Raw genomic sequence first — 143,547 nt, forward strand, 5'->3', positions numbered from 1 at the left:
CACTTACACTTAACGTACGTGGCCATACACACACCGATATTATCATGCGAAACCGGTTGAAGGCGCCCAAACAAAATCTGGGTTTAGGGGTGATTCGTCAGATAGACATAGAATCCCTATTGTTTCTACCTCCACATCTGAGGATTAAGCTCTGAAAGTCAGTGGAGGGATCTTTCCTGTGACAAATAATCGCAGGAAAGTTCGTAATTGTAAGGTGTACGGCCACCTTTAGAGTAGTGCTGGAGATTTGACATTGAACCTACACTATCCACTTGTGCAGAACATCCAAGCCTAAGTGAATGGAGTTTTCTGTTCTAAAAACAAAATAACTTGTGGGTGCCAAAGGCTTTTTGTTCAGAATCCACAAGAATTAGATTTAAAAAAAAAAAGAAGAATGGGTGTGGGGCTGTGTCTGATGTAGTAGAGAGATGAACAGGCAGTGTTATATCAGCAGAAGATAGAGAGAGAGGCAGGCAACATACATTTGTCTAGCCCCTGTGGCCTGCCAGCCAGCAACCCCTAATCTAGGGGGCCACACTAAAATGGTCCAGATTGGACCAGCAGTTGATAAAAGTGTCCCTAAACCCTTTTACTGGAATGAATGGAATCTATGTTTCAGCATATTCTTAAAATTAAAAGTCTTTAATTATCGCTATATTGTGCTCTTTATGCTCTTTTCCTATTGTTCAGGTGGGTGGTGCTAGTGCAAGACAGATACAGCTCTATTTTATGTAAGGGTAATTGCACACTCTAGGGGTCATTTATGACCAAAATGCAGTTGTGTTTGCGCAAATTTGGTCTGAACTTAGACCTGATGTTATTGTCTATGAGCTTTGTTCCATCAGACTAATAATGTGCTGCAACTGAACATTGCTGTTAGAGCACTTTTAATGGGGTGTTGTTCTAAGGCAGATGGTTCCAAGTTTATTGAGAATCTGCAATGTTTAAAAATTGTTTGGTGATCAATAAATGTCAAAAATGTATGCTGGAATGTCATAAATATAATAAATGTATTAATATGTGATGCAGAAAGGGGATCCCCACACCACATCTGCTTTCCATCCAGATACAGGAGAGAAGTTGATCTTGATAGGAAGGATATCTGCACAGGTGCCCATGAACATCACCATCACTGGCTGCATGCTGACATTTTACAGGCATGTCTCCATCAGTCTGCTCATTTGTAACTAAGCATTTCAGTCAGTTATCATTATATTCTCATTTCAAAGGAATCATATAGCCTGATGTCCCTGAAGGGCAGCATACGCTGCCATGGCTTTTTCAACTCAAGTGAAAGCAAGGTTGGCAACTTAACACTCAGCTTTTCATAATATCACAAGCTCCTGTGAAAAAAAAATGTAATGAATGTGAAATATTAAATTGTTTAAACTGAAGGAAATGTGTATGCATATTTATGTACCTGCACTGAGTATACAGACCTTTTAAAAGTCACAAGCTCTAGTAGCAGAAAAAATAATATTTACATCATCAGCAGATGGAGACTGTCAGAAAATGTCTCAAGATGTAGTTTAGGATCTGTTGGGGCATTACTGATTGGCTGTTCCAGCTGTTAATAATTAACGGCAAGTCCTTCTGACAATAGAGTTGTAGTATTTGAATACTTCAAAAGGGGATGTGATATACACAGTTCCTGTTTTGAAAAAGGAAGAAAGAAATGCAAAAAAAATTCAAATGTAACAAAAGCTCTGCTGCTGGACCCATGGGAATTATGTGGCCCTAGAATATGGGTTACACTGATGTTTGTGTTTAATATCAACATTTATTGTTATCAGGGGGTATTAACCTTTTTCTTGGGACTTGGAAAAGGTATGGATGTGACCGAAGTATGAGATTAAAATTAATTATTATAAATTAAATATGTATACAACAAGCACCTTATTTGACTTACTGTTAACTAATGTAGGGATACATTGTTTATAGTAAAGGGGATTATGAAAAATGTGTGAAAAAAGCCAACTTTCCTATTATATTCAAACAATTAATAAGAGTGGGTGTGGCAGGCCTCTAACAATGAAAAAATAAAACAGAAAAGAGTATAGACTTTTGGTTGGATCTTTGGAAATGATAGAATGGATCTTTTGGTTGGCTCTTTTGAAATCCTGCCCCACCATGGGCACACAAAACTGAAGACTTTTGAGGCTTGACCAAAATATTTACACTTATTGGCCTTCTGGCTGTTGGTCAAGAATAAGGGGGTCCGTTCCTAGTCTCCAGACACTGCAGGGCTTCTGGCCAGGTGGTCAGGATTTGGACTCTTCCTTTTTTTTTTTAAGGAATGTTATGGTACCCTTGCTCATTGTGTGCTTCATGCATTTTTTTATGTCCTCACTATACCCTAAGTCAGTGATCCCCAACCAGTGGCTTGTGAGCAACATGTTGCTCCCCAACCCCTTGGATGTTGCTCTCAGTGGCCTCAAAGCAGGTGCTTATTTTTGAATTTCTGGATAGGAGGCAAGCTTTAATTGCATAAAAACCAGTGTAATTGCCAAACAGAGCCTTCTGTAGACTTCCAGTCAACACAGGGGCTATCAAATAGCCAATTATAGCTCTCATTGGCACCTCCAGGAACATTTTTTATGCTTGTGTCGCTCTCCAAATCCTTTTCCATTTCAATGTGGCTCACAGTTATAAAAGGTTGGGGATCAGTTGTGTGTCATTCAGGTGTCAGTGGGGGAGGGGGGGGGGGCAGAGCTTTTGCATGCCTTGGAGATACTGCATTACTGTATGTATGTATATCTTTATTTATAAAGTGCTACTTATGTACGCAGCGCAGTACAGTAGAATAGATTAGCACAAAAAGGGGGTTATTAAAATAATAATAGATAAATACAAAGTATAACAGTAAATACAAATAAATAGTACAAGGTACAGTTGCAATAAGTTAAGAATCAAGGAGACAAGAGGATGGAGTTCCCTGCCCTGTAGAGCTTACAATCTAGATCCGTGGTCTAAGTAAACAATCCCATTTGTCTAAATGTCCCTCATCCCTAGTTTAAGGAATAAAAGGAAACACCAATGTACTTCCCAGGTGACATCCCCATGCTTTGCGTCTGTTTTTTTCTCCTTTATATCCTGCACCATTTTTCTTAGAAAATGAGGTCTCATCTCATGCCTGTGTGGGTTTTCATCAGGTACTCCAGATTCCCCTTATACTTTAAAAATTTCAATTTTCTTTCTTCTTACTGAAACCACAGACTGGTTGCTAGGGAACCTGGGATCTAGCAACAAGATACTAGTTGACATTCTAAAATAAAAAGCTGCAGAACAGTTAAAAAAAATACAAAATATATAAGACAATGACCAACTGAAAGTTATCTTAGAATACCAATGAATATATTACACTGATACCCAGGAGCTGACAGTCTTTGTGTAACTGAAACCACACGATTCCTTTGAATAACCAGCTGAATAATCACATTTAATTCACTTTTTAAGTAAAGAGCATTATAACATTTAGAAATCATCTAAATAAGAGTAATACAAGCAGAGTGCCACTAACTTTTCCTATTCATTAGCTTTATTACAGTGTCTTGGATGAATGACCTGGGTTTTCTAAATAAATAATGGCTCTCCCACAAGTATCTCAAGTGTATTGCGTGCTCAGGCCTACACAAAAAGCACAACTCAGCAAGAACTGAAGGAAATCATAACAATGCCACTCGCTACAAGCTTGCAAGTAAAGTTGCAAACAGGGATGTTCCTTCACCTGGAAGTACTCCCCTAAAAAAAAAGTTTTGGAAGCCCCGGCATAGAGTGCAGTGCCAGTCAGCTATAAATATTAAAACCTCAATCACAAATCTTAAAGACAATTTGGCCCTATATAAATCCAGTCCTCAGCAAAGTGAACAAGTTAAACAAATTGTGCCAATGTAACAACTCACATCACTCACAGTTGCACCATTGGTTGAATTAGCACACGTTTCTACATGTGAGCAGTAACGCCATGTCAAGGGTTCAACCCTGTTACTGGCATTCATACACCATTCACGCCGGGTGTAACGTCTCAGGGTAGATCCAATGTGAATTATTTGCCATTTGTAAAGAGCTGTATAATAAAAGTCTGTTATAAATTAAACATGAAACCCAAATTTATTTTTATATTAACACATCCAAACCCATTATAAAGGCATTTAAAAATCCCAGCTGTCAATCATATATTGCTTGCCCCGCCTTTATGCCTTAGGAATAGAGGCGGGGCAGACAATAACTTTAGCTTTCCGTTCAGATGTCTACCTAGATGTCACTGCACATCTCACTTTACCCTCCCTCCTCATCATCTAATTGTGTATCCAGTGCAAGGGCCTGGGCATCAGTTCCCCCATTCTGGCACATACACAAGATTTTGGCATGATACAAAGCTTACCTTCATAACAGTGCCCACAAAATGGTGCCTGCCTGCTTGCTTGGATTGAGTAATTCCAAGATTGAAGGAAAAAAATAAGTAACAATATAAATATTATAAAATAATTTGGAGTTATTTCTTAGGGTGACAGGTCCTCTTTAAACTGCACGTGTCTATGAGTCCCACCCTTTGCTCATTAAACTTTAACTCATTTAACTAAACTTCCAGGAGAAGCTAAAAAAAAAACCCATCTGAAGCCGTTGCCAGTTTGCCCCAGATAGGGAAAAAACCCTTGTCCAGGAAAAACTATAAAACTATATACATAACTAACAGGGTGTGGGTTCTATAGACATGATGTGCAGGAAGGCAAATCAGGCTATGATCTTAGCATCTGCTCAACTTCTTGTTACACCCTTAGCCTTTCATATCTCACATTCTCTCACAAAGTCACCATTCTCTCCACATACAGTATAGGCATACTTACCTGTACTTACCTCTTTTTGCTTACTCAGCTAAGTGACTGCCCCTCATAATTCCAGGCCTGATGTTACCCAGCAGTCTCATACTCTGAAGGTGGAGCTCATGGTTGAGACAGGAATTGCAAGAGATGACTTGGCCTTTCTGCAGCAGGTGATGATGCCGAAGCCCACAGATATGCCAACTGCCTGCCGGTGTTATGTACCTGTGCTACATGTAATTGAATGGTGTTATCATTGGCTGGCTTACATGCATGCTTTTATACTTTCTCCAGCCAGGTGGAACTTTGAAATGAGAAGCCGGGAACGATGTTACTGTCCCCTGATGTTGCTTCATCTTCCTGGGGTTCGACGAATGACAGCTTCTCACTATATGGCTGAAACAGATCGGGTGATGTTGATAAACATCACCCCCCTGGGCCAAACGATCGAATTCGCCTACATGCCTCCCCGATATCGCCCACCCGTAGGTGGGGATATCGGGTGAAGATCCGCTCGCTTGGCGACATCGGCAAACAAACGGATCTGCCCGTGTATGGCCAGCTTCACACAAAGTACGAATACTATCTCATTCATCACACCGCATACATACTGGCTCTTGAAAGACAATTCAGTCTAGTAGGGTAGTTCTAATGTCATTATTACTTCATAATAAGTTTGAAACAGCCATGACAAGATAAAGGGAAAAGAAAGTGATTAATCTCATGGAGAAATGTAATATCCAGCACAAAATTTGATCCATGTAGAGACCTAAGTCTGGTTAGGCACGCCTGTATCTGACCTGGACCATCTGACCCACAGCCTTGCCCCAGGCACTTCTTATCAGCGAGAATACTCACTGGAACTAGCTGCTCCTCCAACACAGGCTATAAACCAGAAATTACATCACTACTGGGAGAATTGGCCAGGTAATGACAAAAGTTATGTGAAACATGGGGTGGACTGACCCGGTTTAGATATTTTTTTTTTACTTTTTTTGCAGTCTGCAGCCTACACAGATCCCTCAGTAAGATACCCATAGACTGCCCACACAACCAGGACATCTGAGATTTTACACCTTAATCCTGACTACTAAAATTGTAGGGTAAAATGTGACTGGGACACACATATTGCTCCAGAAAAAAACAATATCCATCGCCAGTTAACAGTTAGCTCAATGGAAGAGAATACAAGGGATGGAGATAGGTAAATATAACCGTTGAGATTATGGGCTAAAAGCACACTTGTTAAAGCTATATATATCTTAAACTAACGAGGTCTAATTAGATCAATGTTGTCTACCTGATGTCCCATTAATATGATATTTATGTACTGTGGTTTCCTTTAAGTCCCCTGGAGTAACATGTCTGCTATTTCTATATCTTAGAACTGCACTGCAGAGAAAAAATTGCCTTAAAGTGGACTGTTGCAGTGGTTATGAGACTATAGAGATATGTTATATCCTAGGGAAAAAGAGGCAAGTTAAAAACGATACCAATTATTACTTTATTTCTGGTTCTAAGGGGAAAGCTCATGTGTATACTAGCGATCCATACTGTCAGTGTACTACTGTGTCTGTTTTAGTGCAGAGCAACTGTCATTATCATGCTTGTTGGTGATATACGCACCTTAATAACCTGTGCTACCTGAAGTAGTCTAAAATGGTCCCAACAATTAAGGTAACTATCACATTAAGAATACAGTATATAATGAAAAGATCCTTAATCTCCTTTTTATAACTGTAAATTATGTTTGATGAGGATTATGCAGCTAAAAAACAAAATAGCGATGATAAATGCATATTAGCCCTTGCTCACGGATTCCCTTTTGTTAATCAATATTTTCCTGTTTGGGCCTCCACCATTGGAGTAGTTTGTCCATTATTCAGAATTGCCATGCTAATTGTACAAAGTACATTATTTTCTGCTCTTGTTTAGTACAAGGTTTGTTTTTCCCAAATTACCCTTTGCTTTAAATATGCTTAACAACAAAGACAAAAGAAAACAAAACTTATTAATGGCATGAACATGCTAAAAAAACATAAAAATGCCTCATTTAAAAGCAGTAGTGTTCAAATTCCTAGAATTCCAACATATTAAACAAAATTAAATGCATATCATAAGAACCACTTCATTTATTAATTACCATTAAAAATGAGTCAATTCCTGTACCAATTCATTAGAAGTCAATACATCCATTAAATATATTTTATACATAAAATTTCATGAATACTTATGTATGTTTAATTCCAACATATTGACATGCCCTGCTAAGCAGCTATGCACCAGTATGGAAGCAAATTAGCATCTGCATTGTTAAGTTGTGAACAATATGCAGTGCACTTTTTCTAACTGAATTTGTGTGTGGCATCACTTCTGCTGTGTGGCATAAACAGTATCCAAACTGTTTATTTTTCTGCACCTAAATATAACTATACCAACTGGGTTGACCTTTTGGGTTGAAAAAGACTCCCACACTTCTGCACTCTTTTGGGCTTATTATTATTATTCTTCCTAAGCAGACCCGCTTTAATAAATGGGCAAAAAGGACATTTGCCCATGGCCTTCCAGGGCAGGGGGCCCACTAGCACACCTTCCATCTGGGATAACTTTTGGCAGAAGCATCCTGCAAAGATGGGAGACCCCTCATTTTACGTAACTGTATAGATATCTACAATATACAGTATAGATATTTTAATTTCTTTGCCTTTTTTCTGTGCCCAGGGCTATTGGTCCAGGGCAGCACACCTGAGGATCATGCCTACTTCTTGAAGCTCAGACCAGTTTTTCCCTGCCTGCCTTACTATATTTAACTTCATGTGCTTGAGGGTTATTCTATTTCACATTTCATGGGGTAGTGGGGCCCACCAATGACATTTTGTACCTTAAAGTGGCCCTGTCCTTAAGGAAAAGTTCAGTGCCACTGATAACACTAAAAAGGTTAATCAGTCACTGCTTGGTGTACTTGCACTTCTTGCAGAGAATGGTGTATGGCTGTGCCTGTGTGCTTTTAATCAGGATTGCCCTCTCAGTAAAATGGAATAGACCAACCTTACTGGACAGTTTGAAGCTAATGAAACCATTATGCCATCAAGGATTCTCAGTTAAGTGACTAAAGGTGGCCATACATTGAATGATCTGCTCATTTGTTGAAGTTGGCAAATGAGCGGATCTTTCCCCGATATGCCCACCTTGAGATCAGGTAGGCCTCTCAGAGGGTCCGATACACGGGCCAAAAAGCTACTGACTCGGCCTGTTGGCAGCTTTTATTAGCCCATGTATGGCCACTCAACGAATCCTTATATTCCTAGTCTTTAGCCAGGATTTACAGATGTAGTGTTAGTTAGTCAAAGGAGGCTGAGCGGGCAATGGATATTATTTGTGTAAGTTAATGCGTGATACTATTACACAAAAGGGCAGACAATTTTTCAGTATATTGCCATTCAGAATCCCAAGACTTATCTGCTCTTTACAATTTTAAAGAAAAATAAAACTGTTAAAGTTAGGATTTATATTGTTTTTATTTGTTGTAAATAACTGTAAGTCTCCACTTGACTGCCAGTTGGGAGCCATAGTTTATTGATATCAGAAACCCCTGATTTATACACAGCAATTTGCAATGATGCGCAATAAACCAATTTGACAAGGTTTTGCCATTTTATTACAAAATCATTTACAGGTGAACAGAAACATCTGGGTAATACCATAAACAGTCAATAAAAAAATGACATATTTAAACAGGTGTGCTATGCAGAACCCAATTAGTGGTCAAATGTAGATGATAGGGTTTATATTAAGTCAGCAGGATGCAATATATAGCAAGGAATGCTTATATGAAGACATACAGTATGGACCATGGCTGCTATTTTTCATACAATCATACGATTCTTCAGCTCAATACCTTCAAAGGACTTTGAGAAGGCTTCTCTTTCTCCCTCTTGTATACATTATTTCTGTCTTTCAAAATAAAGATCAGCACATCATTTAGTATCACAGTAAGTCAATATTTGTCAAGAATGAAAACTAAAATCAATACAAATCCACAATTTCTTCTAGTTTGTGAATTCAATGTCAAAAGCAGTTCTTAGAAATCAACAGAACATCCTGCTGACTGGGGCCCTGGCACAGTACAGAAAAATGTCTACAGACAATGGGGGTCATTTATAAACACTGGGCAAATTTGCGCCTGGGCTGTGGCCCATGGCAAACAATCAGAAGTCTGCTATCATTGTTATACTTGCAGCTGGATGGAAAAATTTAATCTATGATTGGTTGCTATGGGTTACTGCTAAGGTGCAAATTTGCCCAGTGTTTATAAATGAGCCCTAATGTCTAGCGAAGTCACTGAGACACAAGAGAACTGGACGATCAAGGCTTATCAAAAGATGAGGAATGCATTGCACCTATATTATGGCAGATATCTGAATAGCAGAAAAAGTAACTTTCATAAAGTGCTTTGTAGACAAGGGAAGCAGCATTGTTTGGTTTCCTGTAGGGTTTGGCCTTTCTTCTTGAAGAAACATCCAACCATTGCTTGTTAATCAGCTTAATATTGATTTTACATCACTTCATATAAATACATTGATTTGCATTTGGTTTCAAGAGTGAATAGAACATTGAAGATGTAAAATAGAGTTAATGATATGTTTTCTTTGATGGCCCTAAGCTAAAGTCATTTGAGGTAAAGTTTAAAAAAAAAAAAAAAATTAGCAAAAGGGAGAGTTAAAGAAAAAGTAATGAAAAAATATAATACAATCTTTTATAAAATCTCATTTTGTAGCATTCACAGATATACATGTGTTTCCATATTCAGGAAGAACATAACATTATATATAAATATTTCATATTCATTTTGGAGCAAGGGTTGAGGGTACATTATACCTCATACTAATGGCCTAGTTAGGCTATAGCTAATAAAAGGAAACCTCCTCAGCAGGATATGAGGAATGGGAAAATAACAGTTTTCTTAACTGAGAAATGGCACTTGCATTATCTTATGTTTGTTTATCCTTGCAATTTAAAATATATTGTTTCCCACTTAACTTAACTCTCTATTTTTAACTGTGGCCCTCAGATGGCATAGTGTGTGGGAATGTCCCTTTTGCTGCCATTAGGCCAGATCACATGAAAACTGAATGGTGACATTCAATCTGAGATGCAATTCAATTCAGAAGAACTTATCTCAAGGCTTATCACGTGATAACTACATTGAAATCTATTAGTAAAAAACTGGAACTGTATTAGGAGAAAAGTTTTTTTCCCCCAATTGAATCTGGCCATGAGATAGCTTTTCCTCACTGAATTGAATTTGGACCATTGTCTCAGGCCATTACAGACCCAATAAATCAACAGCTTGCTTATTCGGTCCGCGCACCAGCAGCCTGCATCCCATTACCGTAATCCAAAGGGCCAAATGATCAGATCAATTCAATATCACCCTCTCAAGATGGGCATATCATGGGAAAGAGCCGCTCTTTTGGCGACCTTAGGCAACTTTAGTACTGCTTTGCACCAAGCATTCTGCTATCTATCTCTAATAATGCTTGTCTGCCTGTAGAAAATAAATAGGATATAGTTACTTTGGGCATGACTGATCAAATTCTTCATTCTGAGATGGAAATAGCAAAAGGAAGAGAAACAAATCTAAAGATGATTGTGGCAATCCACAGGTGCTACTGCTCCAAATGAAATGCAAAACTTAATAAGAGTAATATTTAATAGTACTTTGACTTTAAATTATGAGGTAATAATTTATGAACAGTTACTAAGACCTTGTGCACTTTTACATTAAATGCTTTATCAAATATTTTTCTGCCAGTCAAGCTCAGGTTTGCAGATATGAACAGTGGTAATATATTATAAAAAAATATATCCTACTAACTGATTTCTGGGGCTGTTTCCAAAAAGTACAAAATCTAGGCCATTATTAAGCATTTATTAGCAAACCAGTAGTGATTCATCATCACTAGTATAACTTTCTGATAGCGGGTGAGACACCTCCTCTGGCGGCATTTCCACTGAATGATAACTGTTACTGTGTACACCTAAAGGCTCATACTGACAAGACATTGCACAGGAACATGGCTCCTTGTTAACCTGAATCTGCACAATCATTTCGCTGTCTACGTGATCTGTGTCTGTTCTTTTTAAAGGCAAAGTATTGGGCTTTTTTCCCTGTCGATGGCTGTGAATTGGATTAGCAACCTCAGATGAAGTTCTTTGTGGCAGGGGTACCAAGCCTTCTTCTTGGAATTGTGATGACAAAGAGTCTTCTAATGTAGTGTCTGTACTTTCAGTTATGGCTGAATTAAAATTGCTATGACAAGGCTCCCTTGAGTCTGAACTTGGAACCAACTGTTCCATCTGAAACTGCACGTGCGAGTCTCTGCAAGTGTTCTGTAAATCATTTAAAGGAAACTGTTCTATGGCTTCCAGTTCAAAATGTAAATCATTGGAAGAAATATCAGGACTTGATTCTTGATTGTTGACTAAGGTGTAATATCTTTCAGGGGGAGTTGACGGACTTTGCCAGTTGTCTTCATTCATGCTGTTCTCTGACTCGCTATATCGTGTTTGTGACAGAATCGATGCGAGAAGGGGAATCTGTCCCCGTGCACGTGGGCGGTGAAGCAGTCTGTTCCATAGTCTTCCCAAACGCCTTCTAGAAGAAATCCTTCTGGAAGAATGACGTCTCATTTGCCGTCTCATGGCTGTGCGGATGTTCTGTAGCATGGAAACCTAGGGATGTAAAGGCTAAATTAATTACAGTTCACTAATCAATACCATTTAAAAATAGCATGCAGCACTCACAGATAATAAATCTAAACCATATGACAAATGTTGTAAAAAATTATTTTAAAAACAATATAAATTTCAGAGAATTAATAGAAAACATAACTAAGAAAGTACATGTATGGTATTTGTTATCCAGAAACCCATTATCCCGAAAGTTCCAATTTACAGGACTTGATCCTAACTAAGCTTCATGAATCCTTATTGGAAGCAAAACAATCCTATTGGGTTAATTTAACGTTTAATGGATTTTTTTGTAGACATGGCAATCCAAATTACAGATATAATTTCCTTATCTGGAAAACCCCAGGTGTCCCACACCTGTATAGACTAGATATTAAAATGAGAAAGCACCCAATTTAACCAGATTTAGTAAATACTTAGATCAGTAGATCTCAGTGACCCCCCAATGCGGAGAAATGAATACCTGCACACTCTAAATGAGATAGGTACCCTTTTATGAATTTAATGGGTGCAGCTACTTGTTTTGCTATATTGCTCAGGACACTGATGCCCACAGTAAGGCAACTAGGCAGAGTAATACACGAGTGTGGGGGAACATACTTCCAATCTCAGTGACTGCCCCCACCCCTGAAACTAAACACACAGGATGGAGATGATGAAAGGGAGATTCTGACTAAGATTTTTGGGTTATAGTTCAGCACAAATGGTCAGAAGTATACAACTGCGGATTTCAGGTGTCTGTGAGCCACCCCAACAGTATATCATAAGATCAAAAGACAAAAATGAATCAAACAGCTCCAGGCAGCATTTGAAAACTGCAGTGAATTTAATGGCAGTGTCAGCACACTACATGTTTCGGGCAGAGAAAGGACCCGAAACATGTAGTGACACTTGAGAAAGGGCTCTGCCCAAAACATGTAGTGTGTTGACACTGCCATTAAATTCACTGCAGTTTTCAAATGCTGCCTGGAGCTGTTTGATTCCTTTTTGCCTTTTGATCTTATGAGATTCTGACTTAAGCTGACCTCGTTTCGTACGATATTTGGTGCGTGTATGGCACGTCGGCGAGTCGACAGATATCGCAGGAAGCTGCTGAAATTGGTCGACTCGCCGATTGGCCAGGTTAGAAAATTTTGATCGGGCGCCATAGAAGGCGCCTCGCCAAAATCTGCCGTCAGGGCTGAGTCGGCAGAAGGAGGTAGAAATCCTATTGTTTCTACCTCCTTATCAGCCCTGAACGGTGTGTGGCAGATCTGACGATGTTTCGTGCGACCGATGGTCTCACGAAACATCGTCAGATCGCCACGTGTGTGGCCACCTTAAGGGGTGTATTTATTAACTTTGGCGACAAAGATCAAGGAACTCCTAGGGGTGTATTTATTAACATTAGAGACAAATATCACTGGTGCTGTTGCCAATAGCAACCACCTCAGATCTTTGCTTTTGTTTTCTAACTTATAGATGACCATTTAAATCTAATTGCTGATTGGTTGCTATGGGCATCATCACTGGTGATCTTTGTCTCCAATGTTAATAAATACACACCTAAGGGCTCTGGCACACGGGGAAATTAGTCGCCCACGACAAAACTCCATGTTTTTCGGGAAATCGTGCCGCCGCGTGTGCCATCCCGCTGACGACTTACATGTTCGCCGGTGGGATGGCGGGTCATGGCAACTCGGGGAGATTAGCCCTAAGAGTTCCTTTATCACAACAGAAAGCATAAACAAATGCTAATCTGCACAGTGCTCTCTCCTCAACAGCTGTCACTTTTAAAATCTAAAGACTGATGAGGAGCAGTATCTGGCAACTCTGCCTGCATGCAGTAAAGCCAAGTGACCCACTGTAGCCAGTCACCAAAAAATAAATATTAGCAGGGTAAAACTGCTAATACAATGAAAACAAAAAAGAACAAAGCACCAATATAAATTGGAAAAGTGCTCTTAGCAATTTTACATTATTTTGGGAGACCTACAACCCCTGTAAGTACTATTAGAGCATAATTTATTATCTCATTTTAACATCCCTTAAATATATATAAGGCAGACATAACTGTTTGGCTCCTTTAGCGTTCACCAAAAATCTATATATAATCTTATAAACACCAGGATATGTTCTTTCTAGGGCTGTTTATAGCTTGTTCACCTTTACATATTAGTATATTATAGAATGTCCTATTCTTGGTAATTGGTCTCTTATTTTTTTTTTTTTTATAATTTTTGAATGATTTGCTTTTTTTACTGATTCTTTCCAGTTTTAAAATAGGTGTCACTGACTCCAGCAGCCAATACACTATTGCTCTGTGAGGCTACAATTGTTACATTTTATACCTCACTAAGCTAACAGCACACAATGTTAGCAACATACCAGTTAATAGAGCAGTGTTGTTTATTTGCCAGCTGTACAGTACAGCCAATAAACTGTACTGCCGTAATGATCTGAATGTTGATAACATTGTGTGCAGTGAATTAATTGACTTTGTATACCTTTATCTTACAAATTGTGGCTTACCACACAACGCCCAGCACCACCAATCTTAATATTGTGAGTGTGCCAACCACCAGCTGTGGTTAAACATTTCTCAATACTATCTATATTTAATTGCAATGTTTATGGGGTAGAGATTTCCAGCGTACTATAGCCTTTGAAAAAAATAAACTCAACACAATTTCTTTTCTTAACCTTTTTGTGAAAATATAAACAAAATACACTGCTCAAAAAAATAAAGGAAACACAAAATTAAGACATACTAGATCTGAATGAATGAAATATTCTTATTAAATACTTTACATAGTTGAATGTGCTGACAACAAAATCACACAAAAATTATCAATGGAAATCAAAATTATCAACCCATAGAGGTCTGGATTTGGATTTAAACTCAAAATTAAAGTGGAAAAAAACACTACAAGCTGATCCAACTTTGATGTAATATCCTTAAAACAAGTCAAAATGAGGCTCAGTAGTGTGTGTGGCCACGTGCCTGTATGACCTCCCTACAACGCCTGGGCATGCACCCACACAAATGGCTCAGGTAGTGCAGCTCATCCAGGATGGCACATCAATGCGAGCTGTGGCAAGAAGGTTTGCTGTGTCTGTCAGCGTAGTGTCCAGAGTATGGAGGCGCTACCAGGAGACAGGCCAGTACATCAGGAGACATGGAGGAGGCCGCAGGAGGGCAGCAACCCAGCAGCAGGACCGCTACCTCCGCCTTTGCGCAAGGAGGAACAGGAGGAGCACTGCCAGAGTCCTGCAAAATGACCTCCAGCGGGCCACAAATGTGCATGTGTCTGCTCAAACGGTCAGAAACAGACTCCATGAGGGTGGTATGAGGGCCCGACATACACAGGTGGGGGTTGTGCTTACAGCCCAACACCGTGCAGGACGTTTGGCATTTGCCAGAGAACACCAAGATTGGCAAATTCGCCACTGGCACCCTGTGCTCTTTACAGATGAAAGCAGGTTCACACTGAGCACATGTGACAGACATGACAGAGTCTGGAGACGCTGTGGAGAACGTTCTGTTGCCTGCAACATCTTCCAGCATGACCGGTTTGGCAGTGGGTCAGTAACGGTGTGGGGTGGGATCTTTGGGGGGGGCGCACAGCCCTCCATGTGCTCGCCAGAGGTAGCCTGACTGCCATTAGGTACCGAGATGAGATCATCAGGCCCCTTGTGAGACCATATGCTGGTGCGGTTGGCCCTGGGTTCCCCCTAATGCAAGACAATGCTAGATCTCATGTGGCTGGAGTGTGTCAGCAGTTCCTGCAAGATGAAGGCATTTATGCTATGGACTTATCCAGACTTGAATCCAATTGAGCACATCTGGGACATCATGTCTTGCTCCATTCACCAACGCCACGTTGTACCACAGACTGTCCAGGAGTTAGTGGATGCTTTAGTCCAGGTCTGGGAGGAGATCCCTCCGGAGACCATCCACCACCTCATCAGGAGCATGCCCAGGTGTTGTAGGGAGGTCATACAGCCACGTGGGGGCCACACACACTACTGAGCATAATTTGTTTTTAGGACATTACATCAAAGTTGGATAAACCTGTAGTGTTTTTTTCCACTTTAATTTTGAGTGTGACTCCAAATCCAGACCTCCGTGGGTTGATAAATTTGATTTCCATTGATAATTTGTGTGTGATTTTGTTGTCAGCACATTCAACTATGTAAAGAACAAAGTATTTAATAAGAATATTTAATTCATTCAGATCTAGGATGTCTTATTTTTGTGTTCCCTTTATTTTTTGAGCAGTGTACATAAATATCAATACATAGAAGGGCATTTTGAACCTACTTATTACACAGCATCAAAAATACAGTGAGTTAAGAGACATTTATTTACTTGCGAGTCACTGAATACTGGAAAATCTTCAACAGGAGGAATAAGACCCTGTGCGATAAGCTGTCCATATGAAGGGGGAGCCTCGCGCCTCACAAACTCTGCCTCAAGGCGTGTCATCTGAGTTTCAAAAGCCCTGAAGGAAAATCAATAAATAAGAATGAAGAAACAGGGACAAAGGGTGTGGAGCACATTGTTACATTATCCACAAAAATTAGAACATCCAAAATATTACAACAGATAATAAAGAACTAGCACAACCTACCTGCAACTTCTAGATAAAAACATATATTTGCTTTGTAAGTGTGGACATATTCAGCTTAAGGGTCACAAGGTGCTAACCCATGGGTACCAGAAGGTTCGGACTGGGACTCATAAGAGGCCCTGGCATTTTAAGTACACGAAGGCCCAAATAGCCCCCCTAAAGCCCAATAGTGACCGTCTGTAGCATCTTACAGCAGCCCGGCATTTGCCAGTCCTGGCCTGGATACCAGAACAGGCAAGGGTTAAGGAATGAGTGGTAGAGGTCTCAATCTCTGCCAGCCTCTGGAAACGAAAGCAGCTGATGGACAAACAGAATTTTATTTTTAACCATAAAGAAAAAAATGGAAGCATGCAGGGTACTCCTTGCACAATAAAAAGGCAGAAGTTAAATAAGATCGAGAGAGAATGTACAGAATTTGCATGCAAATTTAAGGTGTCTTGTAGCCTTATGGGGAAGTATGAAAACTATCTCTAGTGACTTTAATGGTAATCTTTGAATATTATCTACGATTAGTTGAAAAATCAGATTACAAAATGATACATTTGTCACTGTCTCACAAAAACAAGGAAAAGGCTGTATGTATCAGCAAAAGATGCAGATGAAAAATTGCACCGGCTTGATAAATATGATAAAATGACACCACCAAAAGAAACCATTAAAGAATACATGAGAAAAATGAGTAAAAGTTAACTTTAGTAACTGGTCTACATTATTTATTCCTTATAGTTATAGTTTTTGAATTATTTACCTTCCTCTTCTACCTCTTTCCAGTTTTAAAATGTGGGTCACTGACCCCAGCAGGCAAAAGCTATTGCTCTGTGAGGCTACAATTGAATGGTTATAGTTACTTTTTAACTTATCTGCCTATTAAAGGAGAAGGAAAGCCTAAGTCACTTGGGGGTGCCAAAATGACCACCAAGTGACTTTAATCGCTTACCTTTACCCCAGGCTGGTGCCCCTGTTAGGAGAAAACAGCACCAGCCCGGGGTACCTGCAGCGAGCGCTTCCTTCTTCCACGTTGGCGCGCTTGCACAGTAGAGTGAAAACCGAAATTTAACAATAAAGTCGCCTTTTCACTCTAATGCGCATGCGCCAGCCCAGGGATTTCACCGCGGATGAAGGAAGAGCTCGCTACAGCTACCCCGGTGCTGTTTTCTCCTAACAGGGGCACCAGCCCGGGGTACAAGGTAAGCAATTAAAGTCACTTGGGGGTGCCTAACATTTTGGCACCCCCAAGTAACTAAGCCTTTCCTTCTTCAAACCACTGCCTTGTTGCTAGGGAAAATAAGACCCAAGCAACCAGACAGTTGCTAATATACCATACTGCAGACCTGCTAAACAAAAATAACCAAAACCATAAAATATAAAGACCAGTTGCAAACTGTCCATCACTGTCAACATAACATTAAAAGTTCATTTAAAGGTGAACAACCCCTTTAAAAAGGAGTTGGACAATCAGCCATGTTATCTATTTAACCTTCTTGCATTTGAATTTGATATTTAAAGGAGTGTGTATATACTAGACCTATATACACCTATGCTCAAGATGAGTGCAATAAATAGTACTTAAACAACAAATCCATTCTTTCTTCCTTTTGATTTGATAAATGCATATTCAAATTTTTCCTATTATAATGCAATTTGTTTACTAACTACAGCTCCTTAAACAGTGACTCTGCAGAACAGGGAAGCTGGGCAGAAGTAGGAAAGTGGTTTATATTTTTGTTTAGTGCAATAAATAACCAAAACCAAGGACATTTCTCAATTAAAGGACATGTAAAGCCTACATTTGCCTACAATGTATATCAGTTGGGCATGTCTCCCTCACCCAAATGGCATCATTTGTACTGCATATATATCCTCTATTTACCAGCACCATCACATTTTCATAAAGCAAATAGCAACTTTCACCCGGTGGCCATTTTTCCTCTGATACATAATCAGATACATTTAAATCTGCAAACACACACACACAGACCCTTATTCAGCATACATTGTATCATGAATACAGGCTCGCACAGGCAGAACTGTCAGCTAGAGCTAAGTTTCTATGGGAACCAGCAATGCCATCTCTTTACTGGCTGCTAGACTGGAGGGTGTGTTTAGTAATCTGAGTTTAGAACAACTGAGCATGTCTGGCAAGCCAGAAATCAAAGCAAATTCCCGAGGAGGGGGACGAGAGGTTTCAGGAGGAGAAGAAAATCTAAGTGATTAAGGAGATTTTGCAGCCTTACTATTAACCTCTGGACAACCAGTGCAGCAGGTACTGAAAGATTTCAAAGAGGCTGTTCACTGATTACATTTTTGTGCAGGGGGTTTACATGTTCTTTAAAGCAATAGCAAAAAGTATGTCCCCTTTGCATTAATCATATGCTGAAAAAGCTAAGTGCTCTATATCTTACTAACAAATATACATTGCAATTTAAAATAGCCTTTGTAAGCATGACCTTCTTCATTGCTTGCTTATTTCACTTATCTCTCTTCTATTCAACTAATAATTTTGTTACAGATTTTTTTGTTCCTAGCTAGCGGTACTCAGTTGAGGTTTAGTCGTTCTCTATTTGGAAAATCCATACATTTAGGGCAATGACAGACGAGAAGATTAGTCACCTGCAACAAACTCCTTAATGGTGGGCAACTAATCTCCTCCAAATGCCTTCCCATTGGTGATAACGTAAATCGCTGTTGGGAAAACATATGAACCACGTCATCTCTACAAAGTCACCCAAAGTTAACTTGCGAGGAGATTTGTCGGGGCAACTAATCTCCTTGTCTGTCATTGCCCTTCGATGTAGCCTGTGTCAGCAGAAGTGGTTGTGTGTTTTGAGTAAGCTGGCTATTAACTGAATGGACTTCAAAGAGAGGCTTTTACTAGAAAGAAGTACATAAAATAATAAAATTACGAAAAAAAGTATTTCCTGGAAAATAGAGTTACTATAAAGAGGTAATATAATCTTATTTAAAATTTACTTGTAAATGTTCCTATTATGGTACTTGTATATTTTTATCAGAATAAGGGCTCTGGCACACGAGGGAGTTTAGTCTCCCGCGACAAATCTCCCCGTGTACCAGAGCCCTAAAGCTTTGGTTAGGCACGTTTTATTGCTATCTGTTTGACCATAAAAATGCTTACCTGTACTCTCTGCTCCGTAGGGAATAAAGTTTGAATGCACAGCCCAGAGCTATAACTAGAAGTAATCCACACACAAGACTGCCAATGAGTGCTGCTGTAATGACCTTCCTGGGAACAATCACCAGGCAATTCTGTTCATCACTTCCATCCTGGCAATCTTCTTGGCCATCGCAACGCCAGGTCTCAAAGATACACAGGTTGGTCCCACAGTGAAAATTACCAGGTTGACAAGTGAAGCAATTCTTTTCATCAGAGCCATCAGGACAGTTTTTCTGATTGTTGCACCGATCACTGGAGGAATAGCAGAGGCCACTTCCTCCTTCACAAGGGTACTCATTCATCTGACAGGCTGGGCAGTTCTCTTCATCTTTGCCATTAGGGCAATGCCACCAACCATCACAGTGTTGGCTGTCAGAGTAGCACACCTCATCACTTCCACAAGGATGCTCCCAAGGGAGGCAGTAACCTTTGACCTGGTAAGTTGCATTAAAGCCATGGCCCATACTTTTTGATCGTGCGTGGTATAATAAAGTGAGCTGTCCATTTGGAGATTCAGAAAGGACAGTGTGTTTATTGTTGTGATACGAAAGGGTATGCAAAAGTCTTTCACTTCTCTCGCCAATACCATCATACACTCGCACATAGTCATTGTAGCCCAGCTGCAAACTTATCTGCAGTATAACATGTCGGTTATCTTGAGTATCTACATACCACGTGCACTGCAGATCTGTCCGGCTGTGATCAGCATGAAAGAAATCAGGCGAGGCAAACGAACCATAAAAATTACTGAGTTTTCCACCACATTTCAGATCTGGGCAATTTTCTTCATCTGAACCACTGCTGCAGTCTTTTACAGTATTGCATCGCAGTTCATTAGATAAGCACTGCACAGAGTGAGCAGCACTACATGCAAAAGTGCCAACTGGACATAAGCTTGTATGTGTTTCTGCAGAAGGGGCTGTACAGTTTCTCTCATCCGTGTTATCCCCACATTCATCTAAGAAGTTACACTTCCAACTGTTTGGAATGCACTTGCCATTCCCGCATAAGAACTCTTCAGCAGGGCAAGAAGTCTGACCCATTTTTCCTGTTGGAAAAAGACAGAAAAAGGCCATAATGAAGGTTACATTCACCAAACCTGAATGTAGGGGCTGCAAAGGGGGTTTTCAGTTACAAGGACTAACTAATTTCCCACAAAACACACATACAATGATTACTAAAGAACAAATATGCATTTACATCAAATAGAAAATGTGAATTGATTCTGTGAAACAAAAATATTTTTATAATAACATACCAGAAAACAGTACACAAAAATCTCCCACAAAGAAAAGCATGTTCAGGCTTGGGGCCATTATAATGCCAGTGGGGGTAGGGGTCACATCAGACCAACTAGTCACCAGTTGACAGTCCTGCCTTAAAGGAACAGTAACTCCAAAAAATTAAATAGCTTTAAAGTAATAAAAATATAATGCACTGTTGCCCTGCACTGGTAAAACTGGTATGTTTGCTACAGTAACACTACTATAATTTATATAATAAGCTGCTGTGTAGCCACGGGGGCAGCCATTCAGGCTGGAAAAAAGGAGTAAAGGAACAGGGTACATAGCAGATAACAGATAAGTTCTGTAGAGTACAATAGTGTTTTATCTATTATCTGCTTTGTGCCTGTGCCTTTTCTCCTTTGAATGGCTGCCTCCATGGCTACATAGCAGCTTATTTATATAAATTATAGTAAACACACAACTTTTACCAGTGCAGGGCAGCAGCAAATTACATTTTAGTTACTTTTATACACTTTCATTTTTTGGTGTTACTGTTCCTTTAATAAAACCCCCACTCCCATATTTTGGCAATTAAGACATGTACACTTGGTAGGGGGAAATTATACCTCCTCAATTCAGCTTATCCATGGAGCAGATAGTAATTCAGATAGTAATGGAAAATGCATTAAACTAATGTAAAGTGCTATGGGTATACACCAGAGAACCCTCTGGTTTCCAAATATGCTTTACAGTAAGTAGTAAGTGCATAAAGGTGGAGTTCTCATTTGCTGTAGCTTTTAGTCTGAGGCAATTCGATTAAGGGATTTATTTTAAATGTGCATTCTTTTTCAAAGCTAGCATGAACCACTTTGAAAATAAATAAATTATTTCAGCTGTGAAAGTGTGGCATAACAATGTAATTACAGCAAATGAAAGTTAATTGCATTGCACCCCAGCCCTCCCTCTTTAACTCTCCTCACCCTCTGCCAGCTAAGATGGTGATGCAAGGAATTTTAGGTCCATATTTACAAAAAAAAAAAAGGTTTTAAAGCCCCAAAATGTAATCCAATGTGGCGTTTCTCAGCCCAACACAATTCAGCTGTTGGTTTTATAATATCTGAACACTCTGGAACAGGCCCTTTTGAAATTGCACCAAAGCTTTCAGGCATACACCATTTAAGCAAATGGGAGCCACAGGAGGCAGTGTGGCATTGTTGTGCACATATGTGCAATGTTAAAAATTCTAAGAACTGCTCCCATTTATTCATATGGAGCACACTTTATCAGGTGACCATGCTACCTATTGACAGGCACCACACTTGCATAAGAGTGGAATACAGATTTTAAACATTTTATCCCATGGTCATGAAATTACTAACCATTCATCTGACAAAACAGTTAAAAATCATCCTTGTAATGTTCTTGCCAGCTGAAAAATGTTGCTGGAAAAGCACCTGAAACTGTGCCTGCTGTCTTCTTAGGCTTCAATGGAAACTGCCTGATACTGTATGGATAGGCAATGCATGGTCTGAAAGCCCTAATGCATATTTTGGGTTGAAAGTGCCTTTACTAGTGGTGTTAGGCAGTTCCCTTGGAATTCAATGGGATATGGGATATGGAGGACGAATAACACCCTGTGTGTGTGCCATCACCCTAACAGCATATGAGCATTTTTTGCCAGTGCACTTTATCCAGCAGAGAAATGTGCTTGTTGTCTCCCAATGACTATATTCCTTACACCGCTGCTCCTCATGGCTTCAAATTCCCTTAATATCATACTACTACCTAAAAAGCTGTAATAGATATTGTGACATACCTTTAATATATGAAAGACGGAATCCCTGAGACTGTCCTGAGCTTGTTGCATCAGAGTGGAAGAATATCCAGACATGATCGCGTGAAGAGGTGAAGGCAGGGGGGATGGCAGAACCACATACTTTGTACTCCTCCCTTCTTGAAGAAGGGCCAATCAGCAGCCAGTCAGCGGTACACTTGTGAGAATCTTCTATGTCAAAATTCTTAAAACTGTTGAAAATGAGAAAGAATGAACAGGAGCTGAAAAACATTGTGTAGAACAAAGAAGAAATAATTCCTTCCTTACTTGAAAAACAGTTCTATGCACAGGTACAGAATTTGTTATCTACAAAGCATTGAATTACGGGATGCCCATCCCCCATAGACCCTATTTTAAGCAAATAATTGTACGATCTGTGGACCGTGTGTGGGCTCCAAATTATCGTCCCGGGAGATGTGCTGTTTTATTGAGAATCTAAGTTTTCACACCATTCTTTATTTGTGGGTTTGCCCTCTCTTTTCGGGACCTTTTTCTCTTGGTATTGACAATATGCAAAGAAAATTACAATAATTTCTTCTCTGGTCTTTCGATGGTAAAAAAAGAAAAAAGCATTTTATTGTGCCAGACTTTCTTCTTCTTTGTATTCGTTTTACTAAATTTAGGGTTGACAGACTTCTGGCCTCAGCTGGACTTCATAATTAGATGTCTGTCAGAGATGTAGTCCTTAGACCTAAAGAAATCAATTAATTGATAGCAAGCCCAATAAATATAACTGTGCTGTGCTCCAAATTGACAGGTGTGTGTTTGATAGTGGTCTGTTACATACTCCTACCATGCTATTGGCTAAGCATAACTCCATAAGAAGAATTTGTAGTGCTGGAAATGCAGAAGCTTTGTCCAATTCACTTAAGGGCTAATCTGCATCCAGATAAATTGCATGTGCATTCAACCTGAAACATTATGGTTGATTTTATGTTAAAGTCATTGAGCAATGATTTCTTAGCTATTTTGCTGTTTTTAGAGTAAATCTAGCACACTATTTTTACACTCTGTTGAAGATGTAAGCATTCATTTTTATGATAATATGACACTGCATGCACCATATTCCATACAGAATAAACCAATATACTCTTTTTTACTATAAATATTAATATCCATATCTGGTAAATGTAACATCCCCATCAAATTTAGTAAACATCTCTCTATATGTAAGTAACATAATGGCAAATCTAAGCACGTATTTACCACTTGCATATTAATACAAAAACAGAGTTAAAAATAAGCTTCCTGTTAATCATTTCTTAGCTTTCCTTGTCCTCAACATGAGGACAGTGGTATATCACCATGATAGCATTTTATGCAAATACATCTAGTTTTAAAGGTGGCCATACACGCACCGATATTATCGTACGAAACCTCGTTTCGTACGATAATCGGTGCGTGTATGGCATGTCAGCGAGCCGACCGATATCGCAGGAAGCGATCGGCCAGGTTAGAAAATTTTGATCGGGCGCCATAGAAGGCGCCTGACCAAAATTCTCCCTTCAGAGCTGAATCGGCAGAAGGAGGTAGAAATCCTATTGTTTCTACCTCCTTACCTGCCGATTCAGCCCTGAATGGTGTGTGGCGGATCTGACGATGTTTCGTGCGACCGACGGTCGTACGAAACATCGTGAGATCGCCACGTGTATGGCCAGCTTAAGAAACACTGGCTTTATACCCAATGAGCTTGTTGTGGCCCTTTGGGTCTGTAGCTATCTTTGCTTTACTTTCAGAGTTTTCACAAGCTTATGAGTTGGATAGCCACAACAACAGTCACTGATGAGACAACACTAAGGGGCCCATTTACTTACTCACGAACCGGCCGAATGCGTCCGATTGCGTTTTTTTCGTAATGATCGGTATTTGGCGATTTTTTCGGAAAATTATCGTGACTTTTTCATTGCCATCCGAATGTTGCGTAAAATCTGGCGTTTTTTTCGTAGCGTTAAAACTTGCGCAAAAAGTCGCGCCTTTTTCGTAGCCATTCCGAAAGTTGCGCAAAATGTTGCGATTTTTTCGTAGCGTTCGGATTCATTCAAGCTTCAGTATGGTGACTTTTCTTGGGCCAGGTTGGAGCTGCAGGGTGCCATTGAGTCCTATGGGAGGCTTCCAAAATGCATGCTAAGTCTGAAAGTTTCGGCCGCCACTTACGAGCGCTCAATACGAAAAAGTTGCGACATGATACGAGCGAATCGTAATGGCTACGAAAAACTTGCGTTTTTTTGCGAAAATCGTATTGGTAACGAAAAAGTCGCGAATTTCCGAAAAGGCGCCGAAAAAATCGCAAAAAATACGAAAAAGACGCAAAATGTTCGTTTTCCAATTGGAATTTTTCCAATTCGGATTCGAATTCGTGTCTTAGTAAATCAGCCCCTTAGCATTTTGTCTGGGAAACTTTACCATTATATAAGACACCATATCTGCCCTATTTAGGTGTCCTCTTTTCTAGAGACCCCAAAGAAAAGCATAAATTGCTAGCTAAGCCCATGGTTTGGTCTATGCACTGTGACATGCCGACTGCCTGTACACATAATTTTGGGGGAATTAGCAATGGTAGGCAGGCATGCAGAGGATCTGGAGCATAGAGACAGGGACACCATGTCTTCAGGCAAAACACAGGTTTATTTGGGTGAATTCTTCCCCACATACAGCTTAAAGGCACACAGTTCATCAACATACAGTTCATGGATGTGATTGGTCCCTTCTTCAGGGCTCTCACCTTCCAGGGTTGATTCCACACTCTGGAAAAGTCAGGCTTCACATTAAGCCTTGCTGAGCCCTCTCAGCACTCATCCATCTGGTCGCGACTCCTTCGCAGTGGCAGGTGGCACCCCCAGCTCCTCTGGGAGTTACTAACACAGGCAGCCCTCCTGCCCTGTGCCCTGCTCTGAGAGTGACCTTCACTCAGACAAGGATCAACCTCCAAGTCTCTCAGAAACTGACCTCCCTGCTGCACACCCAGGCTCACCTTATATGCTTCAGGTGTTGCCTAATTGGCTCCAGCATTCCCCAATTGGCTCCAACATTCCCTAATTGGCTCCAGCATTCTCTAGCCATACTTCAGGGTCCTAGCCTCTCCTGCCCTGGAGATTTAAAGGAGCCAGTACCTCAGCCTGGGTGTTATATATCTGCCATCCAACAGACACTTCTCATCAAGACAAACCTTTTTGTCACATACCTCCCCCCTCTGTTCGAGCCCATGGGTTCGGACACTGATTCCATGGTGGAAAGACACCAAATAACGATCTTTTCCATTGCCTCTCTCACAGGACACATACTTATTGTAGTTACCTTAGGACAAAACCTATGGATATATTATTAGACGAGTAGGGGTCTGCACTTTTTCCAATATTTTTTGTTTCAAATAAGAAGAAAAACCTCTTCCTGATGTTCCTGAGATACTTTGAATATTTTACCTAATTGTAATGACATCACCATGATCTCCTTGAATGTACCAACTGCAATTCATTGTTGGGGGGTAGTTCATAGGCCAGGCTGGGCTGTAAATGACCCCTCTTCTTTCTGTGTGCTGCTCCAGTTTGCCGCTGCAGGCTGCTGTAGAGTTAAGGCAAATTTGTTATTCGTTGGCATACATCAGTGGAAGAATTTATAGTTAGGAAAGCATGGTTTAAAACTTAGGAGAGAGTATATAGACAATTTTATTCCTTTGCAGTTTTTTGCTTTTTGGAAAATAGCCCTTGCTTTGAGTTCATTGCAAGAAAAGTCAAATTCCCAGACATTTAAGCATTGTGAAATACATGTACTGGCACATAATAGGATGCTGAGTTCAAGTTAATTGCATGTCATATACTGTTATGAGAAAAAATATTTTCAGTTAACACACCTGCCTTGTAGCGCTAGGGTCCAAGCCAGGGAATTATCTGCAAGGAGTTTGTATGTTCTCCTCGTGTCAGTGCAGGCTTCCTCTGGGTACTCCGGTTACCTCCCACACTCCAAAAACATGCAGGCAGGTTAACTTGATTTTACGTACGATAGGGAGTGTAAATGTGTAAATGTAAATATGGTTTATAATGGAAGATACAAATAGAATAAATTAATTTGGGAACTTCACAATGCTCAATAGAATGGGGATTGAAACCATTCTGGACTGCTGTACATATGTGAGTAGTAATAACAACTACAGTCATATGAAAAAGTTTGGGAACCCCTCTCAGCCTGCATAATAATTTACTGGAGTACTGGGGTGTTTTCTAAACAAAGATTTTTAGTGTAGCAGTATTTAGTTGAAATTAAATCAAATGTAAAAAACTGCCTGTGCAAAAATGTGGGTACCCTTGTAATTTTGCTAATTTGAATGCATGTAACTGTACAATACAGATTACTGGCAGCACCAAATTGATTGGATTAGCTCATTATGCCTTGAACTTCATAGGCAGGTGTGTCCAATCATGAGAAAAGGTATTTAAGATGACCAATTGCAAGTTGTGCTTCTGTTTGACTGCATGGGATCCTCAAAGCAAAAGTGTGGGTGTGTGGATGTTGGCCAAAGACCCACTCAACCCACGTGGGTTTTGGACTGACCTGCACATAGCTAGTGTGTCTGATCAAACCTTCTTATTAGCCGCTTTCAGCATGCAGTCTGTACCAAACAGAACTTATGCACAGTCAGGCCCTTAGTGTCATATTTATGGCTCACAGAAACAGATAAAGGGACTGTGTACTGCTCAGGTGGGCAAGCTTGAAACCATGACAGGTTGTGCACCACTATCCCCCAAATCAATATTTTTGCAGGTTCTCAGTTTCTTACTAGGGGGTGGGGAGGAGAGGAAGCACAGACAGACTCACTGCAAAAGAAAGCAATGTGTATTTGAGAGAATGAATACCCTGGATGGGTACCCATGGGTCTCAATAAACATTCATATTCCTGTTTGCAGTTTAAAGGATAAAGACTTAAAATCACTGTGGGGTTGGTCCACCCCTCTGGGCACCACCTTCAGTTAGGGTGGGTGCATGTGTAGTACAGAACTTTCCTAAAGATTTTTTGTTCTAAGGGAACTATGCAGAATAAAGAAATTGGTGCTCTGCACGCATTACCCAGGGCTAGTGCATTTTTTAAAGAAGCAAAACACCAGCCTTGAGCAAAACATAAATGACTAGAATAAATGAAATTCCTATTAATTGAACACTCCTCAGTGATTTTGCCAGTGGTCACAATACTCCTTGGCACCCAACCTTAGGATATCCCTCTGTCAGCAAATCACCGGGAAAGGGTTTGCATGAGCTGATCATGCAACAGAGAGGTAACCCCTCATCTCCGCTGCTGAATTAAGCTGCTAGTGTCAGGCAATGTAGTGGGGGAATTCTCTTTTTCAAGCATTTTTTTACTTTATATCCACCTGCCGCCAGGGTGGCCATTCTAGGTACAGGTGCTCAGGTGCCTATAAAGAAAATAATGCCCTTAGTCTAAGCGTACCAGTATGCTAGGGTTATCGTTCATTTAATTTGACACCCCACAGCAATTTTAAATGGGGTGTTTTGCCAGTACATTCCCTGGAGACATTATGATTTTCGTGGATAGAACAGTCTATAACCATCTCATATTAAATGACATGTGATGCTCTTATTACACTCTTATATGTAGCCCCTACTAAACAAATACTTTATTTCCACTTAATATAAATTAGCAAGCACTGTGACTGCAATAAAGAAGGACTGCATCTGAGCCAATGTTCATAACTCATAAACAATAAGACCATCTGTCTGCAGAACCATGTGTTAATATCAAATATATAGTCAAGTACTTTATACCAGCTTACTAACATATATAATTACAAATAATATAAAAGCAAATAGATAAGACACACACAAGAAACACAGACAATATAAAGTTACCAAAATCTACTGGGGGCAGATAAAAGCACAAATGTGGTTACTTCAGACAAACAGAGCTAGGATAAAAACCTAAATATTATCACTGTATAAAAAAAAAAAGAATGAGGCACTAAAAATGAAGCAACTGATGGCTTCTCATCTTCTATCAGCTTATGCACTGCTTATGCAATTTTTCTTATATATTCTGTGGGACAGCACTAATGATTCTGCTATTGCTCAAACCACAAATGCTCCAATTATGGTCCAGAGAAAGGGGAATATTCAGAGACTCTTGGACAAAGAGATGATCAATAGGAATCAATTAGATTTGACCTAGAGAGCCAGAGAGAGTTAAAGCCAAGCCAAGCTTAAAGGATGAATAAGAAATGATTAAGAATAGCCTTCCAAAAGGAATTAAGAAAAAGCATTATTTGTAAAGTTGTAAAAGAAATGTGGTCTTATAGTAGATATGGACCAATTGCAACCTAGAAAACCTAGGTCTTTCATAGATATAAACAAGCATGCATAAAGGTCCTAACTATGATAAGTGCCAGTCTACAGAAACACAGGATCAGAACTACAAAGGAAGTAGACCCTGCAATTGCAGGGGGGGGCAGGAGTGTGGGTAAGATCCTAATCAATGAGCAATTGTAATGTACCTTGGTAGAATAGGTCAACTTACGTTATGGGGCCCAATAATATATTATGTCACTGCCAAAACACCTGAAGAGGACATGTCACCCAGACATAAAAAGCTGCATAATGAAAGTTCTTTCTAAATTAAAGGAGAAGGAAAGGCTAAGTCACTTGGGGGTGCCAAAATGTTAGGCACCCCCAAGTGACTTAGATCGCTTACCTTTTACCCCGGGCTGGTGCCCCTGTACGGAGAGAACAGCACCAGCCCGGGGTAGCAGCGAGCGCTTCCTCCTTCCTTTTCGCATGCGCCGGCCCACAGATTTCACCAGCAGAAGAGAGAGGAAGGAGGAAGCGCTCGCTACAGGTACTACAGGTACCCTGGGCTGGTGCTTTTTTCTCCTAACAGGGGCACCAGCCCAGGGTACAAGGTAAGCGATCTAAGTCACTTGGGGGTGCCTAACATTTTGGCACCCCCAAGTGACTTAGCCTTTCCTTCCCCTTTAAAGTCATCTTTATTAATCCAAGATTTCAACCATATATTGCCTGTATGCCTCAGGAATACAAGCAGGGCAGTGTATTACTTTCACTTTCCAGTGTGAAATTCCTAGATTCTAGGATTTGGAATTATTTCATAGGGTGACATGTCCCCTTTCAATTAAATTATTCTGTTTTGTGACATCTTTTGGAAATGAAAAACTATCTAAACATAATCAGTTAAAAACTCTGTACCATTTCTGAAATAAAGAAGTTCATTATACCCCTCTCTGCAATCTGTCTCTCTTTATGCAGGTTTTGTGTCAAAGTCAGTTTTTTTGAAAGACAGTTCTAATACATTTTTGGCAAAAGGAGTAACTTGATTATTTCAGAAGCAGTAACAGTACAAAATGTGTAATTGATTGTGTTTAGAAAGTTGAAGCTCATATAACATTTTCATTTTTGCTATTGTTATCTTTTTTTTTTTTTTTATTAACAAATTTTTATTTTCATAATAAAATATTATCGAAACAGCATATATCACACATATTGGCCATAATACAAGTTATTAGTTTCATAACTTTCAGCTTAGGCCTTAAAATTTTACATTAATTGTTCCCTGTGTCACATAAGGGACACATAAGGGACACTTAACAAAATCTTAACAAAAAAGAAAAATGAAAGAAAAGGAAGCCATTGTTATCTTTTAATAGTCAGTTCGCCATAATCTTTAAAAAACAAATACCTTATTTCTAATTGGAAAATACAGGCAATTAAATGTGTTGGTGCGGAAGGGTAGTCATTGCATTGCAAAATAGACGCATGATCTGTAATCATTACACTTCCAACTAGATGCAACATATTACTAAGTAGACTCATCCCAGAATTTCATCCCAAGTGCAGATTTACTTACTAAAAATTATCAATATAAAATCTACATGTAACTCTAACATGCATTACTGGACTCCAAGGCCTTGAATGATGTGATCTAATAAGATACATACAGAATGCTAACATGTAACACATTATACAGAAATAGGGAGAATAGAAATGCCTGAAAGATTCAGCACTGAAGATGTCTGTTTTCACTAATAATTTATGTGCATGTGTGCAAATAGGTTATATATATATTTAGGAACATACCTGCGTGTGGAACAGCTGTTTCAATCCATCCACGTGTAAAAACATTCACTGCCAAAAAAACAAAATAAGCACATAAGTTTATATCTTTAATATAGTGAACATGAACCTTAAACACTTATGTATTGCGTTATTTTTTAATATAATATAATATAAGCCACGTGCATTTTATGAATTATTTTGTTGATGCTTTGTCTTGTTGTCTTGCTAAAGTGACACTTTTTCCACTGAAAATATATGTGCAAGCCGCCCTTCGTCTTATCTAGATCTGATAAAGTATGTGCACTCAGTAGTAAAGCTCCTTCTATATACTTTACTAGGTAAAAAATCAAATCCTGTAGAACTGACACTGCTTTAAAGGAAATCAATGCAACTGGGAAATGTGAGGAACAAAATAGTGGTTCATATGCATGCTTTTGCCTGCAGATACGCCAGAATGTTCAGTTGTCATCTATATCAATCAGCGTAAGTGTTTTCCAGAATTAAATTTATTTTGTTGAAATTCATGAAACTTTTCAGATATTATAATATTATACCCTATGATCTCTAGATATATGAATATATAGGGTTTTAAAAAAAATCTTCACATAAGAACTAAACAAAATATTTTATTGCCAAGTTGACAGACAGACGATCTGTGTCCCATCAAACAATGTTTAAAAAATGCTTTGGCGTAACAATTATGGTCATCCATCCTAAAAAATTACCCTGATAAAAGTTACAAAATGAAAATTCAGAATGCTGTGTCAAACATTCAAAGCTGGAAAGTGCTGCAGACACCACCCCCACAATTGTGAACATAATTCTGCTTTTTAGCTTCATCTTTCCTACTCCAACCATCTACTGCCTCACACTTCTATTCCTGTACTAGACATCTACTATGTTGCACCTTCCCTTCCCCACGCATACAACACTAAAATTCTGAACTTACAGTTTATAAAGAACCTGTAACGTACTCTAAAGCTGCCCATACATTGTGCTCATTTTGTGAGGTTGCTCAGGCTGATTTATTCATTTGGCCCTATGTCAAATGATCAGATCACAAGAGATACAGGCCTTTGGGGCAAGGGCCCGCATCAATGAGCCAATGCTGTCATCGCCTCAATAAAATTTTAAAAGCTGTCCGATCGGTTGGCCAGATATAGTCAGGTAGGGCTGTCAGAGCGCCCCAGACACAGGCAGATAAGCCTCTGACTCGGTCTGAAGGAGCCACCTTAACTGCCTCCCATTACATATTGTTGGCTTGCAATCATGTACCAAAATATTAATTTGCAAAGAAAACAATAAGTGTACCCTGCATTTAACTACTGTACATAGGTTTCGAAGTTTCAAGCAAACAACACTGACAGAATACTACAGCAAATGCTACAACCTAGCAAAACACTGATATACAGAATATCTAGTGGTATAGAGCATTAGGAAGGAGCAAATAAAGCAAGAAAGGATAGCATAATCATGTAGAATCTTAGGAGTAAAAGACAGGGGTCCAACTGGCCACACAGAGAACATGAGGAGTTATTTGCCTCACTTTCACGGTGCATTGTGTAAATTGCCACAGGCCATCAATATTTGCAATTTACTGGAAACAGGAGTTGCACACACACAAATGTGTGGATGAATGAAACATAAATTGTGAAATATAATATGGAGTAGTAGAAAATAAAGAGGATAAGCAAAAGATAACTGGAGAGCAGAAATTTAAGAAGGGAGAAAAATATACAGTGGGGAAAGATATCTAATGTGTTTGGGGTACCCACTGCATATGTTCTTGCAGTGCCTGAACCCAAAACTTTGTCATTTGCTTAACATTCCATTCACTGTATTTTGTTCTTGAGGTGTAGAACCTGCTGTTCGTACAGTATAATGAAACTACTACCCATTAAAGCCCAGGAAATGCTACCGTAACATATTATTATGTACACAATAAAATGCAGCAGTTCCTACCCGCTATACTTGTACAGTAACTGCACACTAACATATGGCACAGGAAATTCTCAGCTCTATTTCCATAGTTACATAGTTAAGTTGGGTTTGAAAAAAGACCAAAATCCATAAAATTCAACCCTTCCAAGTAAAACCCCAGTGCACACACGTTTACCCATACCAAGCTATCTATACACTCTATACATAAACCATATATACCAATATCAACACTAATTGTAGATTTTAGTATCACAATAGCCTTGGATACTATGCTTGTTCAAGAACTCATCCAGCCCCTCTTAAAGGCATTAACAGAATCTGCCATCACAACATCACTCAAAAGGGCATTCCCCAACCTCTCTGCCCTCACTGTGAAAAACCACCTACGCTTCAAATGGAATCTCCGTTCCACCAATCTAAAGGGGTGGCCTCTGGTGCGCTGATTGTAATCATGTCTCCTTGCAAGCCCTTTTTTTTCAGAGAAAACAATCTCAACCTTAACAGTCTAACCTCATAGTTTAAATCTTCCATCCCCTTTACCAGTTTAGATGCATGTCCCTGCACTCTCTCCAGCTCATTAATATCCATCTTAAGGACTGGAGCCCAAAAATGCACTGCATACCCAAGGTAAGGCCTAACCAGAGATCTATAAGGGTGAAGACACACAGAGGTACTTAGTAGCTGCTTCTTGTCAGGGCTAAACACCAGAAAACACTGCCATAGACAATACTGAGAAAAATATCTGCCATAGACAATACTGAGAATTTCCTCTGGCAAAACACACATAAGGGCACATTTATCAAAGTACAATTGAGTCCGAATACAAAAAAACTGTATTTTTTTAATTTATAGAACCGTGCGTATTTTCTGCGATTTTTTGTGCAATTTTTTTATACTTTGCGACAAAATCGTATTTGTCGCAATGAGTACAAAAGTTTCGGATTCATTCAGGCTTCGTTATTGTGACTTTCCTTGGGCCAGGTTGGAGCCGCAAAGTGTCATTAAGTCCTATGGGAGACTTTCAAAATCATGCACTGAGGGATCAAAGTCAGAAAGGTATTCCCGCCATTTACGATTGTTCTGATATGAAAATTTTGTGACTTTCTGATCACCAATACAATATTATCGTAACCATTACGATTTTTTTTTAAGCATTTTCGTGACATATACAATCATCAGAAATTATCGTATTTAATCTGAATTTTACCCATTTCGGGATTCGAACTCGTACTTTGATGAATGTGCCCCTTAGAGACAGTTATCAGTAAATAAACAGCATTGTCTATTTCTGCAGCTGTGACAAGTAGCTGCTACTAGTAGCTCCATGTATCTTTACCCTAAAGAGGGAAAATTATGTTTACAGTGGCTTGCAAAAGTATTCGGCCCCCTTGAACTTTTCCACATTTTGTCACATTACAGCCACAAACATGAATCAATTTTATTGGAATTCCACGTGAAAGACCAATACAAAGTGGTGTACACGTGAGAAGTGGAACGAAAGTCATACATGATTCCAAACATTTTTTACAAATAAATAACTGCAAAGTGGGGTGTGCGTAATTATTCAGCCAATACTTTGTAGAACCACCTTTTGCTGCAATTACAGCTGCCAGTCTTTTAGGGTATGTCTCTACCAGATTTGCACATCTAGAGACTGAAATCCTTGCCCATTCTTCTTTGTAAAACAGCTCCAGCTCAGTCAGATTAGATGGGCAGCATTTGTGAACAGCAGTTTTCAGATCTTGCCACAGATTCTCGATTGGATTTAGATCTGGACTTTGACTGGGCCATTCTAACACATGGATATGTTTTGTTTTAAACCATTCCATTGTTGCCCTGGCTTTATGTTTAGGGTCGTTGTCCTGCTGGAAGGTGAACCTCCGCCCCAGTCTCAAGTCTTTTGCAGACTCCAAGAGGTTTTCTTCCAAGATTGCCCTGTATTTGGCTCCATCCATCTTCCCATCAACTCTGACCAGTTTCCCTGTCCCTGCTGAAGAGAAGCACTCCCAGAGCATGATGCTGCCACCACCATATTTGACAGTGGGGATGGTGTGTTCAGAGTGATGTGCAGTGTTAGTTTTCCGCCACACATAGCATTTTGCATTTTGGCCAAAAAGTTCAATTTTGGTCTCATCTGACCAGAGCACCTTCCTCCACATGTTTGCTGTGTCCCCCACATGGCTTGTGGCAAACTGCAAACGGGACTTCTTATGGTTTTCTGTTAACAATGGCTTTCTTCTTGCCACTCTTCCATAAAGGCCAACTTTGTGCAGTGCACGACTAATAGTTGTCCTATGGACAGATCCCCCACCTGAGCTGTAGATCTCTGCAGCTCCCCCAGAGTCACCATGGGCCTCTTGGCTGCATTTCTGATCAGCGCTCTCCTTGTTCTGCCTGTGAGTTTAGGTGGACGGCATTGTCTTGGTAGGTTTACAGTTGTGCCATACTCCTTCCATTTCTGAATGATCGCTTGAACAGTGCTCTGTGGGATGTTCAAGGCTTTGGAAATCTTTTTGTAGCCTAAGCCTGCTTTAAATTTCTCAATAACTTTATCCCTGACCTGTCTGGTGTGTTCTTTGGACTTCATGGTGTTGTTGCTCACAATATTCTCTTAGACAACCTCTGAGGCCGTCACAGAGCAGCTGTATTTGTACTGACATTAGATTACACACAGGTGCACTCTATTTAGTCATTAGCACTCATCAGGCAATGTCTATGGGCACCTGACTGCACTCAGACCAAAGGGGGCTGAATAATTACGCACACCCCACTTTGCAGTTATTTATTTGTAAAAAATGTTTGGAATCATGTATGATTTTCGTTCCACTTCTCACGTGTACACCACTTTGTATTGGTCTTTCACGTGGAATTCCAATAAAATTGATTCATGTTTGTGGCTGTAATGTGACAAAATGTGGAAAAGTTCAAGGGGGCTGAATACTTTTGCAAGGTGTACATGCCTTGAGTTAATGCCATTTTTTTTTTAATAACCAATACATAGCAAGCATCCATATTGAGTTAACCATCTTACAATTAAGTGCAGCAGACCAATAAACAGATGGTTTCTACTTCTATAATAACTTAAATATCTGTGCTTATTTTGCAATGTTCTCCTTGAAAAAAAATAAATGAGTAGGCTGGTGGTTTTTAGCACTCTTCCCTACTAATAACAGGCTGCTAAAATACCGGCCAAGTAGCAACCCTACATGTGCACCATGCAATCACCATCCTGTGGGCCGCCAATAACCAACTTCTGCTCAAAATGATGTGGGCATACACAGCAGACTGAGAAAATGCCCAAATAGGTTGATTTTTTTCTTTATTTTATCCAAGATATACACTAAAATAGCACCCTAAATAAGATTACAATTGCAAGCTTCAATATTGCTAATTCAATAATAATGTAACAATAAATACTAGTAGCTTTATTATTTTCATCATTATTTCTAGTATGTCTGAACCCCACATACTGATTATAAGATTTTCCTGTGTTTTACATTGACTACAGGGTGTTTAAGAAAATCTGCACTTCTTACATGGCCACTAAGAACTGACAGTTTGGAGTAAGATATGAGGGCTGGTGCTGGAGCAGAGTTGGTTAATTTTTTTAATTTATGCTGCTACAGAGGTGAAACTGGTTTACTGATTGCAGCTGTGCTCTAGGGCTAAAGCAGGGCTTTTCCTTCCACTGATACTCATATCAAATGTTGTTTCCCTAAAACAATTTAACATGCAATTAATTCTGTTGCAGCAAAATTGGAACGTTTTTTCAGACTTCAGGTAATAAAGTTACTTATAGAGCGGTACTAACACCAGATATGAAACCTTTTTACATCCATCATAACAGTGTCTTTGCATGCTATTTATAATTAAGAAGTATTTGCCCGATGCTTTTATAAAACCTATGTGATCCCCCATGTTCCTGCTGCCATATTTGAGCAGCAGGAGTCCGTTAGCATTAGAAGCTATAACCGACTGGCTGAGAAGGTCAGGTTTAGGATCTTCAAGTAACAATTACTTACAAAAGCAGCCCTATCATAGAAAAACAATCAACATGACCTATAGGTAACTTTTAATGTACATTAAAATTTTAAAGTCTAGAATTTTAGTGTCAGTATCACTTTAACAAAGAAGTGTGGTATAAATGCTCTACATTATGTGTCTGCGTTTTGTAACTGCCAAAGGCAACTGCAGCCCTTTAGCAACAATGATCTATGCCTCCAAAGATGTCCCAAGTAGCTCCCCGATCTTTTCTGCTGATTCACTGCACATGCTCTGTGCTGCTTTCAGTAACAATATACAGAATATATATAAAATAAGTGTCATGATTGACAAGGTTCATTAGTAATTAAATCAGATTCTTATTACATGGTAGCTCTGAAATTAGTGCAATTAGCATCAGAATTTTCTGCTTGATGATTGAACAGCAAGGAAATATGCAACATATCTGTATTATTGCATAAATCTGTATATCACCAGGAATATGTATTATTGCATAAACACGTATATCACCATGTATATCCTACAAATAGTTTTATATACTAATGGTAACAATTTTGGCATAAAAACGCACCACAATACAGAAAGGATGGTGGATTTATTAGAATGGCTTGTATTGGCACCAAACATAGACTGAGGAGCAGCAAAAGAATACCAAACCAAGAAATAAAGTAGGTTACCATGAATATGTATATCAGGGAAATACAAGAATACTTATTTGTGTTTCTATTTTTCCATTTCATATTCCATCTGGTAGACCCATACTTCATTCGAAAGTTAGGATATATCTTTATCTATGGTTGTTTTCCAGGTTTCCCTAACACAGTAGTTTGGAGCACTCAACAGAATAATTATCTGGCTGGATTGCTTTTTGAACAGAGGCAAAGCATTCAAGATCTACAGACAAGTGAAAAGCTGTCTCAATATTGACTGAATTCTGTTGCCAAGAATTAATAGCATTGCCAAAATCCTCCAGGACTTTCAGATGCAAAACAAGGAGTAATGATAATAGTTTGCTTGAAGCGCTGTTAAACAGAACACACCTGTTGAAGAGCATGCAGCTGTGAAGACATCGGAAAGGAAGTTGTTTTTGTCTTGCATACAGATGCAGAAAGAAAAATATAAATCCCACAAGTGAGTTAAGGTGCAAATGTGATAAAATCGCTATTAGCCACATGCACAGTCACAAAATGTTTTTCAGAACAAGAAATCCATACTTTCGATCTTTTAATAACAGCACTCCCTACAATGTCAAGTCTCACAATAGTCTACCAAGCCTTTTTGATAGAATCACTACAAAAATTAGAAACCTCCCAACTAAAATATGATTAATGGCATCTTCCAAAATTACCAGTCTAGAACACCCTTAAAAAAATTATTTCTAAAGGATTTAGCATGCAAATGCTGTGACTTCTATAATTCACAATACCCCTGCACCCAAGACCCACTGCACAAATGACTCCATATATCATCTTCCCATTTATGGGAATTGCTGCTTTTATGGAGACATCGGTGCTGTCACAAAGAGATTGCTGAGGGATGCTTACTTCTGCACTCCTAAGCTATCTCCCTATCAGAGCCAGACTCTGAGCCCAGACTTTGTTTGGTCAATGTAGAGAAACATGACAGAAGGTAACAACCACTTAGCTCTTAATTCTGCCCTTTCACCAGTCTGTCTACTAAGAATTTGTATTAAGATTGTTTGTCCCAGCAGCATTTTGCTTATAGTAAGCATTCTTTTTTTCATTCCCTGTACTACATATATCCACCAGCCTTTCAGTAAATACACCCAGGCTGGGACTAGCAATCTGTGGATGGCAAATGCCCAAGGGGCTGCTGCCATAGACAGTATTTAGTGGTCTGGGGGGTGGTGTTTGGGCCTCTATGTACCTGAAATGCTAGGCCCTATTTTGACCCCCCAGTTTGGACCTGAATACAGCATTGTCTAGCTAGCTTTTCCACTGAGGTGCCCTCCATTATTTTAGCAGCATTCAAAATCATCCAGTTTTACATATTACCTTCCTTACAAAAGAGGTGTCTTCCCTCTTCTCTATCACAATACTGACCTATAATTAATTCTCCTTTGTACCCCCCTCTCTGGTGCTACAAAACTCAGTGAGAGCTGTGCACCACAAAAACATTTCTTCTGATGGCAAAAGAATGTAGCTGGGTGGGAGTAAAATCATACAAACAAATAATTTTTTGCCTCATCCCCACCTCACTTTTTAAAGAAGCCAACAGGACAGTGTAAAAAAAAGTGTGCATTCCCAATGGCTTCTGTAGAAAATATTCTATTATGGCAAATAAGGTGGGGGCAGAAGCAAAGCTAGGCAGCTTAAAAAAATACCAGGCAATGCACCTGTCCAAAATGAGTTGGGGACAACAAAGGAAAAGTAAAAGAAATACAAGATTTGTACCCCTTTCTTGTTAATTACATCAATCAAGTTTTTTAAGGACAAAGAAAGGATTATTCTTTGGGGTCCCAAAAGTGCACTAGTTCTGGTTCAATTCCAATAAGCACAGCCCACCATTTTCTGTCATGTACCAGGGATATTAGGGAAACTGTCCCACACCATATTCATTCACAGTAATTACAATTATAAACAGATTCAAAAAGGTAACAAGAACAAGGGTCGGACTGTGCTGCTGGGTGACCGGGAAAAAACCCGGGCCCCGGCGGACCAGACCTGATCCCTGCAAGGCGCTCCACCGGTCTCCCTCCCCTGAGACGCTGAAGGTAAATTTCACTTATGCACGATCAGGGTGGGGGGGTCGGACGGGTGGTGGGAGCCCCTGCAGGGGCGGTGTGAAGGCTGCTGCGAGGGCCCATTGGGGGATGCAGGGGCCCCTAAAGTAGTAGCCCTGGTGGTCCCTGCACCCCCCAGTCTGACCCTGACAAGAACTATACATAACACGGGATGAGGAGACAAAATTCCCACTTTTTTGAAAATCTCAAATGTTTTATTTACATGTCCTTCTAGAAAATGATCTGCACTTGTCCTATTTTAGAATAGGATGTCAATGCACCTTACTACACTAGCTTAACATCCTGTTATTCTGTGCAATCCTCTTCATTTCAGTCAATATGAGAAAATACAGAACACAAGGTACAGTGGGAGATATTGTCAACATCTCTCTATACCTCCTCACTTGGCAAAATAATCAGTTCTTTTGGCTTTCAGTACCACCTCTATGCTGACGATACTCAGATCTATCTTTCCTCTCCTGATCTCAACCCAAAGCTTCTAACTCGAGTCTCTTCCTGCCTGTCCGCTATCTCCACTTGGATGTCCCAACGTTACCTTAAATTAAACCTCTCTAAAACTGAACTGGTTCTCTTTCCCCCATCCAACGCCCACATTGTTCCCGAGGTATCTATAACGGTTAACAATTCTACCATCACCCCATCTTCCCAGGCCCGGTGCCTTGGGGTTATCCTTGATTCTGCCCTGTCCTTCACCCCTCATATCCAATCACTTATCAAATCATGTCACTTTCACCTAAGAAATATCTCCAAAATCCAATCATTTATCACCCAAGATGCTGCCAAAATTCTTATTCACTCTCTTATAATATCTCGCCTGGACTACTGTAACTCCCTATTAATTGGCCTTCCCCTCCAAAGACTGTCCCCTCTCCAGTCCATAATGAATACTGCTGCCCGGCTCATACACCTCTCCAACCGCTCCTCCTTTGCCGTGCCACTCTGCCAGTCCCTGCACTGGCTTCCCCTACCATCCAGGATTAAATTCAAACTAATGACCCTCACATTTAAAGCAGTCCATAACTCTGCCCCACCCTACATCATCTCTAGATACCATCCAACCCGCTTGTTACGCTCCTCTACTGACCTGCTCCTCAACTCCTCTCTCATCCCCTCCTCACACGCTCGCATTCAAGACTTTGCAAGGGCTGCCCCCCTTCTCTGGAATTCGCTCCCACAAACTGTCAGACTTTCTCCCAATCTCTCTGCCTTCAAGAGATCTCTAAAAACACATTTATTCAGAGAAGCTTACCCTAATCTAGTTTAGCAATACCCTGTGCCACACCTCTCACAACTCTGGTCATGCCAATTCCCACACCTTGTGTCTCAACCCTTTCTCCTTGTAGATTGTAAGCTCTTTTGGGCAGGGCCCTCTTCACCTCTTGTATCGGTAACTGATTGCTTTATATGTTACTCTGTATGTCCAATGTATGTAACCCACTTATTGTACAGCGCTGCGGAATATGTTGGCGCTTTATAAATAAATGTTAATGTAATGTAATGTAATGTACAGTGCTACATTGTAATACAATTAGACAACTACATAATATCATGAAAGAAAAACTGTTAGAAATCTAACCAGGCCCAGATTTGTGATATGGCCACAAATGCCCAGGCTTAGGGCAGCAACCTGTTAAGCGAGGCAGGCAGCATGTGGAACCCAGGACAAGAAGCAGCAAGAAAGGTACATTTAGTCCCAGTCTGACCTTATGTAACCCTAGGGTATTTCCACTTACAATATAAGAATGGCATTGTTACATTATTTATCTTTTTAATAAAATGTATTTAAATCAAATGAACAGTATCTGTCTGTTCCTTGTTATTTTCTGCTTTTGGTGGTCCTGTATATTGAAACAATGTAGCAGAAGCCAGAAGATTAGTAGACCTGCATGCAAGCATTGTGGCATATACAGTCTTGGCTGGAGGAGAGCTGACATCTGCTACACAGTCAGAACAGGGACAGACAAATACCGTATGCAATGGCAATTACATTTGGAAATTGTTAAGCACTGAGGTTTACATCACTTTTAAGGATAGGCCTAATAAAAAAGAATCAAAAGCAATTATTTAAGTGTAACACAAATAAAAATGGAACTTTGCATTGATCTAAAGACTACATATTTTTGCTGAAGTGTTTATGAGAACTGCTAATTCTGATATTTAAATTTGTATCCACTTTGGTATTATTTCATATTTTTTTCATTCTATTTGGAATTTAGTCAAAAAGGATTCATTTTGTGCATCCTTTCATATGCCTGAAAACACAAACAGCAGAAAGGAGTGAAGAAGGACTGCCAAAACCATGAATTATTACTACTATGTTGTGAGGACTTTTGGTGAAAAAAATATTTTACCAATTTTAGATTCCGATCTGGTCATCTTAATGAGGGTTGCTAAGTGAATTTGTAAGGGGAAAGTAACAATTTATGCTCTGGGGACCAATACATTTTTGTCTGAATTATATGTAAACTATGCATAACTTTAGTTAAACAAAATACCAAGCCAATATCAGATACTTTCTGGTAGAAATAAATACTCTAGGTCATTGCTGTTTAGTCGTATTCATGTAGAGGGTCAATTATCTGAAATAACTTATGGTCACAAGCTAGGTTATATTTAAAAGAAAAAAAACACACTGTTTTTTGTCCCTAGCTCTCCTAGTCTAGGTAAGTAGCATCTAGCCTTGTCCTCAAAAGGCCTCCAACAGACCAGCACTAGCAGACCTGTTACATCTATCTATGCACAATAATACATTCACCAGTGATCCTTTGTGCACACTGTTGCTGGGTCCCAGGGGCAGGCAGAAACTCAATGTTCTGCCTTTTGATTACACAATGCTCCGATGGCCATATGGTGATTTGCAGGAGTCCATGAATAAACAGCAGGATTTTCCACTGTTTTCTGTAAAAACTCTATAAACTATAATCCTAATGTAGAGATTATACTCCCATGTTAATGCCAGAAATGGACAGTAGTTACAGACATTTAGAGATCACAGCAGGGTTATGAGAAAACAAAATAAAAATAATATTTATATATATATATATATATATATAATTCATCAGTTCTGATGACACCTATAATTTAGCTGTAAAATTGTGATGATATGCCACTAAGAAAATACCACTTTTTTCTCAGCTTTATAAATGTACTACTGAATGCCATATGAATTCTCAGCATTCTTAGCCTTTGTACACCTATAACGTCATTCAATATGTCCCACCATAAAGGGATTAAAATATACCTGCAATCCAGCAATTCTAACTAGCCAGATCCTAAAGCTCTAGCAATGAGCAGTTATACATGCACACAGATTTCTCTTGCATGCTGTAATGTTATGAGGAATTGATAAGAAAATACAGGTCTAAAATGATATAGCAGATGAAATATCCTTCATTTAAATGCTGGTCATAGTAATGAAAACCTTCAACTGCAACAAATTTGAAATCCTTATGAATAGTATAGTGTACTTACACTCAGTAGTGAATAAAGCAAGGTATCCATATAAGCAAGACTGCACATATGGTAATCACAAGCCCAAGCAACCCTCTAACATATGTAGTCAGCCTGCAGACCCCACAGAGCAATGCAAGTAAGGAACGAAAGACAGTTGTAAGCTAAAAATTGTTGCCAGAAACCCTAAGGTTGGCTGTAACTGAGACCAGCTCAGTGAAATATTAAACTAAGGGTTAACAGTTCAACAACTGAAAAGAAGCTGTTGGATGTGATTAGACATACAGAGCATGAATGCATTAGACGACTAGCTACTGTAATATTTATAGTGTACATTTGTGTGAAGCTTGTAGCCTACAACCGAAATCTATGTATACGCTGTTACTATAGTAGTACATAATGCAATCAGAACATCCAGGTTTCCAGTCACTACTGCTGTTATTAGAATGTAAACATACTAAAGTTAACATTAGAACTCATTGATAATGCATGCTAACTGTGACAGTCTACTGCAAACCAGTTACACATTTGTTATCTGTGTGGTTATTGATTTTTTTTATTTTTAAATGCCACTTATTTGAAAGTATGTTTAAAAATGCCACTTATCCATATGTATGTTTAAAAATGCCACTCTTATCTGAATTTATGTTTAGACAGTTACATAATTTACATCTGTGGTGTCACTGAAAGTGACATTAAAATTAGAATATAAATTTACCCCAATGCATAGTCTTCAGTGCTGCTGTGTAAGACTGACAACTCCAATTATAAGGTGCAGACAGAAATGCTTAGACTTCTGTCACTGGAGCAGTTATTGTAATATAAACAGAATGCTCATGTTTCTACCCTATTACACGTTTTCACCGGTGATGTCCTCTTGTCGCAATTGCATCTGCTTGACTGAATTCCCTGCTGCAATTAACCCACAGAACAGGGCAGGAGCGTATATATTTAGCAATATATGTATAGGCTGCTATAGGAACACTGAATACTGATTAGATTGTCACCCATATTGCCAGCAGAGGAATACACAGGCAAGAAGAGCATGCAGCACAGAGGAAGCAGCCTGGTACCCACAGTGGCAGATGAGATCATAGTATTAACCCATTTCACTGCTGGAGCTTTCTATACACAGAGCTGGAGATCGTCGGTTTCCATGTAATGCAATAATGGCAGCACACAAGCTGGAGATGGCCTCATCACCACCACCATTCAGTCACAGCACCGGGTTAACCCTTTAAATGCCGCTTTGCATTAGCATTGTATCACCGCTATCACCCCTATGAATAGAATCCCCCTAGAGCAGTGTCAATAAATACGATAAGACACATATACGAGATCAAAAGTGATACGGTGCACACTAGAAAGCATTTGTATTGGTACAATAGCAATACAGTCCCCAGTACTCACCAAGGCAAATCACAGAGATGTGATGGATCAGCTCCAGCCTGGAAGGACCGGGCATGGTGACGGGCAGGGGGCCAGTAGTCCTTTGTCAGCCGACCAGGGGGCTACTGAAGGGGAGAGGCTCCACATCAGCTGTGTGTGCACTTGTCAGCTCCCCACAACAGAGCGCACATGCAGTAGCTGGGTCGGCTCAGCCTTCCCCTGTCTGCTACTGCTACTGCTGCTGGATGGGAGGTGGAGGCGGGGAAGCATCTCTGGCTGCAGCTGATAATGAGCAGCACTTCCGCACAGACACGCACAGCCGGGCACACAGGCGAACCCCCTCTGCCACACTTGCACCTTCAGCTATGCTGGAGTAGGAAAGACAAAGAGAACTCCTGGGAAAGAAGCACCTCTCTCATACTCATAAACCTCCCTCTAGTTACCGTGTTTCAAGGCGGCAACAAACGCTTCAGCCACACAGGGAATCAGTGGTGCGCTCAAGCTGTGGGGCTACAAAGCTGTTGCTGGGTATTGCGGTACAGCATATGCTGGAGGGCCTCGGCGTAAGCGCTAGCAATGGGCTTATTGCGGGTCAGTTTTCACCACATTAATAAAGTATTGCGAACGCCACACAAATGCACACAGTGGGGGAGGGGTTATTATTTCATATTCTTGTCAGTAAAGTCTGCTCATATTCAGGCCGATAATGATGTAGATGTGACTATATCATAGCCGTCATTTTCATTATTCATTTATAGAGGTACCAAGAAGTGTCTCATTGTACTGGTAATTAGTGGTATTTTAAATAGACTGATGGCTGAAGCAGAGCCACCATATCCAGTAGGATGTTTTGCTTCTGTAGGTAATGGTAAATGATCCATACTTCCAACCTGAATCATGGCTGCATATATTAGTACCAGAGGAAGGCCCCAAGCAGAACAACATTCTAGCTTTAGTTTGCCATACAGTGTGTTGCCCTTAAAGTGTTTAGGACTGTACTACACCTGGGATGAGTTGGTTGGTCAGGCCAGGACTGGCAATCTGTGGATTCTGGCAAATGCCAAAGGGGCCACTGTAAGATGCCATAGACACAGCGCTAGATTTAAAATTCAGGCACCCCGAGTCCACCCCCATTCTGTGCCCCCCATGCAGGCCTCGCCACAAATCCAGGCTTGCATAGACAGTCAATATGTTGTCAGTGTGGGCCTCTGTGTACTTGAAATGCCAGGGCCTATTTTGAATGCCAGTTCAGGCCTTCTCTCATTAGCACTTTTTGAAAAGTTGTTGAAACTTGCATTTTAATTTATGTGGGAGCAATTGAGCCCAGTTCCAATTACACTGCTCACTGTCAGTTGTACCTACTAATATATACTTCTTTCTTACCTCACTATCCTGTGTTAGCTGGTCTGTTCCCATAATTAGGGGTCTGTTTAATAATATATACTTAAAGGAACAGTAACACCAAGTAATGCAAATGTATCAAAGTCGTTACTGGTACTGGTAAGGGCAGTGGCACACAGGGAGATTAGTCACCCACGATTAAATCTACTGCGGGCAACAAATCTCCCAGAAATGTCTTCCTACCTGTAATAAAGTGGTGGGAAGGCATTCTTTGGAAAACGAAGTGTTGCATGTGTTTTGCCATTTGCGATTCACTTTATCACCGGTGCTAAAGCATTCAGAGGAGATTTGTCATCCGTGGTCACCGAAATGTAACCATGTGAGACATCTCCCTGTGTGCCACTATCCTAAAAGTTGTGTGTTTGCTTCAGAAACACTACTATAGTTTATATAAACAAAGCTGCTGTGTAGCCATAGGGGTAGCTATTCAAGTTAAAATAGGGGTAAATGGCTAAGGTTACATAGCAGATAAGAGATACATTCTATAAAATAACATTGTATTCTACAGAGCCAATCTGTTGCTGTGTAAGCTGTGGCTTTTTTTTTTTTCCAGCATCAATGGCTGCCCCCTTGACTAAACAGCAGTTTATTTATATAAACTATAGTAGTCTTTCTGAAGCAAACACAACATTTACCAGTGCAGGGCAACAATAGATTATATTTTAATTACTTTAAAACACTTAAATTGTTTGGTGTTACTGTTCCATTGATTTCTGTTTGCACCCTGCAGTCACTAAGCTTTATTTTAAATACCTTGGCTCATCTTCCCTGTGTCTGTGGGTCTGTGCCCGCCACTACCTCTTTTAGATTGCTATGTGGGTGGGGAAGGAGAAGATAGCCACACATTTGTTCTAAAGCAACTTGGCCCAAATCTGCTACAAGATATTCTCTACTCTGCCATTTGGTTTATGTGTCTTTTTCTTCAGTACACTATATGTGTATTGAGGGTGTTGCCTTTTCAAAGTATGTTATGTTTGTGACTTTAGTGCTTATTAGTAACCATAACATCATTCAAAATTCACATAACCATTTTAAATATGACAGTGCTGCCTTTTAGCAGCATCATTCCATGCTGTTCTATACAGTAAGAATGCCTTAAGACAGATATCAATGATCTTCAATGAAGAACCAGGAGCACAAAATCTTCTTCAGCAGACCGTGGTTAATCTGCACATCCCACGGCAAATTAGCTCTGAAGAATGGATCGCTGGGGACTGGCAAAATAGATGAAATGGCATCTGGACTGTTTGTTGATATTTAAAAGAGTGAAGACTTTGTAGTAATTACATAGCAGTTAGACAGCCACACACACGCACACGCAAACATTCTGTAGGACCATGGCTCAGGGGCAGAACTAGGGGTAGGAAGAAGAGGCAGCTACCTAGGGCGCAACGATTAGGGGGCGCCAGGCAGAAGCCTATCCTGTCTACCCCTGGTGTGTGGGTGTTACTTCTGAAAAAGCACCAGCTCTGAAAGAGAGTGATGTTCTCTGTTTCACTTATCAAGCCACAGTAAAATGTATAAAAGCAATGATGCATCCATTATTTTTATATATGTTCTTTGCATGCCTATAGAGAGTAAATTTTAGACATTTTGTGCAGTGTCTACTGTTGAATTTGATACAATTCACAAAGCCTTCCTCTCAGCCTGGTAAACATTGTACAAAAACAGGAAAGGGGCTGGGGCATTTTAACATTATAAGACATTTGTCTATATATAAGAGATGAGCTTTATTTTGCACCGTATCATAGTGTATATATATATAGAGAGCGAGAGAGAGAAACAAAAAAAAAATCAAAAAATTCTTTCATCTTGAAAAAGGTCCCAAGATGTGACCGAAACGTTGATATTGCACATTAAAGAATTTTTTGTTTTTTTATACAAATCCTGTGAGTGCTGAGTCCTTTTTTTCTCTACATCAGGGGTGGGCAAACTACAGCCCGTGGGCCACATCCGGCCCCTTGGCCTTTTTAATCCGGCCCGCCGACGACGCCAAGTCTCATCACGCGAGACTTGGTGTCATTGGCGGGCCGGAATTAAAGAGACGAAGGGGGCGTATCGCTGGCCCGGTCCGGCCCGGGGGTAAGTAAATGTGGCCCGTGAGCCAAAAAGTTTGCCCACCCCTGCTCTACATGGTGGCTACCCTACCCAGCACCCAGGCATCTGTTGTTTTGGTGGTGAGTGCCCTCTCCTGATTATGTTTTATATATATATATATATATAGACAAGTAAAGGGACGTAAGGTGCACACCATATACAGTTGTTTTATGTGGGTGTTGAGCTGAAAAACATCATAAACAATGCAGAAGAACAGCACTTTTATTTCACTAGTTTTCAGTGCCCCACAGGGACCTTTGTTGGGAGTCATACAGTACTTGACTCCTGATGAAGGTCCCTGTGGGGGACCCAAAACCTTAAGCAAAATAAACCTTTGAAAGATTGATTTAGCAAGTCATTGATTTTTTAGTCATTTTTATTGTTAGTTGACAACTTTATATTGTTAAATGACAACTTTTGTTTCAGGCAGTTCAAAAACCTACTAGGAATGATTCTTTTATGGAGCTGGTGATAACTAATAATACTGAACTCATCTCTAACATTTGTTTGGATGAGCATTTAGGGAATAGTGATCGTAACATGGTCTTCTTTGAGATAATGCTGCAGAGACAGCTTTATAAGGGATTAACTAAAACACTCAATTTTAGACAGTATAAAGGTATCTCTGCAATGTATTCATTGGGAAAGGCTTTTCACAGGGTTAAACACAGAAGGAAAATGGAATATCTTTAAAATGTTGCTTAAAGGGGACCTGTCACCCACACATAAAAAGCTGTATAATAAAACACCTTTAAAAATTAAACTTGAAACCCAAATTCTTTTTGTAATTAAATCATCTATATCTGTTATAAATGTATTTAAAATTTGAGCTGTCAATCATATATTGCCTGCCCATGCCTCATGCATAAGCCGACGCGCCTCGTCAAGGCAGTGCCCATTGCGTCAGTCCTAAACTAGTTTAAAAGCGATGTATCCACCCTCTTAAATGCTGAGCTATTGGGCAGTCCTTTAAGGGGTGGGAATATTGGGAGAGCTGACATTAAAGGAGTTACCACCTCCATTTACTATATACATATTCAGTGGCAATGTTGCTCATCCCATAATTCAAGAGAAAAGTTTGGGTGCACGACCTGGTTGAACTATATACATCTAGACCAGTGCTGTCCAACTTCTACGGTGCCGAGGGCCGGAATTTCTCTAGCATACATGGTGGAGGGCCGCTAATGGAAGCCAGTTTTGACCACTCCCCTTTTTGAAACCACACCCACTTCAAACCACACCTATTTTATCACAATGGTGGTAGCACAGCAAAATCCCAAATGATTGGTCCTTACTGTGGGGATATCAACCATCATTCATATGTGAAAGAATTATGTCATATTAAGATATACCCTTAAATTCCATATGCCTCCTCCTCCCCTGAGGATAGCAGAGCAACCCCCAGTACATAATTACACACCTTAGGGACCATTTAATGGCTATTTCCAACTGCTAACAAACTCCCACAACAAACCCCTGCCAGGTTCACCTCCCACAAGCAGCATAGGGCAAGCAGAGTATGGCACACATAGGCAGCACTCTGCCTGTCCTATGCTGTCTGTATGTGCCATACTCTGCCTGTCCTACCCTGCCTGTGTGTGCCATACTCTGCCTTCCCTATACTGCCTCTGTGTGCCATACTCTGCCTGCCCTGCCCTGCCTGTGTGTGCCATACTCTGCCTGCCCTACCCTGACTGTGTGTGCCATACTCTGCCTTCCCTATGCTGCCTCTGTGTGCCATACTCTGCCTGCCCTACCCTGACTGTGTGTGCCATACTCTGCCTGCTCTACCCTGACTGTGTGTGCCATACTCTGCCTTCCCTATGCTGCCTCTGTGTGCCATACTCTGCCTGCCCTACCCTGCCTGTGTGTGCCATACTCTGCCTGCCCTACCCTGCCTGTGTGTGCCATACTCTGCCTTCCCTATGCTGCCTCTGTGTGCCATACTCTGCCTGCCCTACCCTTCCTGTGTGTGCCATACCCTCCCTGACCTATGCTGCCTGTGTGTGCCTACTCTACCTGCCCTATGCTGGCTGTATGTGCCATACTCTGCCTACAGTACCTATGTCTGAGGTGTGAAGAAATGAACAATGGGAGTGATTACAGCCTGAGCCTGAGGTGTGAACACTGCAGGGGGTGAACAATGCAGGTATTAAAAGGTGTGAAAAACACAGGGGATTACATTTTTAAACAATACAGAGGGATTACAGCCTGAATCTGAGGTGAGAACCATGCAGGGGGGCAGTTAATCACAGTACTGATACCATTTAATGCTTACTCAAAGGTAAGCCATCAAAGCAGCCAGACAGGTGGGGGGCCACACAGAGGGGGGTCGCCAGTTGGACAGCACTGATCTAGACTGTCTCAGCACTCCTAAAATACAGAATGGCAAAAATGCATGTATAGGAGTAACCACCTCCATATACTATATACCCTTTAAAGGACTGCCCAATAGCTCAGCATTTAAGAGGGTTAATTAGCAAGGTGTGGATACATCACTTTTAAACTAGTTTAGGACTGACACGATGGGCACTGCCTTGACGGGGTGCGTCGGCTTATGCATGTTTGTACAAACACTGTGACCAAATGTGTCCTGTTTACAACTGAGTGCATATATATATATATATATGCATAGGAGTGACGGCACACACAGGATTTTCACACACAGTTGAGAAGTATTGCAAAATAATAATCAGAGGTTTATTTAGACCAACGTTTCAGCTCCACACAGGAACTTTTCGTTCCCTGACGAAAGTTCCTGTGTGGAGCTGAAACGTTGGTCTAAATAAACCTCTGATTATTATTTTGCAATACTTCTCAACTGTGTGTGAAAATCCTGTGTGTGCTGTCACTTCTATGCCTGTTTAATTCTTTTTGCACAGGCACCCAGGTAGTATCACCTTGTATGGTGTGCAGCTTCTAAGCATTTTTGTATATATATATATATATATATATATATATACACATTACCCCAGCATAAATATAGATAGATATATATACAAGGATATATGAGATTGCTTTAATAAGACATAACAAATAAAATGTTTTCACCACATAAGAAGCATTCTATTATTTATTTTTTACTGATGGCAAGAGAAGAATTTTGTGAAATAGTAATGAAAATACAGTTAAAGATTTGCAATATTACTGCCACTTAAATTTTTTTTAAAATCTGAAAATACTGTTTTATAATTAAAAAAAGTATGCCAGGGTGTAGGGGGCTCATCAGTGTCAGATTATTAAATATTGTACAAACAGCTTTAAACAAATTCCATCATACGGTACAAAACTATTTTTATGATTTGTGCTATGCACAGTGGGAACATATTCCAGCTCCAGTGTCATGGGAAGTATTACTGGTGTGACGTGGGAAATACAGAATGTTCCTACGCCTCACCAGCATAACTGCTTCAGAAAGAACAACTTCTACTTACGGTATGTAAATTGTAGTTATTAAAATGTTAGTTATGATATTATTTTCCCTTATTGTTCCTGTTGTTCATAAAGTTTATTCTAGGTAAGCCTATATAAGGGGGTAGACAAAAATGAGCATTGGTCAATGTTAGGATAGAAAGTCCATGCTTTAGGGGCACCCTGAGAGTCAATACTGAGAAGTGGATACACAAACAAGACTGAGAGAGAAAGAAAGCTGCAATTCTTAAAATGGAGACCCACTAAATGTTTCTGACTGCCAGGGGGTGGGGATGCTGAATGCTCCAGGGAGCTGCCACCCCTCACTCCCCCTGGCCCAAGATAGGTGTGAAAGGGCTATCATGTGCTTAAAAGGTGAGGCTGGGAGTGCAGGGGCCAGATAACTTTAAAAATTAAAAAAAGCCAAATTTGATATAGACTCTGCTTGCCTTGAAACCCATATAGTTTCAAATTCACTGGTTGTTTCTTCCAGGGTAGTGATTTTGGGGGCATATGTTTACTCAGGGGTTGTATGAAATCTTGTGCATTTTGTGAATGCTTTAGAACTTTCATTCATTGGTGTTTGGAAGCTAAGTCAAGCTACAGCACCATAGCCCACTACTTACATGACTTTCTAGAAGTGGACAGAAAGGGGTAAATAACAAGTTATTTTCTCACTTGGAAGCTGTATGTATGCATTTTGGCATCCATATTGTGGCTGAAAAAATATAACCATCACTAAAGTTGTCTTTTCTAAAAACAGAAATTGGCACTCGACAGATCAAACCTGCTGAATTTTTTTTTTACAAAAAAAATTCACTAAACATTAATAAATCACGAATTATGGGAGTTATTTTCAAAAAACTCAAGTACTGGCAAAAATCCATTCGTAAAATTGTGACTTTTTCTCAAAATTGCTTAGTAAATGTGCCCCTAAGTGTGATACATAGACATCACTAGAGCAGGTTCCTGCCCTATGGGCTTACAGTCTAACTAATGAGACTATGACCAGAGAAATGAAGTGTCTCACTCCAAAGTTTAAATAGCAAGAATTTAAACCAAACCAGTCAGTGGGGTTATCTATTATGACTGAATAGCCGGGATATTCGCATTAGGGCTCTGGCACACGGGGAGATTAGTCGCCCGCGACAAATCTCCCTGTTCGCGGGCAACTAATCTCCCCGAGTTGCCATCACCTGCGAAAATGTACGTCGCCGGTGGGATTGCACACGCAGCGGCGCGATTTCGGGAAATCGCGAAAAAGCCTCGCGAGTGCCAGAGCCCTTAATAGTATCTCAGCATTACTGTGTCATGTTTTTCCTAGAATACCATGAACTGGCACTAGATATAGGACACTATCACATAGATAGGAGGCATTCACTGGTTTTCCAAACTGATATGTTTGCTTAGCATCTAAAAAGGGTGACAGTCTTACATTCTTTAAACAATCATTTGAATAGCCTACTGAGTTTTGGGGACCCTATGATTAAGTGCCCATAAACAAAATGATTGTTTAAAAAATTGTAAATAAAAATGGAACCTTTTAGAAGCAACAACTGCTTTAAAGGAACAGTAACACCAAAAAATAAAAATGTTTTTAAGTAATCATAATACAATGCACTGTTGCCCTGCACTGGTAAAATTTGTACATTTGCTTCAGAAACACTTCTGTAGTTTATATAAAAAGCTGCTGTGTAGCCATGGGGGCAGCCATTCAAGCTGGAAAAAGGAGAAAAGGCACAGGTTACATAGCAGATAACAGATAAAACACCATTGTATTGTACAGAACGTATCTGTTATCTGCTATGTAACCTGTGCCTTTTCTCTTTTAAATGGCTGCCCCCATGGCTACACAGCAGCGTCATTTACTAAACTATAGTAATGTTTCTAAAGCAAATACACCAGTTGCACCAGTGCAGGGCAACAGTACATTATACCGTAGTTCCTTTTATACACTTTGATTTTTTGGCATTACTGTTCCTTTAAGCCTTCTCTTTTGTGGTGGGTCCAGCCATTTTTCCCAAGTTGTACAACCTGGGCAGATCCAGACAGACCCAGGCCTCTTTATCCCATTCCATTTCATCTGTACAGTTTACTTATTGATGGCATTTAATGTGCAAGACAATGAGGAAAGTGGGGCTAATATACAAATATTTCAGTTTGGTATAAGATTATTGTTTATTCAATTTTGCTTGTTTTTAATCATATTCAGAAAGATAGTGTTAAATTGACTTTCTGACATTAAGAACAATTCAGGCTTAGTGAGAGCTGATAAACAAAAAGTTAAATCATTCTAAAACCATAAAAAGATGACCAACTGCAAATTATCTAAGAATATCATTTGTAAGATAATAAAATGACTTTTTACGGTAAACTATCCCTATTGAAACAAAAAAACGAAATCTTAAAGACAATTTTGACCTGGATAAATCTACTGCCCAATAAAGACAAACAAATTGTGCCAATGAAAAAACACTTAATTCACAGTCACAACATTGGTTGAATTAGCACATGTTTCTACATGTGAGCAGTAACGCCACGGCAAGGCTTCAACCCTGTTACTGGCATTCATACACCATTCACGCCGGGTGTAACTCCTCACAAAACATGACAGACGTGACGCGAACAAAGACAACACAAGAGGCTTAAACTGCACGTGTCTATGAAGTCCCTACCTTTGCTCATTAAACTCATTGAACTCATTTAACTAAACTTAACTTCCAGGAGAAGGTAAAAAAAACCTCATCTGAAGCAGCTGCCAATTTGCCTCAGATAGGGAAAAAAACCCTTGCCTTTGAAAAACTACAGAACTACAGAACTCTATACATAACTAACAGGGTGTGGGTTCTACTGTATAGACATGATGTGCAGGTAGGCAAAGCCTTTTATATCTCACATTCTCTCACACAGTCAGTCACCATTTTCTCACATATATTATTACTTATCTCTACTTACCGTAGTGCCACCCAGAGAATCTCAGGATTCTAGAAACTGATGTTACCAAGGGATCTTATGGTCTGGAAGATGGTATCTCAGGCTGAAGCTGATGGTGTAACCCAGAAATGCAGGAGATGGTACGGCCTTTGTGCAGCAGGTGGTCTGATCTTGAAGCCCACAGATATGACCCTGTCCTCTAATCTAATGTACCTATGCTAGATGGAATAGCATGTTAGTATTACTGGCTACATTATTCAGTGAAATACAAATCTACAGCAGCCAGGAGGAACAAAAAAACTAAAAGTTGGCAATAATCAATTGGTTTCCTGTTGAAACTTTCATTCTTTTTGGGCTCAAGAATTGACAGCGGCTCTCACTCATATGGCCTGAATAGCTCAGCAGATGGCTGCATAAAAAAGGGGAAAAAAATATTTTAGTCAAGATGATATAAAATATCTGTCAGGACCTGCCTGTACTCGAACTCTGGACTTTATATTCGGCAGGTTCTGCATTACTCCATTGAGCCACTTGAGACCTTGGGCATCCAGCTCTAAACATTATATTCACCCCTCTTTGCTCCACTGTTCTGACTTGTCACCTCCTCCTCCCTTAGTAAGCCCAGGTGGTTGCAATTGGACAATTATCGGGCTTTATAAGCCAGTTAGAAGCAACCCCTGGTTGCTTGTTCATTAAGCCTTTTTTGTGATTCCTGTGTCCGTACCTGCCTGACTCCTACCTGGTTCCTGCACCCATACCTTCCTGTGTTCCTGTGACCATACCTGCCTGACTCCTGCCTGGTTCCGTTCCTCGTCTCCTGTCCCTGACTTCTGTTGGATCTCCCGGTATTTGACCTCGGCCTGTTTATTTGACTCCTCTCTGTCTTCAGCCTGCCCCTGACCACTGCCTGTTATTCGGACCTTCCTTGCCTGCTGCCAGTCCTGACCCTTTGCCTGCTTAACGGACTTGTATTGTTTTGCCGCCTGCCTCTGACCACGCCTGTTTTATGGACTTGTATTTCTTGCTGAATCCTTAATAAATTCTCTGCATCTCAATATGCCTTCTGCCTATATACAACAGTACCCGTTATATCCATATTACACAGCATATAGGCTCCTACCTGCCAGCCACCCACCTGTGGCTATACCTGCCAGCCACCCACCTGTGGCTGCTCCTGATAGAATGAACAAGCCACATAACAAGGAGCCTGCTGGTAACTCTGCGGTTCAAAGCAATGTTGAACTACAACTCCCTGCAGAATGGCTTTCATCCATTAAGAGGTATGAAGGGGAAGAAGACTCATTCAATTATTTACTTGACTTATGTAAAAAGTTTTCTACAGTTCAATTTTTTAAGGAAGCTCCTGACAATATGAAGAGCAAATTGATTATTCTTTTCCTTTTGGGCGGTGAGGCCGCAGAGTGGGCTGAAACCTGCATCGATGAAGATGCACATTTTTTAGAAGACCCCTGTTCTTTTCTTTCATTTTTAAAGGCAACATTCACAGGAGATTTATGGCCGGTTTCAGATATATTTTCCTCCACCTCAAATCCTTCTGTTGCTGTACGGCCTAAAACTTTCCAACTCACCCCTCCGGTTCCAAGGTATTCACCCAGGCCCAAGACCTGCCCACCTGCTTCAACTTCTTCCAGTGAGTTTTCCGAGGTAAAAGAATTTTCTGAGGAAGAGTTTTGTGAAGATTCACCTGATGAGGAAGATTGGCAAGATATTTTTGATGACGAAGAATGGGAAGATTTGGACTCAGATGAGGAAGAAATACCTACGGCATTTACCACTAGGTTTAGAGGCCGGTCTGTCTCTAAGAATCCGCCTATCCTCCAACCTTCTTCTGTTTCTTTTCCTGTTGTATCAGCCCCTCAAGATCTCAGACCCGAACCTCAATTTATTTGTTTTTCGAATATAACCAAGTCACCTCTGCTGTCTTCAGCTCCTGTGCCTGCACCTCTGCCGGCTCCAGTCTCTGTGCCAGCGCTTCAGTCTCCTGCTCCGGCCTCTGTGCCAGTGTCCCAGCAACAGCGGCCTTGTCCTATTCCAGCACCCAGACAGCGGCCTTGTCCTGCCTCAGCTTCTGTGCCTGAACTGCAACCCTCAGCTTCTGTGCCTGAACTGCAACCCTCAGCTTCTGTGCCTGAACTGCAACCCTCAGCTTCTGTGCCTGAACTGCAACCCTCAGCTTCTGTGCCTGAACTGCAACCCTCAGCTTCTGTGCCTGAACTGCAACCCTCAGCTTCTGTGCCTGAACTGCAACCCTCAGCTTCTGTGCCTGAACTGCAACCCTCAGCTTCTGTGCCTGAACTGCAACCCTCAGCTTCTGTGCCTGAACTGCAACCCTCAGCTTCTGTGCCTGAACTGCAACCCTCAGCTTCTGTGCCTGAACTGCAACCCTCCGCTCCTATGCCGGCTCCCCGAAAGCTGCTGCTGCCTGCTCTAGCACCTGCTATTAGCCTACCGGTTCCTGTACCCGCAGTCCAGTCTCCGGTTCCTGTACCCGCAGTCCAGTCTCCGGTTCCTGTACCTGCTCCGGTGTCTGCTACCCAGCCAGTGCCTGCTCCGGTGTCTGCTACCCAGCCAGTGCCTGCTCCGGTGTCTGCTACCCAGCCAGTGCCTGCTCCGGTGTCTGCTACCCAGCCAGTGCCTGCTCCGGTGTCTGCTACCCAGCCAGTGCCTGCTCCGGTGTCTGCTACCCAGCCAGTGCCTGCTCCGGTGTCTGCTACCCAGCCAGTGCCTGCTCCGGTGTCTGCTACCCAGCCATCAGTTCCTGCCTCGGTGTCTGCTACCCAGCCATCAGTTCCTGCCTCGGTGCCAGTTCTCCAGCCATCAGTTCCTGCCTCGGTGCCAGTTCTCCAGCCATCAGTTCCTGCCTCGGTGCCAGTTCTCCAGCCATCAGTTCCTGCCTCGGTGCCAGTTCTCCAGCCATCAGTTCCTGCCTCGGTGCCAGTTCTCCAGCCATCAGTTCCTGCCTCGGTGCCAGCGGTCGTGCCTGCTCCTGCCTCGGTGCCAGCGGTCGTGCCTGCTCCTGCCTCGGTGCCAGCGGTCGTGCCTGCTCCTGCCTCGGTGCCAGCGGTCGTGCCTGCTCCTGCCTCGGTGCCAGCGGTCGTGCCTGCTCCAGCTTCAGTGCCAATACTTCTGCCACCAGCCTCTGAGGACAAAAATGCTTCCGGACCTGCCATCCCTGCTACTGGATCTGGTAGTTCTGGTGTCCCAGACTCTGCCAGTTCTGTTGTAGTGTTTGGTGGTCTTGTTGCTTCCCTGGGCGTCTCTCTTACACCTGTAGTGGGTGTCTATAATGGTCCTCCACCTGTAGTGGGTGTTTTGTGTGGCGACGACTCCGCTGTGGCCCCTGACCCTGGCGACGACTCCGCTGTGGCCCCTGACCCTGGCGACGACTCCGCTGTGGCCCCTGACCCTGGCGACGACTCCGCTGTGGCTCCTGACCCTGGCAACTCATCTGCTGTGGCAACAGCTTCTGGCAATCCTCTTGCACCTGCTCTGGCCCCCAACTCTGATGACCTTTTTGCTCCTGATTGTGGCACTTTACCTGTTTTGGTTTCCAGCTTTGGTGACATTCCTGTTCTGGCCCCTGACCCTGGCATCTCATCGGCTCCTGTCTCTGGCAATTCAGTTGTTTCTGCCCCTGGTTTATTTGGCATAACTTTTTGCAGACAATCATTTCAAGTCTTTTTAAGTATTTTCCTGTTTCTTTTTGTTCCCATGCAATTTGTCAATTTTTCTATTAATGCAAAGAATTCAAGTTTTTTGTTAAATGATGTGACGTTAGCCATGGTCAGCAAGGTAAAACTAAAACATTTCAGTGCTTCTCTGGACAATTTGTTCTATACATCACAACAGATCTCTTCTAAAGGACACTTTCACATTGAGTACATGCATCCACCTGATCTGGGGATCGCCCGGAGGTCGATCCTTCAGGGGGGGGTAATGTCAGGACCTGCCTGTACTCGAACTCTGGACTTTATATTCGGCAGGTTCTGCATTACTCCATTGAGCCACTTGAGACCTTGGGCATCCAGCTCTAAACATTATATTCACCCCTCTTTGCTCCACTGTTCTGACTTGTCACCTCCTCCTCCCTTAGTAAGCCCAGGTGGTTGCAATTGGACAATTATCGGGCTTTATAAGCCAGTTAGAAGCAACCCCTGGTTGCTTGTTCATTAAGCCTTTTTTGTGATTCCTGTGTCCGTACCTGCCTGACTCCTACCTGGTTCCTGCACCCATACCTTCCTGTGTTCCTGTGACCATACCTGCCTGACTCCTGCCTGGTTCCGTTCCTCGTCTCCTGTCCCTGACTTCTGTTGGATCTCCCGGTATTTGACCTCGGCCTGTTTATTTGACTCCTCTCTGTCTTCAGCCTGCCCCTGACCACTGCCTGTTATTCGGACCTTCCTTGCCTGCTGCCAGTCCTGACCCTTTGCCTGCTTAACGGACTTGTATTGTTTTGCCGCCTGCCTCTGACCACGCCTGTTTTATGGACTTGTATTTCTTGCTGAATCCTTAATAAATTCTCTGCATCTCAATATGCCTTCTGCCTATATACAACAGTACCCGTTATATCCATATTACACAGCATATAGGCTCCTACCTGCCAGCCACCCACCTGTGGCTATACCTGCCAGCCACCCACCTGTGGCTGCTCCTGATAATATCAGTTATAATCAAGGGAATGTTGACTGTATCCATATAAAGGTTTTAAATTCTGTAGCAGTTGGTGTTTCAGTTTGCCATGTATTTCACCATTATTCAATAAAGATCACAATAGAAATATGCAATATTTTTTTTTTGCAGAGGCATCTTCCCTATGTGTATAGGTTTCCCCTATGGGCTGTCATGGCTGTGTGAGAATGGAGACTTGTGTGTTACATGCTTAAATAAAACTTCCACAAACTAAACCTGCTGCTTTCTGATCCACCTATTTCACTAATCAGTGTTATTTACCCAGGGCTATAATCATTTCTCATTGGTATTCACAAATCGTGTACTTACTGCTCTCGGCTGGAATGGGGGTTGCACTCCTTTCTCTTCCAGAGCCACCCAATCAATGGATTTAAAGAATTGGTGGCTCCTGATGTTTCATTGCATGCCAAACCGTTGTTTTGGCTTCTTTTGAAGGAGCTTAAGGGTCAATGGACACATATTAATATCAAAGATTTTATACCTACTAAAATACCAACCCATAAGATTGCAAATGATTTGCAAACATTGCTAAGATCACAGGTTTGCAGGTTAGATATTCATATTTACATGGGTTTGTTGAAAATAACATGAGAACAGTCATTTAGAACCTGTCTTTTCGTGCAGTCCTACTCTAAAAGCTCTTGATTAGCAAGAATATGGCAGTTTAAGCCTTCAGGTTAACTATCCCTATAACAACGTAGCTGATAGGAATACAAAACAAATGCTTTATAATAGCAAACAATAATTAAAATATGGATTTTAAATGCATTTTCAAGTCAAGTTCTGTTCACTGTGCTCATATTGTTATATGCCCAAGATCTCTGATAAACAAATCAGATTTAGAGATCTTCGAGGGGATTTTTGGAAATGTTATCAAAATTGGCAACTTTAGGAATGCTTTACAGCTTGGTACTTTGGAGTAGAAAGACACAGGTACCCATTTTAGATTCGGGGGGATGTGTACTTTCCAAAAATATATGACTTTCTGGGGTGAGCATACTTTTTACTAGCTTTATCCCACATATAATGATGTAAATGTGCTGATTTTGCTGGAGCTGAAATGTCTAAAATAATTAATCATATGGGAGTATGTTCACATTGGGGCCCCTACATGCCGCATACTTAGGTAAACCTATGCATATTAGGCATCAAACTGTTCAGTGGACCCCTGGCGTTCACATTTAGGGTGTTTTATATTGGTAAACATCCAATAAGAAATATCAATATCAATATAATGTGATTGGCCCATAGTGATTCCTTTACAATTTGTTTAAAAGCTATTATATAATGTGATAGGCCTGTGGAGATTCTTTACAACTGGCTGTTTATGCTAATGAATTGTATAACGTGATTGGTCCATTTTTGGAATCCTCCTATTGGCCATTATGTCTTTAAATAGTGTGTGTCTTCTTGATAGTAAAGCAGCCTATGATTAAGTACCCCTAGGTACGAAACGCGTAAGGCTTTTGTCTGATGTTTTATAGATTAAATAAACTATGAACTTTTATGAATATTACTAGCTGCTTCCTTTGACTTTCTGACGTATTGTGGATACCAGAAGTGCCTGCCTGCTGTTTTCCCTTGTGTTTTATATGTATGTATGTATGTATAACTTTATTTATATGTACGCAGCACTGTACAGTAGAATACATTAATATAAACAGGGGTATTAAAATAGATAAATACAAAGTATTACAATAAGCACAAATAAATACAAGATACAGTTGCAATAAGTTAAGAGTCAAAGACACAAGAGGATGGAGGTCCCTGCCCCGTAGAGCTTACAATCTATATGGGAGGGTAACTTACAGACACAAATAGGCAAATATAAGTGCTGTAGGTCACAGTGGGTGACATTACAATATAAGTGCTAGTTCCCTGGTCAGGTGCTGGGCAAGTGCTCCAAAAGGTAGTCTTTTAGTTTGGTTTTAAAAAGACTGAGGGAGGATTCTCTCCAGAGGAAATCAGGGAGGGCATTCCAAATGTAAGAGGCAGCAAGGTAGAAAGGTTTAAGTCGGGAAACAGCAGTTGTAGTAGGGGGCGCAACCAAACGATTGCTCTGCGAGGAGACGGCCAGGAACATACAGAGACACAAGGGAAGAGATGTAGTGAGGAGCAGACGAATGGGGGGCTTTGAAGGTTAAGAGAAGGAGTTTGTAAAATATTCTTTGTTTAATAGGAAGCCACGATAAGGACTTTAGCAGGGGAAGGGCCTGAACTCTCCTGCATGAGAGGAGAATTCTGGCAGCAGTATTTAATATAGACTGTAGGGGGGAAAGATGGGAGTTAGGGAGGCCGATTAGTAGCAGGAGGCTGATTAGTAGCAGGAGGCCGATTAGTAGCAGGAGGCCGATTAGTAGCAGTATATTGGTACCTAATGCTATGTGGGAGATAAGATGCTGCAAAGTTGAAGTTTTGAGGGGATTTTTGGAAATGTCATCAAAATTGCCAACTTTAGAAAAGCTGTGCGGCTTGATACTTTGGAGTAGAAAGACATGGGTACCAATTTTAGATTCGGGGGGATGGGTACTTTCCAAAAATATATGATTTTCTGGGGTGAGCGTACTTTTTACTAGCTTTCTCCCACATAAATGATGTAAATGTGTTGATTTTGCTGGAGCTGAAATTACAGAAATGACAGAATATATGGGGTTATGTTCACATTGGGGCCCCTACATGCCACATACTTAGGTAAACCTATACATATTGGGCATCAATCTGTTCAGTGGACCCCTGGTGTTCATATTTAGGGTGTTTTATTTGGTTACTTTATGACCTGTAGGAAATAAGATACTATAGACTGGAAGCTTTGAAGTTATTTTTTAAAAATTTCACAAATTTTGATAAAAACCAATAAATTTAGGAAAGCATTGCGACTTGATAGTTTGGAGTAGACAGACAGTTATGCCTATTCTGGACTCCCCAGAATCTGTTCTTTCCAAAAATGTACATTTTTCTGGGATAAACCTTCTGTTAGTGGAATTTTTGGCCTTGAAATCTAAAGTATGATGCTTTCTGGAGCAGTGCTTTGGAAATTTGGTAGTGTACTGCTGGGAGTTTTTGACCTATACAAGTGAGAAATTTCACTAAAACTATATATAGTTGGTATTGGCACGTTCAGGAGACATGGGACTTTCTAAATCAGTTGTATATTCTTGCATAAAATAATTTCTGTTTCTAGTATGTGTGTTTATATTATGGATTTTTTTTATTTTATTTTTTTCATTTTTAGACATTTAGAAGCCTATATCTTGTTACAGAATTGGAATTACACAAAAATTCTACCATACTTTGAAAGCTTAGGTTGTCCTGAAAAAAATGATATATTGTTTTCCTGGGTAAACTAAAAGTCTCCCCGAGGAAAGGCCCCTAAAGTGAAACAGTGCAAAATGTTAAAAAACTGTCTGGCAATACAAGTTCCGCTTATACCAAAACGGCTGGCAGTGAAAGGGTTAAACAGGAAAATATTGGTTACATCCATAAATATTATTGTATAATACTCTTTCTTTAAAGAAAAATAAATGAAAAATTGATTAAAAAAATTGGAATATGTTTTCTAATATCAAAATGTACATATTGCATTATTCCATTGCTTAACACAGGGGCAGGGAACCTATGGCTCGCGAGCCAGATGTGGCTCTTTTGATGGCTGCATCTGGCTCCCTGCCAAATCTTTAATAAAAAAAATAACGGGGGGCGTGGCCTGCGCTCGGCAGATAGAAGATGTGTTCTAAGCCTTAGAACACGTCTTCTATCCACCGAGAGGAGGGCACGCCCTCCTCTGCATCCGGCATCCTTAGCGGGTTGCACTTGAACCAGGGCCCAGGGAACTGAGAGGGACATGGAGCAGAAACCTGTGACAGTTCACGCTTGAATTGAAAATAAAATGTGGCCAATATGTCTCTGTTGGGGCTACAAAGAGAAGCCAACTGTGCACTGTGCTAGGTAGCCCTCTAGTTATACCACTAACAAGCCATATTGAACAGGTAAAGATGACACCCACCCTACCTTGCCCCGCAGCATCCCCGGCCGAACGGGCCTGAAGCCACATCATCCTCCACAGGCAGCCGCAAATCAAGGCCCCGGCTTCAGCCTAGCTCCCGTCGGCCATTGTATGGCTCTCACGGAATTACATTTTAAAATATGTGGTGTTTATGGCTCACTCAGCCAAAAAGGTTCCCGACCCCTGGCTTAACACATAGTTTTGTTTGGTAAAAATATATAGTTTTTTGCTTCACTTACCAAAATACAGCAAAATAAGGGGCTATTTATCAACACTGGGCAAATTTGCACTGGCAGTAACCCAAGGTAACCAAACAAATATTTGCTTTTATGGTTTTACATGCAACAGGCTGAAAAAACCTTATCACTTAGCAGGTGCAATGGGTTAACGCCTGGGGCAAATTTGGACAGTTTTGCTACTGGCCCGAGGGACGAAAATGGAGCAAACATATGGGGTAATGTAATAAAAAAGTAGCAAACTTTTGACTGTTTCTTACATTATATTTGAAGAAAGAAAAGGGATATAAAATGTAGTCATTTATTTGAGCAATCAAAATTACTACCCCAACATATGAGAATGATCCAGGGGTGGTTGAAGTAGTAAACCAAATAATATTAAATTCTACCATAGAATCAATTTTTGTACCCTATTATCTTATACAAGCATTTACATACAGGCCCGGATTTGTGGAATTATGATGCCGAAGTGGGTTGTGGGTTGCAATTGGCTGGATTTCTGTCCAGGTTTCTTAGGGGCTGATTTACTTACCCACGAACGGGTCGAATGGAGTCCGATTGCGTTTTTTTCGTAATGATCGGTACTTTGCGATTTTTTCGTATGTTTTGCGATTTTTTCGGATTCTTTACGAATTTTTCGGATCCAATACGATTTTTGCGTAAAAACGCGAGTTTTTCGTATCCATTACGAAAGTTGCGTAAAAAGTTGCGCATTTTGCGTAGCGTTAAAACTTACGCGAAAAGTTGCGCATTTTTCGAAGCGTTAAAACTTAACGCTACGAAAAATGCGCAACTTTTCGCGTAAGTTTTAACGCTACGCAAAATGCGCAACTTTTTACGCAACTTTCGTAATGGATACGAAAAACTCGCGTTTTTACGCAAAAATCGTATTGGATCCGAAAAATTCGTACAGAATCCGAAAAAATCGCAAAACATACGAAAAAGTCGCAAAATATTCGTTTTCAAGTCGGAACTTTTCCAATTCGGATCGGATTCGTGGGTTAGTAAATCAGCCCCTTAGTGTTTTAAACTGGAGAGAAAGTTCTGAACTGGACAGCCCTTTGAAAAACTGGGATGTATAAAACCACATGGGTGGCAATCATATCTTTATCTACAGTATATTCTCTCTGATGATGACTGGATCTATTATACAGAAATCAGTTATTGAGAAAGCTTTGAAATACAGCAATGCTTGGGACCTGGGGCTTTCCACATAAGGGATCTTTCCATTTACTCCATACCTTAAATCTGCTTAAAAATCATTTAAACATTAAATAAACCCAATAGGATTGTTTTGCCACCAATAAGTATTAATTGTATCTTAGTTAGGACAAAGTACAAGGTATTGTTTTATAATTACAGAGAAAATGGAAATATTTTTTAAAAATGTGATTTATTTCCTTAAAATGGAGCTGATGAGAGATGGCCTTTCTGTAATTCTGAACTTTCTGGATAATGGGTTTCCGGAGAACAGGTCCCACACTTGTAATAATAAATGAACTGTACTTGATGGTAACTAAGCCATATTGAGGTCAGTATCTTAATATGTGTCTTTCATTTACTGGCCAGATTATTTTTTGGTTTTCACAAGGCTAGAAAAGCCAAACTGGGTCAAAACCTAACAGGTAGCAACCCTAGTCCAGCCCTCTGTATTTCATAGCACAGTATGGCCCCAGAATTTTGTCTGGTGCCGCATTTCATAACATAGTGTGGGCCAAGCATTTTAGGCTAATGCCAGACGTGGCGTTTTTACGCTGCGTATTTTCTCCGCCTAAAAACGCTGCACAACCCACACAGCCCCTGACTATGGCGTTTTTCAGCCTAGTGCTGGTGACGTAGCAAATCCCATTTCCCATGGTGCTAATACTGCGAAATAGTTAAAACGCAGCGTAGTTCCGAAAGGTATGGCAGCTGCCTTTGTGTAAACATAGGAATAGGTTGCTGTGCAAATAATGGCGTATTTCGGCAAACGCATGAAAAGTCTGTGGTAATGCGTTTTCTAGCGTATTTACGCATAGTGTGTTTTCCATCGAGACTGTTTAAGTTATTTCTATGGATGATGATATTGTGCGTTTTTCAGCCGCCAAGAGAATTAGAAAATAAGCAGAGTAATAATGTCATGTCTGGCATTAGCCTTATAAAAGTGGGCCCTAGCATTTCATGATACAATGTGGCACCAGCATTTATGACACAGTCTGCCATCTAGGAAATGGGCCCATCTGACTTTACATTAAAGCTTCCAATTGTACCATGTTTATTGGGTAGCCAGCCTCATTCTGTCTAGCATGATCAAACTTTGCAGTCATTGTTCACATTATATAAAATGCTGAACCCAACTAATTGGCCTGGAGAGATAAGGAGTATTTGTTCAGCAGAGCTCTTGGTGCAGTGCATTTGGGTTTGGAAGCGTACCATGCTTTGCCTGTCATGAAATGCTTTTGGCCAGAGGCCTGGACTGGCAATCCGTAGATAGCAGGAGGCTGTTTGGGCCTTTGTATACATTAAAGGGCTTTTTATATCAGTTTTCAAATGTATGAATTCTATTTTGTTTTTCTAAGTTTATTAAACTTGCACATTGAATGTTTGCCTATTTATTATAGTGATAAATGAGTGCGATTAAAAAAACTTGTAAACTCAAATTACAAACTCGAATTGACAATGGCTTGACTTTACCTAGGACAACTCCCATTGACTTCTATAGAAACTCACAAGCTTTTAGATGGCCAATTTTTACATTTGAGTTTTTGCGCTTAATAAATGCCAGACATTCTAGTTTTTGAATTATAACTTGAATTTGAGTTTTTTAAGCACAAATGAACTTGAATCTAAATAAAAAACAAAACTCAACTATTGATAAGTCGCCCCCTTAATGCCATGGTCTATTTTGAATCACATTCCAGACTGTCATGTAAAAATGCCTTTAGGCCAGACTAACATGAAATGCTGGGTGCCACAATATGACAATGAAATGGTTAGGACCAGGTCTGGACTGAGCTTCAAAATAGGCCCTGGCAATTTAAGTACACAGAGGCCCAAACAGCCCCCTCACAAGCTCACTAAATAGTGACTGTCTGGCATTTTGCAGCAGCCCTTTTGGCATTTGCCAGAACACACATATTGACAGTCTGGGCCTGGTAGGAACCACACTGGGCACCTTGTGCTTCTTTACTTCTGAAAACATCAATTCAGTGTAGAAAGGGGAGTGTTTTTATTAAATGGCGTTGTAAGGGTGAAACTACAAAGCAGCATGGCCACGTTTAGTTTGTAAGCTTTTTCCCTCATGTATAAGTTGTTTTTTACGTAATACATCTGTGTATTTATCCGTTTATTATACAGTTCTGCAAAATAAGTCGGTTCCTTATTTTTAAAACTTGCTACTTTTTTCCGCCGTTTATTTAAAAATGTGTCGGTTACATTGGCACTACAACCACCCAACCTCCACGGTGGACACCTGACAAGCAAATGTAACCTAGGGCTGATCTCTAGAGGTGGAGCCCCGCCCCCACCCACTAACGGCGTGCTGTACAGGAATCAGCTTCCGGTTTCTGAGGCGTAAGGTGTATTTTTTAAGGCGTCGTAGATGGGCTGTTACATAGGTAACAGAGCCGCTTAGCGGATCAGGGTTCAAGTGCTCCATTTAGAAAGATAGCGCCTGATCTGCGTTGCTTTGTAAAGTTGCGGAAATCAACCAATAAAGCACTGATACGCTGAAGGGTAGCGTCTCACCTAGCGGCATGGGTTTGGCGGCAAAAAAATCCATAGTAGCTGTTTAACGGTTTTATTTTAACGCTTTAGGGAGCTCTGTGCCCTGTATTACCACTCCCACCAAGAGACGTTAGGGCATGAATTCTATGGATAACAGCAGTTTGTAGGCAGAATTGGGCGAAACTGTGACTCTTCACAGAAAATCTGTCCGGCTAAGGGGACGACTGATTCTGAATGGCGAATACTTGAGGTAGCGTGCTCTGTAAAATGACGTATTTTCCGGCAGGTTTGCTGTGTGGCGCCGTGGCTTAGTTGGTTAAAGCGCCTGTCTAGTAAACAGGAGATCCTGGGTTCGAATCCCAGCGGTGCCTTCGGAACGTCGTTCTATTTCTTTTGTCTGCTTTTATCACGTGGCATTCAGTCGCACTAGTACACTGCAAGAAATATCTTTCTGTAATACAAAAGCTGAGCGAGATTTACAAAACCAAAAGCCATACCCACATGTATTAGCACCAAGGGCACACACACAGTTTCACCTACTACAGCCCACACTGCTAAACAAAAAACTCCTGATTCTCCTGTAACAAGCCTTCAGTAGGGGAATTCCCAGCGTGTCTGTAATGGCGAAGACACACAGGGCGATTAGTTGTCCGCAATCGTGCAATTAGTCATGGCAACTTGTATATTAGCCTATCGTAGTCATAGCGACTAATTGCCCCATGTGTCTACGCCCTAAAGAAGCAGCAGGAATTAAGTTTTAGCAGCTGGTAAAGGCACAGAATGGAGTGGGCTGAGACTGAGAAAAAGCAGAGATAAGAGACGTGGGGGCTGGTGAGAGACCATTGATTATTCCCATAAAAGCAGCAAACACATTCTTCTGTGCTGTTCCCACTCTACCATCATTCCCGAGACTGGGATATTACCCTTCCCTGCCCAGTTTCACAATGTAAAGCTGGCTAAACACGTTAAGATTTTTAAAAGATCCTAAAATGATTGTTTAAAAGTATACAGTATCTAGTAGAATTAAGTCTAAAACAACTGGACTTTTCTGAGTTTTTCTTGAAAACGTTTCACCACTCATCCGAGTGGCTTCTTCAGTTCAAATGACTGGTAGGGAATTCCCCGGTATTTAAACTCTTGATGGTAGTAGAGTCACAGACATCCAATCACAATGGTTCCATTGAACTTGTTCAGTTAGGTGTTAGCTGAAACTGACAGGTGTAAGAAGGTATGATCCAATCACAATGGTACCAAGATTCTCATTGATGAAGGTGTTAATCCTTCAAAGTACATGACTGGAAGTGTGAACTGTTGTGAAACTGCCGGGGTAAGGATGTCAACGCGCCATTGTATGTTGGTGACAAGCGGTGTCTCAGGCCCCCTCCTCTGTTCAGGGATGGTTTTTCCAGGTTGGCATAAATGGCCTCTTTCACACCTCTTTCAAACCATCTGTCCTCTCGGTCCAAAATATGCACGTTACTGTCCTCAAAAGAGTGACCTTTTTCTTTGAGGTGTAGATAGACCGCTGAGTCTTGTCCTGAGGAGTTTGCCCGCCTATGTTGGGCCATTCTCTTACAGAGAGGTTGTTTTGTCTCCCCAATGTATAAGTCTGAGCACTCTTCACTACACTGGACAGCATAGACCACATTACTTTTCATGTGCTTGGGTGTTGGGTCTTTCGGGTGCACCAGCTTTTGTCTCAGGGTGTTGCTGGGTTTGAAAAACACTTAATTAGACTTAATTCTACTAGATACTGTATATCATGACCTGGATGAATGAGAATCTTCATAGACATATTTTTAAAAGTATAATTTGCCCTTCAATGAAAGCGACCATTTCAAGCGATATTGTCTAGTTGAAGCTAGGAAAACTGCCTGCTTGGTCCTGCAAACTAGACAGTTGGCAAATTTCATTGTTAACAATGAAAAATTTCAAACCTGCCCAATCGAATTTATGACCAATGTCAGACGAAAAATTGCTAGACCGTACATCTTTCAGTGCCCACTAACTTTGAGATATTTACATAGAGTTGAAAAAAGACCAGGGTTCATCAAGTTCAACCCTTCCAAGTAAACCCAGCACACACACTATACACTCACATACATAAACCATATATGCCAACATAGATTTTAGTATCAAAATAGCCTTGGATACAAGGCTTGTTCAAGAAATTATCCAGGCCCCTCTTAAAGGCATTAACAGAATCTGCCATTACAACATCACTAGGAAGGGCATTCCACAACCTCACTGTGAAAACCCCCCTACGTTGCTTCAAATGAAAATTAAATTCCTCTAATCTAAAGGGGTGGCCTCTGGTGCACTGATTTTTTTTTTTATGGGAAAAAAAGAACTTCCCATATCTGCCTATAATCCCCTCTAATGTACTTGTACAGAGTAATCATGTCCCCTCGCAAGCGCCTTTATTTCCAGAGAAAACAACCCCAACCTCGACAGTCTAACCTCATAGTTTAATTCTTCCATCCCCTTTACCAGTTTAGTTGCACGTCTCTGCACTCTCTCCAGCTCATTAATATCCTTAAAGAGACACTGACACCAGAAATTAAACCCTTTTTACATGTATCAAAACACTGTATTTGCATAAGTTTTATCATGTTGCCATAAAATTATTTGCCCAATGCTTTAACATTATCTATCTAATCCCCATGTTCCTCTATGAGGGGGCGGCCATATTTGTGCAGCAGGAGTCCGTTAGCATTAGAAGCTATAACTGTCAGGCTGAGAAGGGACAGTCAGGTTGGCAAAACAGTCAGGTTTAGGAATTTCAAGTAACAATTACTCACAGAAGCAGCACTATCAGCAAAGAATGATCAACATGACCTATAGGTAATTTTTATGTACATTCATATTTTAAAAAGTAGTTTTTTTTGTGTCAGTATCACTTTAAGGACTGAAGCCTAAAACTGCACTGCATACTCAAGGTGAGGCCTTACCAGAGACCTATAAAGAGATGTTTTCATTCCTTGAGTCAATGCCCTTTTTTATACAAGACAGCACTTTCTTTGCTTTAGTAGCCACAGAATGACACTGCCTGGAAATCGACAACTTATCTAAGTCCAATTAAGGATTGCTCTAAAATTGGTCGTATGGGAGGGAAAAATCTTAACGTGTATGGCCATCTTATTCCCTTGTGGTAGGGCACAGTATGGAGCAGGGTAGCTGGCTCTCATTAACACTGGCAGGGAAATGTTTACTGGTTCTGAAATGCACACTGTCTCTTAATACTTGTTGTAAAGGCAGCTTTGGGTAGTAGTAACCACTCACCTTTACAGTATAATGCCCAGACAGTGTCATCATCTACTGCCTCCCCTCTATATAATATGCTTGGGTGCCGGTTGCCTCTGCCTGTGTATAATGTGCTTGGGGTACCTCCTTGGATGTTCGCCGGAGACTCTGATACAGTACAGGCCTACAGTATAGCATGATTTATTCCAGCAAACTGAGGGTAGTAGATGGCTAAACCACTTGCTTCTTCAATGACCCTGCTGAAGCAGCAGCCTGACTAGATATTTGTAAGTGACTACCGCTTTAACCACGGCGTTATCTGTAAGTGCCCTTTTTCTCTCTGCACCAGGCATTAAATCATGGGTCTCCAACCTTTCTTACTTGTGAGAACAGTCAAATGTAAAAAGACTCGGAGAGCAACACAAGCATCATAAAAGTTCATGGAGGTGCCAAATAAGAGCTAAGATTGGCTATTAGGTGCATATTTGCACACTATCAGCTTACAGGAGGCTTTATTTGGTAGTAAATCTTGTTTTTATTCAAACAAAACTTGCCTCCAAGCCAGGAATTCAAAAATAACTACCTGGTTTGGGGACACTGAGAGCATTTCAGAGTAACATTTAAGGGGCTGGTGAGTAACATGTTGTTCACGAGCCACTGGTTGGGGAACACTGGTTTAGGGTATAGGGCTTATCTCTTGAGAAGGGACAAAAAAAAAAAAGAAAACGACTGTATTAGGTAAATACTAAGCAGCACAGGGACAGCTCCACAGCTCATCCCAACATTACACACATCACAACCCATGTCAGAACTGAAACTTCTAAGCTGGAACGTCAGGGGGCTAGGTTCCAAATTAAACTAGCACTAATTTTCCAATTCATCCAAAGACATAAACCCAACCTCCTGTTACTACAGGAGACACACCTGGTGGGCCAAAAAATGTTAACACTTTAAAGAGAGCATGAGTGGGGCAGATGTTTCATTCAACTTGTTTTAGGGGAGTGGCAACCCTGGTAATAAAAAATCAGAACTAACCCCTCCATTCGGTAAAACAAGGACAGCAGTATGTTATCATACACGCAGTGATTTCCGGCAGTCTCTTTAACATTGCCCGACATTGCAGTCCTGAACCCGCAACTAGACGACAGAACAGGGAACCATTATAGCAAGCTCCCAATCAAAAATTGGTCAGAGAGCTGTAACCTAGTCGAGGCATGGAGATGGAAACCAGGATGGATGGGGCGCAATTCTTCTGCTAAGCAGCATCCCACAGCTTTCACTCATGAGTTAACCAGCCAAATCCTCCCATTGATCCACAGCATAACCTACCTATCCAGGGGTATTTCAGATCACTCCCCCCTAGAGCTGGTATTATATGTGGGGATGGATCCCCCCCGACAGTGTGTGGAGACTCCCTACACACTGGCCAGTGAATGAGAGTGTTAAACTGGTAGTTCAGCAAGAAGTATCCCAGTACTGGCAAACCAACATCTGCAGCACACACTTCAACACTGTCTGAGATGCCTTTAAGGCAACATCTAAGAGGGGCATACACCTCAGCATACACTAACAGCCCAAATGTTTCATGCCGGCTGCATTTTCATCATTTTGGTTGTTATTGGGTATGCAATAACATCTGCAATCATCTGCAAATGTATGCACTAATGATGGAGCATCCCTTAACCAACTTTTCTCAAATAGGCGATTCTGGCTAATCGTTCTGCAACAATTAGGGTAAAGACACACAGAGCTACTTAGTAGCAGCTACTTGTTACAGCTACTAAATGCCAGAAAATACCCTCCCATAGACAATACTGAGAATTGCCTCTGCCAAAAAACACATAGGGACAATTATCAGTAAACAATCAGCATTGTCTGTTAGCCGTGAGAAGTAGCGTCATTTTGGTCTTCTGAAGCCGCCTGAAGTTTCCTTGAGAGGCAACCGAAGTGACGTGTATGCCATCCCACCGGCAATTTACATTCTTGCTGGTGGGATGGCATGTTGGGGAGATTAGTCTCCTGCAATAGCGAAGATTTATCGCGGGCAACTAATCTCCCCATGTGCCACTGCCCTTAGAGTACCAAAGGTCTGAGACATGGATAAAGGTATAACTTCCAAGAAATGCTAATTGGCTGAGCCAATACTTATGCAGAAATGAGCTGACTTCTAACAAAGTAAAGATAAGGACCCACGGAGCAGTTTACTCCCCCGTAATAGATCTCTGCTATCGCTGCAAAATGACTTTCTACCAGCAATCCCGGAAAGCCCTTCGCATTGCTTTGTTTTCCGAACTTGGTGTGACTTTTGGCGACTGAACCACTCCGTGGTTATGTGTTATAGCTGCGAACAGTAGGACAAAATAACAACTCATTACAATGCAATGCAAAGCAAAGAAGCTGAAATTATTTTGAGGCTTAAAGGAGAACAAAATATATGGTCACTGAGGAGTGCCAAAATGCTAGGCAGTAATTATAATCACTTACCAGAAACCTTGGCCCGGTGCTGCTATTTGCTGAAAACTGCAGTGGCCCGGGGTATTTATACAGAAGTCCACCGCCACCATCTTCTTTGGCTTTTTCTTCTCTTCTGATCCAGGCAGAAAACTACTAAAATGTTTTTCAGTAATCATTACTTAAAAAATTTCTGTTATTTTTAAGTAATTTTTTTTTAAATCTGTATTTGTCTGTCTCCTAATATTCCATCCACTGCTTGGTCTGACTGCTTAGTACCACTAAAACCTTGTTTCCATAGAAAGCTCTCCTCCAGCCAAAACCTCATGCACCTTCTGTATTTGCCAGACCTGTGTATAAGGCATTGTGGGAAATAATAATCTGGGAGTGGAGAGCTGGCATTGATAGTGATCAAATGACTTTCATCATCATGCTGACAGCCTTATATGAATTAAACACACTCGTTCAGATCCATTTATTTACAGCAATTACTTTTATTGGTAAACTGGGCTTTTAGACTCCTACATGTTTCCGACAAAACACATCTTTGTGTCTGCAAATTCAAACTTTGTGTGGGTCAATTTCTATTGATTTAAATGGGATGTAATTCTTTTTTTAGGCACTTTAAATTTACTCAGGAGATTTGATTTCTGATTACTGTTCTTATTTTCAGTTAAAATGTACAGTCTAACTCTCACTCTTAGTGTGGGATGGGAATATAGCTGCCAAGCTGCCCACACAAACAGGCTGACTCCAGATATTCAGTTATTAGCCTTGTGCACATACAGCTTCAATAATTCCAAACAGAGACACATGATTTACATTCACGTTGAAATTAAAGTGAAAAAAGATTATTATAAAATAGTCTTCTCCAGTGGTTAAACCAGCAGTTACTTGGTATATGTATTGCACTAGGGGTGGCAATTATAGACACCCATCTATTTAAATAGCTAATATTTTCTCTGGGTACTTTGGTGCCCATATTAACTGTACAGAGATCCATTGTGCCTAGGTAGTCTTCCATATTTGCAGTATAATAAAATCAAAATAAAATGTTAAAAAATAAGACAAAATACTGTGCAGTCTAACTAGGATGTTTATTCCTAAGAGCTCTAGCCCAGGGGAAAAAGTTTGTGATTTAACCCCACACAGTAAATTAGATTTTGCTTGTCCTCTTAAATGAGGTATTTACCCACCTATATTACAGTGTGAAATTGCACAGAATGTTCTTCTGAACACTTCTGCAACTACTTTTTCATAGATTATATTATTGTGTTGGGTTGAAAACCCCAACAGACTGTTTTTCGACTTTGGCTTATTCTTCCGCTTCTTATTCTTAGCGCCCCCCATTTTCTAAACGCTACTCCTCCTACAGTTTTAGGGGTACAGCACCCAAACTCCCCACACTTCTTCGCCCTATAGCGGAGCAGGTTGCTTGTGCTTTTCTAAGCGATCCAGCCCCCCGTCTTTTTGTGGTGCCCCTCTGAACCCCCCAATTTTCTCATTGACTTTGACAGGGAAGATTTTCAAACTGCTGCCACACTTACAGCTTTGAAGCTACACCCCCCAAACTTGAATAACATAATCATGGGGTCACCCCGAATGATACAGCAACATTTGTTGGATGACCCCAAAGTGAGAGGGGCCAACAACAGCCAATCAAATTTCACCTGTTGACTTTAATGGGGAAATTGAAACTGCTGCCAATCTTACGGCTTTGAGGCTACACTCCCCAAACTTGAATCACACAGTCATGGGGTCAGCCTGAATGAAAATATGATGATTACTAGATGCCTAAAAGTGGGCGGAGCTGTGAACAGCCAATCAGATTTTACCTATTGATTTGGCGGAAATCCAACCTGCTGCCAGTCTCACAGTATTAACCCCAGGGTCCCCAAACTTTTTACACTTGGTCACTAGGGGACTGCAGTTTCAGTTTTGAAAAGTGGGTGGAGCCACCAACAACCAATCGTATTTCACCTATTGATTTTTATTGGTTTGTTGCCAGGGTTCCCAAACGTTACATAGTCAGACACTGGGTGACTACTCATTTAAGGTTTTTTTGTAAGTGGGTGGAGCCACCAACAGCCAATCAGATTTTACCTATTGACTTTAAATGGGGAAATTCAACCTGCTGCCATTCTCACAGTATTAAAGGAACAGTAACACCAAAATATGAAAGTGTTTTAAAGTAATTGAAATGCAATGTACTGTTGCCCTGCACTGGTAAAACCGGTGTATTTGCTACAGAACGCTCCTATAGTTTATATAAATAAGCTGCTGTGTAGCCATGGGAGCAGCCATTCAAGCTTAAAAAAGGAGAAATGGCACAGGTTACACAGCAGAAAAGATAAACTCTGTAGAATACAATAGTGTTTTATCTGTTATGCGCTAAGTAACCTGGGCCTTTTCTCATTCAAATGGCTGCCCCCATGGCTACACAGCAGCTTTGTTTATATAAACTATAATAGTCTTTCTGAGGCAAGCCCACCAGTTACACCAGTGCAGGGTAACAGTACATTATATTGTTATTGCTTTTATACGCTTTCATATTTTGATGTTACTGTTCCTTTAATACCATGGTCCCCAAACTTTTCACAGTTGGTCACTAGAGGACTGCAGTTTTAGTTTTGAAAAAGTGGGCGGGGCCACCAACAGCCAATCAGATTTCACCTATTGAATTTTATTGGTTTGATGCCAGGGTTCCCAAACTTTGCACAGTCAGTCACTGGGTGACTTCATACTCAAGGTGACTATGTTCCAAGTTTAGAAAACTGGGGTGACCTCTGGTGCGTTGATTGTTTTTATGGGAAAAAAGAACATCCCCCAACTGCCTATAATCCCCTCTAATGTACTTGTACAGAGTAATCATGTCCCCTCGCAAGCGCATCTTTTCCAGAGAAAACAACCCCAACCTCGACAGTCTCACCTCATAGTTTAACTCTTCCATCCCCTTAACCAGTTTAGTTGCACGTCTCTGCACTCTCTCCAGCTCATTAATATCCTTCTTAAGGACTGGAGCCCAAAACTGCACTGCATACTCAAGGTGAGGCCTTACCAGGGACCTATAAAGAGGCAAAAATATGTTCTCATCCCTTGAGTCAATGCCCTTTTTTATACAAGACAGCACTTTATTTGCTGTAGTAGCCACAGAATGACACTGCCTGGAATTGGACAACTTGTGATCTACAAAAACCCCTAGATCCTTCTCCATTAAGGATGCCCCCAACACACTACCATTCAGTAGATAGTTTGCGTTTATATTATTTCTACCAAAGTGCATAACTTTGCACTTGTCAACATTGAACCTCATTTTCCAGTTTGCTGCCCAGTTTTCCAATTTTGTCAAATCGCTCTGCAAAGCGGCAGCATCCTGCATGGAACTTATAGTTTTGCACAATTTAGTGTCATCAGCAAAAATAGAAACAGTACTCTCTATGCCCACCTCCAGGTCATTAATAAACAAGTTAAAAAGCAAAAGACCAAGGACTGACCCCTGCGGTACTCCACTAACCACACTGGCCCAATTAGAAAATGTTCCATTTACCACCACTCTTTGTACTCTTTGTACTATCCAATTACAAATATTATGTTCTAGGCCAATATTCCTCAATTTGATCATTAACCTTCTGTGAGGTACTGTATCAAACGCTTTAGCAAAATCTAAGTAGATGACATCAACTGCCATTCCAGCATCAAGGTTCCTGCTCACCTCCTCATAAAAGGCAACTAAATTAGTCTGGCAAGATCTGTTACGCATAAAACCATGCTGGCACAAACTAATAGTATTGTGAACTGCAATGTATTCAACTATCCTATCCCTTATTACCCCTTCCAGAAGCTTTCCTACTACTGATGTCAGACTAACAGGCCTATAGTTTTCAGGCTGAGAACGAGATCCCTTTTTAAATAATGGCACCACATTAGCAATCCGCCAGTCTCTCGGCACCATGCCAAACCTCAACGAATCCTGAAAAATTATGTGAAGAGGCTTGGCAATAACAGCGCTCAGCTCATTTAATACCCTGGGATGAATCCCATCCGGTCCTGGACCTTTGTTTACCGTTACATGTTCAAGTCTCTTTTGAATTTCCTCCCGAGTGACCCACGCGTCGGTAGCTAAATTACTAGCACTGGGTATATTAAAAGGGAAGCCTTCATTATCTGGCTCCTCAGATGTATAGACAGATGTAAAATAAGAGTTCAAAATTTCTGCTTTTTCCCCGTTCTCATCAACCAACATACCCCCCCGTGATAATAAGGTTCCCACCCCTTCTTGGGGAAATTCAACCTGCTGCCATTCTCACAGTATTAACACCAGGGTCACTAGGGGACTGCATTTTTAGGTTTTAAAGTGGGTGGAGCCACCAACAGCCAATCAGACTTCACCTATTGATTTTTTTTTTGTTTAAATTTAAAATTCTGCTTTTTTCACACTGTTTATGTCAGGGTTCCCAAATTTTGCACAGTCAGTGACTGGATGACTACATATTCAGGGTAAGACGTGGGAAGAGCCACCAACAGCAAATCCATTTCCACCAATTAGATTTCATTGGTTTATATTTAAACTGATGCCATTATTTAAATATTAATTCCAGGGTTGTTAAAGTTTCCAGAGTTAGTCACTGGGTATTTGCCGTTCCAAGTTCCAAAAAGTGGACGGAGCCAATAAACAGCCAATAACATTTCACCTATTTACTTTCAATGCTAAAGTGTAAAATGCTGTCAGTCTCACAATTTTTATGCCTGAGTCCCCAAAATTTGCAAAGTTGGTCACTGGGGGGCTGCAGTTCAAAAACAGGAAAAGTGAGTTGGGCCACTAACAGCCAATCAGATTTTATCCATTGAATTTTATTGGTTTACATTTAAAATGCTGTCATTCTCACACTATTTATGCCAGGGTGCCACTGTTTGTCACTGGGTGACTTCGACTCAAGGTTAGAAAAAGTGGGCACACCCACCAACCACCAATCACAATTCACCTATTGATTTTTATTGGTTTAAATTTTAACTGCTACCATTCTTTAACTATTAATCCTAGGGTCCCTAAACTTTGCAGAGTTAGTCACTGGGTAACTGCAGTTCCAGGTTAGAAAAAGGGTGTGGAGCCACCAACTGCCAATCAGATGTCACTTGTTGATTTTCGGTGGGGAAATTTAAGTTGCTGCCATTCAGACACAATTAAAACCAGGGTCCCCAAACTGGCAGAAAATGGGCAGAACCCCCCATTTTTATTGGTTTGATGCCAGGGTGAGTGTGGAGTGGAAAGTAAAGTGAATGACAGTGAACTGCTAACGGTCCAATGTTTAGTTACAGGGGGTCATGAAAATGTTTCATTATCATCCCCTCGTCCCCTAAAGTTGTACGGTCTGACCCCCCTTCAAACAAAATGGTACAGTCCGACCCCCCCCCCCTCCCAAAAATGGTATGGTCCGACCTCCCTCCAATAAAATGGTATGGTCCGACCCCTCCTAAAAAAAATGGTACGTCCTGACCCCCCCCCTCCATTAGAATGGTACAGTCCAACCCCCCCCGCCAACAAAATGGTACAGTCCAACCCCCTGCCAATAAAATGGTACGATCCAAACCCCCCCTCCACTAGAATGTTATGGTACAGTCCGACTCCCCCCCACAAAAAATGGTATGGTCCGACCCCTCCTCCGATAAAATGGTACGGTCCAACCCCCCCCCCCCCCCAACAAAATGGTACGTCCTGATCCCCCCCCTCCAATAAAATGGTACGGTCCAACACCCCCCCCCCCCTCCAACAAAATGGTACAGTCCAACCCCCCTGCCAACAAAATGGTTCTGCCTGCCCCACCCGTCTAATAAAATGGTACAGTCCAACCCCTTCCCCCGTCCACAAAATTGCTACGGTCTGATCTTTAGTTACAGGGGCTGTCATGAAACCGTATCATTATGTTGGGTTAAAAAACCCAACCTACTTTTCTTCGACTTCAGCTTATTCTTCCGCTTCTTCTTAGCCCCCCCCCCATTTTTATTGGTTTGATGCCAGGGTGAGTGTGAAGGGGAAATAAAGTATTCAGTGAACTGCGATCTTTAGTTACAGGGGGTCATGAAAATGTATCATTCATCATCATCCCTTCATCCCCCTAAATTGGTACGGTGTGACCCCCCTGAAACAAAATGGTACGGTCCAACCCCCCGAACAGAATGGTACAGTCCAACACCCCCCTCCAACAAAATGGTATGGCCCCCCTCCAACAAAATGGTACGGTCAGACCCCCCCCCCCAAAATATGGTATGGTCCGACCCCCCCTCCAACAAAATGGTACGGTCAGACCCCCCCCCCAAAATGGTATGGTCCGACCCCCCCCCTCCAATAAAATGGTACGGTCCGACCCCCCCCCTCCAACAAAATGGTACGTCCTAATCCCCCCTCCAATAAAATGGTACGGTCCGACCACCCCCCCCCAAACAAAATAGTACAGTCCAACCCCCCTGCCAACAAAATGGTACTGCCTGATCTTCCCCCTCCAATAAAATGGTACGATCCAAACCCCCCCTCCACTAGAATGGTACGGTCCGACCCCCCCCTCCAACAAAATGGTATGTCCTGATCAACCCCCCTCCAACAAAATGGTACAGTCCAACCCCCCTGCCAACAAAATGGTACTGCCTGACCCACCCGTCCAATAAAATGGTACAGTCCAACCCCTTCCCCCGTCCACAAAATTGGTACGGTCTGATCTTTAGTTACAGGGGCTGTCATGAAACCTATCATAATGTTGGGTTGAAAACCCCAACAGACTGTTCTTCGACTTCAGCTTATTCTTCCGCTTCTTCTTCTTAGCGCCCCCCCATTTTCTAAACGCTACTCCTACAGTTCTAGGGGTACAATACCGAAACTCCCCACACTTCTTCACCCTATAGCGGAGCAGGTTGCTTGTGCGTTTCTAAGCGATCCGGCCCCCCGTCTTTTTGTGGCGCCACTCTGAACACCCCAATTTTCCCATTGACTTTGACAGGGAAGATTTTCAAACTGCTGCCACTCTTACAGCTTTGAAGCTACACCCCCCAAACTTGAATAACATAATCATGGGGTCACCCCAAATGAAGCAGCAACATTTGTTGGATGACCCCAAAGTGGGAAGGGCCAACAACAGCCAATCAAATTTTAATCATTGACTTTAATGGGGAAATTGAAACTGCTGCCAATCTTACAGCTTTGAGGCCACACTCCCCAAACTTGAATCACATAGTCATGGGGTCAGCCTGAATGAAAATATGATGATTATTGGATGCCCAAAAGTGGGCGGAGCTGTGAACCGCCAATCAGATTTTACCTATTGATTTGGCAGAAATTCAACCTGCTGCCATTCTCACAGTAATAACGTCGGGGTCCCCAAACTTTTTACACTTGGTCACTAGGGGACTGCAGTTTAAGTTTTGAAAAGTGTGCGGAGCCACCAACAGCCAATCAAATTTCACCTATTGATTTTTATTGGTTTGATGCCAGATTTTCCAAACTTTGCACAGTCACTGGGTGACTATGCATTCAGGTTTTTATTTTTTTTTTTAAAAAAACCCGCAAAGTGGGAGGGGCCAACAGCAGCCAATCATATTGTACCCATTGACTTTTATGGGGAAATTGAAACTGCTGCCAAACTTACAGCTTTGAGGCTACACTCCCCAAACTTGAATCACACCGTCATGGGCTCAGCCTGAATGAAAATATGATGATTGTTGGATGCCCAAAAGTGGGCGGAGATGTGAACAGCCAATCAGATTTTACCTATTGACTTGGCAGAAATCCAACCTGCTGCCATTCTCACAGTAATAACACCGGGGTCCCCAAACTTTGCAGAGTTAGGCACCAGGTAACTGTGGTTCAAGGTAAGAAAAAGTGGGCGGAGCCACCTACAGCCAATCGGTTTACCTATTGACTTTCAATGGGGAAATCCAACCTGCTGCCGTTCTCACAGAATTAACACCAGGGTCCCCAAACTTTTCACAGTTGGTCACTAGGGGACTGCAATTTTAGTTTTGAAAAGTGGGCGGAGCCACCAACAACCAATCAGATTTCACCTATTGATTTTTAATGGTTTGTTGCCAGGCTTCCCAAACTTTGCATAGTCAGACACTGGGTGACTACGCATTTAAGTTTTTTTGTATTTTTGTAAGTGGGTGGAGCCACCAACAGCCAATCAGATTTTACCTATTGACTCTAAATGGGGAAATTCAACCTGTTGCCATTCTCACAGTATTAACACCAGGGTCCCCAAGCTTTTCACAGTTGGTCACTAGAGGACTGCAGTTTTAATTTTGAAAAAGTGGGCGGGGCCACCAACAACCAATCAGATTTCACCTATTGAATTTTATTAGTTTGATGCCACAGTTTGCAAACTTTGGACAGTCAGTCACTGCGTGACTTTGTACTCAAGGTTAGAAAAAGTGGGCGGGGCCGCCAAAAGCCAATCACATTTCTTTCATTGTTTTCAGTGGGAAAATTTTAACTGCTGCCATTCTCACATGTTTAATGCCAGGGTCCCCAAACTTTGCACAGTTTGTCACTAGGTGACTATGTTCCAAGTTTAGAAAAGTGGGTGGGGCCAACAACAACCAATTAGATTTCACCTATAGACTTCATATGTTTAAATTTAAACTGTGGCCATTCTTTAAATATTAATACGAAGGTCTCCAAACTTTGCAGAGCTAGTCACCTGGTAACTGCAGTTCAGAGTTAGAAAAAGTGGGTGGAGCCAACAACTGCCAATCAGATTTTACCTATTGATTTTCAATGGGAAATTTAACCTGCTGCCATTCTCACAGTATTAACACCAGGGTCACTAGGGAACTGCATTTTTATGTTTTAAAAAGTGGGTGGAGCCACCAATAGCCAATCAGACTTCACCTATTGAATTTTTTTGGTTTATATTTAAAATGTTGCTTTGCTCACACTATGTCAGGGTTCCCAAACAGGTGGGAGGAGCCACCAACAGCCAATCCATTTCCACCAATTAGATTTCATTGGTTTATATTTAAACTGATGCCATTATTTAAATATTAATTCCAGGGTTGTTAAAGTTTCCAGAGTTAGTCACTGGGTATTTGCCGTTCCAAGTTCCAAAAAGTGGATGGAGCCAATAAACAGCCAATAACATTTCACCTATTTACTTTCAATGCTAAAGTGTAAAATGCTGTCAGTCTCACAATTTTTATGCCTGAGTCCCCAAAATTTGCAAAGTTGGTCACTGGGGGGCTGCAGTTCAAAAACAGGAAAAGTGAGTTGGGCCACTAACAGCCAATCAGATTTTATCCATTGAATTTTATTGGTTTAAATTTAAAATGCTGTCATTCTCACACTATTTATGCCAGGGTACTCACTGTTTGTCACTGGGTGACTTCGACTCAAGGTTAGAAAAAGTGGGCACACCCACCAACCACCAATCACAATTCACCTATTGATTTTTATTGGTTTAAATTTTAACTGCTACAATTCTTTAACTATTAATCCTAGGGTCCCTAAACTTTGCAGAGTTAGTCACTGGGTAACTGCAGTTCCAGGTTAGAAAAAGGGTGTGGAGCCACCAACTGCCAATCAGATGTCACTTGTTGATTTTCGGTGGGGAAATTTAAGTTGCTGCCATTCAGACACTATTAAAACCAGGGTCCCCAAACTGACAGAAAATGGGCAGAACCCCCCATTTTTATTGGTTTGATGCCAGGGTGAGTGTGGAGTGGAAAGTAAAGTGAATGACAGTGAACTGCTAACGGTCCAATGTTGAGTTACAGGGGGGTCATGAAAATGTTTCATTATCATCCCCTCGTCCCCTAAAGTGGTACGGTCTGACCCCCCTTCAAACAAAATGGTACAGTCCGACCCCCCCCCCGCAAAAAAAAATGGTACAGTCCGACCCCCCCCTCCCAAAAATGGTATGGTCCGACCTCCCTCAAATAAAATGGTATGGTCCGACCCCTCCTCAAAAAAAATGGTACGTCCTGACCCCCCCTCCATTAGAATGGTACAGTCCAACCCCCCCGCCAACAAAATGGTACGGTCCGACACCCCCTCCAACAAAATGGTACAGTCCAACCCCCTGCCAACAAAATGGTACGATCCAAACCCCCCCTCCACTACAATGTTATGGTCCAACCCCTCCTCCAACAAAATGGTATGGTCCGACCCCCCCTCCGATAAAAAGGTACGGTCCGACCCCCCCCCAACAAAATGGTACGTCCTGATCCCCCCCCTCCAATAAAATGGTATGGTCCAACACCCCCCTCCAACAAAATGGTACAGTCCAACCCCCCTGCCAACAAAATGGTTCTGCCTGACCCACCCGTCCAATAAAATGGTACAGTCCAACCCCTTCCCCCGTCCACAAAATTGGTACGGTCTGATCTTTAGTTACAGGGGCTGTCATGAAACCTATCATTATGTTGGGTTGAAAACCCCAACAGACTGTTCTTCGACTTCAGCTTATTCTTCCGCTTCTTCTTCTTAGCGCCCCCCCATTTTCTAAACGCTACTCCTCCTACAGTTCTAGGGGTACAATACCGAAACTCCCCACACTTCTTCACCCTATAGCAGAGCAGGTTGCTTGTGCTTTTCTAAGTGATCCGGCCCCCCGTCTTTTTGTGGCGCCACTCTGAACACCCCAATTTTCCCATTGACTTTGACAGGGAAGATTTTCAAACTGCTGCCACTCTTACAGCTTTGAAGCTACACCCCCCAAACTTGAATAACATAATCATGGTCACCCCAAATGAAGCAGCAACATTTGTTGGATGACCCCAAAGTGGGAGGGGCCAACAACAGCCAATCAAATTTTAATCATTGACTTTAATGGGGAAATTGAAACTGCTGCCAATCTTACAGCTTTGAGGCCACACTCCCCAAACTTGAATCACATAGTCATGGGGTCAGCCTGAATGAAAATATGATGATTATTGGATGCCCAAGAGTGGGCGGAGCTGTGAACCGCCAATCAGATTTTACCTATTGATTTGGCAGAAATTCAACCTGCTGCCATTCTCACAGTATTAACACCAGGGTCCCCAAACTTTTTACACTTGGTCACTAGGGGACTGCAGTTTAAGTTTTGAAAAGTGGGTGGAGCCACCAACAGCCAATCAAATTTCACCTATTGATTTTTATTGGTTTGATGCCAGATTTTCCAAACTTTGCACAGTCACTGGGTGACTATGCATTCAGGGTTTTTTTTTTTTTGTTTTTTTTAAACCCGCAAAGTGGGAGGGGCCAACAGCAGCCAATCATATTGTACCCATTGACTTTTATGGGGAAATTGAAACTGCTGCCAAACTTACAGCTTTGAGGCCACACTCCCCAAACTTGAATCACACCGTCATGGGCTCAGCCTGAATGAAAATATGATGATTGCTGGATGCCCAAAAGTGGGCGGAAATGTGAACAGCAAATCAGATTTTACCTATTGACTTGGCAGAAATCCAACCTGCTGCCATTCTCACAGTATTAACACCAGGGTCCCCAAACTTTTTACACTTGGTCACTAGGGGACTGCAGTTTAAGTTTTGAAAAGTGGGTGGAGCCACCAACAGCCAATCAAATTTCACCTATTGATTTTTATTGGTTTGATGCCAGATTTTCCAAACTTTGCACAGTCACTGGGTGACTATGCATTCAGGGTTTTTTTTTTTTTGTTTTTTTTAAACCCGCAAAGTGGGAGGGGCCAACAGCAGCCAATCATATTGTACCCATTGACTTTTATGGGGAAATTGAAACTGCTGCCAAACTTACAGCTTTGAGGCCACACTCCCCAAACTTGAATCACACCGTCATGGGCTCAGCCTGAATGAAAATATGATGATTGCTGGATGCCCAAAAGTGGGCGGAAATGTGAACAGCAAATCAGATTTTACCTATTGACTTGGCAGAAATCCAACCTGCTGCCATTCTCACAGTAATAACACCGGGGTCCCCAAACTTTGCAGAGTTAGGCACCAGGTAACTGTGGTTCAAGGTAAGAAAAAGTGGGCGGAGCCACCAACAGCCAATCGGTTTACCTATTGACTTTCAATGGGGAAATCCAACCTGCTGCCATTCTCACAGAATTAACACCAAGGTCCCCAAACTTTTCACAGTTGGTCACTAGAGGACTGCAGTTTTAATTTTGAAAAAGTGGGCGGAGCCACCAACAGCCAATCAGAGTTTACCTATTGACTTTCAATGGGGAAATCCAACCTGCTGCCAATTTCACAGAATTAACACCAGGGTCCCCAAACTTTTCACTCTTGGTCACTAGGGGACTGCAATTTTAGTTTTGAAAAGTGGGCGGAGCCACCAACAACCAATCAGATTTCACCTATTGATTTTTAATGGTTTGTTGCCAGGGTTCCCAAACTTTGCATAGTCAGACACTGGGTGACTACGCATTTAAGTTTTTTTGTATTTTTGTAAGTGGGTGGAGCCACCAACAGCCTTAGCTATTGACTCTAAATGGGGAAATCCAACCTGCTGCCATTCTCACAGTATTAACACCAGGGTCCCCAAACTTTTCACAGTTGGTCACTAGAGGACTGCAGTTTTAATTTTGAAAAAGTGGGCGGGGCTACCAACAACCAATCAGATTTCACCTATTGAACTTTATTGGTTTGATGCCACAGTTCGCAAACTTTGGACAGTCAGTCACTGCGTGACTTTGTACTCAAGGTTAGAAAAAGTGGGCGGGGCCGCCAAAAGCCAATCACATGTCTTTCATTGTTTTCAGTGGGAAAATTTTAACTGCTGCCATTCTCACATGTTTAATGTCAGGGTCCCCAAACTTTGCACAGTTTAGAAAAGTGGGTGGGGCCAACAACAACCAATTAGATTTCACCTATAGACTTCATATGTTTAAATTTAAACTGTGGCCATTCTTTAAATATTAATACGAAGGTCTCCAAACTTTGCAGAGCTAGTCACCTGGTAACTGCAGTTCAGAGTTAGAAAAAGTGGGTGGAGCCAACAACAGCCAATCAGATTTTACCTATTGATTTTCAATGGGAAATTCAACCTGCTGCCATTCTCACAGTATTAACACCAGGGTCACTAGGGAACTGCATTTTTAGGTTTTAAAAAGTGGGTGGAGCCACCAACAGCCAATCACACTTCACCTATTGAATTTTTTTGGTTTATATTTAAAATGTTGCTTTGCTCACACTATGTCAGGGTTCCCAAACAGGTGGGAGGAGCCACCAACAGCCAATCCATTTCCACCAATTAGATTTCATTGGTTTATATTTAAACTGATGCCATTATTTAAATATTAATTCCAGGGTTGTTAAAGTTTCCAGAGTTAGTCACTGGGTATTTGCCATTCAAAGTTAGAAAAAAAAGTGGGCGGAGCCACCAACAGCCAATAACAATTAACCTATTTACTTTCAATGGTGAAGTGTAAAATGCTGTCAGCCTCACAATGAATGCCTGAGTCCCCAAAATTTGCAAAGTTGGTCACTGGGGGACTGCAGTTCAAAAATAGGAAAAGTAGGTTGGGCCACTAACAGCCAATCAGATTTCATCCATTGAATTTTATTGGTTCAAATTTAAAATGCTGTCATTCTCAAACAATTTATGCCAGGGTGCCCACTGTTTGTCACTGGGTGACTTCGACTCAAGGTTAGAAAAAGTGGGAGGAACCACCAATCACAAATCATCTATTGACTTTTATTGGTTTAAATTTGAATTGCTGCCGTTCTTTAACTATTAATCCTAGGGTCCATAAACTTCGCAGAGTTAGTCACTGGGTAACTGCAATTCCAGGTTAGAAAAAGGGGATGGAGCCACCAATCAGATGTCGTTTACTTTCAGTGGGGAAATTTAAAACCAGGGTCCCCAAACTTTGCACAGTGGTTTTTACTGTATAACTGTGGTCCAAGGTTAGAGAAAGTGGGCAAAGCCCATTCAGTGACTTCATGTTTTTCAACCCAACATGAAGTTTGTTCTCAAACTTCCCTTTCTAGTTCTTCCACTTTTTCTTTTTCTTCTTAGTGCCTCCCATTTTCTAAACGCTACTCCTCCTACTGTATTAGGGGTACAACATCCAAACTCTCCACACATCTTCGCCCTATAGTGGAGCAGGTTGCTTGTGCTTTTCTAAGCGATCCCGCCCCCCCGTCTTTTTGTGGCGCCGCTCCGAACACCCCAATTTTCCCATTGACTTTGACAGGGAAGATTTTCAAACTGCTGCCACACTTACAGCTTTGAAGCATACTTCCCTCAAACTTCAGTAACATAATAGTGGGGTCACTCCGAATAAAACAGCGACATTTGTTGGATGACCCCCAACGTGGGAGGGGCCAATCATATTTCATCCATTTACTTTTATGGGGAAATTGAAACTGCTGCCAATCTTACAGCTTTGAGGCTTCACTCCCCAAACTTTAATCACATAGTCATGGGGTCAGCCTGAATAAAAATATGATGACTGTTGGATGCCCAAAAGTGGGCGGAGCAGTGAACAGCCAATCAGGTTTTACCTATTGACTTGGCCTGCTCCAACCTGCTGCCATTCTCACAGTAATAACACCAGGTTCCCAAAACTTTGCAGAGTGAGGCACCAGGTAACTGCAGTTTTAGTTTTGAAAAAGTAGGCGGAGCCACCAACAGCCAATCACATTTTACCTATTTACTTTCAATGCTAAAGTGTAAAATGCTGTCAGTCACACAATTTTTATGCCTGAGTCACCAAACTTTGCAAAGTTGGTCACTGGGGGAGTCCAGTTCAAAAATAGGAAAAGTGGGTTGGGCCACTAACAGCCAGTCAGATTTCATCCATTGAATTTTATTGGTTTAAATTTAAAATGCTGCCATTCTCACACTATTTATGCCAGGGTGCCCACTGTTTGTCACTAGGTAACTTCAACTCGAGTTTAGAAAAAGTGGGCACAACCACCAATCACAATTTACCATTTGACTTTTATTGGTTTAAATTTAAAATGCTGCCATTCTTTAATTATTAATCCTAGGGTCCCTAAACTTAGCAGAGTTAGTCTCTGGGTAACTGCAGTTCCAGGTTAAAAAATGTGGGCCGAACTACCAACTGCCAATCAGACGTCATTCGTTGACTTTCAGTGGGGAAATTTAAATTGCTGCCATTCAGACACTATTAAAACCAGGGTCCCCAAACTTTGCACAGCAGTTTTTACTATATAACTGTGGTCCAAGGTTAGAAAAAGTGGGCGGAGCCAACAACAGATCAGATTTCATTCAGTGACTTCACATTTTTCAACCCAACATGAAGTTTGTTCTCAAACTTCCCTTTCTAGTTATTATTAACATTTATTTATAATGGGGCAAAATATTTTGTAGCGATGTACAATAAGTGGGTTTCATACAATGAACATACAGAATAAGATATAAAGCAATCAATAACTTATACAAGAGGTAAAGAGAGCCCTGCCCAAAAGAGCTTACAATCTACAAATATATATCCATAGTTGTTCACTGCTAATATCATTCATAACTTCTTAACATAAAGCCATCTGAAGGTCTGTCCAAGGCCAATAAATGAAGCCATTATAGATGGATTTCTAGTTCCCCTGATTTTTTTTCATAGTTGGTTAATCTTAGTCCTTATAACCAACCATTTACAGAACAGGATCTGGGATTGGAGGTAAAGGACAAATTCTTGAAGGTGTTGCAAGACGGCAGAAAACGCATCTTTTGAGCAAATCAGGATTATCCCAATTCATGAAAGAAAATGGCTTCTTACATTCTTCACACTAGAGAAAAGTTTATGAAAGGAAAATATATTGGATACAATATTGGATAGTGTTTTTTCACAAATGTTCAGTAGAATAAAAAGAGACGCCTACACTTTACAACTAGATATGGGATGTTAATACAGCACTGTAGCTGAATGTGCATCACTTCTTGATGGTATCAAGTATCTATGCAGCTGCCAGACTTCAACTTTCATTTACAATAACAAGTGTAGTGAGCAAAGTTTAATGTAAAGTGCAATCACCATGTTTTTTTCCCAGAAAACAGTGTTTTTCCCCAGAATTGCAGAGTTGTTGCACACTTCAAGGGGAGCTGCACTGTGATATATCAAAATTAAAGGCTTGCTGCCACTGAGCCCCCTTCAAATGTAGAAACCAATTGCTTGATGCATGCTGCTTTTTTATCAGGAGGGTGTGGGAAGTCAAGTACAAGGTGCCTAGTAATAACTGAGGGTCATGGGGAACTAAATTTACTTTTTTACTTTAAGACCTAAATACAAAGAACAGAGTGCAAATAGAGGGTCCGCAACAGTATTGACCTTTATTGAATTAAGGTCCCCATACACTATAAGATCCGCTCGCTTGGTGATGTCGCCAAGCGAGCGGATCTTCACCCAATATCCCCACCTACGGGTGGGCGATATCGGGTACCAAGTAGCTTAAAAAAAAAATAATCCGATCGTTTGGCCCTGGGGCCAAAGGATCGAATTACATTTGCGGCCATGCGGCAGTCGGTTCGGGGACCGCATCAACGAGCCGATGCGGTCCCCGATCCGACTGGATTTTCTAACCTGGCCGATCGAGATCTGCCCAATTTCAGGCCGCTCGGTTCTGCCCATACACGGGCCGATTAGCTGCCGTATGGGGACCTTTAGGCTGAATACAGCTTCAGTCTGTCAACATCATCATGGTTTAACTGACCTGAACCACTGTTGAACCAAGTGCTCTGATGTTTTCTGTCACTGCAGGGATTTTTTCATAGTTTTCTATATTCCACAATCTCAGTGTAGAGTCCTGTTTACAAGAATATCATGTAACAGATTAAGAAAACAAAATGATCAATTCATCAGTAAGGAGGGGTCTGCTGATCTTCCACAAAATAATGTATAAGGAAAATTAAAAATTGTCAACTTTTTGTGTCTAGGGTAAGGTCACATGGGGCTGTTTCTCTCCCTGCATTTAAGCACAGGCCAAGAAACCCCTGCTCTACTCATATATCTTGTTTTCTGTGTCTGCACCCAAAGTCACTGAGTTGGCCCAGACACACAAAGCGGATTTCAGCACTGAAATGAATACTCATGGGTTTTGTACTGGAATCTGCTCATCTACTCCATTTTTCTGCAACTGGACCAATGCAGTTGGGGAAGGGGGCTGCGAAACCGCACCCTGTGACATTAGCCTAAGAATGAGATGTGATGCTCGCTAGAATAGTATAAAGGGCTGGTGCACTTTTCAGTGAAGAGAAGGGTCTGAGGTAAATGATTAAAATTACTGGTGGAACCTAAAGTATTGGCACCCCTCCAGTAATCAACCACTTCATTCTCCTATTTAAACTGAGTATAAGCTCTGCTTATATATGATGTCTCTTGAAAATTATATTATAGGTAAGAAGCAAAAGTGTGTATTAGATTAAAAAACAGTGTTCTCTACAGTTTCATTTTAGCAGTGCTTTTCCACAGATACCTCTCTAATTATCAGTGAAGGCTAAAGAATCTGTTTTTACACTATACCAAATTTAATAGGGGGTAAAACTAAAAGTAACTTGCAACCTTTGAGGAAGAAACAATCCACTTCTTGTTGGCACTCAGTGAGACATCCAGAACCCAATCTTCATGCCCCTACAGATACATGGATACATCATAGCAATGGCAGCAAATGAGTAATAACATATAATACAATTTAGTATCATTAGTAGACCTTGGGTGCTACACAAGTGAAGGGGGTCTGTTACAACCCAAAAAGAGATTTTTTTGGGGGGGTGGTTTAAGGGACCCAGCCTATCCACGGACTTGACATATATACATTTTCATATGACATCATTTTACTGTAATCCAAATGAAACTATTGTGCAGTACTGGCAAATCTCATTGGAATGGTTGACACTGGAGTCAAAAACCTGGAACCAAAAAAGTGTGCACATTGGGATAGATAGGAATGAATGGTATTGATATGTCCATAACTGTTTGGTCTTGTACTTTTATGCCAAAGCGTTGCAGGAAACGAGTGCTATATAACAAATAAAAATAATTTACAGCTATAACACATTGTAAAATATAACTGAAACAGATGGTTTATGCTATGTAAGTTTAAATGTTAATACCTTTAAGACAAGTTTCTTTGATGCTGCAATGACATCCCAAAGGACTACAGTTTTGTCATAGCCACCAGATACAATGACAGACACTGGAAGACACGATCAGAGTTTTAAGTCATTGGACATTTGAGTCTAGAGTGAGTCACTAATTAAATGAAACCACTACAAGCACATTCTATTGTATGTTTTTCTAGTTACTTCTGGCCTGCTGAGGAATACAATGACCCCCAATATACTAATGTAGGTGCTAACTGCACCAGTGCACTGAGGCAATTAATTTTGACTTGTCTAAAGGTAACGGTAAGATCCACTCGCTTGGCGAGATCGCCATGCAAGCGGATCTTCCCCTGATATCCCCACCTGCGGGTGGGTGATATCGGGGAGCTTGAAGTTAAAAAAAAAAAAAAAATCCGATCGATCGGATTATGTAGGCGGCAATGGGGCAGTCGGTTCAGGGACCGCATCAACGAGCCGATGCGGTCCCCGATCCGACTGGATTTTCTAACCTGGCCGACCAATAGCTGCCCAATTTCAGGCCAGCCCGCTCGTTTCTGCCCCTACACGGGCAGATAAGCTGCCGAGTCGGTCCAAGGGACCGATATCGGCACCTTCTATCGGCCCGTGTATGGGGGCCTTAATAAAAGTTAGAAAACGAAAGCCAATATCTCATTGGTTGTTATAGGCAACTGCACTGGTGCATAGTAATAAATGACCCTTGGTGGTTTGCTGTTTACTTAAAACTTATATCATACAACTGCTGTGCCATGTTACCTCATGTGGCTACTAAAGGTCCCCATACCCGCTCGCTTGGCGATGTCGCCAAGCGTGCGGATCTTCACCCGATATCCCCACCTACGGGTGGGCGATATCGGGTAGGAAGTTGCTTTAAAAAAAAATAATTACATTTGCGGCCATGGGCAGTCGGTTTGGGGACCGCATCAACGAGCCGATGCGGTCCCCGATCCGACCGGATTTTCTAACCTGGCCGATCGATATCTGGCCAATTTCAGGCCAGATATCGGTCGGCCAGGCCGCTCGTTTCTGCCCATACACGGGCCGATTAGATGCCGAATCGGTCCAAGGGACCGATATCGGCAGCTTCTATCGGCCCGTGTATGGGGGCCTTAACACTCAGTTCAAACAAACTGCTGTTTATCCATTTACTGGCACAAGGAAATGGGTGGTTCTCTCATTCTCCTTTGAAACACTGTGCACTGTAAGGCTTGTTCAGTTGTTTGTTTGTTTTTTAAATATCCCTGTGGGAAAGCCTGTGTAGGGCAGACCCCATGGAAGGTATAAAGGTACAATAATATCAGGAATTTTGCCCAGAACACTAATACTGATACCCGAATATTGTATCACTTTAATGAACTGAAGCATAACCCCTCACAGCTACAGTGGACGAAGTTAGAAAAAGTAGAACAAATATCAAGAGGCAGGGATAAAAAGAGAAGATTACTGCAAAGGGAAGTCATAAGCACGAGAATAAATGGGTTAAAGTTTACTGGGGTGAAAAATTTTCCTTTGATATTGTAACTACTGTTACTTTGTAACTGATATATTTCTCAATCCTCTTTCCCACACATAGCTGTGAATACTGCCCTAGCCTGCAGGTGTTTCTCAAGTGGTAAGAGAACACGAAAAGGTAAAATTACCAAAATGCTGATTGATTGCTACTGGAAACTCAGCTCTTGTAATTTAGAACTTATGTTTCTAAATTTGCCCCCTAGTATATGTACAATAAATTGTATTGAAGCATTCCTTCTAAGTAGTTCTGGTCATGTTCGAAACATTTTTTATTTCCATTAAGGGGAAACCAGAACTGTTAAATACAGTAACTCAGTGCTGGGGCAGGGGTACTACAGAATCCAATCTTCTACATGAAAGCAATCACTAATGTTAATATTCTGTTATCTAGTGTAGTGTATAACAATAATCTTTTCTTGGAAATTTAAGTTTTGGTCTCACTTTTTGTTAAAATATCTCTCTTTGTCTGGGTGACATACTGTTATACATAATTATTGTTTATGCTGATTATTATTTTAGCAGTAAATGCCTTTTCTGACCAGCATTGGGTGTGTGATGTGTGAGCATTTTTTCTATATATAAAAGGCACTGTAAACTTAGGGACTAATGGTCTGCTTCATATGCCCATGATTTGTCTTATTCGATCAAGTTAAAGTAACACTGTCATGGGAAAACATGATTTTTTTTTTCAAAACACATCAGTTAATGGAGCTTCTTCAGCAGAATCTGCCATTAAAATCCATTTTTTAAAAACACAGATTTTTTAAAATTTAATTTTGAAATTTCACATGGGGTTAGCCACATTCTTTATCCCAGGGTGCCACAGCCATGTGAACTGCTCTGATAACTGTGCTCTGATAAACTTCAGTCACTCTCCCTGTTATGCTGCAAGTTGGAGTGATATCACCCCCTCTCCCTTTCCCCCAATAGTCGATCAGCAGAACAATGGGAAGGTAACAATATAGCAGCTACCTGACACGTGTGTTGCTAAAAGTGGTAAATATCAGAATATCACTCAACAGTAAAGGTCCCCATACACTATAAGATCCGCTCGCTTGGCGATGTCGCCAAACGAGCGGATCTTCACCCAATATCCCCACCTACGGGTGGGCGATATCGGGTAGCAAGTGGGGCCAAACAATCGGATTACATTTGCGGCCATGGGGCAGTCCGTTCGGGGACTGCATCAACGAGCCGATGCGGTCCCCGATCCGACCGGATTTTCTAACCTGCCCGATCGAGATCTGGCCAATTTCAGGCCAGATATCGGTCGGCCAGGCTGCTCTGTTCTGCCCATACATGGGCCGATTAGCTGCCAAATCGGTCCATGGGACCGATATCGGCAGCTTTAGTCGGCCCGTGTATGGGGACCTTAAGAAATCCATGTCCAGCTTATGGCTTCTCCAGTTACATGGGAGTAGGAGAAACAATAGGTTACCTAATGTGTAGCGCTGGCTCCTTCTGAAAGCTCAGACTCAGGCACAATGCACTGAGATGGCTACCTACTCACCAATATTACAGCTAAAGAAAATACAGTTGTTGGTTCAAGAATAAAATTTTAAATAGTAGAATGAATTATTTGCTATGTAAACAGTGTAATTTAGAAATAAAAAGTATACCATAGAAATCATGACAGAAGGTCATGGTGCTAACTCTATATTCCATACTATAGATCAGTGATGACCTCACAGACTTTCAAGAGCTTGAGAGTCTCTTGCTATGCCAGTAAATCTCACAGCTAGGGAAAGCATGCATGCACACATAACCAATGCACACCCACCAATATTTTAATTCTATTATTGATGTTCCCTTCTTAGTGTGATCTACACTGAGATTTGTGCTAACATAAAATAAAAAGGTAGCTGAATGATATATGGGCATGTGAAAGGAACATAAAGAACAGGAGAAAGAGGGCAAATGCTAACAGTTAGATTATAATTAGCTGTGTCTGTAAACATGACAAGAACGCTATTCATATTTACAGAAGCAAGATGTGAGATTTTCTGTTACTAGGGCTCCATTACCAGCATATATGTTTAAATCTCCACCAGCCCATAAACCACACTAGGGCACTATTTCCTATAGCAGTAGGCAGCCATCAGATGTTAAAGGAACAGTAACACCAAAAAATGAAATAGCTTTAAAGTAATAAAAATATAATGCACTGTTGCCCTGCACTGGTAAAACTGGTGTGTTTGCTACAGTAACACTACTATAATTTATATAATAAGCTGCTGTGTAGCCACGGGGGCAGCCATTCAAGCTGGAAAAAAGGAGAAAAGGCACAGGTTACATAGCAGATAACAGATAAGTTCTGTAGAATACAATAGTGTTTTATCTGTTATCTGCTATGTGCCTGTGCCTTTTCTCCTTTGAATGGCTGCCTCCATGGCTACATAGCAGCTTATTTATATAAATTATAGTAGACTTTCTGAAGTAAACACACAACTTTTACCAGTGCAGAGCAGCAGCACATTATATTTTAGTTACTTTTATACACTTTCATTTTTTGGTGTTACTGTTCCTTTAATATGATAAACAATGCAATCGGCATTGCTCTTGCCAGGTACCTACAAAGGCAAAACATTTAAAAAAAACCAAAAAACTACTCACTGTCTTTGGAAAATGTGCAGGAACTAACTGATCCTTTGTGTGCTTTATGAAGAACATCAGGTCTTTGATGGCGAAACTGTCCCGCATTGATATCCCAGAGTTTCAAACATTTGTCCCAAGATGCTGTGCATAAAATATGGCCATTCGAACTAAACCTGCAGTCTGAAATTACATTGGAGTGTGCACTACAAGAGAAATATTATTCAATGGAATGCAAAAAGCTGACTGTAATTTACACATACTGTATATGTATATAAAAGAGATAATGGGAATTGGAATATTAGACCCTTCAAACAGAAGTACAAAAGTTGCCACACCTCTTGTAGATAGTTCATCACAAGAGTAGACATCTTTAAAGCAATAGGTTGTCAAAAATTATGCACTGTTGTTGACTAATGTGGTCCTCTCAAGGAAATGGTGGCCCAACAGTGCAAAAGTGAGTATTTCTACTCAATGTCATGGACAGCATCCATCAAAGCCATGTTTATTAATTTCAAATACATGAAAAAGTGGTAAAGGATATGTGGCCATTGTGGTTTCCCTAGACCGCATAAGTCAAAACTCTGTGTGCCATAAAAATACACTCACCAATATCATACAAATCAAGGCTTCATATGATATTCAGTGTGTGTATGGTGGGCCGACAAGACAACTAATATCGCAAAAGCTTCGGATATTGGTCGTCTCATTGATCGGACTGGACAAAAGATTTTGCTTGGGTCCCATTGAAGGCACTGAGCAAAATAGCCGTTTGTTAGATAGGGGTAGAATCCCTATTGTTTCTACCTCCATAGCTGACAATTCAGCCCTGAACATCAGTGGAGGGTGTAAGGTGTATGGCCACCTCAAAGGAACAGTAACACCAATAAATTATAATATATCAAAGTAATTAAAATAGAATATACTATTGCCCTGCTCTGGTAAAAGTTGTGTGTTTGCCTTAGAAACTCAACCATAGTTTATATAAATACCCTGCTGTGTTTCACCGGGGCAGCCATTCAAGCTGAAAAAAGGAGAAAAGGCACAGGTTACATAGTAGATAACAGATAAAACACCATTGTATTCCACAGGACTTATCTGGTATCTGCTACGTAGCCTGTGCTTTTTCTCCTTTTTTCAGCTTGAATGGATGCCCCAGTGCCTACACAGCAGGGTATTTATATGAACTATAACTATACACTATACTATACAGTATATACTACACTATACTATACTATACAGTTTCTGAAGCAAACACACCAGTGTTACCATTGAAGGGCAAAAGTAAATTATAGTTTAATTACCTTAAACCGGTTTCATATTTTCGGTGTTACTGTTCCTTTAAGGCATAGGTCTATGGACCTATGGTCTGCATGCAGCATATTGATTTCAGCTACCTGTGGATGAGATCAAAATGTCACAACTTGCAGTAGATTACTTGCCATTAATATGAATCACCTTAGATAAGCAATTTACACTCAAAAAGGCATGCAAGTGCATATTCAAGCACCAGGGTACGAGACAACCTGCCTGCTTCCAATTATGTGAATAAAAAGTAAATTATGTAGGGTAGAACACTTTTCAATAGGGTGACCAGATCAGATCACAAATTAGTGACACGTCTAGAAATTCCAGCTAGCAGGGCTAAACTAATTGCAGTTTATTTTAAATGCAATCAGCACTGCAACATGTATTTATTAGACATGTCCATGAATTTTCCAGTGATCTGGTCACCTTAGTTTTCAACAACACCTCAAATAGTAAAAAAACAACAACCGCATGTACCATTTTAAGTTAGGTTATACACATAAACAGTTAAATCACTGCTCTTACAAGGAGGGAAGAAGAAGCATTTATACAAGTATCTGGAAATATATGGCCCCATGTCATAAATATATACATATATACATAAACTATAACTTTTTCAAATGAAATATCAGTTGTCTAAAATTCAATTATAAAGCATCACACTAAGCCAATTATTGTGGAATTAAACCATGCCTCCTCCTTCATGGTTATTTTATATAAATTCTTACTTTCTTATTATAATGGTGGCATGCTGGGCTTTAATATCCCATAGCTTTATAGTTCTGTCAGATGATACTGAACATACTCTCTGAATCTCTGGATCAAAGCAGCATCTTGTTATGGTGCTCAGGTGCTGATCTGGAAGAGAAAATCACACATTCCCTTTGAAAGCAACCTAGCCATACCACCAGACTCTGTACTACTAAGATTTCAAGCATTTCCAGTTATCTAAAATAAAAGAAAGTATAAAAGTATAGTTAATAAAAAGGCATTGAAACTTAGGGCAGAGCTGTCCATCTGGAAGGTTTCGGGCAAAATGTTGATATATGTCATTTATGGCAACTAACAGCGTTATGATTTTACGTAGAACATAATAATTTTATTGTATTATTTATTTATATTATATATAACTTGTGTTACAGAGGATAAACACCCTAATACATGAGAAAGGTTGGACAGCATTGGTCACAAAATTCAGGAAAATATTTGCAGCTTGTCCCTAAACATTTATTCTCCTGGTCAACTTAAAGGAAGGAATGTTCCTGGTCTCTGTTGGTATCTGCTCATAACCCAAAAGCAACCACACTTAACATTATACCTAATTCTAACCGCATTTGACATTCTAGCAGGTTTCTGACCAATTTGGGACAATGTCTGCCACCTCCAGCCTTTGACATCTTTAGCTCTTGATATAGATATATATATGCACAAAATGTAACCGACAATGTAAGCTCAGTAAAATTATTTACATGGAAAACAATTCATTTTTTTTACAGTTCCGAAGTAATAAGACAAACTGAACTCTAAAACAACCAATAAGCTTATTTAAATTCAATTCAATATTTCCTTCTGGGTCTCTGTCTAATCACCTGTAATCTTATTATTATCTTAAAAAGCTCTTACCAAATGTTAATAAATGTTGACAAACAGTTAAAAGTTCAATGAAACTCACAAGGGAGTGAACAAATGTAATTTCGTTCATGAAAAACTGAGCAGTGTGAGCAATATAATATATAGAGTATCAGTGAATGGCTATAGCTATAAAATAAATTAGTTCTTAAAACCTACTGCAGAAAAAAATACTAAGGGGTACGCTGAATCTCAACATTGTTCACATTGGAGCCCCTATGTACACTTCCTTATACAAGAGATGAGATTCTTGCATTATTGCTGCTACCATAAAACAGATATAGTCATGATAACCCTGTTAACTAAGTAGGTCAGCCTGCTGAACTCACTGTGCTGGAATGAAATACAAAGCATTCTTAGTGGCAATCTTTGTTTTCCTATTCTTTCAAGCTTGCAACTCCTAGCATACTTTGAGGTGCACTGACAGAATTAAATATTGTATTAAATACCGTATGTACTTATTATCAAAAACAAACCTTTTATATATGCAATCTTTGAGCCTGTTGCAGAATCAATGATATACAAAGAATTATCCATGTCCAAAGCACAAAGTACAAGCTTTCCATCAGAAGAAATATTACATGAGTTGACAAGGCCTTCCAGGCTTACAGACCACTAAAAATAGAAAGAAAAATCCATCCAGTCATTATTATAATTTGCAAATACTAGAAAATTACCCAACTGTTATTCTACATAGGTCCACATTAGGGGGGCCATTTACGAACAGTTGGATTTTTTTTTTACTTCTGATTCAGATTTTGTAGTGCTAAAAGTAGCAGAAAAAAGTGTAAATTTTTCAAGATTTACTGTGCAACAAAACGGCTAGAATCTGAGTACGACAATCCACAAGCTAAAACTTGTCAAGATCATGTAGAAGTCAATGGCATATGTCTATTCTCTTCCCTGAAGGATCCTTCTTTTCTTTGAAACTTTAGAGGTTTTTCAGATATTTGACGCTGGTTTCTTGTGCGACAATTTGAAAAAGTAGAAGTTTGGAGCGACTTTTTCCAGCACATACTTTTTCAGTTCAGACTCTTTCGTAAACATTCGTAGAAATGAGTTTAACCAAAATTAAAAAAAAAAAAAGAAATTATAAAAGTTAGAGTTTTAGGTAATTTGCCCCTAGGTCTTTCTTCATATTTTTGTGAGCAACCCTTTTATTAATCTAAACCAAAGAAAATACATCAGCTGTGCCTAAGCTAAATCAGGAGGAAAGTAGCTGTGAAATACACCCAACATTCAGTGTGAATGTGTATGTATAAGATTATATATAGTTGGGTTAATTTTTTTGGAATACTTAACATCCATGTGTGAATCAAATACAGTATCTGCTCTGAGACTATTTTGTTTGTATGAATGCTAAACACTGTAAAAGGTTGTATACCTTAACTAAATCTAAAAAAAAATACTGCCCATATTGGCCATCTGCTGGTACCATTCACCTATTCCACAACTGGCTGCTCAACCAGTCTCCATATCTGAAACTGGCGCTACAAACAATCCAATGTAAGGGAGACACAATAGTCAATAATGTGTAAAGACACACTTAAAGGAGACATATTGGATAAATGGTAAAAACCCTAATTTTGTAGGCAATTATGAATAATATATGGTGCTGGTTTCACTTTGTGCTAAAAAATTAATCCTATCTGTAAAAATGGCCCCTTTATTGGAGCTCCCTATAGATCATATCACTTCTCTGTCAGAGTTTGAAATGAGGGGTGGGCGTGTCCTAACGGTCCCTGCCAGAAGCACAGTAGGAGGGGGAGAGCCAATCACAGCCCTGCAGTCACACAAGCACAGACAGGCTTCAGTTCCCTATCAGGTCAGCCTAGCTGCTGATTGGTTCCTATCCTACAGTTCAGTGTACTGAGAGCCGCCGGCTCCCCAGCTCATCCAGAGAATTCAGCCAGCAGGAAGTGGAATGGATGGGCAAGGCTAGTGGGGTTTGGGGCGAATTTCTCAATAAATCAGTCCGAAACACAACTTTTTTAGCACAATCCTTCTATATCTAGAGAAGTACAATTCCCTGGTACACTTCTTTAAAGAACTGTTAATTTTAATCAGTGATAAATTGTGTTTTTTATCAGATATACCGGTAAATGATAGTCTGTTCCTGTGAGAAGGCATATGATTAAAACAAATACACATTTCAAATTATCTGGTACATGTATTTAATTTGCTATTTCTGGGAAAGACTTTATTATGTTGATTGGTAGGATCAGTACAATTTGTCCATTACATGTATGAAGCAAAATTGTACAAATATTCCACTGAGCTGCCATCAAGATAGCTATTCCAAATGTTGGTCCAACATTAGATTAAACAAGTACAAGAGAGACAAATCATATATTTGGATCAATTATATACAACCCATGTGTAGCCAATATTAGATCAAACATATATACCTGTAGACAGATCAAGTACAAGTATAACAGATGCAACAATTATGTATTAGTATTATGTACTTACAATCAATTGGCCACACTCCATATCCCACAGCTTTACGGTTTTATCATAACTTGATGTCACCATTCTAGTGGGCAAGAACAGACCAGTCGCATCACTTAACAGGTTAAAAGATTATTGTTCCATCAATAAAATAAATACCCACAATGTAATAAGCAGCTGATTGCTATTATATTATGGGCATGGAATAAACTACTAATATGCCATGTTGAGCCACTAAGATACCAATCTGAACATGAATATTTCTACATTTACATGTATATGTAGAGGTTCATGTGGAAGCAATTTCTCTGCTGGATTTGATAATGGGTATCTTTCTAATTTTAGGAATTACATGAAATATATTAAGAAGGCAACCTTTTGTTATCAGCTGTAAGATTACATTCAGAAATGGGAGCCTTGTGTTCATCTCCAAATACATGCACAGGATCACATCTAGAAACATCCTGAAAAGGAAAATGTGTATTAATATATATTTGTTAGCAGGGGAATTAGGGATATTGTACAACAGTTACATTAATGGTATGCCATAAAAGTGATTAAACATCACTGTTTTCTAAAGACAAATTGGCATTAAAACTCCTGACCTTCTAAGCTGCATAAGTGATATTTCTCTGTAACCTTAATTAGCTAAATGGAGCATTTAGTAACAAAATAAACAAAAAATAAGTACAGAAAATTAATTTATTTCCTTCACTTCCTTTTTCTTTGATTCATAGTAAATGTTCCAGTAAAACTTGTGTACATACAATTCCCACTTTCCCCTTCTGACCTACCCAAAGTTTAGCTGTTGTGTCATGTGAACATGATAATATTTTTGTATCCTCAAAGCAAAAATGACAGGAGTTCACAGCGCCCTTGTGTCCTCTAAAAACACGATAAGGTACCTGTAAATAAATAATGAATCAATAGGAATAAAAGAGATACGTTAAAAAATCTGTACCGCTACTCAGTAAATTCAAATGCTCTGTTATTTCTTTTGATTTACCTGAATATTCATTGGAGCACACCTTACATATCAGTACTATGCCTGGTAACAGACACTTCCAACTCTTGTACAGGGCCAGTTATCCCAGAAAATGTAAATTACATAAATGCTCAGTTAGATTTTAAAATATTCTGCATAATAAGGAAGATAATATCTATAGTTCAAAGTAACTTAACAAACTGCAGGGCTTTTGGGAACAGGATATGAACATATGACTAAAGGGAACATATTGACTTATTTGACAAGGTCCCCCTAGCAGAGGGTATTTTGCCCCTTTATAACAAGTTCATCAGAGCCACATCTGATGTCGTTCTATTTGAAGTTTTAGCTTGGAACAGATTTCCCAGCATGAGAAAGAACCAACTACTATTACTGCTGTGTTGGACTGCGACTCCCGCCCGCTTACTTTAGTCACTTTCAGTCAGTGCGCCCTCTAGTGCATTCATATGCAGTAGCAATAAACGGGGCTCACGGTGATGTTTATTTGGCAGAAGGTAGGCAAGCAATGAAGTTGTGAGGTAGCTGGTTTTAACCTGGGATAATCTCTCACTCTCCCACAATGACTCTTCGCCAGACTGTGGCTTTGCCACGGACCTCTCCTGTTCCACAGCCAACGGGTCCAACATCATGGTTGCAATCACCGTAGAGCGCAACGCGAGTATGGAATGCGTCCTCCGTCTCCAAGGTTACTTGATTACGGAAGCCTCAGAGGAACATGTAAAAAATACGAGCGACTTTTTTTTTAAGGGTTATATGTATTTAAACCACGGATACTATGTTAACGTTATTATCCTTTATCTGGGGCCAACAAATTCCGCAGCACTTATTATACTTTACAGACATTGGGAAAATGAGAGCAGATATTGACAACTGAGTTCTAGCTGTAATACTTCTGTGCAGCTGGAGCAGTACTGAAATACACATTTATTTATTTGCAGGAAAATGTTTTTTCCAGGGACAGAGTTAAACTAAGGAGGCCATATGCAGGCAGATTTAAAGGAAAACTATACCCCCAGAATGATTACAGATCCCAGGGGGCGGCCTTAAAGGAAAAAGAAAGGTAAAAACTAAGTAAGCTTTATCAGAAAGGTCTATGTAAATACAGCCATAAGCACTCACAGAAACGCTGCACTGACTTCGCTGTCAAAAGATTTGTTGTGTCTAATTCCTGTGCCACAGACACACAGCTTTCTGCTCCCCCCCCTTAGGAATGTGGATCTGAGCCAATCAGCAGGAAGCTGACTCCTAGGGGCACATTTACTAATCCACGAGCGTCCAAATGCGTTTTTTTCGTAATGATCGATATTTTGCGACTTTTTCGAGCGCTCAATACGAAAAAGTTGTGACAATTCGCGAAAGTCGTAATGGCTATGAAAAAGTCGCGAAAATTCGCGCAAGTTGTAACGGATACGAAAAGTCACAAAATGTTCATTTTCCAATCCAAATTTTTCCCATTGGATTCGGATTCGTGGATTAGTAAATCAGCCCCATAGTCTTACTAACTGAGCATGTTCACTTGGTCTGCATGTCTGTGCAGGAGTGAGGCATTATGGGAACTTTCTTTACACAGCTCAGCATTTTTTCTTCCTGTTTGGCTTCAGATCTTCTGAACAGGTGAAATATGGGGAGACTTAAGGGCACTATTGAGAGAACTGAAGGTAAGCCTGCAGCTTGAAATTAACTCTTTACTAGCCTTTCCTTCTCCTTTAATTCTTAAAATGGCAATTTTCTAATTAGAATTACCCATGAGATCAGGGACCACAATGGCTCATTAATATGGTTCCCGCTCCGATGGCTTCTGTAGCCATCACTGTAATTCGATTGTTTGGCCCTAGTCTATATTGTCTACCTTAGGTGGGCATATCAGGGTAAAGATTCACTCATTTGGCTACCTCCTTAGGGATCATCCTTTGCAATTTCCCTCAAGAGCAAACAGCTGAAGGCAGACCTGATAGGGATCTGCAGTGTATCTTTGTCCTTGTAATTGACCAAAGGTTAAAATATTGACATCCTACCCTGTTTCGAGGGACCTACAGTTAAGGTACACTTGCTAGAATCCCCAAACTCGCTAGCACCTTCAAATAATTGCACTTTTCTTATTTATTTAGCACAAATCACTTTATTGAATCAATTAATGAACTCCTGATTGGTATTTTGAGTTGAATCAAACAGTGGGGAGCTATTGTTAAAAAGTGTTTTCTAATTAAGGGGTTATCTTTTTCTTCTTTATCTTACAGTTAAGGTACTCTGTCATCTAAGGGCTCTGGCACACGGGGAGATTAGTCACCCGCGACAAATCTCCCTGTTCGCGGGCGACTAATCTCCCCAAATTGCCATCCCACCGGCGACAATGTAAGTCGCCGGTGGGATGGCACACGCTGCACAGGCGATTTCGGCAAATCGCCGAAGTTGCCTCGCGTGGCATTTTCGGCAATTTGCCGAAATCACGCCGCCGCGTGTGCCATCCCGATGGGATGGCAACTCATGGCAACTCGGGGAGATTAGTCGCCCGCGAACAGGGAGATTTGTCGCGGGCGACTAATCTCCCCGTGTGCCAGAGCCCTAAAGGATCTCAAAGTACTGAAGCTGAGGACAGTTAAGGTGAAAAATGGGATAAATAATTTTCTGTTGTCCTAGATATTATAAAAGCTCACTTAAGAAATTTTTTTTCAAACTGGAACTACAGTAAGTTGCCTGATAGAGCATACATTGTATTGGTAATCTTGCTACGCTAGGAGGCACCATCTTCACATATTAAAACAAAAATGGAGGATAGGAAAAAAAAAACCACTGCCCTAATATACACACTGCAGCCTAGAAGTGCAGTAGTTATCCATTGTCCAATAAGCACAGTAGTGTTTCCAATGCTTAGATATTCTTTTATACATGAGCATTTTCTACAGCAGGGTTGTCGAAATTATTAAATGCAGAATAATTTTCATACAGCGTGTTTGAGGGCTAGACTGTATTATGATGATTAAAATTATGATGTCATACAATAAAGTCTATGTAGCCCCAGAGCAGACTATGGCCAATAAAAATAATTTGGGGGGGCCACATCTGGCCCATGGGCCTACAGTTGGACAGTCCTGTCCTACAGTATCATGCTCTATTCATATAGAGCCTTTAAGCCCTGCAACAAGTTACTAGAAGTTGTGGTCACAACTTATCCCAGTTTAATTGAGACATTGCAGTACAAGTGAAATTTGAGAAATCCTCTATTGAATACCAAGGGAAGCTTTTCTTTTAACTGAGCTCTCTACCACATTGTGGATTAAAGGCAAACCTACACATTGGGTAATACAGTGTGCAGCCGTTATAAAGCTTTAAGGCACTGCCATGTCATCCTGAGCCTATCTAGGACACCAGATAATGCGGATATCAGTTCTAACATTACAATCAAGCCTGCAAGCATCTGTAAACAATCCTTTTGTGTGTACATATACTGTATATATTTACATTCTTTCACAGATAATGTAACAAGAGCAGTAGGCATGTAATATTTAAATAGGTTCTACCCAGAATCAGCAGCAGTTAACAAGAACTGCTCTGGGCTGCTCCAGTTTTCTAGTTATGAGCACATAAAACCTTCTTCACATGCACCTCTCATGCTAACTGCAGTGGGGGGGGGGGGGGGGGGTTGACGACCTTGCACTTCTAACTTCTTTTAACTACAGGCAGGAATATTGCCACACTGGTGGTGAAGGTGTAATTTTTTTTCTTATAATAGGTTGGGCTTGTGTAAAAGCTGTGATACTGAACTAAAGTTATCTCAGTTGCAAGCTTTGAGTTTAATTAAAAAAAGTTTTAATATCCAACCCTAAAGCCCATTTAATGGCACATAGTTTTCATTATTTGTAGCATGGAGCTCATCACACTTAACATGGAGCTGAAAAACATTAGATTAAGCCCTGACAATTTTTGAGGTGAGGAAAAGATCAAAAATACACATATGAGTGCTACACCTAAGAGCCAAAATAAACAGGAGATTTTGTAGGATGGTGTTACATTGACACAACACAAGCTACAAATCAAATGTAGTTCTATAGGTAAAAACATAATAGGACTGATAGAAAAATCTAATGTGTAAACTACACAAGTGACTTGCCATGTAGGGAATGCTGCATGCTGCCGTTATATCCTACAAGAAAAAAAACTTCTGAAAGACGTTTTCTTCTCATTGAAATACAGTAGGGATCATTTACTGACCTTGAAGCAGTGTGCAAGGTTCAATTTTGAGAACAATTGTCATGTTTCCCACATTGCAGTAGTTTTCCCAGAATTCCAGCATAATTGCAGACACAAATGGGCAATTGTAGCGCAACTGTGCTGGACCTATTGCAGTTGTGCCTGATTCCCCAAAATGGATGAAAATGTGTGAGCTTTGTTGCTAACCAGGTGCAGTTGCTCCACATATTTCCTAAGTCTGCTTGGTGTCGTTTCTGGGGTTCATTTGCAAGTGTGCTGTGCCTGTTGAGGCAGGGTGCTGAGAGAACCCTGGAGATACCACCTGGTCAAGAGGTAGTTGCCATGCTGCAGCACCCAATGTAAAAAGTACCGAGTGATGCCAAGTGTAACTATACGAGAGTGCAAGAAGCGTATTTTGACACAAGTACAGTACCTTTAAAGAAAGTGGTTTTACACATATTTGACTGTGGGGAAAAGTGTAAGTTGCTCACTGTGCTTGTGAATAAAAATGAGCCGTTCTGTTGGATGTAAATGCAGGAACAAAACTCACCATATCCAAATTTATTTGATCCAAAGTGCTTTAGAGCTACGAGGATCACACATTGTAACATCCCACAAAATCCTGTGCTGCTACATGAAAAGATTCTGTAGATCATATGAAGTCTGACCTATGTACTCTCTATTACTTGTGAATGCCAGCGTTTTGTAATATGAGAATATGAGAATAAGTATGTGTGTGTGCTAAGGACAATTGCAACAACTTGATTTTTCAAAAAAATTGCCTGAGAAGAACAAGCACAAATGCAATTAACATGCAACTTATTGGGGGTGATTTCAGGTAATCTAGAGCCATGTTTAAAAACAAGGTACTCAAGGAGCCTGAAAGTAACTTATTTTTTCATTCTCAAATGATTTCTTCATTCGAAAATTCAACAAAAGTAATATTTACAATGTATAAAGGTTTATCATAAATATATTAACAGAAGACTTTACAAACAACTGTATTACAAAATGTATTATTTACAAAGAAACTGGCTGTGTTAATACATTCGAAGCAGAAGAAAAATGCAAACAGTTTTGCCCTGCAGCATGGCCTGTATGCAGCTGTCATTAATGGCCTAGTGTCGCCAGTAATATGTTCTGTCGCCAGTATATGATCTGTGCCTTGAGGGTAAAGCTCTTGGACTTCAAACTGAAAAACATATACTACAAAAGCAGCGGTAAGGCACATCTGGTAGCTACCGTGGAATTGGAAGATTTTTTAGCCTGTAACAAAAAAGAAAAAAATATTACATTTATTATCTGCATTTCAATGTGCAGGTATGCAATGTGTAATGCTGTGATGTATAGTCAACCCATACTGTGTTTCTGCACTTATAGGATCTGTGGGTAAAGATGTCACCTTTTGCTTACACCAAACTAAGATATAGTGTTTGCTTCCCCTCCTTCAGAGTGGGAAAATCAGGGGAAACCTTAAAAAACTGTATGTGTGCCATTACCCTTAGCTACCTTCATCAAGATTAGCTTCTTAAGTTTCGCAGCTGTATTTATCAATACTTGCTGCTGTACAAATCAAGATGCTTTTTTTCATGCAGCTTTAAGGCCACAGCCCACAGAAAGATTAAAAGCCCACAGTTAGATCTCATCTAGTGCTAGCAACTAATCTCCCAAAAATGCCTTCCTATTAGAAATAAGGTGAATCTCCAGAGGCACATGTATCGCACAGAGTGTCCTGCAAGACATTTTACTTGACTTCTGGAAACGAATATTCTAGAATGATGGGAGAAAACAATGACTTCGCTATTTAAACAACAACATTTGCTACTAACCTTTTTAAAAGTTCCTTTGGCGTCAATTCTACAGTATGCTCAGTATCACTAAGGCTTGTGTTGCTGTCTTCTGACTCAGAGCTTTTATCTTCTGCTTTTTTACTCTTATGTTTATTTTTATGTTTTTGCTTCTTATGCTTCTTTTTCTGCAAAATAAATTAAACAAAGACAATCATGTTACTTTCCAGAATAGTCTACTGTGATAGTAGACTGTAAAGGCCCCCATACACGGGCCGATAGAAGCTGCCGATATCGGTCCCTTGGACCGATTCGGTAGCTAATTGGCCCGTGTATGGGCAGAAACGAGCAGCCTGCCTGAAATTGGCCAGATATCGATCGGCCAGGTTAGAAAATCCAGTCGGATCGGGGACCGCATCGGCTCGTTGATGCGTTCCCCGAACCGACTGCCCCATGGCCGCAAATGTAATCCGATCGTTTGGCCCCAGGACCAAACGATCGGATTATTTTTTTTAAAAGCCACTTGCTACCCGATATCGCCCACCAGTAGGTGGGGATATCGGGTGAAGATCCGCTCGCTTGGCGACATCGCCAAGCGAGCGAATCTTATAGTGTATGGGGACCTTTACATGATAGTCTACTGAATAAAGCAAAAGAATCCATGCTAGTATAGACAGTATCACAGTGTTTAAGACAATCACAAGTAGATATGGGGGACAATCTTAAACAAGAAGTACATTTTGCTCCAGAGTATTAGACCACCAATTTGAATTTTGCTTTCATTCAATAACTTGGTAGATTAGAGTGGAATGGTTGCTAATTACAATTATCAATGGTTACAATTTCCATTCTAGATACTAACACTGGGCAAATCTGCACCGACATTAGCCAATGGCAGCCTATCACATTTTTACTTACAATTGGCTGAACAATTTCTAATGCCTCAGTGGTTGTCATAAATTACTGCCCAGGTGCATGTATAAACAGTGTTAGCAAATTAACTGCAGGTTTACATATGTTATTAGGTTCAGAAAATGCAGAGAGAGACAGAAAGAGCACAGTGACAACACCTTAGGCCATGAGTATTTCTAGCAGAATAGTGTGATTGACAGAAAAATGTCATCTTACTTCAATAAGCATTTAAACATAAGTTTGAATAAAAAGATGCATTTTATTAGAAACAAAAATACCTTTTCTTTCTTATGCTTGTGTCCTTTTTTCAGTTTGTGTTTCTCCTTATCTCTCTTATTATGCTTCTGTTTTTTAACAGATTCATCTGATATTGGGTGCAAAGTAAACTTGTTTCCCCCTGAAGCACCTGAAAACATTATGAGTACAGTGTCAAGCTAGCATTAGAAAATACAATTATACCTACCATGGCAAACCAATGGCTCTGTTTGGGAGGGTTTTCAATGGCCACACATTTTCAAATAATTCATGAAGCAAACACCTATACAATGGGTGAATAATGATGTAAAATGCATATGCAGAACAATATTTTTGTGCTAGGGTTATTGCACAAGTGACACCTATTTGGAAGCCAAAAAGAGGCAGATGAGGAAGCCCTACAACTCAAAAACTGTAAGAAATAATGAAGACCAATTGCAAAGCTGCGAGGAATAGGACATTCCTAAAAGTTAACCTAAAGGTGAACCATCCCTTTAAATGAGATTTGAAATTTAAAATAAGCAGTTTTCCTTCCACTGAAAAGTTACTTGGATACAATGCAACATGCCACTCAGAAAGTCAAACCTAGTACAGCATGAGCTTAAAGGAATAGTTCAGTGTAAAAATGAAAATGGGCTAAATAGACAGACTGCGGAAAATAAAAAATGTTTTCAATCTAGTTAGTTAGTCAAAAATATAATTTATAAAGGCTGAAGTGGGCATATGTCTAACTCTACTTCCTGCTTTCAGCTCTCTAAGGGCTCTGGCACACAGGGAGATTAGTCGCCCACGACAAATCTCCCTGTTCGCGGGTGACTTATCTCCCCAAATTGCCATCCCACCGGCGAAAATGTTAATCGCCGGTGGGATGGCATACGCGGCGGTGATCGCGGAAGTTGCCTTGAGAGGAAACTTCCACAATTTCACTGAAATCGCGCTGCCACGTATGCCGTCCCACCGGCAATTTACATTTTCGCCGGAGGGATGGCAATTTGGGGAGATTAGTCGCCCGCGAACAGGGAGATTTGTCGCGGGCGACTAATCTCCCCGTGTGCCAGAGCCCTACTGTTCAGTTAGTTTATATTTGAATCTGACCTGCGTGCTCCCATGTGTCCCCCCCTAAAGTCACTGACTAACTAAGAGGTTAAAGAGCTGAAAGCAGAAAGTAGAGTTCTGGCCATTATATTAGACGTGATCACTCCAGCCTTAAGAGATTACATTTTTTCCTAACTACATATTAGAAATATTTTTTATTTTGCGCAGTCTACCCATTTTTACACTGAATAGTTCCTTTAAGTTGTTCATCAGTTAAAGCCAATGCCCAAAGCAAGACCAGCAGAAGTTAGATAGTTAAACATAATTAATATCACCACACTTTGTAAATGTAATACAGCCTATTCCTTAACTAATTACAGAGATATATTAAGTTATCGGATTACACCAAAGGGAATTTATAACCTTACTAGAAGGCAATGCAGGAGGCAGTTTCGGGCCAAATTCTTCTTCTGGATGAATCACTTCAGGAACCTCCTTTACTTTTGGTGCTGCTGATAGTACAGGCTGCTGTATCTCAGGCTCAGGCTCTAAAAAAGAATTTGCACTCTATTACGCTGCATGAATTAGAACCTGGTATGTCACACCACCAACAGCACTAGTATCTTCCTTACGGTGATGCCATGTGTGAAACAGATGGAATCTGGAGAATGCATTAAATTATTATTAAATTATTATTATCTTAGGACCAGAAACACTGTTGCTTTGCTGAGGTCCGATGTTTAAGACCACAAAACTATGAAGAAATTTATAATGTAATCACTTATTCCCACATTTAAAGGATATGTAAAGTCTACATTTGCCTACAATGTATATCAGTTGGGCATGTCTCCCCCACCCAAATGGCATTATATGTCATGTATATATCCTCTCTGCTTGCCAGCACCATCACATTTTCCTAAAGCAAATAGCAGATTTCACCCGGTGGCCAATTTTCCTCTGATACATAATCAGTTACATTCAATATATCCTTTCTAAATACTTTTATTAGCAAATATACAATAGAAAAATTGCAATAGTATACGTGGTTTAAAAAAAAAAAAAAAATGACTTTACCAAAGACTTACTGAGCTCAGGCAGCACATCTCTCCCAAGTCTCGTAGCCTGCTTCCATTCCGCTCCCCCTCCACCCCCTCCCTTTCCCCGTGAAGGCTCTGGCAGCGCTCCTAGTAACAGGCACGCAGATGCATCAAATGAGGAGAAAAGGTCTGTCTCCTACCCCTCTCCTTTCCCTCTCTGTGCCAGATCACTAGTGCCCATTAATCACTTTAAAAAGGACTCAGAAGAATGCACTAAATCAACTGCCGGATTAAACCGTAAGTCAACCCCATCCCCGTATGCCTTTTGAACTTGGCCCAGTAAGTCAGTGACATTGTAATTTATTAAAAAAACACTTACAATATTTTTTTAAGGTTACATAGCTTAATAAAAGTATATAGAATTGATATCTTTAAAGTGAAAATTTTGTGTTACTGTTCCTTTAAGGGAACCCAGGATCAATTCAAAGAACCATCTTGGTTAGATAGTTGTACTGCTTATTAAAAACAAAATACACAGGAAAACCAGCATTCTTTGTGCTATCTTTTTAGAAATTCTCAGTGAATCATCAGCTATTTCACTAATTTACAGTCCCTCTTTGTTGACATCTGTGAACATGGTTTATTTAATATTGATACACAGAAAGTTTATAATTTATTTATATAGCCAGCACATTATGCAATGCTTTTTTTTTTTTAGTGTTGCCTACAAAAAACTCATTTGTTCAGGTTGCATCACTCAAAAAAAAAAAAAAATCTGCTTTTCCTCTACCTAAATTCTATTTACAGAAAGGTAAATTTCATTCAAATTTTCCATTTTTGTTCAGCAAGCAAATTAGAATATATTCCCATATGGCATTTTAAATTTTATATACAATAAGGTTCTCCAGCCCCCCTATACTGGGGATGTCAGGCCCTTTCCCTGCCTTTCCTGTTCACCAGCAGGCAATATTTAATATTAGTGAAGCCACAAGAAGTCTATTATAAGGGGGAAAGGGCACATGAGTTCCCTTGTTTAACTCGGCAACAAAGCAATGCAAATTATTGTTTTAAAACCCCATAAGAAGTAATCTGTAAGTAGTGTAGGGGGTGCAAAGTTTGATATAAGAACCGATAACACTGATGATTTGAGGGGTGTTTTTTTCTAACCCAAAAAAGAGCATTACTTTTAGGACTGACTCCCTAAACTCACCTGGTGCTTTTGAGTTCATTGGTTCAGCCCTCTGAGTGTTTGTAATAGGTGTAGAAGACTCCTCTGCATCGCTCTCCTCTTCTGAAGAAGAGGATTTTTCATCAGACGAATCTTCAAATATTGCTTTGAATAAATCTATTGAAGGTCTTTTCTCTTCATCCTCTATCTGGTCTGTTTGTTCAGTAATAATCTGGAAAAAAAATCATAATTTTATTCTACTTTCTTCGAGGTGACGTAAGCATTCAATAAATACTTTTATACTTAGCTACAAAAGGATTGGATTCAAGCCGTGACCACATGAGATCAAAAAACACTGTAAGAGCTTGGTAATTTGAAATTGGGAAATTACCATACTTTACTGTTTTTATTAGAGGTTGGAAAACAAAGGCTGCTAAAGTTACTGAGTAACATCTAATGAAACAGCACAATTCACATACCATACCATTCTCATTATATGCAGAATTAAAAGTCAAACAGGTGAATTTCCGAAAAATTGTGTTCTGTCCAATATCAATTGCTGATGGAGTATATAATAAATCCCAAGGGACACTACATTAAAGTAGGAACTAGGGCTACTGACAACATGGTGAGCTAAATAGCAGCAACTACATGTACTGATAAGATTACTTTTGTAAAATTTTCCATACATATATGCTGAGTGGATGATTCTAGATGATATCTGTGTACCAAGGATATCAGTAAATTAGCCAGTCGGGCAGGATTAAAAACATAATCTGCTGTTGCACCATGCCAATCAGTGCATCACCAGATAAAGAAGGTAAAGAAAGCTGCTGCTCCTCTTTATTTCCTGCAGCTCCGACCATTCCGGCTGTCAGGCTCAATCAATGGAACAGAAGAAAGATGGCCAGTCGTGCAGTATCCATTTGTTCTACCCACAGGCCACACAGTTGGATACTGTAGATCAGCCAATGTAAAAAATACTGTTAACTTTTAACATGAAACACACAATGCTGTAATGAAAGGTTTCAGTGAAACAAGTAATAAGGTGGTAAGAGTGTTAAGAATTTGCACCTTGGGAGGAAGTGTTGATGTTGCTTTGTTTGTGTCTTTTGCTGTCTGATCTGGAATTTGTTTGTTAACATTACTGGCTGTTTCCTCTTGGTTTCTTCCAGACACATCCCACCTGGATAATTTCTTAGGTTCTAAAATAAGACAGTTATCTCATTAATGTAAACACTCCAAGCAAATCTGACATGGTGTATGGCTACATCATATCTATTGCACAGTGCACAAACATCCTCTGCCATATATTATTTATTTTATTTTTTTTACACAACGCGTCTTTTATAACACAGCTGCAACCTTAAAGCATCCTTACATTATTTTATCATATTTGGAATTGTAGGAACTGCAAATAAAGGGATTGCTTACTATTTTCAGCAGTACATGGCTTTAACATTTCATTTGTCTCATGTGTCTTTGGGTTTTCAGCAACAGTCAGGAAATTAAATACAGAAAATTTATCTCTCTTCACTTTCGGTAGCCCAACTATAGTTGACCTAGAAAATGAAATAATACATTTGCATTTTGTGGTTAAGCTGCCACTTTTTTTTTTATCGTTTTCACTCACACAAATACAGAACTCTACACAAGTGCACCTTTAATGAAAATTGAAAAAACACAAGATGCTTTGCGTAGCATTCATATTGCTGTGCTACGCAAAAATACATTAAATACTTGTGGGTACATGCCCCAAAAGCCTTTTATCAGAGTTATCCTCTGTTAGCCTTTTATCAAGAGTTAACAAAGAGGAATTCACCAGCCCTCTATTTCTATTTTCACCCTATGCCCTTAAAATACTATACAACTGAACAGAGAACTATGAAATATCCTTCTAGAAAAAGGTACAGGCATAGGATCACTGATCTGGAAACCCATTATCCAGAAAGCTCCATATTACAGGAAGGCTATCACCTATAGACTCCATTTTAATCAAATAATTGAAATTTTAAAAAAATATTTCCCTCTCTCTGCTCTTTTGCTGCTAGTGCTCCTATTGTTGCTACAATATTTGATTTAGAAATTTAAAGAATGCTACATTTAAATAAAAATAACTAGTAACAGTAAATTAATAATTTCCTGTATTGATGTTTACAATTTTTCATGCAATTCTTTGCTCTCATTACTGGCCAGACAGTGCAAATTACTATTTTAGCAGCAGGATCCTGTTTGGCCAGTGTTTAATGGCATAACTGGAAGGGCATTCTTTGTAGCATGCAGGTATTTGCACCTGTTCTCAGCCACAGGAAATAGATGACAATGATTTATACACTCAGACATCAATGACAAATCGGAAACAGAGCGGGAAAACTGCGGATTTGAGACTGCATACAGAAGTCTGTTATGTGGATAGTGTGTGTCTGGCTCAAGAGATAGATTAACTGGTTTGACTGTACACTTTTTTTATGTATTTGAACATGTCCAGGCCTGCATGAATCATATGAACAAACAGATTACAGCAGTGTAAGTAAAGAGCTTACCCAGGATAAGGATCTGGGATGTTAAATCTCTTGCACAGCAGTTTGTCAGGGTGCCACTCAAATGTATCTCTTGTAAGTTTTCCAAACATTTTCATTTTCACAGCTGCTGATTTGTCCCCAGCATCACTCTGGTGCAAAAAAGAGAGGAATTGCAGAAAAATGTAACAGCTTTGTTTGTTATTTCATTATGTGCACTACCACCATAACATTTCCAGAGTGGGGATGGTGTCACTTCCAGCATGCCAATGCACCATTAGTGTGCTATGATTAGCAGTGGCTACTGACACTACCTGTTTTATGGAACCCTACTGCCACTTCCAGGTTAGAGGTAATTCCACAGTTCCCAAAAGTCAATGCGAGCACTTGCATACTATTCATCAAGACAAGCTAGGTGGGCAAATTGGCATACCCTGCAAATAGGCATTCCCTGCAAATACTTGCAAGTGCAGAAACAGTTGTGGGTGCATTTGTAAATTATCCCTCAACGATTATGACAGTGCACCCAGAAATCAATGCTAATGGACGATAGAGATTAGGGGTTATTAAGAGTTCCAGTTTGCTGCTACTTTGCATTCAGAAAACTCAATTTTTATCTTATATATATATATATATATATATACACCATGTATACAGCACACATTTTCTAGATTGTATAACTTATCTAAAGCATCTGGAAAATTCACAAACTTAAATGAATACCTCATCTAAGTACATTTTAATATTAACACAGAATAAAACAAGTAATACCTCTTGATCTCTTGGAACTTCAACTTTATCAGTATTATCATCATATTTAGCCCTAGTGAATCGCGAGGACAGGGTTGAACTTGAAGATTTGTAGAGCATTGCTGATCTCATAAACTCCTCACGCTCCCGCTCACGTTCCCATTCGGTCATGTTTCTATCCAGACAGTTTTCTAAAGCATCTGTTTATACAAAAACAGCTTACAGTCTCTCAAGGATCATCATCATCTTGGTTATCATTAAAAATAGCAGTAGAAAACATGGTAACAGGTTAACTTTCTCAAATATGCTGCCGTCTTATTATTTAACCAAATTCTATGCAATCACGCCATGGTTTTGACAAATTAACCCTCAGTCATGCTGTCTTTGCACGTGTGCCCTATCAGCAGATTGTACCCGAGCATAGTTCATTAACCCCTGTTTTCAATCAAATATATGTAAGGTTTTGTGGCTACTTCCAACTGATAAATAATTTTGATGACAGAAAGTTACAGAACAGCACAGAGGAATCGTAGTACCTTTCTCGCCTTTGTGAAAGTTTTTCACATAAGTTTCATATCTTTTTTGTTTCTCTGGATTTTTTTCAAATGGGCGGAAGTCTCCTGAATGTGCTGGAACCAATTCCTTTCTTTGAGGACTCTCTTGGAGTTGTGTTTCTTTTGCCGATTTCAACTGAAAACGTTGTTTTGCTGCTTCTTCTGCTAGCTTCTGTGCTTTAATTCTATGCTGCTCGACGGCATGTTTCACATCTTGGATCCTCTCCCTATCTTTGTCAGAAAGCAACTCCAGTACAGAAGAAGGACCTAATAGGCAATTTACCAAAAGAGATCTATAATCAATAAAGTAGTATGACTAGTGGACCCAGTATAATATTTGGGTCTGGTTTTTCCAACCACGTGAAACAAAAAAAAACAGGATGTTAATCATAACATACAATGCATTACAAACAACTGTACTATTGTTACCAAAAAATGGAAATGTGAAAGGAACAAAGGCCTGCCTTCTGATGGTCTGCTTTTGATATTCTGCACAGATGTGGGTTTCATTTGTCAAGACTGGGCAAATCTGCACCTAGACAGTAACCAAAAGCAACCAATCAGGGATTAGCTTTTTTCAGGCAGCTGCAGGTAGGACAAAGGAAGCAAAAATGTGATGGGTTGCCATAAATTACTGCCCAAGTGCAAACTTAAGGTAGCCATACACGGGCTGAGTGTAGCTGCCGATATCGGTCCCTTGGACCGATTCGGCAGCTTATCGGCCCGTGTAAGGGCAGGAACGAGGGGCATGCCCAACCGATATCTGGCGTCAAATTGGCCAGATATTGATCAGGCAGGTTAAAAGATTTAGTCGGATTGGGGGCCGCATCGGTTCGTTGATGCAGTCCCTGAACCGACTGCCCCATTGCCGCCATTATAATTCGATCGGGCCAAACAATCGAATTAGCCTACATGTTCCCCGATATCGCCCACCCGTAGGTGGGGATATCGGGTGAAGATCTGTTCGCTTGGCGACCTCACCAAGCAAGCGGATCTTCACGTGTATGGGCACCTTTACCCAATGCTGATAAATTAGCCACATAATCTGCTGTTGGTGTGAAGATACTCTGCAGCAACAAACACAGAACCATCTAATTTTTACCTTTCTTAGTCTTTCCTTGTTTTTATACAGGTGTTCTGGCTTGCTTAAAGGTGGCCACACATGCACCAATATAATCGTCCAATTTTTGGACTATGTGTGGGCTCCAAGTTGTCCTGATAATTTTCGTACAGTGGCAATCGGTTGTTTAGTCTATCGGACAGGTTAGAAAATTTTGGTCGGATGATAAAATCTGCGCATGTATTGTGTATCTGACTATATCCTTGGGGGACCTACAATGCATTTCCAGAAAGTCACTTTCGTTTGATTGGTGTCTGCCAACTATTTCATGTACAGACTTTATCCTACAACTTCAGTCTAAATTTTAGTTTTAGATCTTTGCATTTTAACGTACGATCGATATCCGAACGTTCGGCGGAAGAAGACTAAAAACCGAACCTGTATGTTCACCTTAAGCATCCATTTTTGCCAGGCTGCATGGCCATAATCTCACCTTCTTACAGGAAATCAGTATGAGTATGGTGTTACCTTTTTGGACAAAAGAAATATTATAATTTACTGGATGGCCAGCCAGTATTGTGTCCCTTTTGAGGAAGACAGTTACCTCCATTGTATCCTGTTCAGCTAATGGCACAGACAAACTATAGAAAACAAACACAGCCCATCATGCCCTATCCCTGTAAACCAGGGATCCCCAACCTTTTATACCCGTGAGCCACATTCAAGGAAAAAGTGTTGGGGAGCAACACAAGCATGGAAAAAGTTCCTGGGGGTGCAAATAGGAGCTTTAATTGGCTATTTGGTAGCCCCTATGTGGACTGGCAGCCTATAGAAGGCTCTGTTTGGCAATTACACTGGGTTTTATACAACCAAAACTTGCCTCCAAGCCAGAAATTCAAAAATGAGCACCTGCTTTGAGACCACTGAGAGCAACATCCAAAGGGTTGGGGAGCAACATGTTGCTCACGAAACACTAGTTGGGGATCACTGCTGTAAACCATCCACATCCTTATGAGCCTTGCCTGTTAGGGCTAAGTTACATACCTACTGCGATAAACTAAAATTACAGGTGGCAAAAAATATGTGGGCTACTGCACAATACATACATTTTACCACCAGTGATTTTCATTAAGCTCTTTAGAAATGTAACTTTAGACATTTTAGTGAAAAAAGTTTTTTTTAAATGAGTTAAATAATGTACATTTAAGGCTGATGACAGATGGGATGTTGTTCATTAACCTCTGAACCTCTTTCAGACACAACTTAACTGCAATGACACAGGCCACTGAGGGAACCCTGGAGCTATGGCCTGGTGCAGAGGTGGCAGTAACCCCAGGGTTCCCCTGGCAGTGGCATTCAACATGAAACATAGAATAGGACTGAGCGGCACCATGCGCAACTATACAGAAGTGCAAGGAGCACATTTTAATTAAATTGGTTTTATGCACAATTGACTGGAAATTGCACTTGTGGATTTAAATTAGCCCTAACACACAAATTACATATTGAATAACAGTTGTACTGATGCAGGATGCCAGAAGAAAGAAAACATATCTGTAAGCATAGAAGAACAACTAGCAGGCAGATTACCTACCCTGCAGAGGTGTTTCACCAAGCATCTCTCTTCTCTGATCGGAATTAAGATGGTGCCTGCTTTGCTTGGTAGCTGCATCTGAAGGAGGTTTCTGAGAAGAGTCAAGCAGTGCTTGGAGAGCTGGAGAGTTTAGATTGCTTGTATTAAGTACAGGCTTGAAATAGTGTACTGGTCGGTAATCTTTTGGGAGCTCTGGGGGTGCATATACCTACAGAATCAAAAAATTAGAATGTAGCATTGAAATACATAATTCTTCTAACAATAATCAGTTCTTGATGTTGTAGAAGTGCTAACTTCTAATGACAATAAAAAGAGAAGGGACATCAACACATACAGTATTTGGGACTGAGGAATAAATCAGAATTATCAAACAGTAATAGCAGATAATACTGGCAGGTTGTGGTCTCCTGGAAGAGGCAGACTGGCTTTTGGACAAATTTTGAGACCAGCGCACATAAAAATTGTGGTGTGCACAAAGAATTTTGTGTACCACCATATACATTTTGTACATATTCTGACCTACTTTTTATTTCTCTGCACACAATTTTAAAAGGTGTGCAAAAAAAGATTGTTTTTGAGCACAAAGTCAAGAAAATTTGAGGGAACATTGCTTCTAGACATTCACTGGAGGAAATGGATAGGATATCATGGGGTTCAGATATTCCCAAATACGTTTTGAGAAATTTACTGGCTTGAAAGATCTTTACTACCATGGCACTCTGGTAAAAAAAAAAAAAAAAAAAAAAGAGCCCACAAAGAATCTATGGGAACTGAAAGCAAATTCACTGCAGTAAACCACTTGACTGGAATCACAAGCAACTTCATATGTCAGCGCTGCGGAATATGTTGGCGCTTTATAAATAAATGTTTATAATAATAATATGGACTATAACTTCTTGGGCGTTAACTAAGGTTTCAGTATGAGATGTGTCACTGTTGATGTGATAATATCATGCAGTCTGTATATGCACACAATGACCAAACAGAGCTGTAGTCACTTCTTTCCTAATTAGTAACATTACCACTCCAAAATAAATGCTGCAGCGCATTGCAGAAGCAACCTGACAGTCCAGTGCTTTTAAAGAGTGCTGTTCGTGATGAAAGAAGTCTATATTTTGCACTGGGGTGGGGAAGGTGCAATCCTTCTATAGACTGGAATATTACTTATACAGGTATCGGACCCCTTATCCAGAAACCCGTTATCCAGAAAGCTCCGAATTACGGAAAGCCTGTCTCCCATAGACTCCATTTTAATCACATAATTCAGAATTTTAAAACTGATTTTCTTTTTCTCTGTAGTAATAAAACAGTACCTTGTAATTGATCCCAACTAAGATATAAATAATCCTTATTGGATGCAAAACAATCCTATTGGGGTTAATTAATGTTTTATTCATTTTTTAGCAGACTTAAGGTATGGAGATCCAAATTACGGAAAGACCCCTTATCCGGAATACCCTTGGTCCCGAGCATTCTGGATAATGGGTCCTATACCTGTACCTTTCATTAACACCCCAGATCTTCTCTGGGAGTGATACTAAGACATATCCCAGCATTGACAGAAACATGATTAGATCTCTAATTTAAAAGAAGCAGCTTCTCTACCTTCTTAGGTGCAGCTGGTTTCATAGCTGTACAGTATCCATCCAATATCTTACCAACATACACAAGTTCCTTGTGAAGACCTTAAAATGAAAAATCTGCATATTAGTATTATGGAGGCTACTAGAAATTATTGCAAGAGGATTTATCCTGGCACTTACACATTCTTACTCGCACAACAAACTGACTCAAACACGCTAACATGCTTACCCTCAGACTGACTCACATTTCCTCCAAGGTCGCACTCATATGCTCACACAAGCTCATGCTCTCAAACATGCTGACACATGCTCACACTTACACTCATACTGACTACCCCACCCTTATACTTACTCATTTACATGCTTACTCAGGCTTACACTCATTAAGGCTTATGTTTTTAAACATACTATCACCGACACATTTTTACAGTCAACTGTCATACTCGTGCCACCTAATATGCACCTTACCCTAACAATCACATCAGTGTTTACACACTCAGACACACTTTCTCGCCAATTCACAGAAACTCAGACTTATGCTCACACTTACTATAACATAGTGGCCCATGTCCACAAAAATTCTCAAACGTACACTTACATCACACACCAAAGGCATATGCTCTTTTACTCTCTCTCTCTAACTCGGACAACCATACTAATAAAGCACTCACCTTCTCAAACACCTTGACAATCTCTCACACATTTTGCCTATTGTTTTAATCATGAAATATCTAGGTTATCTGGTTTGAAATATCTGTTTTTTGTAATTTATTTACAACAGGGCAAATAGGGAAACTGAAGCCACTATGTTTGGTCCTTGCAAGGTAATTACATTACCAGTGTCCATAAAATCCCCCTGCATAGTGGGCTCCTGTTTACAAAACAAGGGTGAATTGCATCCTTTGCACTGGTTATCTAGTTATCTTTCTTATTTGTCTTGCAAGGATCAAATATGGAAAAGCGTCAGTTTCCCTGTTTGCCCCGTCTAGTAATGTAAAAAAATGTAAAAAACAAATAATCAGCACTATAGCACATTAACTTCTATGACAGATGATCCTCGGTTTCTGTTTGATGATTTGGAAGACTTGTAAGCTTAGCTTCTCAGCAGCAGCCCAGAGCACACTGAGTATGTGCAGTTTCACTGACACTCAAAAGATGGTCTAATGAAATCAGAGATAGCAATCTCTTGTACACAACTTAAAGCATTTCTAGACATATTTTTTATGGTTTAGTTTAAGTCAACGGGCTAAACAGAAATATATTTCTATTTATAAACTTAAGGGGAACACCCTAGAGCAGCGATTTTTAATTTTTCCAGATTCATTACATTTGCTTAAATGAACCTGTCCAAGAATAATCAGTACAGCAAACAAACCATTTAGGAACCTCTGTTGTAGGGAATTAAGCTCTGCAGTTTGAGAACTTCATCCCAAGACTTCATTCCCTTCTTGCACCAGGAAAGGGTTAATGTGATTAAAAAGCTTTATCTATAGCACTGAAGAATTAATGTGAGTTTGTAAACAAGGACACATTGCAGACATTCTTAAGGACAATCCAGCTCTTTGCTGCCAATAACTATACAAATAATCACAGTGGCACACCTCTGTTGACAGAACTACTTGTGCTGTAATAGCCACATCAGCACATCTAAAGAGCAGCAACTGGGCAGCAAGCTGGAAAATGAGGTTCACTGTTGATAAATGCAAAGTTATGCACATAAATGCGAGTTATACACTAAATGGAAGTATGTTGGGGGTTACTGAGAAGGATCTAGATAACAAGTTGTCTAATTCCAGGCAGTGTCATTCAGTGGCTACTAAAGCAAATAAAGTACTGTCTTGCATAACAAAGGGCTTTAACTCAAAGGATAAATAGATAAATTTGCCTCTTTAGGGCTCTGGCACACGGGGAGATTAGTCACCCACGACAAATCTCCCTGTTCGCGGGCGACTAATCTCCCCGAGTTGCCATCACCTGCCATCCCACCGGCGAAAGTGTACCTTCCCACCGGCGACTTACATGATCGCCGGTGGGATGGCAATTCGGGGAGTTTAGTCGCCCGTGAACAGGGAGATTTGTCGCGGGCGACTAATCTCCCCGTGTGCCAGAGCCCTTATAGGTTTCTGGTGAGGCCACATCTTGAGTATGCAGTGCAGTTTTGGGCTCCAGTCTTTAGGATGGATATTAATAAGCTGAAGAGAGTGCACACACACACGCAACTAAACTGATAAGAGATGGGAGATTTAAACTATGAGGTTATACTGTCAAAGCTGGAGTTGTTTCCTCTGGAAAAAAAGGTGCTTCCGAGAGGACATTATTACTTTGTACAAGTACATTAGAGACAAATAGAGGGGGATCTTGTTTCCCATAAAAATGACCAGTGCACCAGAGCCCCCCTCCCTTTAGATTAGAGTAAAATAACTTTAATTTGAAGCAGTGTATGTGGTTTTTCACAGTATAGGCAGTGAGGTTGTGGAATGCCCTGCTGAGTGATGTTGTGTTGGCAGATTCTATTAGGGCAACAAAAGGGTATACAGGCACACCCAGGCCTCTAGAGCTGTTTAGTCTGGTGCAAGAACCTTTGGGGAAACCCCACTCCCCCAAGCAATTCTAAGAAAACAAAAAAGCCAATTGCAATGGGAAAGAGTCCCCCCTGTTTATAGTGTCAAAAAGAATGAAACAGCATTTTGGGGGCCTGACAAAGGGTCATGCCCCCCAAATGCTGTTTGATTCTTTTGACACATTAAACACAAGGCACTGATCAATGTTTGAAATGAAATAGCTATTTACCAAATGGTAGACCGTTTATTTTAATCATAATGACATATCTGTTCTTTAGTGAAAATGGCTTTATTATCTTATAATAATTCAAAAGGCAGAAATGATATTAGTCACTTTCTAGGACACCACTTGTTGATGTCCGGTTACATCTGAAGTACATAAGCTGCTACTGAAAACAATGTATTTCAGATTCTACCAACATTCACAGACACCTATTAAGGAGAAAGTGACAGCTTTAAGTATATAAGGATTTATTTTGTCCACTGAGAACAAGCCAACATTTTTTTTTAACTGTAGTGGGTGCAATTACTCTTTGTGCTCTAGTCATTGTTGGAGTACATGTGGAAAGATAAAGAGACAAGATGCCAATTTCCTCACACTCAACAGACCACAAAACAGGCCATGTTGGTTACAGTAGGGCATTTAAGCAATAACCATGCAAGCTATCTTGCTAAAACTCGATAATGTTTCAAATACATGATGTTCCACTGACAACAGAAGAAAGTCAATTCCATGGTTGTTGCAAATAGCATGTTCTGGTGTAGGCCTAAGTCACAGCTCCAAAACATTAAAAGTCCATCCTAGAATTTGGTATAACAAATTGTTACTTGTAATGGGTTCACTTTAATTAAGTTTCATGAACTTTGTCAGGACTACTCAGATAACTGTGCTATTCTAAGGCTATCAAGGAATACAAAAACGAATTAGCACACAAATGGTATAGAGAACTCACCTTTCCTATTTTTGTACTCTTTTGGTGCTGTCCACCCAAAAAGCCCATCTCCACTTTCTTCTTCACAAAGTACAGTATCATATTTGGACAAAGACTCTCTACCATAGATGTCATCATCTTCCTCCTCCAAAGCCCCAACTCCAAATGCCTAATGGAAGAGTAAAAAGTAAATCAATTGTTTTTATACTAGACATACAATTGTGGTAGACCTCGGTTCTACATGTTACTCTATTCTAGTGGTTATAAATCTTGTTCAGGCCCCCTGTTATCTCATAAAATGAGTACAGATACATGAAAATGTAAGTGTCAGTAGCTAGTCTTACCAGTTCTCACCAAAACTGGCCTTTAGGCTAAGCCTTTGCACCAAGCCCCCAACAGGGAGGCCAACCCCACAGTTTGGGAGCCACTGCTCTATTAATTATATAGCTGTGTTTTACTTAGTAAGCCTCTTAGTCCTATGGCACATACAGTGATTTGACTCCAGTGGACACCTCATAAAAGAACCATGATGAACAAGGACATCTACAGAAGAAATGTGCTGGTGATGTTTGGCAGGAAATTCTTGGGAATGCTAACATGAGCATTCCTGAATGATCCCTTTCCAATATAATTTGTCAAAAGCAGCACACTTCCCAGGTAGCAATCTGGTTTCTACTTTAAGTTCTGAAGTTTATATTTTAATTTTTGAAGCTCACCTGTCCAGACATTCCAACCTTCCTTCCTCTGCTGTGTTGATTATCACGAAGCAAACTATTCATCTTTTCATAGCCATCACCAAATAAATGAATATGTTTTTCTTGAGAACCAAACAAAGCTTGGCTAGGATCCAGGCCTCGATAGCCCAAGCCATGAACATTGTCTTTCATTGTAAAATCTATTTGTATCACATCTTTGGGTGCAAATGTAACATTTTCAGGCACATATTCATCCTCTTCATCCTGTAACAAATTAATATTTATTATTCTAACAGCACACAATAAGAGATAACGGTTGATTGGTTGATATGGGTAAGCTTTGCCAATGCTTCTGTGTATATCACATTGATCTTTAAATATAAAATATGGGAACTTACTTCTGATCCTTCAGATCCTGCTGGGGGTAATGCACAGCCATACATCCTGACATAGCTTTCTGGAAGAAAAATAAACAGAAAACTAGTTAATTTTGACTGCAGACTTTCCTGTGATTAAACTGTATTGCATATATATCCAAAGGAAATTAACTATTCATTATATTTGTAAATATCACCTCTAATTAGTAACATACAATATGGGCAAAAATATCCAATCACTGACTTTTTAAAATGACATGTCCTCAGTTGAAACATTTGCAGGTGTTATTGTAATCACCATAGATAATAAATTAAATATTGCAAAATAAATATAATCAACTTTGGAATTTATGGAATAAGTACAAATATTCATCATACAGTGTATTGAATTTGATCTTAAGGTGTAGAACTAACTAACCTCAACCTAAAAGGTCTGTGGGATGAACTTGCACAAAGCTTGCAAACCAGAGCTGATCACTGAATATCAGTGATATATATATATATATATATATATATATATATATATATATATATATATAGATCAAAGTCAAACAAAACGGCACTCACAGGAATTTTTGCAAAGGAGACATCAAATTAGGTGAAGAAGGTGAGATCCTTTATTTAGTCCGACGTTTCAGTTCCTTCTGGAACTTTCATCAGGGACAACATTGTTACAGTGCATAGTGAACGCTATTTAAGTCAAAAAGGGCGCCAAGTTGTTGCTAGGCAACCCCTAACAGACAGTGAGAAAGTGTCAGAAAATAAAAATTACAAATAAACTGAAATGGGCAGAGATCACAAACAGTATGCAACACAGTGGGCACAACTGAAGGGGCATATTGACATACACGCTGAGTTATGTATTGTCCCATAGCGCTACCTGGTCAGGACGCCCTGCCAGGATTGCGCAACAATTGGAGGTGATCACAGAAAGCCTCCGGTCCTTTCCAACCTAGGTACAGATTTCCCCATAGTGTTACAACGCTTACCGGCTAGGTACCCAGCTTCTGCGGAGTCCCGTAGTCTCAAGAACGGCCGCCCCCGATACGCTTCCAAGTGGTTGCTACGCAACCCGCCAGTGGTGAGCGGACCCAGAAGTCCCGTGTGTATTGGCTCGTAACCGTAACGCTTATTTAATCTGCACGGGCCATTTGTCAGCCAGCGGACCAATTAGAAGCACAGCCCAGAGCTACACATAGATATCACGGTCCACAGTGTGTGGCCAGATATTGGTGCATGCATCGAGCGGCGACTAAAATAAAAGGTAGACGTGCATCCCAACGGGAAATAGCGCGCATACGGTATAGCCATTTCACGCTACTCACTTGGGGGTGCCAAGGAAGTTGTGGCCCTACGCAGGGCAACACCTTAATGGTAGTGGGAGAACACCAGTCCCCGGGATCGCATTTGCAAATAGGGTGACCTAGGGTATTACGGGGAACCCCGCGCGGGGCTCATACATCGATGAGAGTGTCATCAACTGGGTGGGAAATACATGTATGGAGGGTACACCTGCTACCCTACCAAAGTTAAATAACGGAGGACCAGGGCATAAGCTGATCACCATGTTTAGACAAGGGAACCATGCTACAATGTATGACAGTTCAAGTTAAGCCCGACCAGATAGATACAAAAGAAGTTGCAAATGTTTCTCAAGCATTTAAACAATGTGTCAAAACGTTTAAAAACACAGAGGTAGAGGGAAAGTTACGGAATACAAAGTATCACATAACAATGCAAGATGCATCATAATTTGTCCCTAGTGGAACGTCAGGCCATTCGCACATTACGGGATGACCTTGATTTAGTCATCAGACCAGCAGATAAAGGGGGCTCAATAGTACTCCTTGATTATTCCTATTACAGAGATGAAATTCTACGCCAATTGTCTGATGAACACACATACAGGGTATTACCCGGGGACCCTACCCTCAAGTTCAAATCTGAACTCGATATGTATCTATCTGTGGCTCTCAACGCAGGCTGGATCACTAAGGAGGTCTATGATTTCCTTGTAACAGAGTACCCTCGTACACCTATCATTTACACTCTGCCCAAAGTCCACAAGTCCCTCTCGTCACCCCCTGGTAGACCAATTATTTCTGCAGTAGGTTCCCTATTTCAACCTGTCTCTACATACATAGATTCCTTCCTACAGCCACTGGTTAAAACCATGTGCTCATACACCCAGGATTCGACACATGTCATTAGGAAGCTTAGGACACTGGGTAACATTCCTGATGAGTGTATTCTAGTCACGATGGATGTAACTAGTCTATATACAGTGATACCGCATGATCAAGGTATTAGAGCAGTGAAAGAGGCACTGATCACTACAAACACTGGCAGTATACCAACTGAGTTTTTATTGCAACTACTTGAGCTCACCCTTACCAGGAATTTTTTCCGTTTTGAGAACCAGTTTTTCCTACAACTCTCGGGCACCGCCATGGGCAGTGCCCTGGCTCCCTCATATGCGAATTTATATATGGCACAATTTGAAACCATCCACATATTACCTTTGCTACAGAAGTCAATTATGACGTATTTTCGCTACATTGACGATTTGTTCTTGATTTGGACGGGAGATGAGGAATCACTACTTGCTTTTCACCAACACTTAAACCATCTTGAATGCCCTATCAAATTGACTATTAGCTACCACCGGTACAACATTGACTTTTTGGACCTCAATATTTTCAAGGACCAGGGCGGGCTCGGCACGAGACTATTTAGGAAATCCACGGATCGCAACTCCATTCTACATGCATCAAGTCATCACCCCCCAGCCACAATCAGGGGCATCCCATACTCCCAATTTCTAAGAGTGATCAGGAACAATAGCTCAACAGACACTGCCAAGATCCAATTACAAGAAATGTTTAACAGATTCCTAGAGCGGGGCTACACTGAGAAACTGTTATTAACTCAATTGGAGAGAGCCCTTGTACACAACCAGGACTCTCTACTGAACAGCACACACAAGCCTAAGAATGAGCAAACACCTCTTATCTTTACTACTACGTTTTCTCCTACTTCTCATGCCTTGGCTAACAGTATTAATAGGAATTGGCCCATGGTAAACCAAGACGAATCTTTGACCTTACACCAGGCCCACAAACCTTTGATGGGCTATAAAAGAGGTGGCAGCTTAAAGGATCTACTGATGAAAAGGGACTTCAAAGGCCGTGGTAATAAACAGAAAAACTGGTTGTCGTCACTACAAAAGTTGGGGTGCTATAAATGCCCAGACTGCGTGACCTGCAGGTGCCTACTAACGGGTCCAGATTTCCCACATCCCCACACGGGTAAAAGATTTAAAATACATTCTAGACTTGGATGTTTGTCTACCTATATAGTATATATCATCACATGCCCGTGTGGCCTATATTACGTGGGCAAGACAGTGACTACTCTCAGGGAACGAATTGGCAATCACCGTTCGGCCATCAGCAAGGCCCTCAAAGAAGGCGAATCCGGTCAACCAGTTGCAAGACACTTCCTGTTGTTGCGGCATACTCTTCCCACATTTAAGTGCATGGCCATAGATTACCAGCCCCCCCTGGCGAGGGGTGGCAACAGGGACCTGGCTCTACTTCAACGAGAGTCCCGCTGGATTTATAAACTTGATTGTGTGGCCCCACGGGGCCTTAATGAGACTTTACCACTAAATTGCTTCATTTGAGCGTATTGTTTGCTACATAGACTTTATTGTTATGTGATACTTTGTATTCCGTAACTTTCCCTCTACCTCTGTGTTTTTAAACGTTTTGACACATTGTTTAAATGCTTGAGAAACATTTGCAACTTCTTTTGTATCTATCTGGTCGGGCTTAACTTGAACTGTCATACATTGTAGCATGGTTCCCTTGTCTAAACATGGTGATCAGCTTATGCCCTGGTCCTCCGTTATTTAACTTTGGTAGGGTAGCAGGTGTACCCTCCATACATGTATTTCCCACCCAGTTGATGACACTCTCATCGATGTATGAGCCCCGCGCGGGGTTCCCCGTAATACCCTAGGTCACCCTATTTGCAAATGCGATCCCGGGGACTGGTGTTCTCCCACTACCATTAAGGTGTTGCCCTGCGTAGGGCCACAACTTCCTTGGCACCCCCAAGTGAGTAGCGTGAAATGGCTATACCGTATGCGCGCTATTTCCCGTTGGGATGCACGTCTACCTTTTATTTTAGTCGCCGCTCGATGCATGCACCAATATCTGGCCACACACTGTGGACCGTGATATCTATGTGTAGCTCTGGGCTGTGCTTCTAATTGGTCCGCTGGCTGACAAATGGCCCGTGCAGATTAAATAAGCGTTACGGTTACGAGCCAATACACACGGGACTTCTGGGTCCGCTCACCACTGGCGGGTTGCGTAGCAACCACTTGGAAGCGTATCGGGGGCGGCCGTTCTTGAGACTACGGGACTCCGCAGAAGCTGGGTACCTAGCCGGTAAGCGTTGTAACACTATGGGGAAATCTGTACCTAGGTTGGAAAGGACCGGAGGCTTTCTGTGATCACCTCCAATTGTTGCGCAATCCTGGCAGGGCGTCCTGACCAGGTAGCGCTATGGGACAATACATAACTCAGCGTGTATGTCAATATGCCCCTTCAGTTGTGCCCACTGTGTTGCATACTGTTTGTGATCTCTGCCCATTTCAGTTTATTTGTAATTTTTATTTTCTGACACTTTCTCACTGTCTGTTAGGGGTTGCCTAGCAACAACTTGGCGCCCTTTTTGACTTAAATAGCGTTCACTATGCACTGTAACAATGTTGTCCCTGATGAAAGTTCCAGAAGGAACTGAAACGTCGGACTAAATAAAGGATCTCACCTTCTTCACCTAATTTGATGTCTCCTTTGCAAAAATTCCTGTGAGTGCCGTTTTGTTTGACTTTGATCTATATTTACTACTGGATTCAGGCACCCAGGTAGCGTCCAGGACTTTTGGTGTGCAGCTTTCTAAACCTTTGTATATATATATAACAAATTCTCCCAATCCCACCCTGATAACACAGATGTGTTGTCAGATTCCATTTCCACATACCAGGTTTTTGCTTCTGTGCTCTTCTCTTTGTCCTAGGACCCACTCCTTGTCCTTCTTTCCAGCCCATTTGTCGCAACAGCTGAATACCAATGGTTATTCTAATACAAATGAAAAAGGCACAATACGGTAAAACAAGAAAAGACAAGATAACAGAACGATCATGAGAAATCAGTAGATACACCTTGAAAAAATTGGCAATTATCTTTTTTCAACAAACACCTGAAGCACATAATAGCAAGAGAAAGACAGGTCATATCAGGGCTCTGTGGATCAGGTAACATTTTAGCATATTTCATAATGGAGAAGAGGTTTCGAGAATGCTATGCCAGCTCTTCAATATTTGAAGTGTAGTTTTATTGGCGACCCATTAAAACAGCCAATGATTTATGAAAGTGATTTATGTTACAAGGTTTATGAAATCTGTAGTTCCTACAATAAAATGACATCAATAAAAGCATAGGAAAACTGTTCTATAATAATTTTCTTCAGAGGCAAAATTTTGTAAAATATAAGCTTTATAAGTTTCCCCAAACTTTAAAAAAAAAAAATGTACATACTTTGCTGGAGCAATTAAATCATCAAGGATAGTTGCTCCAGGAATTGGTGCGGAGACTGATGCAAGCTCCCTGGCTTTTTCCCTGATCCTATCTTTGCTTTTGGATGCAAAGTTGTCTGTTGTCAAAATTTCCGTCGGTGCTATTCCAAATTCACCGAGATCCTGATCAAAATAACATTGAAAAGAAACAAGCACATCTAGTCATATAAATCATAAGTCATCAATTGTTATAAGCTATGACATATTCTGGTTTTGCTTTTAAATGTTTTGAACAATTAGAAATTAAATATCTTAATAGGATTTATCAATCTGGCTAATGAAATTCGGGGTATATCCTTGCCATACACCTTAAGATCCCCTCAATTGGCGAGTTCGGAAAATTAACAGATTTCTGCCTGATTTAGCAACCCCCCCATAAATACATGGGTCAAAGTTGCTGACAGTCTGGAGAGGTTGGCAGCTTTTATCTGCAAATATAGAGCCACTTTATGCCCTGCCCAACTGGTTCTAAAGACTCAATTTGACAAAAAAAGCTCCATTATTATTCCCACTTTACTATGAGAGTGAGCCCTGGACCAGATGTCAGGTTCTCTAGTTGGACTTGGTGTCCCAGCCTGACACTTGTATTCTATATGCTTTACCAGGATCTGATGAAAGGGCGAAAAAAAGCTCAGGCCTCAGATGTAGATAATTAAGGGCTGCTTGTAAATATAAAAATCATCCCAAATTCCTGATTTTGGAAATTTTTTTATTAAAAACGTGTTATCTGTATAATCCTGTCATTTTAGGGCCCTGGTACACGGGGAGATTAGTCGCCCGCAACAAATCTCCCTTGTTGTGGGCGACTAATCTCCCAGATAGGACATCTCACCGGCGAAAATGTAAATCGCCTGTGGGATGGCATACACGGTGGCGTGATCTCCGAAGTTGCCTCTCAAGGCAACTTCCGCAAATCGCGCCGCCGCATATGCCATCCCACCGGCCTTCCATTTTTTGTGTAATAAGTTGTTTTGTTTTTTTAACTAAAAACAATGTTTCTTTAAAGGAGAATGCAAGTCAAAATTTAAAAGCATACTGCCCAATAGCCCTCCTATTGTTTAGTAAAAACACCACACTTTTGGCTCACCTAATCAAATATTTACTCAGTCACACTTAAGGTGGCCATACACGCACCGATATTATCGTACGAAACCTCGTTTCGTACGATAATCGGTGCGTGTATGGCATGTCAGCGAGCCGACCGATATCGCAGGAAGCTGCTGAAATCGGTCGGCTCGCCGATCGGCCAAGTTAGAAAATTTTGATCGGGCGCCATAGAAGGCGCCTGACCAAAATTCTCCCTTCAGAGCTGAATCGGCAGAAGGAGGTAGAAATCCTATTGTTTCTACCTCCTTACCTGCCGATTCAGCCCTGAATGGTGTGTGGCGGATCTGACGATGTTTCGTGCGACCGACGGTCGTACGAAACATCGTGAGATCGCCACGTGTATGGCCAGCTTAACTTCACATTTTCTATCTGTTTTCTTAAAGGGCATGTCAACCCCAAAAATAATGTTTTGCATAATGAAAGAAAACATAATTCTAAGCAACTTTCCAATATGAAATAATTAAAAATTTGTAGCACTTTAAACGTTATTTGTAAATGTAATTGCTATTGAAAACAGCGTTTGCTGAACTCCTGGTTGTTACATTTTAAACAATGTTGCAAAGGCTTCTCCAGCAATACAGGTCTGTCAGTCTGCTGCCTTGTGTTACAATGTTTCAACAGTCTGAGGCTGAGCCACCAGGGCAGAGAATAGAAAAGGACAGGCAAGCACCGCTTCTAATAGCAATTATAAATACATATAATTCAAAAACCATTAGAAACTTGTAATAAATGTATATTGCAAAGCTGCTTAGAATTTTGGTTTCTTTTATTAGGCAAAAAAATATATTTTGAGTTGCCTTGTCCTTTAAACAGGCAGCCATCTTTAAAAAGGTATTCTCCCTCTGGCAGATCCGCTTCTGATTGACTGGTGGCCATGTGTAGCTCAGAACAGGAGACAGGATCAAGTCACACACATGCTCAGAGAATAGGAAGGCTGCCGCTGGCAGCCTACAGGAAGGGAAGAGAGATTTCAGTGATGTCACTGTAGTCTTCACACTGCTGTAGGCTGCCAGCACAATATCTCAGAGAAGGAAGCAGGGATCTGAGAATTTAGATATGCAGTAAGTACTTAAAAAGAATGCCTTTAGACTTACTTTTAATTTATATTAACCTTTCCTTGTCCTTTAATAAAGATACTTTGATGATATGTAAATGTCTCTTGCATTCCTATACTAAACAGCAAAATGTATTCTCTAAAATGCTATCAACAGTATCAAAAATTTCCCTCCAGTACCCTGTGCATTCCCATAGAATAAAAAGGGTGGCTTGCTGCACATGGCATCTGGACATTCAGAGGGGGATGGAGGGAATAACTTATGTAACTTGGCAGAGTAGTAGAAAGCTCTGTGTTTCTAATGTTTATCATACAGTTTGGCATGGAGCTCAGAGTATAAACTGGAGATGAGGCCTTTTGTTGAGCTTTACATTAGAGCAGTGATCCCCAAGCAGTGGCTCGTGAGCAACATGTTCCTGACCAACTCTGTGGAAGTTGCTCCCAGTGGCCTTAAAGGAGATTATTATTTTTTAATTCCTTGCTTAAAGGCAAGTTTTGGTTGTATAAAAAAGGTATACTGCCAAACAGAACCTTCTGTAGGCTACCAGTCCACATAGGGGCTACCAAGTAACCAATCATATCCCTCATTTTGCACCCCTAGAAACATTTTTTATGCTTCTGTTGCTCCCCAACACTTTTTACATTTGAATGTGGCTCACAGGTAAAAAAGGTTGGGAATCCCTGCATTAGAATTAGTCAACAAGTACTGAGCTAGCGGAATAGTGCTTTCATTATTTTGTATCTCTTAATTTGAGAGTATTTCAACCATTGATATGAGATTAATCAAAATTGCTGTATAAGTGTATCAAAAGAAGCCATTGTGAATCTTTGCCAAACATCTCCAATAATTAGGACACCACACCTTTCTCACAGGACGTTTTTCCCCACCTTGGCAATATCAGGAAAAACATTTTCCCACTTCTGGGGAAGTATATTAGTAATTTGCATTATCTGCTCTGTTTTTTGCCAAATTTGGAGTACAAAAATCATAACTTGATTCAAATATGCTACTGCTCAGGGTTTCTTTGCGAGTAACCAGTGAAACAAAGTAATTCTAGAGCCTAACAAAATATTGTGAAGCTGGTACAGTGGCTGGTGATTCGCCTCTTCCACCCAAGCTGCCAAGTGGATCAACTGGGCCACAATGTAATACAGAAAAGTATTTGGGAAAGCAACTGCCCCTTGAAATTTTACTTTATTCAAGGTATTCAGACTCAGGCGAGGGCTTGCCATTTTAATGCTTCCGCTGCCTTTCGTTGAGCTTTGTTAAGCCCCATTAGGGGAGTCCATGATCGCAGGTTTTGGTGGCTGTTAGGTATCACAACAGAACCACCAGAGTGGAGCCGAGCTAACACGTCTGCTCATATCAAGCTGGTAACCATGCCCCCAGTCCTATCAACTTCAGTAACTATTATTGCACTGCAAGCAGGAGCAGAGTTGGGTGGGAGAAAACAATAAAAACAATGTTTAAAACAATGTTAGCAGTTTTAGATTTTGATGGGCCATTTACCTCCTCATCCATAAAATCTTCAGGTCTGCTGACTGCTCTTTCACTTCTCCCCTGACGTGAAGAAACAAATGTAGATGGTGTCCAACCTTATAGTAAAAAATGAAATATAACCATTAAAATGTCTTTTATCTAATATTTGTGCCTTTATTTTATTTACGTTATGGCCTTTTCTGCTTACAAGTTTGTCAGGCGCTAAATGTATAGAATGTAGAATACTAGATACCAATACTATACTTTTATAGTGGAATACAGGGAAGAAGATAAGAATGATGTTGGAAGACAAAATAAAGTCCAACATTAACTTGGCTTTTGTTAATAACTTGTAACTAAGAATATATTCCCCTTTTATGTAAGCTTTCAGACTATATACTTAGACCAGGGATCCCCAACCTTTTATACCCACGAGCCACATTTAAATGGAAAAAGTGTTGGGGAGCAATACAAGCATGAAAAAGATTCTTGGGGGTAGCAATAAGAGCTATAAGTGGCTAATTAATAGCCCCTATGTGGACTGGCAGCCTACAGGAGGCTCTGTTTGGCATTATCCTTGGTTTTTATGCAACCAAAACTTGCCTCCTTACCAGAAATTAAAAAATGAGCACCTGCTTTGAGGTCATGGGGAGCAACATCCAAGGGTTGAGCCACTGGTTGGGGAAAATTGTAAGCACTGTGGGCCAGAGACCTCTTTTCTACTGTGTCTCTTACCACATAGCAATTAATATCCATATATTATTATATATTATATTTTTATAATTTATCCCTGTGTATACTTCAATAATTTTTTTTTTTACAGTGCTGCATATCCATGTAGCACTATATAAAGTTTTACATAAATGCATATAATATCAAATGTGTTCTGCTTTCTTTAACTTTTAAATATTTCCTATAAACTATTTCACGGGGCAGTTTGTATCCATCATATCTCACTGCAATCAGAGCCTTGAGCTATAAAAGATCAGTTTGCCCTCTAGATTCAATTTTTGCCACTCTCGTGTGCATCAGTCGATCAAGGGGAGTGGGACTTGCCTCATCTCCCCATGTGCCTTGGCTCTGCACTCATGACAATTATAAACAGACATATGTCATTTTACTCCATAAAATCTAGGGAGATCACTACCTTGTCTTCAGAACTGATGGAAAAATGAAAGTTAAGCTGACTAAAGAAAGTACTGCAAAACATACCTTCTTTAGTACCAACAGTGTTAAAGTACCCAGCAGAGAATCCTCCTGTAAATGCTCCATGGAAACGCTTATACCTTCCTTTTTCATCTTTAACTGTCTGATCCTGAAGAGCAATAGGCTTCTTGGGCTGCTCTCCTAAAATAAAATGTGATTTTATTTTCATTTGATCGCATACACATAGAATATATGAAAATGCCTAGACATAATGATATAAAGAAAGTAAAGGAAATCATTTCTAGTGTTGTTCTCCCATGGGATTTAGAGCACTTTACATCGAATCATTTCCAATGCTTTTTTTCCCATGGGACTCAAAGCGCTTTACATAAATCAGAGCAGCCATTATAGGAGTAGGTATGTTGGAACACCAGATTTAATGAGTTGTCCAGAGTCACAGGAAGTTGTAACAGGGAAACAAACCAGGGTCTCCAGCATGAGATGACACATCAATGGGCTTATCACTTAAAGGAACAGTAACACCAAAAAATGTATTTATTTTAAAGAAATTAACTATAATGTACTGCTGCCCTGCACTGGTAAAAGTTTTGTGTTTGCTTCAGAAACATTACTAGAGTTTATATAAACCCTGCTGTGTAGCCATGGGGGCAGCCATTCAAAAGAAGAAAAGGCACAGGTTATATAGCAGCTAACAGATAAACCCTGTAGAATACAATGGTGTCTTATCTGTTATCTGCTATGTAACCTGTGCCTTTTCTCCTTTTTTCATCTTGAATGGCTGCCCCCATGGCTACACAGCAGCTTATTTATATAAACTATAGTAGTGTTCCTGAAGCATATACCCCAGTTTTACCATTGCAGGGCCACAGTACGTTACGTTTCCAATACTTTAAAACACTTTCATTTTTTGGTGTTACTGATCCTATAACATCCAGGCCAACTTCTCCTCCTGTATGGAGGGCTAAACTAAACACAGCTATAACTTAAACACTTACTCTCACTGAGTGTTGTACAACCAGGATGTATGGAGCAAAATGATTCTGGACCAGCACTGCAGCTTATTTAGAGCAGGTCCTTTTTTCAACAGAAATTACATGTAAACTATCAAAAAATGTGTTAGTTATGTACATCGGACAGCAGAAAATGTTATATGGGGGGAGGGGGGTCCGAGAGGAATAATTCAACTCTCGAGCTGGAGTCTGAGGTGCAGAGCTTAAAACATTTCGTGTACATGCCACCTACTACCTCAGCTGTATATGAACGAACAGTATGTGCAATACCACCACGGCCACCGCTGAACGCATTGATGCACAGAACATGCCATTAAGGGCATTAAATTGGGGGAAAATCCTTTGCGCCGCATGTCTCGGCAGACAGTAAGAAGATGCCAACACGCCACGCAGATCTCTTCTTACCTTCTTGGTACTGTTCTAAAGGCTTTCCATAAGTAACAAAATCCTCTTCGCTATCACTATCCTGGGCTGCCATGTTAACTCCAAGCTACGGGCGCTTAGACGGCCCAAATCTCTCACGTGACCTGCTTTCTGTTTACGCGATCTTTCTTTCGGCAGGTGGCAGTGTGTAGAGTTCGGCGTACTACAGATAGGGCTGACTTCTGTAACACTGTCTTGGCTAAATACGATATGCATTTTTCCCCGGAGGGCAGGTTTGCAAGATTAATATCTGCATTTAATATTTGAAAGGGTGAATAGGGCGCATCACGGATTGAGACGTGAGAGAGTTAAGTGAATATTTATTTCCCAGTTGCGCTGCAGTCCATCGGGTAGGTGGCCCCACTACGTCATCTGTTCTGGGGTCCTACACACATAGCTGGCCGAGAGCCATTCAGCTATTAGCAGCGTCAAATATCCTCCTCCGCTTTACAAGTACCCTCCCCTCTTATTTATACTATGGACGTGGGGCTTTCAGTAAAGTGGCCGGCGTATAAACGTATGCGAATCCCCCTAGTGTGCATGTCACCCCAAGCGACTGTAGTTTGATGATAGCAAATTACAAACAAGACCTAATTCTGGCAAGAGTAAATGATGCGTGGTGTATGATGTGAGACTGTTGTAAAGGAGATGTTCACCTTTGAGTTAACTTTTAGTATAATGTAGAGAATAATATTCTGAGACAATTTGCAATTGGTCCTTATTTTTTATTTGTATTTTTTTTTTAGTTATTTCACTTTTTGTTCAGCAGCTATCTGGTTGCTAGGGTCTAAATTAGCCTAGCAACCAGCAAGTAGTTTGAATGAGAGGCTGGAATATGGATGAGAGGAATAGAAAAAGAAATTATAAAAAGTAACAGTAACAATAAAACTATAGCCTTACAGAGCAATAGTTTTTTGCCAATTGGGGGTCCGTGACCCCTATTTGAAAGCTGCAAAGAGTTAGCAAATGTTTCAAAAACTAATAAAAATAAATAATGGAGATCAGTTGAAAAGTTGCTTAGAATTGGCCATTCTATAAAATAATAAAAGTTTACTTACAGAAAACTATACCCCTAAACATATATATTGCATAAATAAGCTCATATTTAAAACCCTGATTCATCTAAATAAACCATTTTTATAAAAATATACTTTTTTAGTAGTATGTGCTATTGGGTACTCCTAAATAGAAAATTGCCATTTTAAGAATTAAGGGCCGCCTCCTGGGATCATAGGATTCACAGTGCAAACAAGCCAGGGCACACATACAGCCAATTAATGGACAAAGTTCAGTCTTTGCTCTCACACTTCTTCCTGTTACAGTTAGAGCTGCATTATTTCTGGTCATGTGATCTCTGAGGAAGCACACAGCCCATCCTTAATTGGTGAATCAAGGAAAGGATGTAAAAGGGAATAGTTACTGATATATATATATATATATATATATTCCAGTTTGGCAAGATTCTTTAATAGGTCACCTTTTATTAGAACAATTAAAACCTATACATAAAAGCGTTACAAAGAAAAGTAGGAAAATAAAGAGATTCAAAGTAAAAAAACCCTTGGTACCTAATAGCTTTCACAGACCTTAGTTAATACTTTCACTGAAGAGTTACATCTTGTATCATTGCTTTGTTGCTGATTCCATAAGTTATTACCTTTTACAAATGTAGCAATTTACATTAGTTACAAACAGAGGTTATTTAAGGTGTTGCTGTAGCCATTTGGCTGTCTGCGGCGTGGATTCTAATTTTACAGGTAAGTTCCCTTAACAGCCGGTTAAACGACATGTAAACCCCACACACAAAAATGTAATCAGTGAACAACCTCTTATATTTCAATACCTGCCGCACTGGTTGTCCACACAATGCCATCCCACTAGCTAGAATGTAAATCGCCGGTGGGATGGCATACTTGGCGCTGCGATTTGCCGAAGTCACCAAAGTTGCCTTGAGAGGAAACTTCGGCAACTTTGGCAAATTTCGGCGCCCATATGCCATCCCACTGGCGATTTATATTCTAGTTGGTGGGATGGCATTGCGGGGAGATTAGATGCGTTGTCGCGGCATGACTAATCTCCCCGTGTACCCCTGCCCTAAGGCTGCAATATCTCATTAATCACTTAGATTTCCTTCTCCTCCTGAAACCCATTTGGCCCCCTCTCTCAGGACTTTGCTTTGACTTCTGGCTTGTGGGCATGCTCAGTTGTTCTAAGCTCAGATTACTAAACACACCCTCCAGTCTAGCAGCCAGTGAAGAGATGGCATTGCTGGTTCCCATAGAAACTCAGCTCTAACTGTCTGCTTCAATTTTTTTCTCCTAACCTTCTCTCCTGAGCTCAAACAAAGCAGAACTTTTATCAAAGACAGTCCTGCCAGTGTGAGCCTGCATTCTTGATGAAATGTATGCTGAATAAGGGTTTTTTTGTGTGTATGCTATTTGCAGATTTAAATGCATCTGATTATGTATCAGAGGAAAAATGGCCACCGAGTGAAATCTGCTATTTGCTTTAGAAAAATGTAATGATGCTAACAAACGGAGGGTATATATGCAGTAAAAAATGATGCCATTTGGGTGGGGGAGACATGCCCAACTGATATACATTGTAGGCAAATAAAGGCTTTACATGTCCTTTAAGGTTTGTGGAAGATACAAGGTGAGTATAATATAGCTGTTTTGGGATTTCTAAGTATATACAGAGTTTTCACAATCGGTAAGTATGACAGTCGGATTATGGATTCTACCCATATAAGCCTCCCTGTGTATGTGGCTTCAGAGTGACAAGTACTGAAATTACCCTCAGACTGTTTAACATTCCACATCTACTCTGTGTCATATGTTAACGGTCCTTACCATCCCTCCCATATATGCTACGGCACAATTTATATTTGGGTTATTACAAATTCACGTAGGGCTGTCTTGCACCTCTTACAGCCACTTACTAAATTCTATATTATGTCAAAGAAACAACGCAACTGAGAACCAAAAATATATCACCACTACACCTCCTTCAGACGGGGAGGGGGAAATGGTTCTTGCGCTAACTGTTGCTGCACATAAAATTAACAGAAGTACTTTCCGGGTGTAAGTTCACTATCTACCCGGTTGATACCTTGACGCTATCCTAAGTATTGATACAATATATCAGCTATTATTCACTGCCACTTATTACAACCAAACACCAGCTATCTCTAATTTCTCCCAGTCGTGCCTATTACCCATACTTCTAATACCTCAGCACGGCTGTAATAAATCAGTACAACAGGTAACGGACGCTGTCCCAAAGCTGTATCAAACTTTAGCAAAGTCTTTATCAACTCATTACCATAACCTCCTGAATAAATAATAAACCCGTTGTTCAGAGCCACGGAGCTCATTCATAACTACAGCCAACAAACACCATGCCTACTACCAAAATTGTTTGTACCTCGGCATAGGTGTAGTTAGTCCCTATTCTAGATAGTATATTACCTCCTCATAAGTATCACACAACAAACTACTAGATAGGCCTTTCTTAGTCATGCCTACTACCGTAAACATGAATTCCTCAGCACCACTAGGTTCAATGAGTCACAAATAGTGATGAACGAATCTGTCCCATTTCGCTTCACCATAAAATTTGCGAAACGGCAAGGAAATTCATGAAACAGCGAAAAATTTGCAAAACTTATTTTTCGCACAATTTTTTTTGTCGTCTGCATCTATTTTTGTCACCCGCATTTTTTATGCAACTGCGCCTTTTTTGACGCAACCACGCCTGATTTGATGCGAACGCCCCCTTTTTTTTATGCAACCGTGCCCGATTTGACGCGCAAAAATTTTTCCGTGCCAAATTTTCACTGAAGTTTCGCGACACAATTCGCCATGAGAATCCATGCCTGGCGAAAAAATTCGCTCACCACTAGTCACAAACACCAACACGTGTTTCGCAAATTAGCTTTATCAAGGCGGATGAGGTCTGACGTTTTTTTATACTGCTCTGACAATATACCCATGTTAGTGGCAATAGTAGCAGTGGCACTAGCATGGGTGCACTGTTAAAGCATCACTGATATTTGCATTAGCACAAATACTCAGCACTGCATAAATGCTGCTACCAGGTCTGCTGTTGGAGCACTTAGCAAAGTTATAATTTACAGTTTGGTGCATTGTAAAAGGATGCACTGTAAAATGCCACACAGTAGACTGTAAATAAATAAAAACCTGCTGGGAACCACTTATGAACACTAAGAGAGCAGCAGGGATTTAATAACAATGGAAAAAGACGTCAGCACAGGAAAATAAGAGCAAAGCTCAGATGGCCACCCAATGAGATTTACAGTCTTTCTGAATTGAAGCCACAAACTATTATTGAATGGGATATATTTATAGCCACTGCATTACACAAGGCACCACTATTTGCTAAATGACTGACAGCGTACACCTTGACCTCGGATTCCTTTAAATCTTCAGTCTTTTTGTGAAGAGTCCTTTATGAGGTGGGATTCTGCAGAGTGCATGCCTTTGGGCTACAATTCTTTGCAGACTTTTCTTTTTCTTTAAAATATTTTGTGGTTCATACTCATTGTTGAGAAAACAAAGCAGGCTTTATTTAGCCTTCATTTAGCCATTACTTTTATAGAGAGCCAACAACCCAATTTGGTCTTTTTGGAGCCTTTCAAAGTAGTTCTGAGCATCCCACCCATGTGTGAAACTTGTGAAAGTATGGTGAGTCTGGAGACAGGAAGCAACAAACTAAATGTGTCAGTAATCTAAAATGGGTTATGCAGCAATAAACCCAATCTCTTCCTATAACATGTCTATGTATGGATGCTATTAGGGAAGTGATGGTTGTATTCTTACTGGGTACATTCTAACTTTATTTGTATTGCATAATTTATATCCATAGTTTTCCGATAGATACCCCAACCTGTATTTGACACAATACAAAGAACTTGGAGAAATTCACACCAATATAGGCTACAGTCATTTTTAATTTGGCCTAATAAGCCACTTTATGATCCCTTATTAGCATACAAAAAAAGATACCCAGCCCCAATCAGCAAAAGTTCATGTGTGTACACTATATTAAAACAACCCACATACATTTCACATCAGTTCCTGCCCCAGTAAAGCAAAGGTGCCTATGATATTCACAGACAGTTGGTCAATTTGATTAAAACTTAGTTACCATACTTATATGTTTTGGAGTGTGGGAGAAAACTGGACTGTGCCTGTTAGCTCAAAAGATGGGGAATTATGGGAACTGTGGTTTTCAACAGTGAGTGTTGCTTACCCCTATTCTAAAGAAGTGATTCCCAAACTGTGCGGTTGGCCTCTCTGGGGCACTTGGAACAATGGTGGTAGTGGGGGGATCAGCCTGAAGGTCAGTTAGTTATCTACAGATATTTATATAATTTGGGGTAATCTGTGTTTAAAGGCATCTAAAACATTACAGAAAACTATGATGTAATAAGCAGCAACAGTGGCACATAAACAGCAATCTGATAATAAAAATTAAGGCAAATTTGGGGAAAGATCTATTAATAATCTCAGTTACAACTTTCATACAAATCATGCAAAATTGCAACACATGGCCATGATAATTTTTTGCAGCAATGTTGCACAATTAATTTAAAGAAAAAACACCTGTTGACAAGGCAAAGAAGCCATTCCAAATATTATCTTTTTTACCTTTAACTATACCTTCAGAAGAAAATACCAACAGATAATTTATATCCTAATTAATGACCTATTAAAGAATAGGTGTGGAAGTAAAACAGAGCCCTCTCTATTCACTGGCTGATGTAACCTGCATGTATGTAAAATTTACATGTGACTGTGGCCTATACTTTTAAGCTGAAATCACAGTCCCTTTAAGAGACTGATCTCTGTCTAAATGGGACAAACCCAATCCAGTTTTAATGCATAGTCTATATGTTAACCAATAGGCAACTTCTGCTGAATGGACACTATGGGAATTAAAAATTCCTTCAGCACAGGTTTCAGTCTTTTCCCATTTAAATGAATAGGAGCCAAAGTTGGCAACAGGCTGAAAAACACCATGGGGCTTATTTATTAACACTGGGCAATTTGCTCATGGGCAGTAACTAATATCAACCAATCAGCAATTAGCTTTTTGTTCAGCCAGCTGCAGATAGAACAGTGAATACAACAGTTTTGATTGGTTGCCATGGGTTACTGCATATGGGCAAATTTGCCCAGTGTTAATAAATGACCCCCCCTCCCCCAAGTGTGCAAAAAGGCTTAAAGAAATGGCACAAGGCCCAAACCCAATATATCCAGTTCTGGTGTATAGTTTATATGCTTACCAAAGTATCTATGTTTGTCACATGTGCAGCTTTGTGTGCATGGCTGCTATGGGAATAAAAATGTTTGCACCAGAGGGTTCATTCTTTACCCATTTAAACAAATGGGAGCCAAAGTACGTATCATGTCTCAGGATGAAAAATACCATGTGTGTAAAAAGGCTAAGGACAATAACACATAGGTCATTTTGTCACCCACATTAAAATCAGGTGACAAAACAACAATAATGCCATGCCATTATAAGTAATGTTACTACAGTAAATTATTTAAATCATAATCCTGAGAAAATAAGCTGAGTGGCAATTTACCACCGTTATGTCATATGAATAATTTAACAATGGTGATTTACTTTGCAGCAATGCCACAGCATTTTGAGTTTTCTCGTCTGAACTTTAACACTAGCAACAAAATGACCGTGTTTGATTGCCCTTATTGGCACATGTGTTTTTTTTTTCTAGCAGCTTACTCAAAATTCTTGGCAGTAGCAGCAGTATGCAAGTGAGTGACCAACTGCTGAGGTCCTTGGCAGATAGGCAGGTGAGATCTAAAGGTATTGCCTAAGCAGATTTCCATGCATGTATTTAAACATATATTTATATTTAAACATGACCTCGTAAGCAGCCTCTTGGTGTGTGTATAGGTCCATAACAAGCATCTTTCCTATTTATTTAATCAGGACTGCAATGAATTTGCACTACAAACCTTTAAATGTATTGCCAGAAAAGGCATATGTATTTAAAGACATTTATAATATTCGGTTAGTCTGCACTTTTAAAATTCTGCAAAGAAAGCTTGGCATTTTTATTTAAAAACAGTTGTTTCTTTTTCAAAGTTTTTTTAAAGCACATATTAGATCTAATCTGTGGACAAATAAAGTGCTACCATCAGATAAACTTTCAGAATTAAACTGATGTCTAAGAGTCTAACCTTGAGCTTTTATTTTGTTTTCTGAGGTGTTGGGTGCAACATTATAATGGCAGTGTTTTCTTCACAGAACAATTACTCATTTATCTGTTTCTAAACTGGATACACCTTCACACACATATTTTGCTCATGAATGGCAGGGGAAAGGTACTTGTGCACTGCAGGTTTATTCAGCTGTAAAGAAACATGGCACGTGTGAATTGACATGAAAATGTTTTAGCAATCATAGTCGGCTAAACCGTTTAGTCATCAAGAAACACCATAACTGATTTCTTGGAAAAAAAGTTACATAAAAGTAGGACAAAGGAGAAATATAGCCACTCACTCTGCTCAATAGATTGTGTACTGATAACTAAATCATTCTAGAAAAATTTGTTAACAAAACAGGTAAATCATAATTTTTCTTGTACACTACTCACAGAATAGTTATTCCTCTTATGCAGAGGTCCCCAACTTTTTTTTTACCGGTGAGCCACATTCAAATGTTAAAAAAGTTGGGGAGCAACATAAGCATTAAAAATGTTCCTGGGGTGCCAAATAAGTGCTGTGTTTGGCTATTTGGTAGCCCCTATGTGGACTGGTAGTCTACAGGAGGCTCTGTCAGTACATCTGGTTTTATGCTTTGAGGCCCCTGGGAGCAACATTCAAGGGGTTGGTGAGCAACAT

General features: G+C 40.5%; 3 protein-coding genes and 1 non-coding gene across 6 annotated transcripts; 1 reads left to right on the forward strand and 3 right to left on the reverse strand.

The window, feature by feature from the left end:
- Positions 1 to 8,373: 8,373 nt before the first annotated feature.
- lrp3 (LDL receptor related protein 3) lies at positions 8,374 to 44,516 on the reverse strand. The gene is made up of 7 exons (XM_002935794.5): positions 44,053 to 44,516; positions 30,507 to 30,554; positions 25,838 to 25,976; positions 22,401 to 22,609; positions 19,320 to 20,406; positions 15,925 to 16,057; positions 8,374 to 11,555 (listed from the first exon to the last, which is right to left on the reverse strand). The coding sequence occupies exons 1-7, from the start codon at positions 44,105 to 44,107 to the stop codon at positions 10,755 to 10,757; spliced, it is 2,472 nt and encodes an 823-aa protein (XP_002935840.2). The 5' UTR covers positions 44,108 to 44,516; the 3' UTR covers positions 8,374 to 10,754.
- A 22,309-nt stretch (positions 44,517 to 66,825) lies between these two features.
- On the forward strand, positions 66,826 to 66,899 carry trnat-agu. The gene has a single exon. It is a non-coding gene; the product is annotated as a tRNA-Thr (tRNA).
- A 20,663-nt stretch (positions 66,900 to 87,562) lies between these two features.
- Positions 87,563 to 101,760, reverse strand: wdr88 (WD repeat domain 88). Of its 2 annotated transcripts, none has more exons than XM_004913556.4 (11): positions 101,288 to 101,760; positions 100,543 to 100,653; positions 100,124 to 100,212; positions 99,770 to 99,833; positions 97,774 to 97,912; positions 96,397 to 96,526; positions 94,382 to 94,566; positions 90,248 to 90,330; positions 89,697 to 89,765; positions 88,849 to 88,941; positions 87,563 to 87,927 (listed from the first exon to the last, which is right to left on the reverse strand). In XM_004913556.4, the coding sequence occupies exons 1-11, from the start codon at positions 101,381 to 101,383 to the stop codon at positions 87,793 to 87,795; spliced, it is 1,194 nt and encodes a 397-aa protein (XP_004913613.1). In that variant the 5' UTR covers positions 101,384 to 101,760; the 3' UTR covers positions 87,563 to 87,792. The 2 variants fall into 2 exon arrangements, with proteins under 2 accessions (XP_004913613.1, XP_012817727.1); XM_012962273.3 differs by lacking the exon at positions 101,288 to 101,760 and adding an exon at positions 100,755 to 101,122.
- A 4,067-nt stretch (positions 101,761 to 105,827) lies between these two features.
- Positions 105,828 to 136,079, reverse strand: gpatch1 (G-patch domain containing 1). Of its 2 annotated transcripts, XM_012961260.3 has the most exons (20): positions 135,632 to 136,079; positions 134,262 to 134,396; positions 133,080 to 133,165; positions 129,371 to 129,531; positions 128,814 to 128,911; positions 123,783 to 123,841; positions 123,406 to 123,648; positions 122,711 to 122,858; positions 119,219 to 119,298; positions 117,614 to 117,821; positions 114,942 to 115,226; positions 114,427 to 114,605; positions 113,680 to 113,807; positions 112,571 to 112,698; positions 112,211 to 112,341; positions 111,179 to 111,368; positions 109,360 to 109,479; positions 107,920 to 108,047; positions 106,772 to 106,917; positions 105,828 to 106,208 (listed from the first exon to the last, which is right to left on the reverse strand). In XM_012961260.3, exons 1-20 carry the CDS (start codon positions 135,702 to 135,704, stop codon positions 106,181 to 106,183), a joined length of 2,754 nt encoding a protein of 917 aa, XP_012816714.2. In that variant the 5' UTR covers positions 135,705 to 136,079; the 3' UTR covers positions 105,828 to 106,180.
- Positions 136,080 to 143,547: the final 7,468 nt, after the last annotated feature.

The sequence above is a fragment of the Xenopus tropicalis genome, chromosome 4 (assembly GCF_000004195.4).
Source record: "Xenopus tropicalis strain Nigerian chromosome 4, UCB_Xtro_10.0, whole genome shotgun sequence".
Lineage (NCBI taxonomy): Eukaryota > Metazoa > Chordata > Amphibia > Anura > Pipidae > Xenopus > Xenopus tropicalis.

Excerpts from the sequence above, each read along its gene's own strand:
- lrp3 (XM_002935794.5), bottom strand. The coding sequence starts at position 44,107 with ATGCCCGGTCCTTCCAGGCTGGAGCTGATCCATCACATCTCTGTGATT. Across the intron at positions 25,977-30,506 it reads AACAGCTGTTCCACACGCAG|CAGCCTGCAGCGGCAAACTG; the intron begins GTATGTTCCTAA and ends TTAACTCTACAG. Across the intron at positions 11,556-15,924 it reads CAGTATTCAGTGACTCGCAA|GTTTCCATGCTACAGAACAT; the intron begins GTAAATAAATGT and ends TTACATCCCTAG.
- wdr88 (XM_004913556.4), bottom strand. The coding sequence starts at position 101,383 with ATGATGTTGGACCCGTTGGCTGTGGAACAGGAGAGGTCCGTGGCAAAG. Across the intron at positions 100,213-100,542 it reads ACACAACAGCTAAACTTTGG|GATGTTTCTAGATGTGATCC; the intron begins GTAGGTCAGAAG and ends TTTCCTTTTCAG. Across the intron at positions 99,834-100,123 it reads CTTACAGCTGATAACAAAAG|AATGGTGACATCAAGTTATG; the intron begins GTTGCCTTCTTA and ends CTTGCCCACTAG.
- gpatch1 (XM_012961260.3), bottom strand. The coding sequence starts at position 135,704 with ATGGCAGCCCAGGATAGTGATAGCGAAGAGGATTTTGTTACTTATGGA. Across the intron at positions 112,342-112,570 it reads GCCATGTACTGCTGAAAATA|AACCTAAGAAATTATCCAGG; the intron begins GTAAGCAATCCC and ends GTCTTATTTTAG. Across the intron at positions 111,369-112,210 it reads CATCAACACTTCCTCCCAAG|ATTATTACTGAACAAACAGA; the intron begins GTGCAAATTCTT and ends TTTTTTTTCCAG.